The sequence below is a fragment of the Miniopterus schreibersii genome (genome assembly GCF_964146895.1).
Source record: "Miniopterus schreibersii genome assembly, chromosome: 1".
Lineage (NCBI taxonomy): Eukaryota > Metazoa > Chordata > Mammalia > Chiroptera > Miniopteridae > Miniopterus > Miniopterus schreibersii.
In genome coordinates this window covers 165233677-165377855 of record NC_138101.1, presented here as the reverse complement: position 1 = coordinate 165377855, position 144179 = coordinate 165233677, and the positions used below count along the sequence as shown (strand labels likewise).

The 144179-nt window shown below is 42.0% G+C and overlaps 2 protein-coding genes and 1 pseudogene across 9 annotated transcripts in view; all 3 read left to right on the top strand.

The window, feature by feature from the left end:
- Window positions 1-24700: 24700 nt before the first annotated feature.
- On the top strand, window positions 24701-119570 carry NIN (ninein). 7 transcript variants are annotated; one of them, XM_081147424.1, is made up of 32 exons: window positions 24701-24846; window positions 25363-25416; window positions 34077-34280; window positions 45136-45217; window positions 55269-55358; window positions 57234-57403; window positions 69729-69768; window positions 70923-71113; window positions 75362-75508; window positions 75979-76143; window positions 77067-77203; window positions 77526-77666; window positions 77911-78085; window positions 80631-80741; window positions 81124-81213; window positions 83133-83271; window positions 87184-87305; window positions 88410-88915; window positions 90087-92231; window positions 93495-93620; window positions 93729-93798; window positions 95316-95528; window positions 96751-96864; window positions 99628-99750; window positions 100448-100561; window positions 101350-101496; window positions 102761-102940; window positions 104529-104678; window positions 107020-107121; window positions 110342-110542; window positions 114034-114147; window positions 116536-119570. In XM_081147424.1, exons 3-32 carry the CDS (start codon window positions 34098-34100, stop codon window positions 116743-116745), a joined length of 6498 nt encoding a protein of 2165 aa, XP_081003550.1. In that variant the 5' UTR covers window positions 24701-24846; window positions 25363-25416; window positions 34077-34097; the 3' UTR covers window positions 116746-119570. The 7 variants fall into 7 exon arrangements, with proteins under 7 accessions (XP_081003550.1, XP_081003547.1, XP_081003551.1 ...); XM_081147421.1 differs by lacking the exon at window positions 55269-55358 and having other exon boundaries at window positions 24769-24846; XM_081147425.1 differs by lacking the exon at window positions 90087-92231 and having other exon boundaries at window positions 24769-24846.
- A 16302-nt stretch (window positions 119571-135872) lies between these two features.
- LOC308555692 (small ribosomal subunit protein eS24 pseudogene) lies at window positions 135873-136269 on the top strand (annotated as a pseudogene). Its single transcript has one exon. The product of its transcript is annotated as a small ribosomal subunit protein eS24 pseudogene (transcript).
- A 5710-nt stretch (window positions 136270-141979) lies between these two features.
- SAV1 (salvador family WW domain containing protein 1) overlaps window positions 141980-144179 on the top strand; it is a 21118-nt gene continuing 18918 nt past the window's right edge. Inside the window, exon 1 of the mRNA XM_081116318.1 lies at window positions 141980-142457. Coding sequence (XP_080972444.1) covers window positions 142364-142457 — 94 coding nt within the window. The 5' untranslated portion in view covers window positions 141980-142363. The remainder of the gene's footprint in view (window positions 142458-144179) is intronic.

The window sequence follows — 144179 nt, the reverse complement described above, 5'->3', positions numbered from 1 at the left end:
TCCATTGATCTATATGCCTGTTGTTGTACCAATACCAGGCCATTTTGATTACAGTGGCTTTGTAGTACAGTTTGAAGACTGGTAACGTGCTCCCTCCCACTCCGTTCTTTTTTCTCAAGATGGCTGCAGCTATTTGGGGTCTTTTTTGGTTCCATATAAATTTTTGAAATGTTTGTTCTAGGTCTGTGAGATATGCTGTTGGTATTTTAATAAGAATTGCTTTGAATTTATAAATTGCTTTGGGTAGTATGAACATTTTAATGATATTAATTCTTCCAATCCATGAGCACAGTATATTCTTCCACTTGTTTAAATCTTCCTCTATTTCTTTTTTCAGTGTCTATTTCCCTTTTATAGCCATAGGACTATCAGATTTCAGGTGGCATACATCTGCCTCCAATAAAGATCACTTCTCCAAGTCTCCACTGCACATAGTTGTGGCTACATGACATAAAGGAAGCAATAAAGGGACATCCTTTCTTCCTTCCCACTGTCTGGGATACAAGTTTAAAGGCTTCTTCTCCAGCAGTTACCTGTACCATGAGATCCTTTGAGAATGGAAGCTACTCAAGACCAAACAATAAACAGAAGAGCCTGTGTCTTTGACCCTGTGGAAGGCCTGACCAGCCCTAGGTTGACTACCTCTCAAACTCATGAATATAAGAAAAAAGAAATGTCCAGTTTCATTAAGCCACTGACATTCTGGGGTTTTCTGTCACTTACAGCTGAACTTAATCCCAACTGATTCACACCCTGGGCTATGTCATTATTTCTCTTATAGAACTGTACATTTCCCCAACCTTTCAATAAAGCCAACAATCCAAGAAGATATGCTATATTTATCTTGTAGCTTCAGATAATTCCCACTGAGCACTGACTCCCCCACCACACACACACACACACACACACACACACCCCTCTGTGGACACACACACACACAGCAATCGAAGCAGCATGGCCCCAGTTGGATGGTGGCAAGGAGTGTGGACACAACAGAGGTCAGTGGCAGAGGCAAAGGCACAAGGCTAAAGGTGGGCTTGGGCTCCAGGCCTCCTGCTGCCTCCCTCCTGAGGGAACCTAGAGAAATGGACCCCTCCAGGCTGGCTGCCAAGCCTGAAGTCTTGGTGGCATTGCCCCCACTACTCAGAGACTTCTCAAATTGTTAAACAATCACAGATTGCTTTATCTGCTGAAGAAACTTCACCTGAAGTGATTAAACTCTTCACACCAGGTTTCTATACTTAGAAAGAGCCCAGTATTTGAAACACCAAAGGACTGACCAACTGACTCTCAATCAGATAGTTACCCCAAAGCCCCTTCTGCTCAGGTTCTCAGCTGCCTTAGCAGGAGATGACAGGCACCTTAACTCTGAGAGTGAAATGTTTACAGATGTGTCAAACACAGGATATCACAGGAAATGTAGGGAAGACTTTATTCAGAGTGATTTATATGGCCCAGAAATACTGGACTTGTATCTCACCTTGTATCTTACAATCTCTGCCTTACCCTGCAGTGTGATAAAGCTGGTGTTGACCTAGTTCACAGGTGCCTCAGACAAGTGACTGAAGAAATTACAAAACATAGAGATCATTCCACCAAGTGCTCTACTTTCGGTAATACTGGCTGCCCATTCAGACCATGCCCTTCATGACTCCTTTGGGAACAGACATGGGGTTGGGTCTAAGAGAATCTCCCCACGTGGGTCCTATGTAGGCACTGAATCTGACCAGAGTTGTTTGATTGCTTTGGGGGAGGTAAAGCCTGAGCCCTCTCCTCAGAGCTTAAACAGAGAAAGATCAAAAAGATCAATAGGTAACCACAGGTTACTTTGGGAAGCATCACCAAGGCTCCACTGCAGTGTAGAAAGATCCTGCTTTGAGGGTTAGGAGCCAGTGGCCATCTGCAGGAGAGGAGCCTGCTGTAGCCTTTCTGCCTAAGGGAGCAGCTCCTCGGTCTATTCAGGATGGAAGCCACTTTCCAAATTCTATCTAGGACAACATGATATTCTTGTGGTCTCAGTTTCTATGAAGCAAAAAGTGAATCAAAGAAAATGCATGAATGAGCAAGAAACAGAAAGAATTGGCAATTAATACAAATCCAGAGGCAACCTAGTTGCACATCAAATTGGAGATCCAACCTGCTCATTGAAACCAAAGGTGCCAGATGAGCTCAAGGAGATTTGCACTTTGATGTGTATTTGTTCAAGCCATGTATCAGAAATCATTTCACATCAGACACTCTTTGTGCAAACTCTCAATCATCCTGAATATAAGATTTTTATCGAATGTTAGAAAATAAAATGCAGTGCACATCCATGAATAAGTCATATGGTTTCTCTGGAAGGGAGTCTCATTAGGGGTGACATCACTAATGCAATCATAACCACTCCCTCTAGGGACTGAATTTATCCCTTCAGTAAAGGCACAATGAATTGCAAAAAAAAAAAAAAATGATTTAATGATGTCTTCTAAAACGAAAACTCACCTGGCTTATACAGCTCTCACTAACAAGCTAAAACACTGCTTTACTTCTGTACTGTTTATTGTCATGGGAGCAAATAGACTGAGGTGTGGGGGGTGGTTTTCTAACATTTATTTGCAAAGCAAAGAAAAAGATGAGTTCTATGTTGTGGTTTTTAGATCAGACACTTGGGGGCAGCAGTGAACCAATGAGGAGCATAAACAATGGTCACACCTTTGAGCCAGAAAGTTTGACTCTAGTCATTGACAGGTCAGCTAGCTCTGTTTAAAATTATTTAAACCAAACAGGAACATTTTTTAAAACCTTTTTAAATTCAATATTAGAAGCATTCACTCTGCTAGCATACATGCTTCCTTACTTCCCAAATGGTTTTGCTTTTCCTATTGACAATTTTCTTTTTTAATCTATTTAGGAGTTGATTCTTTCCAAGCTGAGCAATCTCTTTCTGACCAATCCAAGTTGAAGTCCGGGGAGAGGAGCGACATATTCCAACCCCAGGGCACAAACAGGAGCTCTGCGTGGCTTTGTGGAGAGCCTGGGGGGGCCAGGGGACAGCCTTGGTGGAGCAGATTGGTCTCCTCAGCTGGGGAAGGAGGCACTTCCTCTACCTCCGCAAACACCCACCGGTTCTCCATTCTCACCGCCCACTGAAAGCCTAAGAACAAACAGAAAGCCTAAGAACATGACGGCTTTGCTTTCACTGCGGGCAGGAGGTTTTGTAAACAGGGGTACCACCGTCAGTCTATCTTTAAACCCTCCAAGCGAGGTGGCAGTGAGAGAGGCCTGGAAGCACAGGGCTGGGGGCCGCGATGGAAGAGGTGTTTACTGAGGGCAGTGACACCCAGAGGGAAGGAGGGCCTGGGCTCACTCCCACGTGGCGGCCCCAGAGCAGCCTGGCAAGGAGCCGCCAGGACAGCCCCTCTTGCTGCGCAGACAAGAGGCCTTTGTTAGGCTGTCAGGCTGGGTTTTATTTTTAGACTCAGTCAGGGCTGCCCTCCTGCTCTGGGCTTCCCCTGCACAGCTGTTGCTTCTGCTTTCCCAAGCCCTGGCCTACAGGTGCTGTGCTTTCCTTTGCTTTGTTTGACAAGAATAAGTTGGAAGAGTGCCGATTGCTTGATAGAGAGGAGGTGGGGAAGGCTGGGCAGGGGTGGGGAGGGGGGGCTTAGACTCCTACTCTGCTCTCCCCAGCCCAGCCCTGCCCCCATCGCGTCAGGGACTTCCACTCGAGGCATTTTTATACCAAACACTTCTGACCTGAGGATGGGCGGCCTCATTTTATTGAGCACCCTGAAGTGCTAGGCCCACCTTACTGTTCTCTCCGAGAGTGTGGGACATGTCGCAGGCACAGACCTGTGGAGTAGTCAAAGGGAAGAGCTAGTCAAAGGCGAAAGCCTGCTCTCCGTGGGCTCCTACCCCTTTCACTATACAAATCTGGTGTTGATTGTAGTATTTGCATCCCGTGTGTCTCTCTGGAGACACGTGTCCGATGTTTGTAGCGTGATTGCAGCCCTACTGGGCATGCGATCGCCACTGTCCCCGCGTGGATTTTAAAATCTGCCTGGAAGCAAAGACTGGGTATGGGGAGTAAGACTGGGGGATGAGTCAGTTTTGCTTTTTACTTTCTACCCTCCTGTATTGTTTAATATTTTCCCTAGAAATGCATTATTTTGCTTTAAAAAAAAAAAAAAAGGAATGAGCACAGCTCTAACTAAGGTCAGGGCCTTTGCCATGTTGGACATGCCCTCAGCCAGGACTCCACACAGCAGGGTTTTCTCTTCCATCCGTAAAAATATACTTAAATTCTACTACTGTAGTCCCCTTTGCTGAAATAATACTAAATGGCCATTGTGTCCTTGGATACCTATTTCCTGAGGAACAGGCTGAGGGCTCCCTTCCTCCGCCCTGCATCCTGCCTCCCCCCCCCCCCCCTTTTTCCTCTCTTTTTCAGAAGCATGTTGCTATAAGGCCCAAGTATTGGCCAGAAAAGGATTCAACACAGATAGGACCACTCAGAAAAACAGCGAGATAAGTCCACATGTTGTTCTGAAAAGCAAATTGTCAGGAGAGTAGAAGAGGACTGGCTCCTCTTTAACGCTTTGTCCTGATTTGCCTTCTCTAATCTATTCAGCCTCTAATCACCTGCTGAACGGCCGCCCTGGGCAAGGCTCTAGGTGGGTGCTGGGTTGTAAAGGGAGGTACCCCCAGTCCCCACCCGGGGGACCGTACGTTCTCGTGCAGGACACAGCCTTTCTGTGAGATGGGCAGGCGGGGCCACGGCCCAGAGCCCCACGCAGCCACACGGCCCGGAGCCCCACGCAGCCACACGGCCCGGAGCCCCACGCAGCCACACGGCCCGGAGCCCCACGCAGCCACAGCAGCCTAGGGGGGGGAAGGTTCTCCGGAGCTAGGCCGGAAAGGTGGGCAGAAGCCACACGTCGCTAAGGAGCCCGTTTTATCCTGAAGACCAGTGAGAGGATTGAACACAAAGGAGCACCAGGATCAGGCCTGGGTCTTCGATAAATCTGTGCCTCTCGGGTGGTCAAGGTGGGTGGAGGGCAGATGACTCAGCTCGGCTGAGGGGACAAGCCCGGTCGGTGACCGTGTGGAGAGGAGGCCGGTGCTTGGCACCCAGCTTAGGTGGCTGGGCCAAGGATGGGCCTGCCCGGTACGCTGGGGAGGCCGCGGTAAGAGCAGGCTTAGAAGGAAGGGCAGGAGTCAGCGCAGATGCCTGTGGGGACTCCACGTGGACATAAAGACCCCACACAGGTCAGTGGCGGGAGGAACGGAGCCTGTGTTCCCTTCCGTGCAGCTGAGTACGATGAGATGGCAAACTAAAGGTGTTCCCTCATTCCGTCTCCTCCACAGACGGGATCCGGGGCTTGGGGGCCCGAAACGTATGCAGTTTGGGTGGAGCGCCTTCTTAGAGAAAAGAGCACAAAATTTACCAATCAAAATTAGGGTCAAAGTGAATATTATTTAGAATTAGAAAAGAAATTGTACAAATTATAAATTTTTAAAAAGCAGACAAATCCTACAAACCCTTCAAAATTCAGAAATTATTGAGATTTACATTCATCAACTGGCAAGCCTCCTCTACAATACTGTTTTTCCCCTACATGTTTGGCTTTAAACTCTGATCATCTCTAAAAGGACAACAACTCTTGTAATATTTTCTGAAGAGAGAGTAGAAGGATAACTTTATTCATTCTTTTTTTGTTTTTTTAATATATCTTTATTGATTTCAGAGAGAGGAAAGGAGCTGGAGAGATATAGAAACATCAATGATGAGAGAGTCATTGTTCGGCTGCAGCCCACAACCCGGGCATGTGCCCTGACCGGGAACCGAACCCCGATCGCCTGGATCCTAGGTCGATGCTCAACCACTGAGCCACGCCCGGCTGGGCACTTTATTCATTCTAATGAGGTTGGTTGAAATTTGTTTTCTAATCCTGATGGAGGGATGAGTAAAGTTTGTAACTTCACACACAGACCCACCTGCTATTTTAGTATTGCTATAGGGTCCTGCTCTGCAGACAGGAATTATAATTCTATCTAATGTGATTTCCATTAAAAAAGAAAAAAAAATGTATAATGTATGTCAGCTTGGGCTGCTATAGCAACATAGGTGGACTGGGTGCCTTGAACAACAAACTGTGATTTCTCACAGTTCTGGAAGCTGGAAGTCCAAGATCAGGGTGCCAGCAGGGCTGAGTTCTGGGGAAGACTCTCTTCTTGGTTGGCAGACAGCCACCTTCTCACTCTGCACTCACGTGGCCAAGAGAAAAAGAGCGAGCTCACTGGTCTCTTCTCATAAGGCCACTAATTTCATCATGAGCACCCCACCCGCATGACCTCCCAGGGACCCCCATCTAGAATATCATCACATGGGGTTAGGGCTTCAACATGTGAATTATGGGGGATACAAACATTCACTCCAAAATAACGTGTTAATAATTATTTAATAATTAATAAATACGACTTCTGTCTTGACTATGTTGAGAACCAAATCCTCTACTTACAATTTTATACATCAGAGGATTACAAGGACTTTCCACAGACGTCTGACTCTGTACGTTTCAAACCCCGTTTTCCCCTCTACCTCCGTGCCTCCTGCGGCCAGACTCTGTGGGACACGTTCCCTTCACCTTGCTCCGCCCTGCACCTGGGCACAGTGGGCAGCAGGAGTCCTGGGGATACCAGTAATAACAGAAATCAAATGGAAGTGACCAAACCACACAGATGTTCCCCCCTCAACCCCAACTAAATGTGCTTCCAACTTAACTTCCTCTTAGCTGGTCCCCAAATGCCAACAACCGCTTCATTGCTAACTATCGCAAGGGGAACATATGGAAACAGATGGCATTTTAACCAATTGCGATTAAAATATCTCAGTTTGGCAAATTTGACAAAAGCACCGCATGAGCACATTGCTAAGGCCTTTCCCTTCATGGTCAACCTACCTCCACCTCTAGGGCATGGGCTGTGACTGTGAGGGTGGGGCCATCTGAGACAACTATTGGAAATAAAATTGTTGAACATTATGTTGACCAGGAGAAACGCTATGTGTGTATTAAGTTGCTTAATCCTCATAACAATCCTAGGATGTTGGTAGTATGAAATTTTTTATTTTACAGATAGGGAAACTAAGTCTCAGAGAGGTTAGATAATTTGCCTGGGTCACATGTGTAGCAAGTGCCAGAGCACTGACTACACGGAGCAGCGTTTCCACAGCACACCTCAGCCTCCACCACGACTCCAGGCCTTTGCAGTCCCACCTATTAGAATGAGCATATGTCTTACTGATTTGCCTACTTTCTGTCCCTTGCTTCAAAAATATAGGTTCTATGTTTATTTTGTTCACTGCTGTATCCTCAGCACCTAAAACAGTGCTTGGCACATAGTAGGTGTGTAGTCAGTATTTTGTGATTATCTTCAACTCTTAACGTTTTAATTATTCCAAAAAGTAATCTATTTGGAAAACTGCAAAAGAAAATGAAAATAAGTGGAAACACATACCAAAAAAAAGGGTGGGGGGGAGTTTGGCCCACATGAAATCCAAGGGAAACAAGGAACTTCATATATTTTAAGTAAGACAGTTTAGCTCTGTCCTAAGTGTCTATGATTCATGTGATCCAGTCCCACGTGTCTCAGATCAGGTGGCTTATATAAGGAAATAACTAGGAATGATCAAAGAACTTCAGATGGTCTTAAGCGTCCGGTTGAAGTTTGAAATTCAAATTTTGTGTCAGCGCCAGACTCCATGATTATGTGCCATGCAATTTTCTCCTGTAATGCTCACCGGCCAAAGAAAGCAGGTGGGTGGCTGGATCCAAGATTGAGGATTTGTTGGTTGACTGAACCAGCAAGTCAAAGGAGGAAGGGAGTTGCGTCCAATGAAGAGAGTGTCCTTAAACCCACGTGGGCTGGGGGCTGTTAGATGGGGAGATGGAAGGCCGGTGCCTTATTAAGACTGAAGATAGGGTGGGGTGAAGATATAAGGGACAGAAGGGTATAAGGTTGAGGTCAGAGTGGAATTTCAAAGTTCAGGATTTCAGAGGTGAAGCAGTTCCAGGTGATGGCAAGGTCTTGTAACAGGATAGGTGATATTGATGGCAAGTGAATAGCGCTCTCAGATGAGTCATAGGACTTGAGAAAATTTGATATTATGGGGTTAGGCACTAATGTACACATTTATCAACTTGAGCCATGATTTGTAAACTGTAACACCAGCTTTAAATATCACACGATATTTAAACAGTGCATTTTGCTTTAAAATACTTTATAACAACTCTAAAACAATGACCCTCCACAAAGTAACAAACCGGGATACTAGCATCGTCTCAATTCAGTAGAGGTTCATAAAGTCGGGGGCTGTGAGTTTTGCTTATTGAAGGTTTGGTTCTGTTCACACATAGGAAAGAAGTGTCACTTTATAGCTCCAGATTAAAGTCCCTTTTGAGAAGATGTTGAAGAATCCCTATTTCATTTGGCGCTACCCACATCATAAGAGATCTTCAGTCTCCAGAAGTTCCCATTCTAAGGCCACAAAACACTCCACAGATACATAAATATAATGTTAAACAACAATAGGACAGATAAAAGCACTCAGGTCTCCCAGATGCCCAGTTCATGAAGTGCTCCAGTTACAAATATAACCAGCTGGTTTTCAGAGAAACAAAAAACTTTACTAGGTATTCTCCAGTGACTTAAGAAAAGAAAAAAAAGATAAATAGACGCTTGAAATTGGATGTAATGTCCAGCGAGGCGTAAGATTTCAACTTCTTTCACCATCAGGTGCAGCTGAGGATAGGCAAAGAAATGTTTTGTTTTTCAGGTTTTTTTCATCTAGTACTTAGCCTGAAACAGGAAAGAAAGGTATCAGAAATCCCCCATCAACTGTAGCCAGCAAGTAAATTGATTACATTCTTTTAAAGTATATTCAAAATAAAAGAACCAATCTGCGTTTCACTAAATTCACCTGAAATGATAAGAAACCTTACAGAAGTCTCTCAAAGTAGAGGTTGTGCGAACGGCTTTCACCCTTGCAAACCTTCTAACTCGGGCGTAACTAAGCAACGTCTCCTCTCCCTGCTTTGGACGGCAAGTTGACAGCACCCGGGGAGTGAGTGTCGCAGGAGCCACCGTGAAGGAAGCCCTGCTCTGGCCCTCAGTGGGAGGGAGACTTGAGGCATGCTGGAGAGCTGGGCAAACGAACTCGCCCTTCCCTTTTCCCCAGGAGCCTCCCATGTCTCCAAGACAGATGGAGCACATGGAACAGACCGACCGAATGCAGCGGCTGCAATCTGGGATATTAAAAATGAAGCCGTTTCCAAGTCTTCCCAAGCTCTTTTATAAACACTTCCACCCAAGTGTTAAGGCCGCTAGCAGAGGTTCTAAAAATGGAAAGATGAGAAGAGGTGCCCCAAGGATTCGTTTTTCAAAACCAGTCAGCATTAATATTTACTTCTCAGGGAGGGCTCTTTACACAATCAGCAAAGATGACCAAATTTAGCCATATGTGGGCTGAAGACGGCTATGTCCCAGAGGGCTCTCCATTAAGGATCTTTAAATAAGAAAATGTTGAATCAAATCCAGAAACAGGACAAATAGGGACATGAAGTTGATAACCAGGTAGAATGTTACTATTTCAAAGGATCCCAAGGAAATATTCAGCACCAATAAGTTATTCAAAGAAATCAGACAAGAAAATATGGTTAGCTAGATTTTGATACCCTTACAACTGTAAGCTCTTTATTATAGAAACATTGTAGCTCATATTTTATGTTTCCATAATACTTAAAATAGGAACCTATCAATCGTGGCTCCTGGGTTTAAATATTTCTATGTAAAGATCATTTATTCTGAGTCCAATGTAATTTCAGATTTTCTAGAGGTAGATAACCTCACAAAACTGCATTCGGATATCACTATTCCATTGCCATTATCCAAAGAACACATCAATATTCAATTAAATGAGAATAAAATTAATTTTTTTTCTCCTTTTTTCCACTGGGACACACATAAGTAAACTGTTTGAAATGTATTACTGACAGAAATTAAATGTAAATTACTTACTTCTTAATTTATGGAGCCTCCGTGCGCTGGAAACTGATCTGGGTGCTGGAGACACGGCCATGAGTAAGGTGAACAAAGCCCAGTCAGGCTAATAGGGGGGACTGGTGACAGCCCTTTAAATGGGCAAATTAACAACCAGGACCCTTTCAGAGTGTGGTGAGAGCTGTGAAGGAAAGGAAACCTGCTAATGGTGTAGAAGGTGGCCAAGAGAGGGTGAGGGGCAGGGGACAAGGGACTGGGAAAGAGAGAAAGTGGTATGTGGACCGAGACCGGAGGAAGACAAGAAGCCGGCTCTGCGAAGGGCCTGGAGAAAGTGTCGCAGGCGAAGGGAGCAGCTGATGCAGGAAGGAGCCCTGTGTGTGCATATGACAGAGAGGAGGCCTGAGGGACTGGACTGGAGAAGCGTGGGGAAGGGGGCCTGAGTGAGAGGCGAAATCCAGGTGTCAGGCAGGGCCGGGCTGTGTAGTAAAGATCTGGGGTTTATTCTAAGAGTGAGAAGAAGCCACAGGAACTGACTGTATTCTTTAAAAAGATCACCTTGTCTCCTGTGAGGCAAATGGATGGATGGATGGATGGGGCAGGGACAGGTGTGGAAGCAGGGCGTCCCGTTAGACTGACTCGGGAGTCTAGGAGAAGCTCAGTGGTGGGCGGAAGTAGGGTGTTGGCAGTGGCCACAGTGGGGATGGTGAGAGGTGTTCAACTTCAAAATACATTTTAGAAGCACAACCTAAAGGACCTGCTGGTAGTTAATTGCATTTCCCCGAAGTATTAAGTTCTCTCTCTTGAGCTACATTTCTAAAGCTTTTCTGAAACAATTTCAGATCCAAGTTCCTTGCCCTCACCTCCCTACTCATATGCACATCTATGCACCCCTTTAAGACCTCAGAAAAACGCCCAACCCTCTTTTTAAAAAAATTTTTAATTACAGTTTCTATTTAATAGGATTCTACCCCCAACCCTCTAAATCACAGTCGGTCCAAATGGCTCACTCACCTTCCATTCCAAGATGTCAAGTGTGTCTCGTCTCTATTGTGTCTACAGGTCCCCAAGGTGACTCTGCAGACAGCCTTTCCCAGGTCCTGTTGTCACCTTACAACCTGCACCCTCCTGCAAACCCCTAGAGGAATCCTCCAAAGCTCTTTTCATCTTTGTGCATGACTCTTCACATGCTGAGACTTCTGCACCCTCTGGGGTAGGGGGTGAGGGTGGGGGGTCGGGGGTCTGGCCTAGAATGCTCCAGCAGTCCCAACAACATTACCAAACCCAGCTCAAAACCGGGGTCTTCATGTACCTCAGTTACTCCACGGAGGACAGACAATCAGCTGCGCCATCGGACCACTGAGGAAACCAGGGTGTAGACACGTTTTGCAAATTGTGAAACAACACCCAGCTAGGATTTAAGTCAGGGGAAGCTGGACTGGGCTTGGAACCTGTTGCTTCTTTAAAAACTGCTGCCCAAGAACTCCCCCTACCCCTCTTGGCTAAGCATCATGGTTAGAACAGGACTCTGGAGCCAGATTGCTTGGAATTAAGTCCAAGTGTCACCACACTCCAGTTGCACAACCTTGAACAAGAACTTAACGTCTCCGTGCCTGTTTCCTTCTCTGTGAGGAGAGAGACTAATAATACCTGCCTCATAAGATGACAGTTCCGTGAGTGACTACATATTAAGTGCTTAGAAAGACACCTGGTATAGAATAAGTGCTGTGTAAGTCTTACCACGACCATCATCATCCACCGGACCCCCCACCACGCATCACCCTCGTTTCACATTTGCACAACAGAAATTCAGCTATGGGACCACTGAGCCATTACCAAAAGCCCCCGAGGGGGTGTCCAGGTGGGTGGGTGGTTAGGGGAGTGCATATGAGGTCATTCCAAAAGAGCTCGGTGGGGCAACGTGGTGAGGCGGGTGTCGGAATACTAAAGAGACACTTAATAAGTTGTGATTCATTTACTCTGAATAATGCATTGACGTGAGGACATTTTAAAAGCATTATTTGGATTGAATTACTTGCCATTTGGAGGCACATCTCGCTAACCAGGAAGCCTGTGGAGTGGACAGCGGTGAGCCTGCTCGTCCCAGTAGCTGCTCAGGGACTCAGGGTTAAGCTTCTGCATGTCAAACTCTTGCCTTCACTTCATTGCTTTCAGTCACTACAGCTTTTAAGATGTTCAACGGTCCAAATAGACTAGATTTATCCGCGGTAACAACAATAACAATACATTTCAGCAGCTTGGAGTGATCAAGTTCATTTCTTGTTCATGCCACAAGTGCATCATGGGAGAGACAAGAAGGCCCTACTTACTGTGGTCATTGAGGACCAGGTTGGCAGAGGCTCCATCTCAACATGCTTCCCTGATGGGGGCAGGGGAGAGGGAGCGGGCCAACCACATACTGGCCCCTGAAGCTTCTGCCCAGAAAGGCCCCATCATGCTGCTCACATTTCTTTAGTCAAAGTGAGTTATACATCCACAATTGGGCTTAAAAGGAAGAGTATGTACAATTTTCCTGCAGCGAAGAACCCCAAATCCTTGGGGACAAGCTACCACAAGGAGTTAACTGAAAGAACAGCCATCTAAAAGCAGCATGAACAATTAAGGGGTTATTTTCTCACACAACAAGTAGTCTGAAAGTGGATCAAGGCCCAGAGAAGTAAACCCGGCAGCTCAAGGACATCTTCAGGGGCCCACTCTGTTTCCATCTTTCTCCTTTGCCATCCTTAGGACGTCGGTAGTATCTAGGGCCACAAGACGGCTGCAGTAGTGCCAGCCATCACATGCAGACCACCAAAATCCAGAGAACAGTGGCATCTCCTCCCATTAGTCTCACAGCATTGAGAAAATCTTTCCAGAACCGCCAGCTTACTGTGGTTGCCATTGAGCAGACTAAAATCCTACGGTCATAACACCGGCAGTCACTGACAAAAGGGATAAGATCACTTTCTAGGAGGAGAAAAGGCCTGTTTTCCCTTTGCACAAACAACTCAGATTTCTATAAGAAATATGCCATGGAACATAAGAAATCAGAAAAATGTAACCTAGTTTCACCTATTATGGTAAGCTCCTTTATTCAGAGCGTAAATAAAGAGGGACCACAATGTCCCTTCATAAAAAGCCTTCATTTGTGCTTACGTAATTATCCACCGTGGAATAACTATGGGCAAATAAAGCAAGCAAAACAGGCATTTAATAGGGAAGGATCATTTACCTAAGGGTCAGGGAAATAAGAAACTGCTTTGGGTTGATATTACATCCGTCTCAAAAGAGTTGACCCAAAGAATTCACCACTCCCTTCCTCGTGAAACCCCCACGACGGCCTAAGCATTCTTCCTTCGTCACTCACCCACCACACTTTATCGCCTTTATCTGTGCACCTGTCTGTCTCCACCTGCAAGACTGTAAGCTCCTCAAAAGATAGGGTCTGTTTCATCTGTTTATTCCTGTGCATGATAAAAATAATAGCGGGTAACATCAACTGAGCACCCATTGTGTACCAGAGCCCCTTCTAAGTTCTAAATGAATTAATTCTTGTAATACCCAAAACTGTCCTATGAGGCATGTGCTGTTATCATCTATGTTTTATAGATGAAGAGACAGAGGGTCAAAAGGTTAATTCACTTGACCAAATATACACAACTATTAAGTGAGAGGGTTGGATTTCAAATGCAGGCAGCCTAGCTGGGTTATGCCTAGCACATTTGCCAGGCGAATGGGTGAACCTAACATGCTTTATTATACAACATGAAGGCGAGAAAGAACAGGAGTAAAAAAACAAGCGAAATTATCTTTTATTTATATGTAGAATCTGAAATCAAGTGTGATAGACAAATTCCCTGAGGGTAGAGATCATGTATGTTTCTCTCGCTCAGTGAGTTCTCTCTTCCTCCTAGTACAGTTCCTGGCACACAGTAGGTTCTCAAGTATTCCTGGAAGTGGCGGAGGGAGGAAGGGAAGGACTGAGTGAGGGATCAAGGAAAGGAGTGAAGGAGGGAGGGAAGGAGGAAGGTGGAATGAATACATACAACAACTGCAATGTCCTCCTCTTGCCCCTTACGTTTTCTAGTTTCTCTTCCTCTGTTATTTCTATGGGTAGCTTGGCTTTTGCGATCTACATCTTACCTGAGGATAGGAGAGAGTGTTAGTTTCTAAGTATTAAGTGTTCTCAAAGAGAAGAATTTACATGTAACATTGATAGAGCGGTGAGGCCTCTCTTCAGCCCTATAGTTCCTTTGGCCTTTGAAACAACGTGTCTCGTGTAAAGTAGAATTTTCCCCAAACTGAAACATTTTTTAAGAATTTGGACTTGTGCTTTTTTTTCTAGTTATGAACTGCTTGAAATGTCAATGCAACGCAGGGATGCCAGTTCTCACATGGACATATTGATTTATTTTTAAAAAATCAATGCAAGGCCATAAGCAAGTGAACAGCAATAATTAAGGGCCAGGAAATAACCACTGTCAGTTGATGGATTTATTTCTCCGCCAGCAATGTGTTACATTAGACGGATAATAGGCTACAAACACTAAAAGCATTATTTTTCTTCCTTTCACACCATTGTCATAGGACTCTGCTTTCACAGACTGCTCCAAATAGCCAGACAAATTTAAGATATCAGATATAATCTTTAAATCATATAGATGCCCCACTCTAGTTTTAATCAGTAAAGTAAAACCATAGCAAAACTGAAGCATTGCACTTTGTTATAAGTAAATTTTAAGTGTTCTTAGTCCAAAAGGGTGTCCAAGTTTCTGTGGTTGATTTTGCTATTTTGATTCCATTCCAGAAAGCTGCTTTTAAAAAGTAACTCTTGCCCGGCCAGCGTAGCTCAGCGGTTGAGCATTGACCTAGGATCCAGGAGAGCGCGGTTCAATTCCTGGTCAGGGCACATGCCCAGGCTGTGGGCTCGATCCCCAGTGGGGGGTGTGGGGGGGTGCAGGACACAGCCAATCAATGACTCTCTCATCATTGATGTTTCTATCTCTCTCCTTCTCCCTCTCTCTGAAATCAATAAATATATATGTATTTTTTTAAAGTGTCTCCCTTTGGTCTAACCTGGACCTAGAACTTTGGTGTCTGAATATCCCGATTTTTTTCTTTGTTCTTTATTCTCAGACTTTGTTCAAATTCCTTTGAGTTATTGGAGATTTTTTTAAGCGTCTCTCTTTTAATTTTAACATATCCAGAAATGAACTCATTCAGTTCTCTGGTTTTCGCCCCCTGGGTTCTCTGTCTTGGTATACAGCACCATTGTCTACTCTGTTCCAAGCCAACACTAGAGCCGCTTGGAGTACTCTCTTTCCCACCTGCACCCGGTTAGCTGACAAGCCCATCATTCATCCTCTGGGCCCCTCCTCTCCTTCTCACTCCACGCCCAGCACCCCATCAGTCCCTCACCACCCTCACCCAGATTGTTGCAACCCCCAGGCTGGCTTCCATTGTTTACCTCTTATCTCTCCAACCCATTCTTTATATTTCCATTTAATTCTTTTTTTTCTTTTTTTAATATGTCTTTATTGATTTCAGAGAGAGGAAGGGAGAGGGAGAGAGAGAGAGAAACATCAATGATGAGAGTCATTGATCGGCTGCCTCCTGCATGGCCCCTGCTGGGGGTTGAACCGGCAACCTGGGAATCGAACCGAAATCTTCCGGATCCTAGGTCGATGCTCAACCGCTGAGCCACGCTCGGCCAGGCACCATTTAATTATTTTCAAAAAGAAAGATGTATCATATTTCTCCCCTCCTCAGAAACCCGCAATGGCTTACTACTGCGAATTTTAAAAAAGCCCTGATTCTTTAACAACATTAAAGACTCTTCTTTGGTTAACCGCAGCCCCCCTTTGCAGCTCCATTGCCCATTGCTTCCCACCCCTGCCTTCATGGTCCCTACACACATTTGTATTTATTTCCCCCAGACTTCTTCTGCCATTCCTCAATTCTTTCTTCCTGGAAATCCAAATTACCCTTCAAGGCCTAATTCAAATAACCTTCCTTTTATGGAAACTTCCTTATCTCCAGGCAGAATTAGTCATTCCTGTGCTCTCATAGCACATACCACTTCATTTATATTCGTGTTCTGCCCCTAGTCTTAGGTCAGGTTCCCAGGAGCTGATTCTGAGAGGAAGATTTTTAGGGAAGTATTTTATTAGGGAAATGCTCCCAGAAGAGACTAGCAAGTGAATGTAGGAAGTAGGAGAGAGGAGGAAAGAGTTTAGGCAAAGTCCCAGGGGGAGTAGCTCAGCCTGCCTCTGTAGGGAGTCAACATATGCCCTGCAGCAAGGTGGGGACCTGCTCCCTTCCTCCCACCCTGGGCAGCCACTGGCCAGGACCTATGCTCCCAAGCACCTCTGCTCTCTGCATATATGCACAGTACCCCAGGGCAGCCACCAAAGTAGTCATAGGTACAGGCCAGTGGAAGGGGAAGCATATCAGAGCTGATGGGGGGGGGGGGGCATAGAAATGGTAAAAGGCATTTGTGAGCATCTGGGGGGAGGCAAGCAGTGTCAGCTACACTCCTGAGTACAGTCGGCCCTGCTTCCACCCAGGCATCTCCCAGCCACTGGATGGTGAAACACTAGGGTGTGAAGTCCCCTTCTTAGTCATTGTTACGTCCCCAAGGCAGCAATTTCAACCCTTTTCATCTCAGGGCCCACATAAACTAATTACTAAAATTCTTTGGCACACCAAAAAATATATATTTTTGCCAATCTGACAAAAAAATAGGTACAATTTTTATTCATTCACACCGGGCAGTTATGGTTGTGTTGGCTGTTGTCATATTTTTATTTGACATTCTAAAGGAAAGAGGTCAGTGCCCTGACTAAATACTCAGGTCTTGCATGTTGTAAAAATTCTTGTGGCTCACCGGTTGAAAATCGCTGCCCTGAGGCATGGAGGATATCACTTTGCACCTAAAAAAATGCTTACATAGCATTTGTTGGTATGAATTGAATACTCCTTTTCTAGGCCTAGTGTGACATTTTGTTATTTCCAGTCATATTGCTGGGATTTTACCCCCTAACTGGTTATAGTTCAATAACAACAGATATGGCTCCTGGGGTTTAAGAACCTAAGGTTCAACTTTTCAGCTCGCACTCTCTTCCTGGGGCAAGGACTTGCTCAGCACGTCCCCTCCTGAATTCCAGGACAGGCTGCTCGCTCCCCTCGCTCGCGGAGACTGCCAACCCAAGATGCGTTTCTGAAAGATCACAGTCAACATCATTGCCAAGAGAAAAAGTCCTTGGCACGCAGAGAACCTGGTTCAATATGAGATGCCAGATGGTGATTTCAACTTCAGCTAAATTCCTGCTGAAAAAAAGTGTTTGAACTGCAGATGAGAAAAGCTTCTATGACAAATTTCCAAGTGTTAGAAGCTTCAGAGGGAAATGGCGAGTGTTGCTGCAGCCCCACCCCCAGCCACAGGCACACACGCCGTGGAGCTACTAGCTGCACCTGGTGGCTAAGATTCCCACAGAGACCCTTTGCTCTTTAAGAAGACTCCTGGCCCTGATTTCATTTTTACTAGTACTAAAGTATATTGACTGAGTCCAGTAAAAGCAAGTACTACTTAATTATGTGCAGGGTTTTTTCGAGGGCGTGTCCCTTAGCATCTGCTGTGAGCTTTTTTGGTACCTGGAGGTAGCTCTCTTTCCTCTGCACCAATAACTCCGTTGTTGGGCCAATTAGTAATCAGTATGTCTCCTGTTCTAAATACTTTCAGATTACAGGGAATACATGTAAAGTATCAATTGATGGTGCTTGGCTTGGATGCCCTTGGGTCCCAGACTTCCTGGTGCAAATTCTGAGATGTAGCCTACGCCCCAGAGCTCCACTCGAAGATGCAGCTGAGCCTGGGGCTTCGTCTGAAATTGTGCCCCTGGCTGACTTCTCCTCTGCTTTCTCTGTCTTGCTTCCCCCGCTCCCCTTCCTCCACCACACCCCCTTGCAGGTTTCTCCTGGGAGCATCTCTTTAATAAAACTCTTGCACACAAATCCTCATCTCAGGGTGCGCTTGACCTAAAATTCTGGACAGTGGGACAATCAGGCTATTTTATGCCAATAGAGAGAAGGGTCATTGTTTCTGGAGCATGGAATGTATGTATGACCACTTTATCAATCAAGATCTCAGAAGGAAATAGTGGCTAAACTCAAATGAGGTATTTGGAAAATAGTACCTGCCTGAAAGCTAATGTCAGGCACTTCATTACCAATCCTAGACCCATTGGCAAGAGGAGAGCTGATGACAGAGTTGTGTGGAGAGGGCTGTGTGACAGAGCTGCGATCTCAAGGGGTACAACCAGCCTACGGAGACCCTGCAGAGAGCAAGCTGGATGAATAAGTGCCCCAATCTTATGCTCCTTCCTTCTTCCAATCTTTTGCCAGTGACCCCATCAGCTGGGCCTAATGAGACACCTAGAGCCCTTAATGCAGTGCATCTAGGTTGACCTCTTCGCGCACAGAGCAGGTGAAGGGCACAGAGGACAAATAAGCTACCAAGGACATCTGCCTATTCTCTCTCTCTCCTCCCTCTCTCTCTCTCTCTCTCTCTCTCTCTCTCTCTCTCACACACACACACACACACACACACACACACACAGTTTGACCTGTTCTTGACTTTGACCTAAGACTATCGACAAGTAGACACTGATTTTTCTCTCTGCTGATCTTATTTCCTTTTATATTGTTTGCACTTTAGGGGACCCAGAAATAGGCTGCATGATGTGGGGGAAGGGACCTCAATCATCAAGATTGGACAAAATACTTTTTATTAAAGCTTGAGTATGGATCTGGCGTCTCAGCATTAGCCCCAACCCTCAGCCTCTAAGATGGCATTTTACATAGACTGAAATAGGACTCACAGAGCTCACTGCCATGAGACTGGCCATCACTTCGACCTCAGGGTTTGGTGCAAAGAGGCCCAAATTATATCCTTACAGAACCATGTCCATTCTCTCCGAACTGAAAACAAAATGCCCTTGGGCTGTTTCCAGATCTTAGTTAGAGAGTATTATGCTAAGCAAAATAAGCCAGTCAGAGAAAGACAAATATCACATGATCTCACTTATATGTGGAATCTAATGAGCAAAATTAAACTTAAACGAACAAAATAGATTCAGAGACATGGAAGCATGCAACAGACCGGCGTATTTCAGAGAGTGTGTGTGTGGGGAGAGATTAACCAAAGAAGTTATATGCATATATGCATAGCCTATGGGCACTGACAATCGTGCAGGGAAGGCCTGGTGAGGGGATGGGAGCAGGGTGAAGGGGGTAAATGGGGGGGGGGCATCTGTAATACTTTCAACAATAAAGATAAATTAAAAATAAAAACACAAAATACAAATCAAAGGTTAATGCTTTTTGTAATGATGTACGTTTTGGTTTCCCATCAATCCAGGTGCAAAGTGGCCTTCATTCCTTCAGTTTGCTCCCAAATGTCCTAACTATTGGAAGTGATGCTCTTCCTATTATCTGTCACTTCTCTGAATTCAGCTTTGGCTTGGTTCAGAAGGCACTACAAAGTGTGCGAGTGGAAGACAAAAAGTCACTCGGCTACTTCAAGGTCTTTGAGATTAATCGTGGGAACAGCACGGATCCTGGGGATGCCGCAGGAGCTGACACTGGTGGGGTGAAGGAGGGAGGCCGAGAAGCACCGCTCCCACGGGGCCCGGGGCCGGCCTTGCGCTGCCTTCTTGCCCTCCAGCCTCCTCTCTGCTGGGCACCCTGCAGACTCAGATGCACCCGAGTAGAAAGCAGGTAGGCCGCGGGCAGGCATGAACGAATGGCTCACAGGGTTGTAATTTCTAAGTATTAAAATAGTGTACATTGGGCTATTTTCTTCTGAAATTTTATTTATTAAAAGACTTTTGGGGTCCACAGGTTTTAGAGGGAGGTGGTTTTTTAAATATTTTTTAACGCTGTATTTCATTCAGAGGCAGCTGTTTGCATCTCCCATGAACCCTCACAGGAGGCGAGGGCTGGGGTGGACGGGCCTAGCCTAGAGGTCTGATGCCTTCACTCACTGTATCTCATCTTGAGCAAGGCGCCAAACCCTCCTGACCCAGGTTCCTGTACCAAGGGAGGGCCTTGGCTGAAGTTGGCACCCTCCTGTTCCCTGTCTGACCAGTAGCCACTGGCCACGTGTGGCTGGTCTGAATGGAGACCTGCTGTAAGTGCACAATACACACCAGATTTCAAAGACTTCAGACAAATACTAATGTAAATTATCTCATTAATGCTTTTTATATTGATTACATGTTGACATGATACTATTTGGGGATATAATGGGTTAAATAAAATTTTAAAATTTTACTTTTTGTTTTTACCTTTTGAAATGTAGCTACTAGAAATTTTTTAATCACACATGTGGCTCACATATTTCTATTGGGCAGGATTGTTTTTCTTACCTAATTTAAGAACTATTTTAACATATATGCTTCTGGGTTCCCATTTCTTTTGTGTGTGCATCAAATTCTAGAAAACTTAAAGTAGTCTTGTTTGGGGGGAAAATGTTACATCATTTTCTAAACGATGGTCTTTTTTTTTTTTTACAAAAAGGCAAAGATATCATGTCATGTTGGCTAAGCGTCTAAGAGAGTGTGAGGAGAAGAAATGCCAATGTTTCTTCAACTAGCTTGTCATTCCTTCTACTTTGAATGCAGTGATGTTGTCCATCTTCAGGCACTACAGTCTTTAGGCCAGTAGAACATTTCCAGATTCCAGCACATGAAAGAGGATAGTCCCAAAAATGATGCCCAGCCCCCACCCAGCCCCAAGCACACATATGCAACATCTCTTCTCCCTGTGAGAGCCAAGTATTTGGAAAGCACCCAGACGCTCCACCCACGAGCTCCCCAAAACACATGTTTAATAACCACTTCCTGACGTGCATGAACTGCTGGGTCAAATAAAGAACAGTGGGCAGAGACAGGGCAGCAAGTATACCTTTGGACTGATGGTCTGGGTAGGAAGAGCAGCAGAGGGAAGACTCAGCAGCACACAGGAGCAGAGTGGAAGGAGGGTAGGTTGACTGGGGACACTGAGGATACATATGTTTGCATGGATCAGTAGGGCCTTGAAAGTTAGGAAGGAGACTTAGGGCCTGATAGGAAGAGCAGTGATCTGAATGACCTGATGGAAGCCGTCTTTAGGGAAACCATTCCTCTCTTCTCTGCCATGCTGTATATGTGTGTGTCCCCCAACTGGGGGACTTGATTAGAATCTGCCACCTCACATTCTTCCCTTTCTCTCTCTTGTGTGCATATTTTTGCTTCCCCGAGGGAGAATGGTATGTTCCTCAAGGGAGGAACCAAGGTTGATGTTCCCTTTGAATGTCTCATGACTTCCAGGATGGTAGTAGGCATGGAGTAGGTGCTCAATGCTTATTTAAAAAAATTTTTTTTTCTAATCATGCCAAATCCGTTTTCTCTTCCTGCATGTATTTTATGAGGGAAAATGAAGACAGAATCCTAATGAAAGCCCTTCAGGGGCAAAAGTGTAAATCAGATTGCCTTCTGTCTCTTTCTTGCCTCTTTTCTGTGTTTTTCTTTCTTCCTGCCAACTTCCTGGGTTCTTACCACCAACATTTTGTCACTGAAACTCCTAGTCTTTGACTTGCATGTCTGGAATCCAGTTTTCCCTTCCTCCTTTCACCACCCACTTCCTTAAAGCCTTGGGTGTCCCTCTCACCCCAACAGTCCCTGGGCTGGACCATAAGTGATAATCTGCTTGAATCAGCTGGCCCTCCCTGATGCAGTGCTACAACTTGCCTGAAGACTGTTCTGGCCAGTTCAGATGGTCAGCGAAATAAGAACGATTTATTAAAGAAGCAGAGAAGGACCTGGGTGTTATTACAGAGAAATAACTCATACACAAGTGCAACTTTGGGGGCAGGTAGACTCAGTTTGGTTAGAGCTATAGGCTTTCCCTGACCAGAAACAAACAAACAAACAAAACCAACTTTAACTCTGCAGATCCCAGGAAATTTACAAAGCCTAAATTTGCTTTTTCTCTCTCCTTTATAAATTCATTTTTTGCTGTCCTGACTCTAAACTAATCATTACAAAGTTACTTTCAGGAAGAAACAAAGAATAACTTTGTCTTCCCTGAATTACTTTTTAGTTAACTTCTTAGAGCTTTAAATGTCTGAGAAAGACAGTTCAATACTGAAAAATGTAACAGAAAGCCACTCAGTAATGTCATCTACAAATACTTGAAGGATCCTAGGTCCCAGAACAAGGCCCTTTGTAAAGAGAGAGTTTGTACCAGAGGCAGGTAAACTGCAACAGCTAAGAGTGAAATGTGATTTGTAAAGGGTATTAATGCAAAGTAAACGTTTACATTTCATTTTCATTTTTCCTAATATTGTATTTAATGTAGAGTTGGAGCTTGGCTACTATTTCTGCTGTTATTTTCATTTTTGTTTTAACAGAGAGAAAATCTCAAGTGATAGGTTCTAAGGTAAGTCCCTGCTTTCTTCCAGTGACTCGGGTGGACTAAGATTAACCTTTCACCCTGTGCAACCAGAATTGCAGGCACAGTTGTGTCAAATTGTCTACCTTAGTAGAATTGCTCTTGCAAAGCTACACCATGAACTGCTACGCTTCCTCCACTTTTGTAGGGAGGCTGGAGGTTGTTGAATGTAACTTCCTGTTCCTAGCCTCAGCACGAACGCCACACCATTCACTCCTTTCAAGAAAGACTATCTTCTGTTTTTCAGTTATATAACCCTCACCAATTCTGATCTTCCTCCATGGGGAGTGAATGCCAGTTCCAACATCTCTGGCCTCCAAGAGTCACTATGCTTTAAATTAATGAGCAGTCTCATTTTTAAGAATTCTTGCAGGTTAAAAAGGGGTGTTTGGAGAGAAAACCATGGCAGAGATTAGGTAAAACAAGATCCTCTCTTTATTCTTACCTTATAAGACTTTGGGGTGTTTTAGTCCCCAGCAAACATTATCTTATACATAAAATGACGCCTATGTAAGTATTCTGGTAACAGGTTAACTATTTGCCTAGCAGTGTGATGGTGTGTTGTACATTATTACTAGTCTGAACAACCACACATAAAGTGCATGAGTGTGGGTGTGCATGCAGAACATGAACCTCCCCTCATTCTCCAGGCACACCGTGTTGAAGGAAGAGAGCTTGGGTTCTGAAATAAGACAGATCTGCTTTATTTTTTTTAACTTTCTCCTTCGGAAAAACTGTAGATTCACATTAAGTTGTAAGAAATAACATAGAGATTCCTTATATAACCCTTTCCCCAATGATAACATCTTGCATAACTAGTATCACAACCAGGCAATTGACATTAATACAGTCCTAGGGCCTTATTCAAATGTGGCCGGTTTTACATGCACTCATTTGTGTGTGTTCTTCGTTCTCTGAAGTTTTATCATATATGTGATCTGCTTTTGAATCCCAGCTCTGCCAAGTACTAGCTGCGTGATCCTGAGCAAGGTCCTTAACATCTCTACGGCCCAGTTTCCTCAGCTGCAAAATGGGTATAGTAAAGTCTGCCTCCTAAAGGTGGAGCCAGGGTTAGGGAAGATCCTTTCTGTGGCGTTTCCAGCACACTGTATCCCCACATGCTCGTTTCCTTCCTGTCTGTCCCTTGTTCTCTCAGCAGCAGGGGGCTTTCTCCAGTTTCTGGTCGAAATAACCAGACTTGAGGGTTATAATAAATCAGGTGGCTTCTTCAAGGGCAACGCATTTAACCCTGCAGCGCTAGGAGAACCCTGGGTGTTGCCCCAGCCCACAGCTGCCGCCGCTCTAGGCCTGGTCTTGGGGTCCTGTTTGCATCTGGAGCAGAAGTGTAGGGATGGGGGAGTGAGAAAGGAGAGACTTGGGGGGTGGGGAGATGGGGGGGTGGAGTAGGAGGGAAGAGAGAGGAGGTGGTAAACACCGAGCAATCGTTGGCGGGAGAACTACCAACTCCAAGGATTTTCTGTCCTGTGTGGCTAGTGCCCGAGGGTTGGATGCTCCCGCGGAAGGCTGGATAGGGGGGGCGAGCCTGTGAGAACAGGGGGGCCAGGGCGGAAGCCAGCCTAGATCTGCTCGGAGCGTTGCACTCGCTGGGAAGGGCTCAGAGTCGGCTCTACAGCCCTTTCGCCTCGGGGACCTTTCTTCCCGGGACGGCCAAGGGTCGCTCGGGGGCTGAAATCCCAGGGCCGTCGGAGGGGCAGAGGCACCGAGTCCTGCCTCCAAGTACCACGGGCTGCAGGCGGGGCCTCCCCTCCCCTCCCCGCCGGGGGCGGCCCCCGCGGCCCGGGCGCAGCGGGGGTGCGAGGGCGCGGCTCGGGCAAGGGCGGCGGGCGGCCGGGGGTCGGAGGGGGTGCGCGGGGCGCCGGCCTCCTCCACCTGCTGCCCTCGGGCCCCGGCGTTTCCAAGTTCAAATTTCCGAAGCGAGCGCCCCAGCGTCACGCGGCGGCGAAGACCGCACCGGGCTCCCACCACTGGAGCAGCCGGGACCGGACGCTTGGTCCCGAGCAAGGTGGGGGGCGGGGGACCCCCCCCCGGGTCCCGCCGGCGCGGGGCGCCCCTCCCTCCGCTGCCCGCACCGCGCGGGCCGAGGAGGCGGAGCCGCGCCGGGCCCGCGCCGGCCTGGCCCCTCCCCCGCGCCGGCCTGGCCCTGCCCCGCGTCCCGAGCTCCGGGTGGCCGCGGCCGAGCCGGGAGCCGAGCGCGCTGGGCGCGGCCGTCCCGCTGCCGCCGCCGCCGAGTGCGAGCCCCGAGTGCGCCCGCGGCCATGGTCCCCGCGGCGGCCAACGGCGCGTGAGCCCCGGGACGCGGTGAGCGCGGAGCCCGCTTCCGGGACCCCAGCTGCGCGGCCTGGGGGTGCGCGGAGGCCTCGCGCTGTCCCCGCGCCGTCGGTGGGGCCCTGCGCGCCCCCGCGTACCCGGCACCCGGACAGGCGGGGCTCCCCCTTCGGGCCCGGGGCCAGGGTGGAAGGTGTCCGGGCTGCCGGGGCGCAGGAGGCGGCCGCGAGGAGGCGGGTGGCCTGGCTGCCCGCGGGCCCGGACGCTCCCCGGGGAGCAGCGGGGAGGGGGCGGCTTTGGGGGCGGGAGGAGGGGCGGGTCGCGGAGGCGCGGGCTCCGCGGCGGGGCGGGCGGGGGCGGGCGGGACGCGCGCCGCAGCCCCCCGGAGCCGCGCTTTTGTAGAAGCTGGTTCCTTACATATGGAAATGACGGTCGCGGGGGTCCCCATTCTCGTCCGTTTGAAGGACGCCCGCCCAGAACCTCTGCGCCGCCTGCGAAGTATTGTCCCGCTTCTCGCGCCCTAACAAAGCGCCCGCCTTCGCTTTGCAGAGCCCTGGAGGCGGGCGGCCGGCTGCGCGGGCGCCGCGGAGAGGCCGACGGAAGGTAGGCGGGGGCGGGGGCGCGGGCGGCCGGGCGGTGCGGCGGGGTGTCGGAGGGCCCTCGGCGCGGCGGTGGGCGGGCGGGTTGGCGGCGCGTCTGCCTCGCAGGCTGTCAGGGGCCTGGGCGAGGGGCCCGCCTTCCTGCGGCACCGGGTCGCCGCGCGGCCGCGCAGTCGGGGCGGACACCTCCGCCCCCCGCGCGGCCCCGTCCCGCCGCCCCCCGACAGCGGCCACTGTGTGCGGGTCCCGGCGTGGACTTGAGCCCCGGAGGGAGCAGAAGGGGGGGTGGCTCTGTTGCCTTGTGCCACCCAGGCAGGCTTGTGATTGAGAAGCTCGGGAAAAAGAAGCCCGTCTGGGGAAACCCGAGGTGTCCGCCTGCGCTGCCCTGGAAGTGGGGCTTTTCCAAGGCGTGTGGGGTCGGCGCGCACGGAAAGACCTTCCCAGGGCAGTTGCTGCTGAGAGAGGGGGTAGGGCAAAATGACAGGCGTCTGTTGCCTGAAAGCCTTGCTCGCCACACCGGCAGGATCGAGTGTGGCTGTTGCGGGAGAAGCCAACGGGGCTCCCTCCAGGAGCGGGGCTCCTGCAGCCCGCAGACCGGCCCTGACGGAAGCACGGAGCTGCGGAGACGCCGACTGCGGGGGCTCCCTGGCAAGTTGAAACAGAGAGAGACGGGGAGAGGCAGTTCCCTAGCCTGGGCCCTGCGAATCAAAGGGGGCTGGAGAGACTGTTCTGCCAGGTGCCCTGTGTCCAGACCACTTAGCTCTCCTGAGATCTGCCGTCTTCCCTCGCCTGGAACAGATCCCCTCCTGGTGTTGAGAATTCCCCAGAGGGGCTCGCCCTGCAACGTAGCTCCTGAATTAATGCAATGAAAACAGATTGCGTGGTTGTCTTTTGTGACGGAGGTGGTAGGGTTAGAGTCCTGATAATAAAGTCCACTGTGGCCCGTGGGCTAGGCTCCTGGGACCTTTTGAAGACTCTCAGTCGGCTCCCTTACGAATGTTAAAATAAATCTATGTTTACTTGTTTCCTGAGGCTCGACAGTCTGCAAGGAAATGCTTTGTTTTGGAGTTTGTTTCTGTGTCAGCTTCGTTTTATCTTGATCTTCCCTAGTGGCTAGCACCTTGGTGGCTGACCTGGAATATTGGCAGATCTTGCTTGGAGTTGGAGGGGGCTGTGCAAACTCCCAGACTGTGTGTGAAAGTGAGGCTAGCGGCCTGGCTGCGGGACCAGTTTCTTGTGGCCTCTTCAGCTGTTGCCAGTGTCTTCGGGAGGTCAAGTGAAGTGCTGAGGAGTTTCCTGCAGATTTGTTTACGTTCCCTTATTATCTGGTGATTCCTTAGAGGAAAGCATTCTGAGGTGCAGTGTAGATAAAGGATAGGACTTACGGATATTCCAGATGGGGCGAAAGCAGGAAGAGGCTTTATAGGGGGCAGTGGAAAGGGAGCCATCACAGGCACAGGCTTTGCATTAAAATGTGACGGATTAGTCATTTTAATAGGCACCTGCTCAGAATGGCATGGATGTCTTTCTCTTGTGTTTTGGGGTTTTTTTTCCATTGTAGGTATGTGATGACCCCCCTAATACCAAAAGATATTAACTGTCCGGAGGGGGATGCCTAGCGCTCCAATAAATTCTGAACAATCAATCTTAATTTTGATAGGCAATATTCTCATCATAAGTTAAATGTTGTGCAGATGGCTTTCTAAACTAATGTTTCGCCAATCTCGATGCTTCCATTTTATGTTGATAATAAAAATACATTTTTATCAGGCTAACATTGATAAAGGGGTGGCAAGTGTAATCAGAGCATTTTTGAGGGATTCAAACAGCCTCAAGTCTTTTTAGGAGGTTTATTTTTATAGATCCTAATTATTCATTAATAGGCCAATAAATTATGGGATTTGAATTCTGGCTACTGAACTTACATCTGTTGGGCAGGGGTTTGTGGAGAGACTTGCTGAAGCTTGCAAAAAGATATTTTTATCCTATTTACAAATAAAATACTTTTAAAAGATTATGGGTATATGCAAGTGAGCAACTTTGTTTAAAATTAGGATGCTTCTGTATTGCAACTTATACTAGCAACTAACCATTTTTTTCCAGCTTTTGGATGGAAAAATTACAAAGTATTTATGTGCTAATGCTAACTTAAAACACAAAGTTGAGATAACCTATTATTTATAGATGTAAAAAGGGAAGCTCTTCACTTTGACCCCAGGGAACTGTCCTCATAGCTGCAGGCATTATACATTAATTTGAGTTAATATGGCTCAAAAAGTGAAAGTTGTTGTAAGCAGTCTCTTTTAAGAAAGTGATGAACAGTCAGCAGTTTTTTGCTTTTGTGGTTTTACTTCGTAGCTGATTATAGGTTATTGAATCCACAGTGTGCTAGGCTAATGATTTTATTCCTCCAGCTATCCCGAGTTAACAACTTGAATGGGTAAGCCACCTAGCTATTAGGTTTAATAAAAGCTTGGCTTTGCTGCATCATTCAGGATAGGAAAATACAAAGTTTATTTATGTTTTAGAATAAATACTAGTAGGATACTCTTAGTTAAATTAAACTTTGTAGTGTAGTTAGCAAAGATTCTTATTCTTTCAAATTTAATGTGACTTTTTTTCCTGTGTGGTAGCATTTAAGTTTTTGTTTTATATTTTTATACCATGATTTTATTCTTGATGATCCTCTTGTGCTTTTGGTACCCAGCTAGAAATGAGGTGCTATCTGAGCAGAGAGGAGACTATCACAGTAATCAGTTTGAGCCACAGTAGTTTGGGGCAGAAATATTCTATATAGATATGTAAATGGGGACAATTGCTTTTTGTATTAAGCTTTTGCTAAACTTAAATTTATTCTTGTCCTTATTTAATTTTATACTGAAATTTGCCCAAAATGGCAAGACCGGAAATCTTTGCAGCAAATTAAAGTGCAGAAAAGAGAGAAGAAAAAGAAACATTTTAATATGATCATTGGCATTATGAGGCTCTGACTTGCCAAATGGTGAAAGCTTGTTTATCACTTTAGTTGTAAAGTAACTAAATTAGTCACTTGGTGGTCACTGCCTGGTCTGCAGACCCCCAACAGCTATGTCTGAACACAGACCCCAAAGCATCTATTATAATACCCAGCGAAAGCAGCTGAGCCAAGAGGGACATACAGGCATTCCTCATAGCTGTTCAGCTGCTGGACCATCTGGAGGGGAAATAAAAGGCCTGGGCTAGGGGCTCTGGCATTGTGCTCATTTATTATTTGGTCTTCCCTTGCCAGGCTTTGTCCCCCTTTCACTCCCTCTGGCCCAGAACAGACGTCTCCTTTGGCCAGGGTGCCATTCTTACAAGCTCCTTTCTATGTCTTGGATGCTGGAAAGTTCATAAGTTCACATATCCACTTCATGCTGGCCTTGTGTTGGGGACTTCATCATTCCAGCTGCACCTCCACCTAGATCCCTTCCAGCCCCAGTTGGCACTGTGATTTCACCAGCCAGGGTTGCCGAGCGGAGCACAATGACACCGCTCTGTAATGGACATCCCTGTCAGGGTCTGTGCATTTGGCAGACTTGTTTTGAATTATTTGGAAGGAAAATGCTCCAAATAGTTCTCATTATGGGTGGCTACTGGGTGATAAATGCTTTGATGAATGGCTCTGTGCATCTGCCTCTTATTTAACTGTCTCCAGTTAGAATTCCCAAATATTGCCCACACTGGCCCTTTTATTCCAGAGGAGTCATAAAGGCTTCTGACAATTTGATTGGGAAGGTGGATGGTTGAAGAGAGGCCCAGGTTTGTGGCAGGCTTTATGAAACTGGAATTGTTCTTGGCTATTTGAAGAAAGATTTATGACTCCAAACCCAACTTTCTTTATCTCTGAGTAAGATTCCTGTCATTGGTGGGCATCCATTAGGCTTTGACTCTGAAAAGCACTGAATTGCACAGATTAGACATATTTAAGTGTTTGGGGGAATTAATTTAACAACGATCAGTTCCTGCACTTTGCCCATTATTGAAGATACGGGATTCTTCATGATCACTTTTACATATAAATGTATTTCTTTTATGCCCTGAATCCCAAAGATGCTTTAGGGGAAAGAGATTGCTTATTCTGTGTATCCCTAATGCCTTGGAGGCTATAATTATTCAATAAGTGGACCGAGGTTGGGAGGGAGGAAGGAGCCCCACCCTCCCCACTCCAACCTGGGGGAGTCCGCGGCCGTCAGGTGTTCCATGGTGGTTCCTAGTACCTGGTACTGTTCTGCTGCTTAACACGTGAAGGTGGAGATAAGTGATTTGCCAATGGTATCATTTCAGTGGTCCCCCTCGTGTGTATGTGTAGGACTGAGAGCCAGTGGAGTTAGAGTCAGACCAGGTCCCCAGCCTCGGCTCCACCCCCACGTTAGTGCTGTATGCTTGGACAAGTTGTGTGCTGTTGCGAACCCCCAGTGTCTACATCTTAAATGGGAGTATGATACCTAAAGTATTAGGATGATTAAATGAGATCACATAGGTAGAATACTCTGCGTAGGCCAGACTTACAGTAGTAAATGCTTGGAAACTTAAAAAATTGTTTCTTCTGAACTCCCAACTATATTTCAGCCATTCTGTTTTTGTTTCACATTAAATTGGTCCAACAGTCTGCCTTTAAAGAGTGAGGAAACGTTGAACTTTATCTACTGCCATCACTATTTAGTAATGTAACATGTCAATATACATCAGACGTACCCTGCCCATTCTTGCTCTCTGGATTCTGGCATCCCACAGCTCCTGTCCTGTGTCATTAAAGGCAGATCTGTGGCTGATTGACTTGTGTAAGTTACCTCTCTTCAGTTTATTCTTTGTAAGTCACAGGTATTTTCTTGGTGGTTTTCTCAATTCCTCTCTTCACAGCTTTCTCTGGGATTCGCTACTCTCAATTGCTTACCATATTTAACCCTCAGGACAACCCTTCCAGATGGGTATTATTCTTCCTGTTCTATAAATGAGGGGACCAGGGAAGGTGTGTTTTTTTTAAGTTGATTTTGAGAGAGAGAGAGGAAGGAAGAGGGATAGAGAAAAACAGTGCTGAGAGGCATCATCAATTGGCTGCCTCGGGCACGCCCCCTACTGGGGATCAAGCCCGAAACTTGCGCATGTGCCTGGACCGGTAATTGAACCTGTGACCTCTTGGTTCATGAGTCGATGCTCAACCACTGAGCAGTACCGACCAGGTCAGGGAAGGTGTTCTAGTACAGACCGTCCTCCAGAGCCACATCCCATAACAAACGCAGCTGAAGTGTGAGAATCCCATTGGCTCACTTACTAACTCCTTGAACCAGACTTCACACAGCTCTGCATGGTCCAGTTTGGCAGTGGACGCTGGCTTTCTGCTTCTGTTTGGTTATGTCTAGGACTGAAAATGCCTTTGAAAAAGAGTTGGAGTGGGAGGGGAGTACAGGTGTGTTTGTGGACGAAATAGGCATTTCAGACTCTTCATATGCTCATTTCTGTAGCTCTCATTCAGATTAAGTTTTCATTCAAGAAGTCTCCATGTACCCAATCAGCCCACGTTTACTGTGCCCTGATGTGGAGAACACACTGTACTGTGCATTTGGAGGAAGCTGTAAAAGAAAAAGAAGTTGTGGACCCTGCCCTTAAAGAAATTTCTGGCAAATGGGGAGAAAAAAATTCTTGCCCATGAAATTACTGATGAACATTTGGGGAATAATATCAACCAGTAAAAACGCATTCTGTGCCAGACAAGTACTGACAATTTGTCACCATATGTAACATCTTTTGGATGTTTCCTTACATATGATCATTTGTTCTGCAGGGGTAGGGCTGTTTCCCCGCTTTAGTCAAAAGAATGTTTTCCTAAGCATAGTGTCTTGGGAAGGAGAGAGAAAAAATATAGAGATTAAAAAAAAGGAAAGCTACTGAAAAATGAAAGAAGGTTTAAAATCCAGTGACTTCCCAAAGAGCAGGGCAAGATAGTTTATCAAATTCAAAGCCATGGGTAAGATCAAGGTTTTTCAGTACATTGTGAGTTTTATGGCCCTCTTTCATTGGTTTAGATCGACAAATCCTCAACCCCTCCCCCCTTTTTAATGTTTTTATTGATTTCAGAGATAGGAAGGGAGACAGAGATAGAAACATCGATTAGAGAGAAACATCGATTGGCTGCCTCCTGCATGCCCCCTACTGGGGGTCCAGCCCAAAACCTGGGCATGTGTCCTGACTGGGAATTGAACCAGTGACCTTCTGGTTCATAGGACGATGCTCAGCCAACTGGGCCACGCTGGCTGGGCAAAATCCTCAACCCTTAAATATAGTTCTTAAAAGGGGAAGTGTTAGAATTCTCTCACTTTGGGTTTTTTTTAATATGCAAAATCAAACAAAAGCAGAATAGTCTGGCTTTTATGAAGCTGGTCAGATTACAGCCCATGGGACAGGTAAACTGAGAGTGAGTCTGAGCTCTATGGCAACCCTAAAAATCCCAGAGCACCTTGGGGATCCTCAGCAGATTTTAGCTGACAATTAACTGGCAGACTCTAAGTGAATCTCATTAGCCAAGCCTTGGCCTCTTCAAAATTCCTAACTTTGGTGGCTTTGCTTAGCACCTTGGTGTTTCTTTTCTGTTGCTCTGATGTTTATATAGCACCCTCAACTTATTTTGAAAATATTTACATAGTGATTACTTAGTCCAACAGACCAGCTCTGGGAAGATAGCCAGAGCCAGCAGTACCTTAGTAATAGAAAAACTGATAATTAGGAGGAGAGACCTTCTGATACCAGGAGTCTGGACCAAAATGGTGCCACTGCTTGTTAATGAGTGGCCCCTGTAAAAATTGAGTTACATGGCAGAGCTGAATGGAATCCATCTTCTGAGTCCACCTGGTTCAGCTGAAACCCTTGGGAAGATCGTGGCTCTCTTTTACCTCGTCATGTTCTGAACAGTTGTCTGTGGAAAGAAAGCCACACAGCCTAGAGCATCCCTGATTTGTATGGAAGGCTCTCTTATTTTCAGTGCTGGCCATGTTCAACACGTGTCCCATGTTGTAATGACCTGCTCCATGGAACATCACCTCTAGTCAGAGTTTTCTGACCCAGGGCTCGGTTTACTTAAAGGTGCAGTTTTTCAAAGTAGAATGGTGTTTGCAGGAGCTGGGGGAGGGGAATGGAGGAGTTGCTGTGTTGCGGGTGTTGAGCTTGTCCTGCAAGATGAAAAAGATCTGGAGACCTGCTATATAACAATGTGCATATAGTGACTAATACTGCACATTTAATTTTTTATTAGGGTGGATTTCACGTTATATGGTTTTTATCACAGTAAAAAATTATATTGGCAAGATAAATAAAATTTTTATAAAAGGTGCTGCTTTTTACAGTCAAGGGCTGGTTCTGAGAGCCTTGTTTCAGAAAGCTGAGGTCACTGTCTCAAGGGTATATGTCGTGCTTGGCTTCCATTGCATCATGGTTGAAGGTACCTCCAGATACGCAGGTGGCAGACTTTGATTGGAAGTCCTAACACATTAGAAGTGAATTGTTGTGCAAGCCAGTCTGTCAAACTCAAGGCTGAGAGCATTCTCTGTCAGCTCTCATAAAAAAATGGATTTCATTCTTCACATATGATATACCTAGTACTTTACGGTGTATATTTTTAGTAAAAATGATTGTGAGAGTTATTGATACTCCATGTTATTATCCAAAATGGAAAAACAGAAGGTCTGGGATTTGGGTGGATCAGAGAGGTGGAAGGCAGAGTAACCAGGTGAACAGAGGTGCGATGGCCTAGATGCTAGAGGTCCCCTGAGACTCTGTATGATTTGTATGATCTGTGGCTCCTTGGAACCTCACTGTCTGAAAGGTTGGAGTATTGTTTTCTCCTTTCTCTAGGCAACTAAGCATTATCTAACTCTCCCTGGGACTAAAGCCAGCTTCAGGGAATACTCTTCCTGTCACACCTCATGTAATTGCACCATTGGTTAATTGAGTTGCTTTTTGAGGAACTTGTGGAAAAGGCATTTGGTGCCTTGTAAACAGAGAGGTGGTTTTGTATCAGACGTATTCATCCAGTGCCTCCTGCTGCGACGCTCCGGTCTAACTACAAAGGACGTATCCAGGCTGCGGAAGAAGCAGCTCACCCGAGCCAGCAGCTTGCAACATCTGGGCAGGTTGGCTGGAGCTCATGGACTTGCACGGAAGCTCTGGCCCTGTGGTCTGTTGGCACTAACAGCTACTTTATTTGAAAGTAACAATTACTTTATTTGGCTGCCAGAAGGGGTCTTTCACTGTAAATCCTGGGCCAGATGAGCTGATAAGAGAATCGCTCTTAGTCTTGAGTTTGACAGACTGGCTGGCCGCCTGAGGGGGTGCCTTTCTGCCTACAAGACTTCCTCATTCTGGTCATGTTAGCCTTTGGTGACCCACCCGACCTTGTGGGTGACCTGACCTTGTGGGTGTGCCCCGTGCAAGTGCATGGGGCAGGTCACTGGCTAGGGCTGGGTCCTGGAGAGACCCGTGGTCTTGCTGGTGAGTGTGCAGCGTTACCTCTCCTGCTGGCCCTGCCCAAGGTCCTGATCCACCGGCACAAGGGGGCCAGGGCATGCAGATGGTAGGACTAGTATGCTGAGGGGTGGCAGTGGCAGGATTCCAGGGGCTGCCACAACCTGTCCTTGTCTCTGTCCTGCACAGGTGAGCGCTGTGGGCTATGGGATGGATGAGGTGGAGCAGAACCAGCATGAGGCCCGACTCAAGGAGCTGTTTGACAGTTTTGACACGACGGGCACTGGGTCCCTGGGACAGGAGGAACTCACCGACCTTTGCCACATGCTGAGCTTGGAGGAGGTGGCCCCGGTGCTGCAGGAGACGCTGCTTCAGGACAACCTCTTGGGCAGGGTAAGGCCTGGGGAAGAGCATGACAGTGGGAAGTGGGTGCAGTTTCTGTCGGGGCCTTGGGGGTGGGGCAAACCACGCCTGTTGCAACTTATTTCTAACATCCTGGCCGTGTGTGGCCTCAGCTCTTAACCTGAGAAACAGATGAAATGTAGTGGGTGTGATGCACAGTGCAGCTTGCTCAGGAGACGAGGGCCTGCTGTAATCTGCGCCCTGGGAAGATGTGCTTTGAGATCTTAGCTAAAGAGAGGAAAGGAGGCAACGAGAGGATGGTCTCCAACTTTTTTCTTAAAATGATCCTTTGTGGATCATTTGATGGACTCCATTTTCGTCACTGAGGCGGCAGGTAACAGATTTCCAGGGACAAGAAGGGAAGTGCAGCAAGGAAACTGCCATTCACAGGAAAAGCAGATTGCGGTTATGACTTCACTCCCCATAAAGTGATTTCTTCTGTGGATTGCTTCTGGGGTGAAGTATTAATTAAACTTTTACCCAGGAAATAAGGCAGGAGAGTAAGTAAATACAGTGCAGGCTCATTTAAAACCCAGCACGACTCACTTCCAGCAGGGATGTGTGCGCGCTGATGTTAACTTCTGTGTTCGATGACAAATAGTCACGTTCTCCCCATAGATCCGGTCCCGGAGATGAGTGCGAGGTTTCCTCTTTTCCCTCTTGCTCTTAGTGGGAAGGACGTTTGATCCGTCACGACCGGATATTGCCTTCCATGCTCATAAATATAATTAAGGGCATCATTGTATGGCTTTGGGGTGAGCCTTGCTGTTAATTTTTTGAATGGATGAGAGGAGCAAATGGGCAGTACTTTCTGAGCTCTGTGGCTGGCACTGCCTCACTTTTAGACAGTGTTTCTATCGTGGGGTGCAAACTGAGGAAGCAGTCAGGAAGCTCAGCCTCATTCCAGTCACGGAGCTTCCTTTGCTTCGTTTAGCTTTCGTTGCCTCTGAGCGGACAGGTTGGGTAAGTGACCTCAGATACCGAGTGATGTATGGGCTCTCTGATGTGAGACAGGCGGGAGTAGCGACCACCCTGACGTTAATGCACAAAGGATGATATTCTCAGGGGGTTGGCACCACGAATGTGGGGTTTAACAGGGCCCACCCTTGAAGAAAAAAATAAGTTTTTGCAAAACTAGGATCATTCTTCGCCACTTTGGAGGAGTTAGCTACTTGTGAATACATGTGGTCCCCCCAGAATGCTAAAAATTTTGCTTTGCAAACAGAAACGGGGGTTTGAGGATTAAACCATGCAATCCTCATCATGTAACGCACTCAGGTGTTTTTTAGTTCTGCCTCGATCCCAGACACCCTGGGGAGCCTGAAGAGTAGCTTTTCCCACTGCGGTCCTTGGAGATCTCAGGCTCTTTGGTGTCTAAGGAATGGTATGAAAAGAGTGGGTCTCACTTACCACTTGTGAAAGCCCGAGAAGACATAATAGAACGTAAGGTTTCCTTGAGAGCTCGTGCTGGAGTCGGTGTAAATGTGGGAGCCCCTGCCGCGAACAGATCACACCTCAGCAGCAGGTTGGCGGTTTGCTCTCCAGATGTCGCACATCTTCGCCCTCAGTTGGCAAAACTGAAACAGGGGAGCAGCTATCGATTGATTTGTTAACGACCTGACATCACCCCCCTGCTTTCTGTGTCTGCTGTTTGCCTGTGAATAAGGAATACCTAAGTGGCCTGTAGCGTGATATTTACTTAGTGAGCCCGTGATAAAAGTTAAATAGATGTCTGCATATTGATTCCATGTGGGAGTCCCTGCTGATTATCTTGAGAGCAGGGTTGGCATGAATTAATGCACTACTGTTAAATTTGCATTTTTTATGAAATTGAATTATTTTCCTCAGATGATCACATAAACTTCGCCATATGTTGTTAGGACACTCTATATGGTCTGTCATTTTACATTATAGGGAAAAAAATTCCATAGAAGTCACAGAAGCAATCCATGTGCTAGCACCTTCTTGGTATATTGAGTAGTCCTAAGTTGTAAAATTATATGTTTTTAATGCCAGTCATCTTCTTCTCTTCAGATATTATTTATAGAGACCTTATCAGGGTTAGGAGTTTGGCTTAATAAAACAGGAGAAAGAGATTGTAGCATGACAATCTAAATCTGTTCGTCTATTAATTAATTCAACTGATGTGTGTTGTGTTGTATGCTTCCTGCATGTCAGGCATTCTGATAGTCTTATGGGTGCAACTTACAGTTATGGTAAACTACAGTTTTCCATTAAATTGGCATTTGGATACATTAGTACCTATCAGCTTCCTGGTTTTAATTTTATCTTTTAAACCTTAGCAAATACAGTTTTTAAATAAAATAAAACTTGTAAGTTTACCTTTATTGGAATGGGCCTCAATCATTTTTCCTTGAAAATAAATAAGATGAAAGGTACTGCCCTTTCCCAACTAAGAGCATGAATATTGTCTATTTTTTTATTTTAAAATCTATCTTGAATAACTTTGTCCTTTTTTCCTTAAAGCCTCATGTTTCTTTTGACAGTTGTTAAGGAAAGTAACTTAAATCGACCTGCCATTTTCATGCATTTACTAATGGACCATTTACCCCCAAATTAGGCTTCAGTTCACCTGTCCAATCTTGATTTATGGCTTGAAGCCCTGTCCCCCCACCCCCTGCACAGTGGTTATACAGGGTGGGGCAAGAGTAGGTTTACAGTTGTGAGTGCACAAAACACAGTTTATTCTTTATTATTATTTATTAATTATTTTCTGTAAGAACAACTGTAAACCTACTTTTGCTTCACCCGGTACGTAAGTGTTTGAAATGCCTAAAGATTGTGAATCACCAGTTTGAAGCGAAAGAGGGCATTGCTGGTAGGCATTTGCTACTAGTTTATCAGAAGAGTCCCATTCATATCTTTGTCAAGGGACTCAAGACACCAGAGAATTTATAGTCCGGTCACATAATGTATCTGGCGATACTGGGAGCAAATACTACAAACATTTGAAAAAGGGAACCACATTAGCTCTTTTATTGAACTAAGTTTTCATCTAAGCATTTGATACCCATTGTAGGTGCTTCCTGGTTTTGTGTCTTTTGAATGAAGTGTTCCTATATGCCTCTCTCTCTCTTTTATTAGAAACCTGGACATAAATATGATAATTTACCTTGGTTTTATTGAAGCCTTTAATTGTATCCTGTTTTTAAAAATGCACGTTCCTTTTATTATGGAATATACCAACTTTGAGACTAAACAGCCCCCTTTGGTTTTGATGAGTTTCCTTGCTGTATTATTTAATATGAATCTGGCTGCTGAAGGGCCCCATGCCCTTTGCACCTTCTAGAATCTGGACAAGCTGCCTGGAAGCAGAACTCATCATTGTTTCCAAAGAGCTCCATAGGTATGTAGACTTCGGTCATCAAAGGCACTTTGAAATATTTTAGTATTAAAACTTGATAGTTGTACAAATATATAATTTTTCTCAGCTTTCCCACCATTTATTTTAAAGTGCTTAGAGTTCTTTTAAAAATGTCAAGATTAATTTCACATGGAGGATTGCTTTTTTGTTGTTTCCATTTCATTAAAAGCTTTTAAAGGTTTTTTTCCTCTTATACACATTTTAATCATTTGAAAAGTAAGTCAGACATACAGAAGTACTTCCTAATTTTTAGAGAGAGAGAAACAAACATGGATTTGTTATTCTACTTATTTATGCATTTATTGGTTGCTTCTTGTGTGTGCCTGACCAGAGATTGAACCTGCAACCTCAACGTATCTGGATGACACTCTAACCAACTGAGCTACCAGGCCAGGGCCCGGAAGTACTTTCTGGTGGTGATCGTTTGGACTTGTTCTCTGTGTGCAAAATTACGCTTGATCATCAAATAGTGTCTATTTATCACTACCTCGTGTTCATGCTCCTGTTTCATATTATTGATCTGAGGCTTTTTTGAATGCATTGGAAGGAATGGCAGAAACATTTCTCATTGCACCTCTTAAATGTCTGTACCTTTGCCGAATCTCACTGTTTAACCGACATAGAGTAACCTGAAATGGTGAAGGACATTTTCTGATTCCTAAGTTGACCTTGTGACTCTGGGTATCTCTCCGTCACTCCCTTCCTTTACAACAGTCTCATCTGGGGTTGAATTAAACTCCTAAGGGCCTGTGGTTCCCATTTATAGACAAAAAGCCATTCTGAGTCAGAGGCTACAAGACTAGTTTCCATTCTGTATGAGCACTTTCTTGTCAAATTCATTGCAAAACTAACATTGGTTTTGCAATACAGTGAGCCTTGAGCCTCTCAGAGGTATTTAGTTTGACAGAAGCAAGGGCGTAGGGGAGAGCTGTTGGGAGGCCTTGTGCTCTCAGCAAGAATTGGGAACAAGCACCAAATAGCTTTTCTCTTCTACCTACTTTATTCAGTCATGATCATCTCTTTCGCCAGAGAAAGTATGGTCAGGAATGCTCACTAAATTCCCACAATATCTCACTGATACTTTTATGAGTAACATCTTGTCTGGATGAGGGGACTTAAAGTTCTTCAGTGTCCATCACAGATTTTTAGACTTAAATGTTCATCTATATGACAGAGAAACCTGGAATCCAGAACTTGGAAAAGTACAGTGACGTATGCAAGGTCAACCAGCTTACTTGAAGCAGCATCAGAATGGAAACCCAGATTTCCTAGTCCCTGAGTGTGACTGCCTCTCCATAGCCTCCTCAGACTCCAAATACACAAAAATGAGTCTCATTCTCTGTCCCCCTTCAACCCACCCCCACCCCCACATCAAGACAGTATACTATGGGGGCACAGTCTTTAAAAGTCAGATCTGGATTCATATACTGACTCTTGCCAAATTGCAGCCATATGGGCATATTATCTTAAATACTCTGAGGCTCAGTTTATTTTTCTGTATAATGGGAAAAATAATACCCTCCTCATAAGATTATAATGAGGGTTGACTTAGATTGTGCATTTCAAAGAGCCAGGCACACAGTTAACTATTATGCTCTGTATCTTCTTTCTTCTCTCCTAGAATGGGTCTTTGGGAAATAATGAGTTTCCAGCAATGACTTTCAGAGAAATTTTAGAGTGGATTTCCCAGAAACTCTCGTGGTGGTGGTTTCATCTATTTCCACCAGAGGCAGGGCTCCTTGGCTCAGTCTTGGAGCACAACTTCACACAGTTGCTTTAGGTTTTTAAAACTTGCCTCTTCAAAGGCCTTTGCCTCTCTCCACATTGTCTGTAGTAAATGACACTAAGCTACAATAACTCAAATGCTTTGCTTAGACTCTAACGTTTTGTAACTATGTCTTTCATTATGAAACTACATCTCTTTGTTCCTCTGTGTTAGCTCTCTTTGCATAACGCCGGAAACATCATTTTCCCCTAGGAGTCTGTATTTCTATACCCATTTCAACTAACACTGTTTTGAATGTTGTCTCATCGACTTCCCTTTGTGTACTGGATACAAGCCTCCTTAGTGTGAAGATAGTCACGTGGGCCTTTGTCTTGTTTCATGAGCTCGCTTTGTTGAACGCTGGCTCAAGCTCTCTCCTCTTGGGTCTGTTTGAAGTGCTGCCTGCACACATATGGAAACTGTATGCACTTGATCTACCAAGATTGCACGAGATGATTTTATGCAATGTTAGGTTCCTTATTTTACTTCCTGTTGCAGTTTTTCTTTTGTGGTTTAAAAATAGCATTTGTCTCTTACGTGGTGCTTAAATTATTTTTTTCAGAGAGGCAAATTGTGTTTCTAAAAAAGCATTCATAGGAAATTCGGAGAGCAAAAGTGATGAGGTAAATTTCTATTAAGCGGTGGTGACACATGACAGAAAATATCAGACTTGACTGGTCTTCCTGTTAATTTAGTTTAAATGTCATGTGTGTTTTCAGTCAGTCACGTAATTTTTGCATTGCTGCAAACTGCCCTTTGAGGCACACAAGATAGAGGAATGCTTGTAAAATGAATGGCAGCAATTATTATTCAAATGTGGAGGTGCCAGTGGGTGAGCTGGGTGTGCACAGCTCCGAAGCTTGTTACCGCATGAGATTTAATTGCATTGTATATTTGTGGTAATTTCTGAATTTTAACGTAATACAATAGTAAAACTCCCTTGGAGGAGAAAAAAAAATGGTACTTAAAAATTCCAGGTACTGAACTTAGCGAGCCTGCTGATGCAGGATTCTTTGCAATCGAGGGCATTTATTAACATTTTGGTTCTGGGTTGTGCCCTAAGGGGCTTTTCTGCCACATCAGTATTCATGAGCATTGATGGAAAATAGCACTCACCTGCCTCCATTAGAGAACTATCTTCTTGAAAGATACGGAATTTACTTCTGTCTGAAGTAGAGGGTCCAGTGTCTATATATCCTTGCAAGAAGGCAAATAAAGATCAATTTAAGAATTAAAGCTGTTCCAATATTTTTTAATTGAGGTAATATTGGTTAATAATATTATATAAGTTTCAGGTGTACAGCATTATAATTCACTGTTTGTATACACTGTAACATGCTCACCACCAAAAGTCCAGTTTCTATCTGTTAGTATATAATTGACCCCCTTTACCAATCCTCCCGCCCTCCCCCACTCCAGTGGTTTTGATCAGTTTGCCAGGTCTTTTGTTTTTGCATTTTTAGATATATATATTTTTTTTGGTAGGGGAAGAAGGGGTCACCTGGATAGACATGGTTGGGTTATGAAGCACTCCTGAGTTAATAATCATGTATAGTGTTTTATAGACCCTTTTCTAAAATGTTTCGGGTTTAATATATTATAAGTTCATTTTAGAAAACTTTAAGCTGTGCCTGTGAATATCTTAGAGAAGTCAGATGTCACCAAATGTCTCGTTTTCCTCCCTGCTGGCCAAGTAGGATGTGCCCATCTGTCAGAGGCCCCTACCAGCTTGTTTTTGTCTCAGAACACTTACCAGATTCTACCTTGTAGTTACTAATAAACTTTCTTTTGTTCTTCCCCTGCCCATCCTCCCACACTGAAGAATCTAGAGTGTAGCTGAGAAACTCCTTGAGGGCAGAGGTTATGTATCTCTTGATCTTGCTTCCTCTGAAGCCCCAGTGGACTGCTTCATACTTACAGGCTTTGTGAAAAGTTGAGGGTTTGAGTTGGAGCAGCAGAGGGATTTCCTGAGAGGTTAGACCAGGGGTGGATCAGCCTGGGGCAGGTGAGTTGCTGCACTTTAATGTGCCCAGTTAGAAGGCCTGGGTTCTCCAAATAGCTCCTTCACCTGAAGACGTGTGGCCTTGGGCAAGGCACGGGCCTTCTCTGAGCCTCTCTCTCAATTCTAAGGAGGGATGCCTGCCTTGACCATCTCACATGGATATTATGAGAGCCGAATGACCAGATGCCCAGGAAAGAATGAACTACACTAATATCCCACTCATCTAGTATTATCCAGGACCCCACATTAATAAAATGATCTAATAACTGGATCTCTTACCCCAATTAGTGATAGCCTCTTTTTTAAAGGTTAGCCATTGGGGATTAAAAATTTTTTTATTAACACCTTGCCATAACAAAGAGTATATTAAGCATTATAAGGTTTTTCTCTTATCATTTAAACCTTCTTGGTCTATCACCTATTCTTCTATGAGAGTGATACATACCCTCAGGATTTATTTAGCAGCACAGAGATCCTTGCCCCCACCCTAAATAATCCCAGCCTATTAGGTTTTTGAGGCCATGTACCTCTTTTATATAGTTTATATAGTTTTTAAAAATAGTATGTTAAAGTACAAAAAGTTTATACTCTTTTGTTGTTAGAGGGAAGAAGTCTTTCCTCCTTCCCAATATGTCCATACTTATTTCTTGTGCTTGCCTTGGAGCACCCCTTCTTTTATTTGCTGTTTCTAATCTGTAGCAGGTTGAGAAGCAGGATAATGAAGCTTAAAATTAATCAGGTGAAGTGAGAATATAGAGCTTTTGAGCCCTGGTCAGTGTGGCTCAGTTGGTTGAGTGTTGTCCCCTGCACCAAAACATTACCAGTTTGATTCCTGGTCAGGGTACATGTCTGGGTTTTGGGCTTGATCCCCCCCAGTAGGGGGTGAGCAGGAGACAGCTGATCCTTGTTCCACTTTCACATCCATGTTTCTCTCTCTCCGTCTCTCCCTCTCCCTTCCTCTCTCTCTCAAAACCAATAAAAAGTCTTTAAAAAAAATAAAAAGAGCTTGTGAGTTGGTTCAGTGGCAGCTTCTTTGAGAGGACTGTGGGCTTCAAGGCACTGTCGTCAGCTTTGAACACCACTGCGTGTGTCCTGATTGTCTGCCGTGCTCTGGATCACTGACTGAGAGATAAACACCCTGCACATAAATGAGGTTGATACTGTCTCAGAAGTTGGTGAGTTCGTATGAGACCTAAGCCTCCCTTAAATGTGGTATAATAAAGCCTTGGGAGTGTATTAGAATTAACTTCCAGATTATAGCGGTTTTGGTCATTTTTCAGAGGGAGTAAATCTGAGGTACAGAGACCCCTGGGTGATTTTCATGGCTGACACTCACTGAATTGAACTGTTGGGACAACATTCAGAAGGGCTTTTTCCACTTACCTCTCTCAAAACTTGTATCTTCAGAAGACCCAGCAGAGACCCCAGAGACAAGTGTGAAGGATTTAAGTCTCAAGACGAGCACTTCCCTTCTGAAACAGGAGGCTCTTTCTGTTCAGTTCATAACTGTGGCAACGAGAGACTTAGGTTTCATTCAGGTCATCTCCATTAGTATCTTAAGACAGAGGAGAAACCAGATTTGGGGTCCCCAAACACAGCAGACTGGGTCACTTGTTCCGATGCTGGACACCTGCACAGAGCGTGAGGGCAGGCTCCTGACTTCCCTGCGGTCCCCACCCCCACCCCAAGTTTGCCTACTCAGCTACCTTGGTCACACTCATATGGCCCTGTTTTCTGTGAAAGTAGTGGAAACAGTCACCCAATCACTATACCTATTAGCATTAACTTCAACTTGCTGAGTACCTAGTTAAGTCCCAGGAAGTTCTAGACACTTTACAAAACTTTCATTTTATCTCCCTAACACTGCTAGGATGGAGGTGATAGTATAAATAACAAAATGCATGCAGTGTTCTCAGCACAGCGCCTGCTTGACTCCCACGACATTTCCTGAGAATTTGTGCTCCATGGCAGCAGGGATCTTGGGTCACTCATTCACGGCTGTATCACGGGGCCAGGACAGTGCCTGGTGCATAGCAGCTGCTCAGTAAATGTTTGTTGAATGAATCGTAAATATTAGTTGTTAGATAGCCCCATTTTTACAGGTGACCAAACCAAAGTTCAGAGAGGTTTAGTAATTAGCCAGCTCACAGAAGGAAAAGAGTGGCTGAGCCAGGGTGGGAACCCAGAGCCTGTAGTAAATGCCTGGAAGTGCTCCTGAGCAGGAGAGCCCTTGGGTGTGATGTCTGTGGACTAGCTGATTGGGAAGGTGGCCTTGCCCTGGGAACTGGGGCTGGGATGCCTGAAGCCCACCTCTGACTCAGGGACACACACGGCAGGGCCTGTGCCTCCTCCCTCCCCCAGGCTTCTCAGCAGCCAGGCTTCTCAGCAATTTGTCATCCGTGAAACCTAATTAGCACAGCTTCCATTTCTACAATCTTTTAACCCTTTCATGATTGTATGGCCCAGGCTCCCTTGACAGGTTTCTGCTCTGGCTCTATAGATTATGCTGATTTTTAGTTTACATGGTCTGAAGGAGTATGATTTTGGAATGTAAGCCCAATTATTCAAAACTAATGTGGTAGGGAAATCATATATACTTTGGGAGAGTCTGGAAAATTGCAAATGTATACAATTTTATGACTGGAATCTCAATGGATTCCTCTCCTTCGCTTTGATTTGCCTGGATAAGACATTATGTGATTTTTCTCCTATTGTTTAGGTGACTTATGAGGTTTGTTGCTTTTCCAGTTTTAATTTGAAAGTGTTTTTTGTCTGTCAGTTATATTTAAACTTCTAGACACTATTTTGTAATGATGTCCAAAGAGACCCATAATAGCACAGACTACAAACTTACTAACTTTGTGTTTAATATGGGCTTCTGTATAAGTAGATGCCACATTATCAAGCTAGAATGATGGGAAGAAGAAATAGCATCCCTCCCCCGGCCCCACTGTGAGATCACATACATGTACGTTATAGAAAAGTATACCTGGTCATAAAGAAAATCATTTTACACCTTTAACCAATGTGATATCTGTATTCTGGGTATTTACTTAAATAAAGCTCAGGTTCTTTCCTACTTCAGTCAAGGTAACTGTGTTTTTAAGAATTCAGGAAAATGCTTTCCAAGGTTCTTTTATCCTTTGGGTTTGCTATTGATTCCTCCTTGTTTATAGAATCACAGGGGCCTTGGGAGATAAATATTACATGCCTGCCCCAGGCAAGACGATATTCAAGTCATCCTCAAAAGATAACTTACTTCTTTCTAGAAATTTGAAGAGATAAAAGAATCTTTGGGGCACCATTACAGTGGATCATTTACTTGGGAAGGTTTTCCTAATATCTAACTTAATGACTTTCTCTTCTGGTCTTGTTCAGAAAAGTAAAAGTTAAGAGTTCAAAACACATCTTTTTCTGCATTTATAAAAAAGGTTTTGCTATATAGCTTTTCCCCTCAGGATTGAATAAATATTGATATTAAAATTTATGACACTTTGGTGTCAGAAATAATCAGCCCATTTTCCCTTTAGTGTTTTAGAGAAATGAAGGAAAAAAAGGAATAAAAGCAGGTTGTGACTGACTTCAAGGCTCTCAGGATGCTAACAGATGGCTCTAGTACCTTGTATGTAGATGGACTTGTTACTTTAGGACTGTGGAAACTATTCTGAATTTATTTTTAATTGCTTGTTTTTAGGTGCATTTTGACCAATTTAAAGAAGCATTAATACTTATCCTGTCTAGAACTCTATCAAATGAAGAGCACTTTCAGGAACCAGGTAAGGACACTACTTTGTCTTCTCTACATTCCCCTTTAAAAGTTGTGCAGGGAAGAATTTGGGTACCTCGAAGCATGTCTGAACGATTTGGGGCATCTGCCTTTCACAGATTAAGCAGTTATTTTCAGTGACTTGCCTTTTGATATTATCATAAAAGCCTGCAGCTGTTGAACACTAAAACGAGACTTCCCTACGACAACAGCGAATTGTAGGAGAAATAACTGTATTGTTTCTAGGCACTGTGTCAGATGGTGTGGCAATAACTCACTCCTGGAATGGACAGTGAAGCCAAAAGGATATGAATTGGGAGGGGTGGATTTTGCCTAAAAGAAGAAAGGTAGCCAGTCTAGAGATAATTTTATTTAGTCCTAGTGAATGGATAACCCTCTACTCCAGACGTTATTGCATTTTATTGTAATTGTTTCTCTCCCCCTCTCAAGTGATAGTTCCTTGAGAGCATTTGATTCATTTTTGGACTTTTAGGACCTAGTAGGATGCTTAATCCATAGTAAGCATTCAAATGTTATGACTTTAATATATTTCACTGAGTTTTTAAAAGGTACCCTAGATTACAAAACACATTATTATTTTATGTATCTCTAAAAAGAAAAATTATTGCCAATTATGGTAAAATGCCATTGATTGCAAGACACATCCTAATTTCAGTGTTCAAATCTAGGGCTGTGTGTGTGTGTGTGTGTGTGTGTGTGTATCTTAGAATTCATGAAATACGGTAAATTCTAAGGGGAAGTTTATAGTGTTGAAATTTGTATTACATGCAGTCCAGTTTTATCAAATCAGTGGTTATTGGGCTAGGGGTTGATTATAAAGGGGTATGAGGGAATTTGGGGGGGTGATGAAACTGTTTAATATATTGACTGTGGTGGTAGTTACAGATTTCATGAGTTTTTCCAACCTATACAATTATGCACTAAAAGGATGAAATTTACTCTGTGCAAATTATATCTTAATAAACCCTACTTCTAGAAGAAGAACATCAAAAATGTAGTCCAGGTGTATGTATGTTTTTTGGTGTTTGTTTTTTTAAATATATTTTTATTGATTTTAGAGAGAGAAAGGGAGAGGGAAAGAGAGAGAAACATCAATAATGAGAGAGAATCATTGATCAGCTGCCTCCTTCATGCCCCCTGCAGGCCCCCTGCTGGGGATCGAGCCTGCAACCCAGGCATGTGCCCTGACTGGGAATCGAACCGTGATCTCCTGGATCATAGGTCGATGCTCAACTGCTGAGCCACACCGGCCGGGCTTTAGTCCAGTTTTTGATACTGAGGAGAAATCATTAACATTTTGCACTACAAGGAGTCATTCAGTGTGACCTATTTAGACGAAGCACAGGTGGAAACTCATTTCTTATCCTCGCTGGTGATCCAGTTCTGAAATGCTCCAGATTTGTGTCACGTGTATGAACACTGTGTTTAGCACTGTTGGATTCTGGACTGAGTCTCCCCCATTTTGCATATGGTGACCACCCTTAGGAAGGTTATCACTAACCTGAGGCTTGCCAGAGCTCTCTGGAAGTCCACGGTGAGCCTGGGAGGGAGGTTATTACCTTCTTGAGGTTTTCAAGACTAACATTAGAATTTCTGTAGGTGACCACTGCTGGAACACAGACTCTTGTTCTTGTGGGGTCTCTCATTTTATTTATATTTTTCCTTATTTAAGGTTTCTGTCATCTTGATAACAATAGTGCAATATCTAGGGGCCCTGAGACAGCTATGGTGATGTCACCTCTTTGCAGTTAATAGAAGCACAGTAACGTAAACATACGTTCCATGTTCTTCTGGAGGCTTAATGTGCTTTTATACAGGTTTGGGAGGGGGGTGGGCAGCCCTGCCACTAGGCCACACAATCCTTTTGCTACTTTTTCTTCAAAACCTGTACTGTCCCATGCCAGAAAATTGTCATAATAAATATACAGATTTATGGTGACCACAAATGTGAAGAGTACACCCTAGAGGTGTGCAGTGTTGGGACCTCAATAATGGGATGAGGGCAGAGAGAGTGGCTTGCTGAGCTCGCCAGCAGCTAGGAGGTAACGTGTATGAATCTGGCCCCGGACGGTGATTTCAGAGTTCTGTGTGTACTGTTCTGGACCATAATTTGGACAAGTCTTCCAGGATCACACATGGAAGGGATTTTTGCAGTTTCGCTGTGTGCTCCGTCCTTTGAGTAGGCTGGAGCACACCTTGGTCACAGAGCCGCCCCAGTCCTGTGGACTGAGGCAGCAGAGTGCTTGCGGGCAGCATTTATGTCACCGCTCTGACATTTGGTCCAGCAGGATAAAATCCAGGCTTGAGCCTGTGCCTTAAGAGTAGTCTATCTCATGGGAGGCATTGACTCGACCCTTCCTCCCACGTTCCCTGTGGTGTTCCTGAGCATCTCTGCTTTTTCTGTCTTTGCCCATCTCTGTCTGTCTCTTCCAGTTGTGTCTGGGGATCGTGCTGTTCTTTCTACTCAGATGTTTTCCCGCCCACTCTAAAATGTGACTCCACACCCACAGGCTGACTGGCTGGTGAGGGACAGAGAAAGAAGTGTCAGGACTTACATGCAGTATACAAGTGGCCACCCGAATTCACCCTCCTCCCTCTCTAGGAAGATAACTACCCCTTAAATCGTAGACCGTATCTGGAAAGCTCTCTGCCATTTTTTCCATGAGCAAATTGAGGCCTGGAGAGGGACATAGTTTATATTCTCGCAGATGGTAGCCGAGGAGGAGGCTGACACTCTATCACTGTGTCGCCAAGGGATGTGACTTCAGGAGTCTTTAGGTTAAGGGCGTTAGCCCTCAGGTGGATGAGCCGGGGATAGCCCAGTCCTCAGTGGGTGCAGCCTGGCCTGGAAGATTCTGAGAAGCTGCCAGAGGCAGCAGGAAGGAGTTAATAAGAGCAAGTTTCACCTGATCATTAGTGACAGGGAGGCCTGTGCCCTCAGCATTATTTAGCTGTTCAGTACTTCATCTTCTCCCATGAGGGCTATAGTATTTTTGTCTTGCCTTTTAAAAGCAATAGACCTGCCCTAGCCTGCTTTGCTCAGTGGTTAGAGTGTCAGCCTGCATACTGAAGGGTCCTGGGTTCGATTCCAGCCAAGGGCACATACCTCGGTTGCAGGCTCAATCCCCAGCCCTGATCGGGGCGCATACGGGAGGCAACCAATCAATGTTTCTCTCTCTCTCCCTTCCACTCTCTCTGAAAAGCAATGGAAAAATATCCTTGGGTGAGAATTAAATAAACGTATTTATGCATGTATATGTGTGTGTGTGTATCTATTAATAGACCTGCTAGACTTTGGGAGGTGACTGAAAACACAGGAGGGCCATAGTCCATACATAGTCTTAGAAACTGAATGGGTCATGAATTGATATTTTATAACATCTAAGATTTGTATACATTAAAAATCCCAGATGCTGTACCAGACCATAATGTAGAAAAGCCAGCTTGATATGGTGGAAAGAGCCTTGAACCGGGAGTTACGAAATAGTGTCTTGGCCCTTCTAAGTGGGTGGGTGGTCACTTTGTATGTAAAAGTGGTTGTGCTGGAAATGCTTAGAATACTTTCAGCTCCCAGATTTCATTGTATTGTCTCCTAATATCTAAATGACATTGTCTTAGTTTGTGAAAAAACTTAGCTTTCTGTTTCTGTAAGATTTTTACCTAACATAAATTGACACTGTAAAGTTTTGCTTCCTAGGGACAAATGTCCAGTATATAACATGCTGTCATATTCCTCTAATAAAAGGCAGTTACATATAAGTAATACAAAAATGAGGCTATAATAGTATTTGAGAGGAGATGGAATTAAGCCATTATTTCCATAGTCTTGGGTTCTGCCATTTATAACTTCTCTAAGACACATTTTCTTTATATTTAAAATTAGAAGGTATCTCCCTAGCCAGAGTGTGTCTTCTTTAAAAAGCAAAAATAACCACAATACAATGAAAAATACTGAAATTCAGATAAGGGCAGAAAAATGGATTGGGGTTGTAGGGACTCCTTTGTAAATTCCAAACTGATTAACATGGCCAGTGGCATTACTCACTCATATCTACATGTACAATTTATTTTTATTAATCCTCACCAGAAGATATTTTTTCCATTGCATTTCAGAGAGAGCAGAAGGGGGAGAGAGAGAGAGAGGAACATCAGTGTGAGAGAGAAACATCATTGTGAGAGAGACACATCAATTGGTTGCCTCCTGCACTTGCCCCGACCAGGGCCAGGGATCGAGTCTGCAACTGGGGTACGTGCCCTTGGCTGGAATCGAACCCGGGACCCTTCAGTCCACGGGTCGACGCTCTAACCACTGAGGCAAATAAGCTAGGGCTACAATTTAGTTTTTAAATTATTTGCCTGGAATAAGTGAGGGACATCAACTTAATTATTAGTCGTTTATTCATTTGTTACGGCTGCGGCTGGGACTACAGGACTTTTGTAACGGAACTGCTGGCGCAGGCCGTAGCTGCGTAGCATCAGCGTGCCGTCTGGATCTGCTCTCCAGGGATTTTGTCCTCACTTGATGCATCTTGCATTAGATTTCTTTTCTGTAGTCAGTGTTCGCACTATGCAGGTAGCCCTTTCTTTTCCTAATATGGTTAATGTAAAATATCTTTCCTTTGTTTATCTGGTGAGGGAAAACTCAGGTTCAGAAAAGCCAAGTCATTAGAAAAATAAGACTAGGCATGGGTTTGGTGCAGGTGATTGGATTTTTTGTAATAAACATTCCTAATTCTAGGAACCATCCTGATTTTAATTTTTTCCCTTATATTTTGAAGAAGCTATGACTATAATAACTAGGTGCCTTTCATTCAGTTGGCTGATGTGCACTGAAACGGGTCTGATGACCAGACATTGGGCTAGATCCTGAATGGCAGTGATTGAAGATTTGTGTTTGCGGCTGTATGCAGAGGCCTTGGCCAGGCCCTCCTGTCCTCAGGAGCTATCATACAGAGATGGCCCAGCAGGCGTGTTCTGTTGTCCTCTCTTTGGTTGAGTAAGATAAGGAAGAATTTAGTCTCCTGTTCTCTTGGTGTCTGTGAGATGCTACCAGTGAGGACCAGAACATTTCTCCATAAATTAAAAGCAAAATAAAACCACTTACCGTTATCACCACCAGCAACAGAGGAGGGTGTGGGGAGTCAGTTCATGGGATAAGGGGGAACAGGAAACACTCCCACCCAATGGTGGTCAGGTAAAATGGTAGGACCTTCTGGAATTATGTAAAACATTAGGCACCAGAAACTATAGAAATGCCTTTGGCGAATCAATGCTACTCTCAGATTTTATACTATAGAAATAATTATGGATGTGCACAAAGTCTTGTGTATAAGGATAGTCATTTAAAATAGAAAAAAAAATATATATATATATCAAGCATAATAAATATTTGACAAAGTGTTGGTTAGGCAAATTATGATGTATCTGTTAATCAAAAACTAAGCAGCTCTTAAACTGTGCTGTAGAAAATACTTATTGTTGTGATGATTTTACTAAGGGTAAAAAGGCAATCCTTAAAAAGATATATGGGTGTGTGCAAAAAACACTCATATTATTTAAAATTAAATCAGTAGGGCTGGTGAAAATTTTGACAATGAAGCAGTTCACTCCAGAGTTCTGCTGATGTTGTAAGTTTATTTCAACTTCAGTGTATGAGGTTTCCAAACGGGGGATGAACGATGGGATCATTTCCTAGGAGCCTGAGAGCTCTGGTGTCTCCTTTTCACATCAGCCCGCTGCTGAAGGGAAGGGAGATAAAGGAAGAGAAAGTGAGGGAATCATGAGATCAAGGCAGCTCTGGTTTCTGAGGGGACGGACTGGGTAACGTCACTATGCACTTGCCACTAATCTTAGCCACTGCAAAAAATGAGGTTGAGGAAATTTGCTGGGGAATGAGGGCTGTGAGACTCTCCCTGACTTTGCTGTGCTGGGAAACCCTGTGGGTGCCCCTCCCTGATTCCTGGCTCTGCCCAGGAGGCTAGGGAAACAACTAGATCATCATTATCTTCTCAGAAGAGTTTTCTCTTGACTGATCTTCAACTGCAGTCATCTCTGCATCAGGAAAGAGGAGTAGCTGGGGAGCACTGTGACCTGGGCCTGAAAGTTGCCTTCTTGGGCACCCTTATGGGGTGCTAACCATCCCCTCTAAAATTCCCTCCCAGGCAAGGCTATTCCTAGCCACCCCCATTAGCTTTATGTCTGGAAGCAGCTGTGTTCCAGCAAGATGCACCATTGAGACTGATAGGAGCTGACGTCCTCGCATCCAGGAAGGATCTGGAAGCTCCAATGGAACATGTGCATCAGGAGAGAGGAGTCGCTGGGGAGCATTGCGACCTGGGCCTGGAAGCTGCTGCCTTGGACAGGCTGTGTGCACACAGTGCGGGGTGATGACCCTGCTTTCTGACAACCTCCCGCAGAGGCAGGGGCATATTGGGAGGCAGAAGGGATGGCAGGTGACGTGGGAAGGCTTTCCTGATTTTTTTTTATGTTGTTCATTCTCTCTTGGCCTTTCTTCTCCCCTCCCCTCCTTGGGACAGCTCCCACCTCACTTTTTCTTTCCACCACTCCAACTCACCTCTACCCTCCTCTCCTTGATGACCCCCCACTTTTCCTTACCTCTTGATCCCCTCCACCATCTGTTCCTCCTGACCTTCCTCACCCCTGCCCTCCGTAGGCCTCTGGGTCTCTGCCCATCTCCTGTCCTCACCCCCTTCTCTCTCAGTCTCAATCTGTCTTTGTGTCTCTGTCTCTCTCCATCTCTGTTTGTCTCTCAGTCTCTGTTGATATCTCTCTGTCTTGGTCTCGCTTTGATGCTGTCTCTTTCCCTTCTCTGTTGTAAATCAGGTGTGGCTGCACTCTCACTGTGCAATGCCTGTGTAACGGCGGGGTTAGAGTAGGTGAGGAGGTGGGGATGTGCGGTGGGCGGGGCGGTGCTCATTTGCTGCACGACTGCCTTTTCCCACGGAAGCTTCTGGGTGCTCGTCCTGAGGTTTGCATGTGCTTCATTTTTGCCATGTTTTCCCTGAAAGATTTTTTATTGATTTTTAGAGAGAGAGAGGAAGGAAGAGAGAAAAACATCCATGCGAGAGCAACACACCAATTGGCTGCCTCCTGCATGCTTCCCAACCTGGGACAGAGCCTGTAACGTAGGCATGGACCCTGACCAGGAATTGAACCGGCAACCCCTCGATGCATGGGACGACGCCCAGCCAACTGAGCCACACCGGCCAGGGCTTGCCCTCTTATTTTTAAATAGACTTCAGTACTTCTGTGAGCTCGGCAGAATTGTAGTTTGGAGAGCCTCAAGCTGGCGGTACGCCTGCGCTGAGGTCCTTTGGAAGGCGGTGCAGTCCTGGGAGTGATTTCCCAGGCTGACTAAATGGGGCAGGAAGGGAGGCAGACAGCAGGGCTCTGCATGAGCAATTCCAAAATAAGAATATCAGCACCATAAAGGCAGGGCTGTCTTCCTCATCCTGGAAATAGCCTCAGGTCATTTTTAGGAACAGGGAAATTTTATTAAAAAAAAAAAAAGATAAAATAGTCATCTTATCCCTCAGTAGGTACAAACATAGTGCTTTGCCCATGACAGGTGTTCAGTAAATAGGACTTACATGATCCAGCGTAGTATTGAGTGCATCTTTGAAACTCAGCTTTAACTTCCCGTCTACGCGCTGTGGATGCTGCTTCATTTCAGGTCTTAAGCTTGTATCTTTGCAGAGAGCATTGATTGAATAAACAGTGTTTAGGCTTTCGGGTAACTATTTCAGCTTCCTCTTGGGTCCCCATTGCTTCCCCTTTGGCCATCAGGAGAGCTCAGCATTCCAAGTGGCACTCTGCACCACACTGGTGGCCATGGTCAATTCTGGGAGAGGGTGCTGCTCCATTAGAGTGGGGGAAGGGAGGGAGTTGGGAAAGGGATGGGGTGGGTGCGTGTCTGTTGTTTTCCCTGCCAGCAGCTGGCTTATCCCCTGAGGGTCATTCTCACTGATGATGTGTTTCAATTTTTCTTTTATTATAAGTACGGGACCTTCTGTTCACAAGTATAGGTGTGCATGGTGGTCTGTCCTGATTCTGGAAGGTGAACATTATCACAGGTGCCTCTGCTCGGGACAGATGAGATATGGAGTAAAGAATGTGGTGTCTGAGCACCCAGATCTTGTTTAATTTCTCAGGCTAGAAGGAATGTTTGTTTTGTTTTGTTGTGTCTTTTGAACTTCAATTAGATTTTTTTTTTTTTTTTTGCTCACCTGCTCTGTTAGCGCTCCAGCAGTCTTTAGGACATTGGATCAAACCAGGTGTTTGGTTTGTGGAATAAAACCTAGATCTTCCAACTAGGTCAGGTAGGATCACCTCGAGTCACCTTACTCGGTTGATGCACCTAATTATAAGCTCTCCAGAGTGGAGTCCAAGACTCCTCCAGGCAGGCTGGGCTTTTCCGCTTGTCTTCAAAGCCCATTTTTATTTGTATGTAGTGATGACAAATAGGAGAAATGAAAAATGGGGAAGTAGGGAAAATGACCTAGGAGCTTGACAGTCCTGTAGAATTATAAATATATGTTCAAGGAAATCAAACACTGAGAGCAGGGCACTCCTTTATAATTGTGTTTGTTTCACTGGCGTTTCCCATCTGTCCTTGGAGCTCATGATTGGAGCAGTTACTTACACTTATGTTAAAGGAAGCTATGGGATGTACATTATTTTATTTCTTAATAAATCAAGTGATCCATACATAAAAGTGTTCCAATATCAAACCCTGAACGATGTAAGTTACATCTGGATGCAGTTTTGCAAGTCTTCATTGGGCATAGTAAGGAAAAGGGTAAGGCATTCTTTCATTTAGAAGTGTAAGAGTGATTTCAAATCCCCCTGAGGCTTCCTGCCTGGTGGACTGCTACTGTGGACTTCTAAAAGCCTGGTTGAGATTGATAAGGAAAATAATAGAGTTTTCAGATATTTAACACTATAGTGGCCTTTGACCATGTATATTCTCTGGGGACCTCCTTTACCGTCTTTCCCCCCTTTTTATCATGTGAGTACAATGATGCGGATGCTCAAAATAGGAGAGGGATGTGTGAGTGTATAAGGCCAAGAAGTAACTTTCTCATTGGTGTGGTTAGTCCGATTCTTTATTGGTCACATGGATAATTTGGGAAATTCAGTATGAAGAAACCTTAATACCCCATTTATCTTTTGTGTGTGCTAATATCTCTACTCCAAATGATTATACAGTTTAATAAGTTTCTCTGAAAATTGATTTTGTGATGTATGTACATTCTGTGAAAAACATTAACTGAAAATTTGCTCAAAATTAGTTATAATAATAAAATAAATGGAAAAAAAAATATTTTAATATATCTTTATTGATTTCAGAAAGAGGAAGGGAGAGGGAGAGAGATACAGATTAATGAGTCATTAATTGGCTGCCTCCTGCATGCCTCTGACGGGATCGAGCCCACAACCCAGGCATGTGCCCTGACTGGGAATTGAACTGGGATGTCTTGGATCATAGGTCGATGCTCAACTGGTGAGCCACGCCCGGCTGGGCTAAGTGAAAATTTTTTTAAAGTTTCTGGCAATGCAAAAATAAGTTAAAATACATCGACTCAAACCCCACAGGGCTCCTAATGGTTCACAATCTATTATCTTCCAATGCTTAAAAAAAGAGCTGTTTCAATTCTGCCCCGACTCCCCACGCAGCATGGGGTGTTGAGAGATAGACAGCTAAGGAACCATTCCATCCACAAGTGGGTTTAGGATTAAATTACAGTGGGTTTTTAACATGATTGCTTTGCCCCACTACTGGTTTTCCTTGGAAGTAAGTGCCACGTGCATTTGGAGCTCCTCGGCCACTTCTGTCCCCAGACGACGACTGTTCTCACCCTGAGAAAATCCCACATTCCATTTTCTGACATTACATTTTTTCCTTTTCATCTTTTCCAAGCCCCCTGTCACCCCTAATGGTGTATCTTGTTGTCTGCCAGTAAAATTTAAGAATATGTCATAAATTAAGGATGGTTCTGCATTGCCTCTTATCTGACTAGCATCTGTGGGTGTCAGCTGCCAACAAGTAGCTCGGGTGTCTGGGCCGATCCTGAATACTCACAAGCTGACACACTCTCTTCTGATAAAAGGTACCTTCAAATATGCATGTGGTTTTCAGTATAAATTTTGTATGTCTAAATACTTCCTGTAAGAGTATCGCTCGACCTAATACAATGAGTTGGCTGGGACTTTTAAAAAGCTAGATATAAATATCGCTGGGAATTATAGAGCAAGCATAAGTACTTCACTCTGAGCTTTGCTGAGCATTTTCAGGATGCTTCTGACCACACTGTGAAATCTGAGCTTCTGCCAGAGGACGGGCAAAAGCGGGGGACAGAGTTAGTCAAACAGGGTCACCCATCCTTCCAGGAAAACTGCCAAGTAGTGGCGAACCCCTAACATGGCTTCAGTGATGATGAAGGAAAAGTTTTGTTCTTCCCGTTCTCATCTACTCAGCCATCCTCATTTGGTCCGTATGTGTACACACCTCATCTGCAAGTCCACATGCTTGAGTTCACACATACCTTGTGAGGGCTGTCATGTTCCAGCAGAACTGTGTTCTCCAGAGAGACACCACGTCTGCGTGGATGGTGAGAGTCAAAGCACTGCCCGTCTTCTATATGTTAATGGAGCAGTTTATTCTCTTAGTTCTGTGCAAGTTGTCAAAACAAAACAAAACAAAACCAAAGAACACCTATATCTTAGATGACATTGGCATAGAGTGAAGTATTTACTGTATTGCTTTAAAGCTGTCTGCTGTAGAGAAAGGCTAGTTTGTAGCGGTGATGGTGGTGGTGACGGTGGTGGTGATGATGGTTGTGATGATGGTGGTGGTGATGATGGTGGTGATGGTGGTGGTGGTGGTGGTGATGATGGTGGTGATGGTGGTGGTGGTGGTGGTGATGATGGTGGTGATGGTGGTGGTGGTGGTGGTGATGATGGTGAATGTTGAACCTGTGACAGGTTCTGTTAGAATGCTGAAGTCCTTCTTTAAGGTCAAGAGATGACTCTCCCCTTATGCACACTTCTCTTTATTTTGTACAACGCTGAAGCTCTTGAAGGAAAAAACATAATACACCATTTTTATTAATGCAGTTTCACATTTGCTACTTAATCCCACAGCTTAATTTTATAATGAGCTCTTGATGCCAGGTTTCGTGTAAGCAATGAGCTGTCATTAATTGATTCGGATCTGCTGTGTCAGGTTCTTTGGTCTGTCATCCTGCTTGTCTGATAGATCAGAAAGTGGCATGGCTGACAAAGGAGCCACGGAGGTACGAGAGGAGTGTGTTTCAAACTAATGGGTGTGAACACCAACTTTACAGCGCTGATACAGTGTTTATTTTATCATGACTTCCCAAGACGTCCTCCAGTGTGTCTCTTTGTTAGTATGATCGCCCCCTCTCCCTTTTCTGCAAAACACCAGCTTCATGAACAGAACAAATATGACCCTTTGCTTTGTCCTGACCTTCATTCTGTACTTTTTCTTTTAAATCCCCATGCAAGGATATTTTTTCCATTGCTTCTCAGAGAGAGGGGAAGGGAGAGAGAAACATCGATGGGAGAGAGACATCTATTTGGTTGCCTCCCGCATGTTTCCCCACCAGGGCCGGGGATTGACTGGAATTGAACCCGGGACCCTTCAGTCCACAGGCCAATGCTCCAACCACTGAGCCAAACCGGCCAAGGCCATTCTGTACTTTTAAGTCCAATCCCTCCCTGCCAGCATTGCATCTCTCCCAACACATGCAGAGATATGCTCGGGTGCGGTAAATCCTTCCGAATTAGAAGCTGTGCTCTGCATCTGACCTGGCGGCTCACACCCACCCACATCCACCACAACTGGCAAATGGTGGTGGTTTATTTTGGGGCTGGTATAAGAGGCTGCGTCTGACGGCTGTGAGTGTCAGCTAAGGGCTGAGATTGTCATGTAATGTGGCCTCAACTCTTGTCTCCTTGCCCAGACTGCTCCCTAGAAGCTCAGCCCAAATATGTTAGAGGTGGGAAGCGTTACGGACGGAGGTCCTTACCGGAGTTTCAAGAGTCTGTGGAGGAGTTTGCAGAGGTGACCGTGATTGAGCCCCTCGAAGAGGAAGCTAGGCCTTCGCACATCCCGGCCGGTGACCGCCACGAGGTAAGGAATCGGACAGGCACGTCCATCTGGAGCACAGGTGTGGATGTCCACGGACACCTGCCTGGCTGTGGTGCAAACAGGAGACCTGAGGGAGTTTATGGCTTTCCTCAATTACCAGCTACTTGCTCATCTTATTATTTGCCTTTTGGGTACATGTGGCTGACTTTTCTATTGTTTGAATGTTTTCATCTGTTTCAACTTTGGGTGAGCTCACGTTTCTGTACATGCTTATGTTTATACATTTTGGGATTCAGTTATTTTCAGATTATCTGATGTCTACTACTTCTTGCTCTTCTTGGAAATAGATCTCCTTCATGACCCTGTCATTTTTAGTTATGTGAAAAGCTAACCAGCCCCACTCTCAAACTGTAAAACAGCGTCCATGACAGGTAGGAAATGAGAGCACTGTGTTTAAGTACTTTGAGAACCAGCATCTTATCTTTTGTGGTGGGGGAAAGCAGTTTTAAAATGTGGTCCTTGTCACAGCACTGAGCAGTTGCCAAGGTTCTTCCCAGTTCCGCGGCACCCAGGCCTGTCTGGCTCTCCAGCAATCAGATTCGCCTGCCTCCCTCATCTCCCATCTTTTCATTTTACACGTTGCCATAATGTACCAATAAAGGAGAAGCAGTAACATTTTCTTGATTCTCTCATTCTGGCCCATTTACCGCTATGCCATTTATAGAACATGATTGAACGTGACATGTTCAGCAAGCTCTAAACATTTCTTGCACATCCCAGCTCAGCTTGGGGATGCAAATATTTCAGATACTAATGTAAACTGGAAACGAGACCAAGTGCCTCAACTTTCTGAAAGCAGTCTGTAGATTGTGGGTTAAGGGGAGATGTGCGTGCACACACGTGTGTGTGTGTGTGTGTGTGTGTGCATTTCTGTCTAACATCCATGTTCAGCTTACTGCAATTGACAGGAACCTTGTTCCAGTAATGTCCCCAGAAGTCAGACATGTAGCATCTTCAACTTTGCAGAACACCCACAAACCCAAAGGTAATGAAAGAGCCCAAGTACTGAGCAGAAGTGAAACCGGCCACACATATTGCAACTCAGATGACATGTAACTGGTTTGCCAATCAGAAGTTTGCACCATTTTTAAAAAACAAGCAATACCTGTTTTCACCCCCAGAAGCGAAGGGGCAGTGTCAAAAATGTGGGCCAGAAGAAAGGAAGAAAAGTAGTTAGAGAACAGAGAGAGAAACCACAAAGTGGTGTAAGAGTCCTGTGGGTGGGAAGTGACAGCTGAGAACAGAGAAGGCCGTGAGAAGCAATAAGGAAAACGCCGCCTGGAGCGTCGCAGCGGGGCCAGCCGGCTGAGGCGGCGGCTGCTTCCTGTCTTGGTTCAGTCGGTTTCAGACCTTTCCTGGGTCCCTTTGAGAATTTAGATGGGGCCTTTCCCCCCAATAAAACACACGTATTCACATGCACCAAACTTTTGTGTATACAGTTTCAGGGAGGCGGGTAATTTGAGTGCTTCAGTTATTGCAGTATTTGTAATATTTCTCCTGCTGTCAGGAAAGGCATCGTTTTAGTCCACAGCCTGTTTAATAACCTGAGTAGTACAGAATGTATCTGAGACACTTCTCTATAAAAACATGATTAAAACATGTCTCAACACTTTAGGAGGTAAGCTTTTGTTAGTTGGAGAACACTTTTAAGTCTGGCATCTCCCCTCTCCAACTATTTTGAGTACCTGAGGCATTAGTATTTGGTGCTAAGAAGTTAAATGATTATGTATTTTTTAATAAGATGGTTTCTAGTTACCACCTGGGGATACCCAGAAAGTTCTCGGGCAGAGCTGACTTTTGTTGCTGGCAGTAGATTTCTCATAGCCTTGTTTTATCTACTGATTTCCAGTGAGATTTACTGTTTAAAAAGTGAGACTCTGGTTTCATGTCTAAATAAAGATAAGAGTTGAGGCCTGAGCCTAGACAAAAAGGCATGTTGGGAGAATCATTTCACCAGACTTCGATAGTCTGTTATATCCCTCCCCAGAAAGCCTTGGGGGGGGGTTCCAGTTACCACCTCTCACCCCATCTTTTTAAATTGCTGAGTGTGGCCTCAAACTGAAGCTCATCTCGCTGCTTCTCGCTTAAAAATGGAGCTGAATTGAGCCTGTCAGCTTTCAAATCGATTCATCACTTTAAAAAATTAATAGCTCCACATGTGACATTAACAGCTTTGTCTGTTGGCAGTAAGACAGGCCGACCCCAGCTCTGTGCACTAACTGTGGGCGACATGGGTCCCACTCACGAATACCTGCAGTCCGGTGGCATGGTTCCTCACTGTGTCAGTCTTACTGCATACTGTTGGGCCAAGATAGCAGCCCTGCTTCCTGGCCAGTTTTCATAGTAGCCTCAGTTTAGGGCCACTCAGTTGGCCAACAGAATTTCATGCTCTGGGCAGCACAGACTTGTGCAAGAAATAACCTCGTCTCTTCTACAGAAGCTGTTCAGGTCTCCTCGGAGGGCTGGGTAATCTTTCCTACTCTAAGGTAGCCCCTAAATGAGGACTCTGGAGAGGAAAAAAATTCTCAGTGACCTGTGGGATTTATTCTTAATTTATAAAGAGTTCAGAATCTGTCAGGAGTTATTTATTGTACTGTTGACTTCTTTTTTCTCCCTTCTGGTTGCCTGAGGCCCTTTGGTCTCCTGCCCTTGGGTGTTAAGAATTTATTCCTATGTTGTGTGTTTTATCAGTGGCTCACACTTCATCTCAGTGCCACTGGGCAATACCAAAGAAGGGAGCAGGCTGGGTCTCCCCTGGCGTGAATATTTCATAAGGAGCAGTCAGACTGAGAGCTGGAGACAGGCCTTCTTGTTTTTGATCGTGGGTTTCCTTTGACTCCTGGATCCTGGCTCAGAGGAGAGTGGGTTTTGAGCTTGCTTTTGGGCTACAGTTTTTCCAGCTCTCAGACATGCCTGATTTTTTCCTAGAGTGACTTTAGAGTTTTTTGATGAAGACAAAAGGACCTGTACCTGTTGTCAGAAGTTAAATGGAGGGGAAATCTGGCTGTTGCTACCCAAGAGGAGACTAATTTTAGCTCTGGTGTGAATCATATAATTATTTCATTTATCTGAGGATTTGGGTAGGGGTGGACAATGGAATGGGATGGTGTCACAAGCCCCTGTAAAAGCTGTTCTCATCGTGGCTCACTTCCTTCTAGGAGCTCATCCTGTAGGGATATGTGAGTAGTCACAATACTCCCTCTCTACCCCTCTTCTCTCTAGAGTTATTCCACAATAGGGGAATTGCTAAAGATTGACAGTTCATTCCAAGGCTCCTGGGTTAGTGGTTCAAATTGTTTTCATGTAGCTTTCCTTGGAAGGCCTTCTCCCATACGTGTAACAAATATTCCAGGTAATTCTCAGTAGTCACAAGAAAACATAGACACGTAGGCAAGTGAGGGGATGCTAGTATAGATTGCTTTCAAGCAATTAAATTTATTTTTAATGGAAGTCCCACGTGAAGTTCCAGGCCTCGTTAGTTACAGCAACGTGGAATTCCTCTCGTGGCTGTTCGTGGTGCCTCATTGTGACCTGGAGCCTTGGGTGAGAACCCTCGTGGTTACTCTGGGGTAACAGATGCTCCACCACCGTGGCCTTGCCCCCTGAATAGAATATATAAGAATAAATCTGGTCCGAGGTGCTGTTGATTATGTTCGGCTTTTGTTTCAGTTCACATATGTTAAAGCCCTAACATAAATTTTAAACATTTTAATCATCTTTACTGCCCCCCCTCCCAGCAATTTGATTCTTTCCTGCTGAAACAGAAAATATCTCACCTAGCTTCTAAGCATGCCTCCCCTACCAAGTTTAGTTTATAAGCCCATAAAGCCCTAGGGGAAAGACCATTGTTACCTCCTATGTTTTCAGCACTGAAAACCTGTTATTACAGAACTTCATTTGGAAACCCTGGAGCAGAATATGCTAATTCACAGGGGACAGGTAGGTTCCAACATCAGGCCGAATGGGGCATCCACCTTCCAGTTTAGTGTGTGTATCTGGCAGCTGGGTCCCTTGAGAGTCTTACCTCTCATTCTGGGTGGTATTGAAAGGAAAGGGATGATTTTTCTCTTTTCATGGGGTCATTTTCACTCAAGGCAATTCAATTGGACATTCTATTCTGAATTAATGCAGACTAACAAAGGGCACATTCTTGATGCCAACATAAGGTGTGATTAGTGAGGTTTTGGTTGTCTCTTTTGCTTCACTTCATTAAGAAACAGAAGTAAGTTTTTAGGTTCTAAAGAGTACCTTTCCCCCCTTTTATATGCATATATGCAGTGGCTACTAACTGACCTTGAATTTCATGCTCACGTTTCCTCTAAGGGTAGGTGGAAGGGGACAGAGAAAACAAAACTAATTCTCCATTCCATTCTGTATCACACAGCCCTGGCAGGAAAGGTGGTTCAATTAATACAATTGGGGCAGGGCCACTTTGCTTTCTGCCCTCGTTGAAAACAGGGGACACCTTGTTAACTGTTTTCCTCCGCAGGAATAAATCAGGTCTAGTAAGATTCTTATCAAGAGCAAGAAGCTTTAAACAATTATTTTTTCAACTATAGACAATAATGGTGTAAGCCAAAACCATGCAGTTTCAGTGAGGACCTGGGAGAAAAGTTAAAGCCAATCGCTTCCTTTGCCCAAGAATCGACAAGTTAATCAAGTCTTTGTGTTGAGACTGTGCGGGGAGGAGAATGGGAGACAGCGGTGGTTTAAAATCTTAAAAAGAAAAAAGCTGATTTCACTACTCTACATAAATTCAAACTTCTTCGAGACGGGTGAAACTGATGTATATTCTCCTTACGTTCATTTTCATATATGCATAACTTTGCAGTTAACCTTTATGAATTATTCATTTACATTGTATGGAGTAAATATTTGATTCTGGAGCAAACATATTAATAACTGAGAGGAGTCCTGCTAAGAGCTCTTGTAGTTGAAATGCCCCTGTTTCCCCAATACTCCCATTACATTTTTGTTCTAGTCTTTGACAGTCTGTAGGCAGTTTCATTACTGTTGTCATTTATTTCCATCCAACAGAATGATGTCACCAGGATACGTTTTTTGTTAATGGGATTCCAGTGTCCCCCTTTGCATTTCTTAGTGTCTGATTAGATCACTCGGCTATTCCCAGAGATGAGACACTCATCCCAGATGCAACTGTAGATCACTTGAAAGGGATGTAAAGAAGCCCCTTCAAAGCTGATAAGATGTCTCTCGTGGTGACACAGTCTGCAGCTTTCAGACTTGAAGGCTTTCACGCGTTGCTGTTCCTGACTTGATCCCAAAGGGAATCCCCTTGGAGTCAGCCCCAACCCCTACCTCCTTCCAGGTCAACAATTCCTAATATTTATTTTCTAACTAACACAGGCAACAACTCAAAAATCGGTAAGTAAATTTTAATGATAATAGTAACATTTTCCAGTTATACACCATTGTTTTCCAAATAGAAAAGCAGTATTCACTGTTCACTGAGAGCAACTGTGATGAGCAAGATTCCATGAGCAGATATATTTAAAAACAATCACTTTCCTTTAAGGACTTTAAAATCCAGTGAACCAAAACCAGTTTCCAACTTTGGTAGGAGAGGCTTAAGGCTAAAACTCTTATAAATTGAACATTTCTTCACACTGGCAGTACAGAAGGCTTTTTGGCAGCGTAGCAGGGCTCATCTAAATGTGTGTGCATTTAAAAATCATACATTGACTTCTGTTCTCCCCAGCACTGACTTGTAACTTTTAATTGCTTTTAAAGACAGAGGAACTGATTTGCATTCTAGTAGTGACAGCCCTGCAACTGAGCATCTTGTCCCGGGTTCCTTGGGAACAGAGATTAAGAACTGGGCTGTTGGGTTCTCCAATTGTCCACTTTGCCTTCAAAGTTAGGATAGCGGGAAGTGAACCGAAGTCCCAGGAAGTGTGTACCTGCAGAAATGGTAGCCAGCCCTGCTGGGCACACCTAGTTTTCAGTACCTGGCCCGGAGTGTGGCTTTATAAATATTTAGGACTATTAGTTAAATATGCCATAGATGCTGTGTTTTTAAAAGTCCTGCAGTTTCAATCATAAGCATTCTCCTAAACCATTTTTTTTTCCTCCGAGACTTCCTTTGCTTTAGCTACGCTTGTAAAATGGACCCTACAGCTCAGTTTTTTTGGGAAGCTTTGTTATTATTCTAGTAAATTTCCTTCCTCTTCTCTCTGGGCTTGCTAGGTTCTCCCCTTTCCAAAACAAAACAAAAAAAACAAAACAAACCCTGCTTAAAGCTGTTGAGATCAGCTCAGCAACCTCTGCTGGGAAAGAATAGCGCCGTGTGTGCCCCATAATCGTTTTAATTAGCCATACATTCTGCAGGGCACAAGGTCTGCCCTGGAGCAGATGGTGGGTGGGGGCTGTGACTGGGCTATTGTGGGCAGGGGCCGCGCCAGGCCCGCAGGCTGCAGATGCTGGCCTGGCCTCGGAGCTGGAAGCTCGGGATCCAAGAGGCTTGGGCCATCTGCTCCAAAGTCCAGCCAAGCAGGTGTCCCTCCAAAGAAAGCATTCCTGAAAGCAGGGTCACCTGTGAGCGTACGTGTGCGGGACACCCTCATCCAGCTGTAGAAAGCTGGCCACAATGGCCAGCATGACCCTGAGAGGCACTGCCCACGAGGGGGGTACGGGGCTCCCTTTGTCTGCCTGAGGGGTGTGGGGGCTGCCTTTTGGAGCCAGGTAACCTCTGACCCTCTCCCCTCTGTCTGCTTTCAATGGGGCTGTTGGCCAGCACACTTGGCATGGTAATGTGGAAGCGCAGGCAGCCACTGCCCGCTGTGGTCACCCAGGGGACACTGTCCACGTGGGAGGTCCCGTGGGGAGGTCCCCTGGGGAGGCCCTTCTCCTAAGCTGAATCAAGTTGATTGCTTCATCACCACTTCCATGCTCAAAGCTGTCATTTCTGCAGGTCTCTTCAGGATTTGTTCTTAAAGCTGACACTGGTCCGCTGTTTCTTTCCTCTGCCTTTGTCCTAGTTTTAAACACCCAGGTAGTAGGACTAGTCATTGTAATATTTATTTACTTAACAGACACTTAGCACTTAATTTGTAGCAGGCACTGTTTTAAGTGCTCTCCAAATATTAGCACACCCTCATGGGTAGGCATTGCTATTCACTTACCCATGAGGAAACTGAGGCACACTGGGAGCTAAGTAACTTGCCCAAGGTTGCTCAGCTAGTCAGTGGTGAAATTGACCTCAGGGAGTCTGGCCTCTGGAGTCTAAACCCCTAACCACATCATTGTTCTGGCCGAAATAATAGCAATAGCTGCCATTTCCTAAGTGCCAAGCATATGCTTTCATGTCCCCAGTAGCTGTGTGTCCCCACTTTGCAGATGAAGTAAGGTGCTGAGGGTTCACATGAAATGTAAGAGCCAGACACATCCCAGACAGTCTCTCTGCCAACCCCTGTACTCACGCATGCTATCATTTTGCCTCCAGAGTTGGGAGTAGCTGAAGTCCCACAGAATGATTTTTAAAAATGCATCAATATCTATTTCTCCAGTGAGAGACTACATAAGATTTTAAGGGAAGAAATCTAAAATCCTTTTTTTGTGAATTAGTATTGAGAGCACATCCCAGCAATTGTCCCTTCCTTCCTCCCCCATTTTCCCCGAGATTTTTGGGATTATCTCCCTTGCAGTGATCTGTGTCTGGAGGCCACCTGCCAGGCTTTCACTGGGCAGCATAAACCATCAGCAATTAAACGACCTTGTTCCAGAATGATGCCTCCTTTTATTGGTGGTGTTCCAGTAGCCGGATGATCTAATCCCCCAACCTTTTAACCTGCCTTCCCCTCCCTCTCCCCCTGCTTTTTAATTGGAACTACTGGCTCCAGGCAGTGAGAATGAAAATAAATGAGCTGTGAATGAATTGAATCCCCCCCCCCCAATTGCAATTTAATAACAAATGTTCAGCGCCATGTGCTTACCTCCCTCTTTATTGGGGTGGGCAAACTCCCTCTCCAGTTGAGGTGGTCTTGGAATGAAAATGTAGCCATTAGCATAATCCTGCTTCCCCCTAGCAGGGCTGGCCCTAGCTGGATCTGTGTTTCTTACACAGGGCCATGGGAAGGATGCTTGAAAAATTGTTACCCCCTAGAGATTTTAAAACAAGTTATCCCTTACCCCACCACCCCTTGCCCTAAGAGTTTGTGGGAAGTCATTGAAGCTGCTGGTGCTGCCTGGGGCGTAGGAGGTTGGTGGGTTAGGCTATCTTAAGAATACCTCTTTTGGATCGTCATGGTCACAGTCCCCAATGTAGGTCTCAGATGAGTGTCCCTGATCTTTCTACACTCTGCTAAGCTTAGGCAGCATTGGTACCAACAGCATTTACCCTCCTGAAGGGCACCTGGCTTCCCACCAACCTTCTCTATACGTCACAGGCCACCGTGCTAGAGGGCATTGCAGACATTGCATTGTGGTAAATACCAGAGGGAGAGAACGTTCCTTTTCTCCACACCCCAAGTCAGGAAATTCATTTAGTGAGATTTTGACAGCAGGTGGGCAAAGAAATAGTGAAGTTGAACCTGTTTATATTGCATGAACAACATTTATAACAGGAAAGGAAATAAAATTGTTTTCCATAGTCTGTTAAACAAGTGTATCTACTTTATTGTCTCTATTTCCTTCCAGTCTTTGTCTAATTGTATAAATATTTTTGACAGCGATAATCATAGTGTAGATAGCACTTTTGTTATGGTCTTTCATTTAACATTTCATAAGACGTTTTTCCATGCTCCTACATGGTTTTATAATTATTCTTTTAATGACTACATTGTGATGTATCGTTATATTTTTATGCCCCATTGTTGAATATTTAAATTGTTTTCAGTACTCTACTCTTACCAAAAAAAAGCTAAATGCACGTATTTATGTCTCTGTTTTTATTCTTCCTTTGATTTTACTGCCATATGAAATTATCGGGTCAAAGAGTATGAATATTTTTATGGCTTTTGATACATTAAGCCATTTGCTTTACTAAAAGGGTAATATCCATTTACACTGCTGCCAGTAACATATAAACGGCCTATTTTAAATTATGGCCTTGATGGTAATAGGAGTCATATCTTACTATTCTAATTTAATGGGAACAGAATGATTCCTTGGTTTTCATTTATACTTCTTTGATTGCTGTGGAAATGAACCTTTCCCCACATTGTTTAATTGTGTTTCCTCTTATGCAAATTGTCTGTTTGTATTCTGTGCATATTTGCTGGAGACTTGGCACTTTTCTTACAAATTGATATGAATAACAGATACCTCCCCAGGGCCACCTGAATGAATGCTTGAAGTTGAAACGTAATGAAAAAAATTTGCAAGCATAAATTTAATATGTACTACATAAACACATGTCCAATAAAAATAAGACATTATATAGTGCTTATTATGTGCCAGGCACAATTCTAAGCATTTTACCCATTTTATAGATGGAGAAACTGAGGCAAAAGAGGTTAAGAGACTTGTCCAAACCCAACCCGGTAGGTAAGCCAGGATTCAGAGCCCGGCAGTACTCCTCCACATCTGTGCTGTAACCCCCACAGCTCCATCTCTTATTAGGGGTGAGAATCAGAAAAAGGGGGTACCAGGAAGTACTGCCCTTGGGATTGAATCAGATACACGCACCCAGTCTCATAGGGAGATGCTGAAGACAGTATATTGTAGCTTCTTGCTCTTCTGAACTAATTGCTCACTATTTTAAAATGAATTGAGAGGTGAGCAAATGTAAGCAATAAACTTTTATGTAGCAAGATGCACACCTTGTTGCTTTAGGAATTATTACCAAGGATTTTTCAAAGGTGTGTTTGCATTTTCCAGCTGTATCCCAGAGGGGGTCCCTTTATTAATTATTCATGCCCAGTGATACTCTTTCTCCTCCCATTTCTCCTGTCAGTTTGTGCTGTTAGAAACCATCCCCTGCTTGTGATTTGGTAGGTTTTATTTTGACCAAGTGGTGGTCTTAGACCATAGAAACCTGTTTTATTTGTTTTAGGTGGATTTAATGGATTTTATTTTAAGGTGTGTCCAACTTATAATGGGAAATGAGGGTTTTTTTTGTTTGTTTTTGAAAAGGGTTGGAGGAAGGTTCTCCTTTTTTAAAAAAAAAATTTCTTTATTGATTTCAGAGAGCAGAAGGGAGAGGGAGAGAGAGATAGAAACATCAATGATGAAAGAGTCGTCATTGCATGTCCCTGCTGGGGTAGAGCCCGCAGCCCAGGCATGTGCCCTGACCAGGAATTGAACCGTGATCTCCTGGATCCTAGGTCGATGCTCAACTGCCGAGCCACGCCCGGCTGGGCCTGAGTGAGTTTTCACATTTGGGGTGCCACAGCAGTATAAACATTTAAGTCATTTGCTCTGTTAGATGAGGAAATAAATAGGGAAGAACCGACGGGGCAGGGTGCCTCCATTCATGGGCTTTATTGACTTAAAACTGTTAATATAAAAACAGTTGAATTCTGCCCAGAAACAATAATGTTGGAAAATCTATAGAAGCCTATTTACTGCGCTGCTCCCTCCCCACCTTCACCAGGCTTAGAGGCTTAGACATCCTCCCGGTAAGAGAGAGGTTTTTTTACATGGAAATGTGGGCTGATGAAATTGTAATCACAGACAAACAAGCCAAAATCACATTGTGCCCTGATTCGGTTTCCACAGATACCATGTGTATTAGTGACTTTCAGTTGTAACCTGAATGAATTGCAGTGAACTTACGTATGCTGAGTTGTAGCTTTTTGATGCCTTTCCTGTGTGGCAAGAATAATCCATCCCGGCATTGCCAGTTTGTGGTTTCAGTTTAGTGTGGCAAAATTTGGGGAACTGTCTGAACGGGTGCTGTCTTCAGTATGTCTCCAAGTAAAATATGGAACTGTGATGCCCTGGTGGCCAGCTGTCCTTCAGGTAAGAGGAGAGACTGAGCGAGTGTGGAGAGGAGCAGAGTAAGTGTGCTTAGGTGGCCTGAAAGAAGTACCTCAAGCTACTGAAGATCAATGCGTAATCTAAGAATTGTAGGCGGCGCCCTGCCTGCCGTGAGCAATGCAGGCTCTGGAGACAGGAGGTAACCAGGCCCATTTTTCTGTTGAGCTTATCCTAGGATTCTGAGAAATCGGTTCGTCCTTACTACTGTTCCGCCATCACAGAGAGCAGGCCGCTCGTTCCTCAGGTTGGCTCTTTGCTGAGACAGCAGCTGGGCTTTGAAAGGGGGGGACACACCTGTTCTCGGGGGGTTGCCTGCGACGGTTGTAGAACGTCCCAAAGGCGGCGAGCAGGCAGCTCGCTGGGGAGGCCAAGGCCACTGCGGACCTGCTCGCTGCCACTGGCTGGAGCAGACCTGTGCCTTTTGGGCCAGTGGAGCAAGCCCTGGGTTTGGGTTCTGACTTGTGTCCTTGACTGAGGGCTTTTGTGCACTAACTCAAACCACACCTGTATGCTGTGACTTGGAAAAGACCCAGTTGTAACATAGCATGACAAGGGGATAAAATGGTCCAGACCAGATAAATTTCACTGCTTTTAATGTAATTTATTGGCAATGTATATTTTCTTTAACTTGAGCTTTCTAGCCTACCTGTTTTGGGGTTGCATCTCTGCCCTCTTACTGTGTCACAGACACACTAGAATCATTCTCGCCTCCCTGCTTCTGCAAATAGTAACTGCTCCTTACTTTCCACTTGGCCGTCTCATCCTTCAGGCCTCAGTTTAGACAGTGGTTCTTTCAGGAAGTCTATCTGGATCTCCTAAGTCTGAAGGATCCCCGTTAGGAAGCCTCGTAGCATCTTGAACTTCCCCGTTGTAGCCTTCAATACACCACAGTATTGTGCTTCCTGGTTTGACTTTTTGGTTTTTGTTTTGTTTTGTCTGCATGTCTTCATAGCATGTAAACTTCTCGAGGCAAGAACTATGTTCTTCCTGTTCGTAGTTGTATTTTAGAGATGTAGCATAATACCTGGCGCCCAGTAAACATTTATTGAAGAACAGATTCATCAGCGCGTGCATAGAAACCCTCGTTGGTTGGTGGACTCTGGCGTGGTTTTATTGGTTGTGACGGATTGTGCTGTTGAATAAGTGACCCCACAGTTATGACAGGCAGCTCCTTGGTGAAATACTGCAGAAGGCTGTGTGGTGTTTCTCAGGAGTCTCCTCTCATTTGGCTGGTCGAGGAGAAAGCACCAGAAGGTCCTGAATCACGTAACTCACGCAGAGGGTGTTTCAGAGCTGGAGAGCTATCTGGTCTTAGGAAAACGGAGTGAGTTCTGGAAGCACACTGATTTTCTTCTCTTGCCTTCTCTAGCACTGGAAGACGCAACGCAGTGAGGAATACGAAGCAGAAGGTAGGAACTGAGCGTGTGTCAGGGAGGGAAGGGCTGCCTTCAAGGGGCATCTCTACACTCCCCTTCCTGCCTCTTCTAGCCATCTTCCTAACAGCCTTGCATGCTGGAGGCCAGCTAAGAAGCAACCTTAAGAACAATAGCAACAAAAATTCATTCCCAATCGATAGCTCAATAGTTTTAAAATATTAACCCTTAACATCATGCAAGATATGGTAACTAAGATGTAGCAGTTTACCATGGGTTACTCTCATATATAGATTTTGAAATTTATCTGTGAACCGTCCTGAATTAAATAGGGACCTTATCTTTCAACAAGATTTAGATATACTTAAGAAACATCACTTGAAACCTGTATGGTTTTATTAACCAGTGTCACCCCAGTAAATTCAATAAAAAAATACATCAAAACACGTTGATCTTCTGGCCAGCAGATGGCACTGTGGTTCAGCTGACAGAACCTCAGCACGTTGATCAGCCTACCCTGGCAGGTTAACTGTACTTGAGTGCAATTACCTCATGTTCTCTAGGTCTCCAAGCTGGAAAGATACAGCAGTAATGGGCTTAATCTCTTGGATAAATAACACTAAATGCTCTTCTCAACCCTCCAAGTTCTTCCAGGCACACAAAATTGTGCCAGTAATTATCTCATGTTTAAGTAATGACTTTAAAGACTCTAATAGGTAAGTGGAAAGTTTAACTAGAAGTGAGAACTTTTAATAGAAGATACATTTTGATTTTTAAGTAAGTAGTTTGATCCTTAAGTCTTGGTAGCTGTAGTTGTAGCAGGGTGTATAAAGCTCTTTAGAATGCCTCTCAACCAGCCTTCCCTTCCACTCACACCAAAGTCTAGGCCTGTGCATGTTTTCCATTGTAATGAAACAGGACTAGCACCTTGGCGTGACTGCATAGGAAATACTTCTTACATGGGGATGACTGCCAGTGAGCAGAAAAAGTGCCTCTTTGCTCTTGCTTCAGCCTGAGAACCAATGGTTCTGATGCACTTGCTTCAGAAGCAAATCAAAATGGAATCAACATTCATAGTCTTTTTTTTTTCCATCGTTATACTTTCAAAAAGCACTTTTTTTTTTCTTTGAGAATAAGTGTCTCTCTTTGCAATCCCTTCGGAGACAACACCAGATATGCTTTCATTCCAGGCCAGCTAAGGTTTTGGAACCCAGATGATTTGAGTGCCTCCCAAAGTGGGTCTTCCCCTCCCCAAGACTGGATAGAACAGAAGCTACAGGAGGTTTGTGAAGATCTGGGGATTACCCGTGATGGTCACCTGAACCGAAAGAAGCTGGTCTCCATCTGTGAGCAGTATGGTTTGCAGAATGTCGATGGAGAGGTAAGCCATGCGTCACATTTTTATTCGTGAATAATAATCATGATAAAAGCTCAGCGGGCCACAGGCCAGGAACAGCCATATTTTGGCTTCCTCCAGTATGTTATAGAGACTCTGTTCTCTTTTTTTCCTAGGAAGTCAGCCACGAAGATTCTGTCTTTGAGGAGCTTGTGTTATGATGTAGAAAAGAAAAACTGACAAGAGCTGACCCCTACAGAGCCCGTACGGGGTGCCCCTCACTGTGCGAAGCACTTTACCCCATAGTCAGATACTAGCTCAGTGCAGCCATGATATCAGATGTACAGGGTGTCCCCCCAAAATGTATGCACCCTTTAACAGCTGATAGCTCAAGGTTGAAAATGAAATGTATTTTAATCAACAGTGCCTTTGTAATTATTCAAAGTGTGTGTATACATTTTTGGGGGACACCCTATGTTTGTAGACATGGCAGTCATGGGCTTGAATGTGGGGAAGGCGTAGAGGAAGGATTAAGCAGGAGGATTTGAGTTGAGGAAATATTTTGAAGGCCAAGTTGATGAGATTGGGTTCTTGGAGCGATCTCAATATCATCCCCGGGTTCTGCAAGGACTGAGTAATATACAGGAAAAACTGACTTGCTGAAGGTGGTCGGGGCAGCTTTGGGCAGGCATATTGGTGTAAAGAGAGCCTCTGGTTGAAGACCAGCCAGGAGCCATCACAATATTCTGGTCATGAAGAAATGGAAAAGGCTAGTTTGGTGGTTTTGAAGATAGAAGAATTTGAAGGATTCCCCAAAACTCTTGGTAAAATTGTGAGCTTTGCATTTTCTGAAAATTTAAGAATGGAATAGGCAGGAAGGACTGGGCACAGGAATAGTTATGAAACATAAGAATATAAAAAATTCCAAGATTTGCCTTTCAAAGAGCTGAAAATAAGGATTAGAGGGACTTAGAAGTTAGGGCTCAGTTGTAGCTTTGGGAATCTTTGATTATAATAATATTTGAAACCATGCTGTCTGTTTGCTCAGGGGATAAGTGTTATTTCCTAAACGAGAAAGAGATTTATCATCAAAAGCTTCTGGGCAGCCTGGCTTGCAAAGTCCTTTTTCCCTTCTTCCATGTGTATGTGACTGTTTTATGCCATTTGACTACCTTTTTAATGGCTTGGTGGTCATTTATTTTTCAGTGGTGGCTGTTGAGTCATAAAATTAAATTTAGGAGGCTAAATTATAAACCAGTGTAGTATGTACAATCTTAGGTGGTTTTTGCCAAGAAATTCTGCACAAACTTGGATTATTTATCTAAGAACAACTCTTGGAATAAACTCTAGCCACTTGCGGGGAGTTGCCTCTTCTGTGGCGGAGTTTCCAGAATGTAGGAGAAGTAGCACATTTAGTTATTTTCCCCTGATCTGGTGATGAGGAAAGGATTGCGTTTTGACTACAGCTTTTACGCAGTGCTTTTCCTCCTCTAAAAAACCATGTCATACTATAGTACTTGGTGTCATTAACTCTGGACCACAGAGGAACTGAAAGTTCAAGATGATTTCATCAACGTACAATTTGGAATCCTAGAATTTTAAAACCGAAAGCAATTTTAGATTTAGTCAGCCCCTCATTTTCATAGATAAAGGGAGTGAGATCACTACCGCTTGCCGTTACCATGAGGCGGGGACTAGTCACTGGCTTACGGCTATAACTTGTCCTCTGCTTTCCAGAAGCAAGGACATCTGTAGGGCAGGGATGGCAAGCTGTCATCCTAGATGCCAAACAAGGCCCAAAGGCTGTTTTATTTGGCCTGCCCAATGTTTAAAAATTGAGCTTTTTTACTGCACTTTTTTAAATCAGGAAGTCTTTCTAAAAGTTAGATTTGGCTCCATTTTGCTGACAGTGAGAAGGGCCTGGTGCCTTTGGACAGGGTATGCCCTCGTGTTCAGTTCACTGCTTTAAATGGCTTACTTTCTGTTGTCTCAGGACCATCCTGCCTCAGTGTATCACCTGCCTGGTCTCTGTGGGTATTTGTGGTTCGTGGTCTCTGTTCTAGCGCATTAGTTCACAACTTACGCATTGGGAAATCAACCATCCAGAGACCTGGCTGGTGTATCACGGGGAGTAAGAATGTCCTCGGGGTTCTGGATTCGGCTCCTGCACAGGCTGTGGGGGGTTCCCCAGTTGCCCAGTTGACCTGTATTTTTTTGAGCCCAACCCTGCTCATCCACCCGCTTCTGAATCCACACACTTTTCATTCACCATTTGCCCCCCTGTGTACAATAACTGGCAGGACTCACTTTGAATGGATCAGGTGATGGGTAGAATGGATTTAGGCAATCGAGAAGCTATGCATGGATTTGGCCAAGTTCACCAAGTCAAGCAGTGTGGGTCTAAGGTTAAGGCCAAAACATGCTTGTTAACTGCAGTCAGCACAGCTAGATTTTACTGCGACTTCTAGTTTAATGGTCCTGAAGCCCTAGTCCTCTAAGAAAGTGTTCTTTTGGTTGATAAGAACAAGACCGAGAAGCTAAGGGATCTTGGAAACCTCAGAATCTTGACCCAAATACCTTTCAGTTTCATCACACAATTCTCTATTAGGAACTGTTGCTCCTGCCAGAGATTTCCACTCTTTAGAATGGTTTTCTTGTTTTAGAGTCCTCTCCACAGGAAGTATATAAATAGAAATGGAAACAGATGTTTCCTATTGGATAGGAATTGGAAAAAAGCGTTTGAGATTAAAAAAATGCCTCAGGCAATTACATGAAGAATAAATTCAACAATTCTGAGATGACAGGAATCCTAGTTATAGTCCAGACTTAGGAAATGAATATTGAGAATTTGAGGATGTGTTACAGAGAAGCCTTTGTTAGAATGGACCCACTTAACTGTAGGCTTAATGCAGCAAGAGTAAATTTGTTGTTTATCCTGTTTATTACTTAGCAACATGGGCATCACCTGAGAGCTTGCTGGAAATGAAGAATCTCAGGCCCCAACCCCAGATTTAACTATATTAGAGCCCACATTTTAACAAGATTCTCAGGTGATTTCTGTTTTGTTCCTTGGAGGCATGTTCCTATAGAAAAATTTTAGCCCCCACCAAATAAAGAGGAATCCGACTGCTAGCAGGAGAGAGAGGTCTTTCGCTCCCCTCCCTGTTTTGTGTTTCAGTGATTCATCTACATTATTCCCCTTTCTATTCCTCTGTTGAGCTAGGGAATAAAGTATCTCCTAGGCAAGCCTGTAGAAGGGACTGCAGTCTGGTGTCATCTTCCCCGACTATACGATGAGGACCACTTGACCACTGTCAGAGGTTGCAAAATGACCAGGCAAAATTCCCTGCTCTTTACATCTCTTGGAACCCTTCTCATCCCCCACACACAAAATCCTTCTTAGCCAATTTCATTTCTCTGGTGCTGACGCATTAAAACAAATAAAAACCCAAAACACACAGTATTGTTCCAAGTAAGATTCTAAATCCCAAGTCATGGGCTTCAGACCCAAACTCTTAGATCATTGCAATCTGTCCCAGACCAGATTCTCTGTGTTAACATCCTAATGTCAAAAATTTAATATAACTACAATATTATGTAGAGTCACCACAGTACAATGGCTCCATGTCCAGCTAACTTCTACTGTTACAATACTAGGAAGCTGTATCTTTATATTTTTTAAGTAACTTTTTAACTTGTGAGAATAATGTGTAGTAACATTAAAAATTAACCTGCTCTAGCCCTGGCTGGGTAGCTCAGTTGGTTGGAGTGCCATCCCATGCTCCAAAAGGTTTTGGGTTCAATTTCCAGTTAGGACACATACCTAGGCTGCAGGTTTGGTGCCTGGTCGGGAAGTATATAGGAGGCAGCCAATTGATGTTTCTCTCTCACATTGATGTTTCCTTCTCTCTGTGTCTCTCGTTTCTGTCTCCCTCCCTCCCTCCCTCCTTCCTCCTCTCCTTTCTCTCTAAAATCAATAAAAGCATATCCTCAGTGAGGATTTTAAAAAAAAAATTACTTGTTCTAAGAGTGTGAGTAAAAGAAAATACAGTTAATCGATAATTTGTAAAGATTATGAAGGTGCTGAACTGGACTTTTGTTTAGTTTGTGTGAGGTGGAAGGACCTATTACTGAAAAGGAAAATAAATTCGGTGACATTAGAATAAAGGGACATGTTATATTTCTAGATTCCTGCAATCAACATTGGTGCCAATTTCTATTGGCCAGAAGTGTACTTTGGGCCTTGTGCTATTTTGAGTGAAACATTTAAAATACATGGTTACCCTTTTCTAGGTGCTTGAGGAAGTCTTCCATAATCTTGATCCTGACGGGACCATGAGCGTAGAAGATTTTTTCTACGGCTTGTTCAAACATGGGAAATCCCTCACGCCATCCGCATCGACTCCATATAGACAGTTGAAAAGGCATCTCTCCATGCAGGTAGGAGACAAACGGGAAGGGGTGTCTTTGTAAGTAGAAGGCAAGCCCATGTGACTGCTTTTTCATGACGTCATCGGTTGTCTGAGGGAAAATACGGGGGAGGAAGAAGCAAAGGAAGATTAAGAAAGACTTTACCATTAAGAAGGAAAAGTTGGGTTTGAGAAACGACCGTCAATTACAGGGCGGGAAGACCCCTAATTGTGCCCCTTAATGTTAGCCGAAAAGGAAAGCCGGTGTTAAGCAGAGACCCGTCTCATCTCTGGCAAGAGCGGTGGTTGTTGACAGGCTTTGCGTTCTTGGCTCCCCTGGGAGAAGGAGACCGAAGGGGCTACGTACGTGACTTTGCCCCCCCGCAGTGTGAATTGGAGAAACACATCTTCTGCTCCCTGCCGTCAGGACTGACCAGTTTGCGCCTTCACCAGCATCTTGTGGAAATGCCTGAGCGCGCTCAAGTCTCTTTCTCCTTCCAGTCTTTCGATGAGAGTGGGCGACGTACGATTCCGTCGGCGATGACCAGTACCATCGGCTTTCGGGTCTTCTCCTGCCTGGATGACGGGATGGGCTGTGCGTCAGTGGAGAGGATCCTCGACACCTGGCAGGAGGAGGGCATTGAGAACAGCCAGGAGGTCCTGAAGGTGTGGCAGCAAAAATGGCAGAAAAATGACAAATCGGGAAAGGGTTGAAAAATTCCAGGTTTTTTTTGAAACTGTGGTTTGATTTGATTTCTCCTTAATGATACTTCTGTTCACAAAACCTCAGAAATAAGAGGTAACTTTGCCTACCCACTTTAACCAGGAATCTGTTGCTAACTACTTTCCATGTTTTTAACCCCTAAATTGATAAGAGAAATACTCTTTTTTTAAATTTTATTTTTATTTTATTTTTCCATTACCATTTAGCCCCTCTATACCCTCTTTCCTCTCCAGCCCTCCCCCTCCACTTCTGCAATCACCACACTGTTGTCCCCGTCCAGCGTTCTCTCTCTTTTTTTTTCTTTTTTGCTCAATCCCTCCCCTCCCCGCCAGCACTCCCCTAAAGAGCTGCCTGCCTGCTCTCTATGAGTCTGTCTCTATTTTGCTTGGTAGTTCAGCTGGTTCATTAAATTCCACATGTGAGTGAAATCATATGGTACTTGTCTTTCTCTGACTGGCTTATTTCACTTAGCATAATGTTCCCAGGTCCATTCATGCTGTCACAAAGGGTTAAATTTTCTTCCTTCTTATGGCAGAGTAGTATTCCATTGTGTAAATGTACCACTGCTTTAAAAAAGAGAGAGAAATGTTCTTAACTGATCTCTGGTTGGTAAGGATTAGAAATATACCACTGTGTTTATTTAAAGTGCCAGATAGCATTTTCTTTAAAAACATAAATAACCATGTTATGGTTTCCTTAAAGAGAACTTAGTCATGTTCTGGACTAAAGACTATTCCTTGGCAATCACTAAAGAAATGTAATCATCCGTCTTCTAGACTATGAATTTGGCTCTCTGGGTTAACCCTCATTTTCTGCTTTCAGAGGATAGAACTTGTGATTCTCCTGAACTTGTTTTGGTTTCTAGGCCTTGGATTTCAGCCTTGATGGAAATGTCAACTTGACAGAATTGACCCTGGCCCTTGAAAATGAACTTTTGGTCACCAAGAACAGCATTCACCAGGCAGCTCTGGCCAGCTTTAAAGCTGAGATCCGGCATTTGCTGTGAGTTGGGCAGAAGGTTCACCTGCTCCATTCATTCTCTTTTCTACTTGTCCAGCAAGTCATTCAGATGCCTGTGACATACCCTCTTTCATTCCATATGCAAATGTGGCCAATCTGCCATCATCCCTCTGCTGTGAAAATGAGGGAGAGCTTAAATGTACACATAGGTTTTTGAAGGGAGCTGTGGAATGTCTTTGTTTTGGAAGGTTTTTAGTTGTCTTGGTTTTGAGTTTGTATTGAAGCAAGCCAGATGAGAGTCTTTTTGGGTCTACTTGTTGCTTAGAAACAGTTTCCCTTTAACTCGGTCTATTTCTGATTCTAGGGAGCGTGTTGATCAAGTGGTCAGAGAAAAAGAGAAGCTACGGTCAGATCTGGACAAAGCTGAGAAGCTCAAGTCTCTAATGGCCTCAGAAGTGGACGATCACCATGCGGCCATAGAGCGGCGGAATGAATACAACCTCAGGTGCGACTGGTAGGGGCGGGTCCCTCCTTGCCCAGCACCCTGGCGCAGAGCCGCGGGCTCAGCCTGCCTGCTGGCCACACCTGGCTGGAGTGAGTGGGGTCTTGCTAAACCTAAAGGAAAGCAGGATGCACTAGATACTTTCTCAAATGGCTTCTCCTCTCTGACTCTGTTTCCATTTTTGGTGGATCCACATGGGGATCTCCCAGGGCTCTGATGGCAGCTTGTCGGTCTTTCCCTCTCGCAGGAAACTGGATGAAGAGTACAAGGAGCGCATAGCAGCCTTGAAGAATGAACTCCGGAAGGAGAGAGAGCAGATCATGCAGCAGGTGGGCAAGCAGCGTTCGGAACTTGAGCAGGAAATTGAAAAGGCAAAAACGGAAGAGAACTACGTCCGGGACCGCCTTGCCCTCTCTTTAAAGGTAATCCTCCGGTTGGTTCTGTGGTCTATGTCCTGCTGGGGAAGCCGCAGCTGTGTGAGAGGCCTGCACAGGGCTCAGTCACAGGTTCCCAAAAGTGTACCCCACTGGGTCATGACCCAGACGTAGCAGAGCCCCACCCCGGGATCTTGATTTCAGGGGTATCCAGGCTTCTGGTTCATCAACGGTGGTGTTTAGTGTCTTGTTTTTTCCCCCCAAAGCTGCACTGGTCCTCAGGCTGATGCTCTCCCCTGCCTTCCCCACCCCCCTCGCTCTGAGCAGATGGCCTTGTCTCCTGCCACACAGAGCCCGTCAGCTTTGCTTCCCTGCTTCCAAATGTGCCATTTCCCTTACACATCCTCTCCTTCCCCACACCTCATAGAGGAAGTGATCCTTGTCTTTCCTGGGCTCTGACACCAGATGCTGTGGTACAGTGTAGTCCAGGGATGAGCGGGGACGAGGGTTCTGGTCTCAGGCTGCCTGGTTCCAACCTGGATACCACTACTGACTGGAAAACCTTGATCAGGGCACCCAGACCTGTTTCCTAATATGTAAGATGGGCACCATTGTTAGCCTTACCCCGCTGCCTAGATACGGGCATTAAATGAGACGATTCACAGACAGTGTCCGGAAGGTAGTTGGTACATGTGGAATATTCACTACTGTTGAGGTTATGAAAGGTTCCCAAACTCCACACATCAAAAATTGAGCTAATTCTTGCTTCCTAACCATCAAACTATTTCCTCTCTCAAATTTGCTCCCTACTCTCTGTCACCACCACGTGCTGTACGTCACAGGGGACTAAAATCCCCAGTCATCCTCGCTCGTCGGGCTTTAGGTCTTGCTGATGCTGTGCAGTGCCTCTCAGCTGTGTCCACTTCCTCTCCGTTTCCACAGGCTGTGTCTGAATAGGTGCAGAGTTCATCACGATTTCTCAGTGGACTTGATGTGCAGCCTTTCTTCTACCTGTCCGACCTCCGTATGGCCACCAGAGTGACCTTACTAAAGAACACTTACAATCATGCTGTTACCCTTTGTAAGGGTGCAGTGGGGTAGCACTGAGGGCCCCTGAAATGGGGCTGTCAGGCCTTTGTAGCCAGGAACCGCCAGCAACCCCCCCGTGTCCTGCTCCCAACCCCACTGCAACTGCCATCAGCCCGGCTCCTCAGTGGGCTTTTGTGCTCCTTCACCGCTTTCCCCAACACTGCGGGCCAAATTCCTTTTTTGTTTCCATTTCACTTACTTTGTTCTTGCCAGAGATAGCTTAATTTTCTATTGCATCATAGGTCATTGTATGCGTATCTAACTCCCTCCCCACGGTCCAGACTGTGCATTCCCTGTTGTCAGTAACAGAACCTGATTCCGCAGTGTCTAGAGCACCAGCACAGGCCTCACACACCAAGATTGCTTCTCACTATTTAACATCTAAATTTAGACGTACTTGGAAAGGTTAGAGTTGTAGAATTGGCATTTGGGGGGAAGGTAGTATTTTTTAAATGCTTCACGCACATTCTTTTTTACTTCATATTGCTGTGAGAGGGTGTGAACAAGAATGTATTAACATATTGGCTCTATATTCTTTTGGCAGAATGTACTTTGAAAATACTGTTCTTCCAATCAGCCTTTAACATTGGAATAGAAAATAGGTCGAATGGCACGTCTGTGTGATTCTATAGATATATATATTTTAACAAATGTGGGTGGAAGTCTTTCTAACAAGTATTATATATGCAGGGGTAAAAATCCACCCTTTGTAGACTTCATTTTATGTGTTATTTTATTATAATAACTTAAACATATACCAAGTATGAAAAACCTATATGTGTGTAACTTTTACATCTTTAAACCAAAATAAAATTGTAAATTAAATATAAACCAAGCTCTAAAATCACTAAATAAAAATTGATTTTAGGGTTATTCTACTTTTTGTAGTTTTTCTGACTTCTCTTTTGCTGTTAGCTGAACGAACCAGTTTTCTCTCATTTAATATATGTTGAAAATGTTTTGGATGTCATTCAATTTTCTGCTGCAATGTTGTCCACTAGAAAGATAATGCAAGCCATACATGTAATTTCAAATTTTCAAATAGCCCCATTAAAAGGTTAAAAAGGAACAAGTGAAATTAATTTTAAGTCATTTTTATTTAAGCTAATATCTCCAAACATTATCATTTTGATGTAATCAGTGTACAAAAATTATTATTGAGCTATTTTATGTTTTTGCACTAACTCTTAGGAATCTGGTGTGTATTTTACACTTACAGGCCTGTGTGCTATTCTGTACATACTTCAGGTGTTCAGTATCCATGTGTGACTGCAAGTGGCTACATATTGGATGGCACAATTCTGTAAGATTGGAAAGAAAGAGGAGGCAGATTTTAGATTATAAGATAAATGTCCATTTTTTAAATATTTACTTTTGTCTAATCTGAAACTCAAAAATGAACAAATTCTCAATCTACAGCACTGATTTTTGCCTCATATAAAATGGCACAACACTTTTCTTATTTTTTAATCTGTGCCTATTTAATTTCCCTAAATTTCTTCAGGAAAACAGTCGTCTAGAAAATGAGCTGCTGGAAAATGCTGAGAAGTTGGCAGAGTATGAGAATCTGACAAACAAACTTCAACGAAATTTGGAAAATGTGTTAGCAGAAAAGGTAAATCTGTTTAAATGTGACTTCCTGAGATGCAGCCCAAAGTGTAGTTTACCCAAAAGAGCAGAAGCAATGCCACCGAGAAAATTCCTGTTAGGGAATGATTTAGGTGGCTAACGGAAGCAGTCATTTCTGCAGAGAGTTCATTAAGAGGGTGTATGTGAGGAAAACATTGCAGGGCACTGAGAAGTGGTCTCTGTGTTAGTTGAACACATCCCTCTAGAATGTTCTTCCCATCATCCAGTTGGTGGTGTTCCTGCTTAAATGTCACATTCCTTTCGTACTCAAGAGACTGGGTGAACACCAGAAACTGGAACCTTTGGTATGTTATAGGTCAGAGAAGGGCAGTTGGGAAAAATGACAGTTTCTGTTTTTCCTTTTCTAGTTTGGTGACCTCGATCCCAGCAGTGCTGAATTCTTTCTGCAAGAAGAGAGGCTGACGCAGATGAGAAATGAGTATGAGCAGCAGTGCAGGGTGAGTGAGTGAAGAGAACTTAGTAGGCGGAGGGTAGGTTTGTTGTAAAGATTCAGTGAGTGTCTACGTGGAAAGTGCTTAGAGCAGAGCCTGGGATATTGTAAGCACTTAACCCAAGTGTTAGGTATTAATGTTATTATTAAGTATCTTGAAATATTAGGGAATCATACATACTGCATTTAAGTCTGCTTTATCTAGGTTGGAAACAACTGGTGCTCACAGAAAAATATAGTTTTATTCCGAGTAGAGGAATATGTGGTCATGTTGATGTGCATATTCCAAAATTAACTCTTCCTGATTGATCATTACAGACCTAACCTGATGTAGTTTGCTTTTGTCCTGTGGGAGTTTCTTTCTGATTACATTCCTTTATTTACTAAATGCAAATAAAGCAGAAACCACTCAGATCTTTAGCTAGTAAGTCATTACAAATTTCTACCTGAAGAGACAAAAAAAATCCTTATATATATAATAGAAATCTTGGATTTTTTAGCTTGGGTATTTGAATTGGTTTTCTTAAACCACAAACACTTGTTTATTCTAACAAGGTAAGTAAGCATAACTGAGTTCTGACTGCTTTAGATGAACATTGTAATTGTGCAGAAATGAGGAAAACAGCACCTCCTCTTGAGGATGTTTATAGTTTGCCTTCTCAGGAAGTTTATATGTATATCTTGACTAAAGAAATGAAACATTCATGCCACTTTTATAATTAAATTTTGGCTCTTGGCTCTAATCAAATAGAGGTGTTTTCTTTATATGTCTTTAAAGTTAAGTATGTCATCAGTAAAATCTGTCAGCTCTATCTCCAAAAATTCCCCAAATCCACCCACTTCTTTATTTATTTTTTTTGAAAGCTTTTCATAACTATACAGTTCTTCCATTTGAGGCGTACCATTCACTGTTTTTTAGCATATTCACAGAATTGTGCAACCATTATCATAATCAAATTTAGAACATTTCATCACCCAAAAAAGAAACTCCCATTTCACTTTGCTTTTCTCTCTCCCATGACCCCAGCTCTGAGCAACTAATAACCTACTTTCTGTCTCTATAGATTTGCCTTTTCTTTACATTTCATATAAATGGAATCATACAATATGTGGTTCTTTGTATCTGGCTTGCTTCATTTAGCATAGTGTTTTCAAGGTCCATCCACGTTGTAGCTTGTATCAGTACTTCATTTCTCTCAGGTGCTAAATAATATTCCATTATATGGCTATACCACATTTTATTTATCCATTCATTAGTTGATGGACATTTGGGTTGTTTTCAAGATTATGAATAATGCCGCTGTGAGTATTTGTGTGCAAGTTCTTGTGTGGACATATACTTTCATTTCTCTTGGGTACATACCGAGGAGCGGAATTGCTGGGTCATATGATCACTCTGTTTAACTTTTTGAGGGACTGCCAAACCTTTCCAATGGGTTTGCACCAATTTACATTTCCACCAGTATGAGTTTCAGGTTCTCCACATCCTTGTCAGTAGTTATTATGGTTTGTCTTTTTTATTATAGCCATTCTAGTGGCTGTGAAGTGGTATGTCATTGTGGTTTTGATTTGCATTTCACTGATGGCTAATGATGGTACCTTTTCACTTGCTCATTGGTATATCTTCTTTGGAGAAATGACTGTTTAGACCCTTTGCCGAATAATTAAATGAGTTATTTGTCTTGTTATTATTGAATTTTAATAGTTCTTTATATATTATATATTATTATATGTTATATAGTTACAAGTCCCTTATCAAATATATAATTTGCAAAAAACTTTTCTCCCATTTTGTAGGTTGTTTTTTTTTTACTTTCTTTGATGATATCCTTTGAAGCACAAAAGCTTTTAATTTTGATGATGTCCAATTTATTCTTTTGCTGCTTGGTGTCACATCTAAGACTCATGTTGGTTTTTAAACTCCAGGTATTACAAGACCAAGTGGATGAACTCCAGTCCGAGCTGGAAGAATATCGTACACAAGGCAAAGCTTTCCGACTTTCCTTGAAGAACCCACTGTCGGAAGAACTTGATGTTAACAGTGGTTGCCTTGAACCTGACCAGGGTAAGCCATTCAGACGCTAGCTTTTCAGAGTCTGTCTTTGACTTTTCTTTTTGATCCATGATTGAATGTAAAATGGACAAACTTTGGCAACAATAACAACAGAAAAAGACTTTGGCAATACTATTTTCTTGAGCTATTTCGTTGCGGTCAGTGTTTTCATTTGTTCTTGAAGCCTCTGTGAGAATATTTTTATCTGATTTTGATATGCAACAACAAAGGAATGGAAAAATCAAACCACAAAGATATTTGCTTTGTTTAAAAAAAACACAAAAAACAAAATAATCCTGGCCACAAGTCTGAGAATCCAGGCCTTGGAAGTGTGAATTCAGACACTGAGCTATTGCTGACTCCTCCCTTTCTAAAAGAGTGCCTGACTGGTATGACGATGGTTTTGGAGAGTGGACCAGCCAGAAACCACAAAATTTGGTTTTCTTATGCTGGCTGTGCTAACTGTCTGCATTTCCTCTGCAAAACAACAAATAAAATAAATGTGTTGGTTACCTGTGTCTTTGAGGAAGATTTTGAATGGCAAGGTTGGAAGGCAGAGTTGTTAGGGAACCGTCCTCTACTCATTGTCAGCTCTTTTCCTCCCTCCTGGTCTCCTGCCTCTTTCTTCCAGTGTGTTGAGTTTGAATTTCAGAAAGGACTCATAATAAATTCTCCTGTTATAAATAGTTTTGTCCACTGCTACTTATTACTGGAGTACAGGTCCTTATAAGTACCTATTTATCCTAGAATAAATAAATTCTAGAATTTATATGGAGAAGGGACAAAAGAGCTTAATGAGACCTTTCCTCTGATTCTACGTCTGTAGCCTTACTGTAGTGTAAGGATGGAGCCCAGGTGACAGTATGATACATTTCAGAAGCTTTTCTGGACTTTTCCATAGATGACCAAGTGTTGGGGTTTCTCCTCATGGGTGCATGAAGCTGTACCATCTTGGAGTGGTTGACACCCCAAGTATCACTTACCAGTTGGGGATATGCCATGATGTACGAAGCAAAAACTCAAAGCAAGATCATCAATTCCAGATACTGGATTTATGCCCTTTCTCTCATCTGCCTGTGTACCCTCACACGAGAAACATTTTTGAGTCCCCTGCCTTAAGAGATTTCTACATAGTATTAGATATAATCATTTTGTCTATGTACTAGCTGAGCCCCCAACTTAATACTTTACATTTCAATGTCCCTCTCAGTCACCATCATGGGCAGTTGCAAAGGTGAACTCATATGGTTGAGTTGAGAAAATTTCCCCCAGACTTCCTATATCTGTGTTCCTAAACTATGCCCTATTTGTTTTGCCGACTGAAAAATAATATTGACTGGGTGTTTCATCACCAAAAAAGATTTATTCAGGAAAAAGAAAAAGTTGCGACCCAGTGCATGACAAGCCACGTGCACACACGAGTCTGTGTACCGACCGGGAGGGGTATTTATATAAGGGGAAAAGGAAGTTAAAGGAAGGGGAAATTAGAACCATAGAGCTTCATTATATAAACACAGAGTTCTTCCTGTAGGGTTATCACAATTTTGTATAGTGTGAGAACTGTCCCCATAGCCCTAGCTCCTCCCATAAGCCCTCCCTATTGATTATTTTAAAGTCTGAGTCAGTAATTTGAGGTGGGGACTCCACCTATTCTACAGGAATTAATATTACAATAATCTTCTGTAATGTTGAATAGTGAGTTGGATATCTTGACCCATGAAATTAATACCTCAAGGCATAGCGGCAAGTATGCTGGTCTTTTATTCTCCTGCCCCATTGCCCCTAGCTAATTTGTGTGTTTGTTTTTTTAAATTTTGTATTGAATTTATTGAAGTGACATTGGTTAATAAAATTATGTAGGTTTCAGGTGTACAATTCTATAATACATCATCTGTATATTGTATTGGTGTCCACCACCCCAAGTAAGTCTCCTTTCATCACCATTTATCCCCTTTACCCACTTTCACCACCCCCACCCCCCACACCTTTTCCCTCTGGTAATCACCACACTGTTGTCTGTGTCTATGAGGTTATTTATTTTTTTGCTTAATCCCTTTATCTTTGTCACCCAGCCCTCTAACCCCCTACTCCCCTCTGAGAGGCTGTCAGTCTGTTCTCTGTATCTATGAGTCTGTTTCTGTTTGTTTCTCTTGCCTGAGGAGATATATCAGAAAAAATACTGCTATGAGAAATGTCTGAGATTTTACTGCCTACGTTTTCTTCTAGGATTTTTATGGTTTTGAGTCTTGCATGTAAGTCTTTAATCCATTTTGAGTTTATTCTTGTGTGCAGTGTAAGAAGGTGATCTGGTTTCATTTTTTTGCACGTATCTGTCCAATTTCCCAACACCATTTATTGAATAGACTGTCTTTACCCCACTGTATGTTTTTGCCTCCTTTGTCAACTATTAATTTACCATAGAGGCTTGGGTTTATTTCTGGGCGCTCTATTCTAATTCCATTGATCTATATATCTGTTTTTATGCCAGTACGAGGCTGTTTTAATTACTATGGCCTTGTAGTATAGTTCAGTATTAGATAGCATGACTCCTCCAACTTTGTTCTTCATTCTCAAGATTGCTGTTTCTATTCGAAGTCTGTTGTGGTTCCATTTAAGTTTTTGGAATATTTGTTCTAGTTCTGTGAAATATGCCATTGGTATCTTGATAGGAATTGCGCTGAATCTGTAGATTGCTTTGGGTGGTATGGACATTTTAATGATGTTAATTCTTCCTATCCATAGACACAGTATATGCTTCCAGTTATTTGTATCTTCTTCATTGTCTTTCTTCAGTGTCTTATAATTTTATGAGCATAAATCTTTTATATCCTTCATTAAATTTGTTCCTAGTGTGTATTTTTTTTTGATGCAATTGTAAATGGGCTTGTTTTCTTAGTTTTCCTTATTAATAGTTTAATATTGGTGTATAAAAATGCAACTGATTCCTGGATATTTATTTTGTATCCTGCTACTTTACTGAATTCATTTATCAGTTTCAGTAGTTTTTTGGTGGAACCTTTAGTGTTCTGTGTCTATAATATCATGTCATCTGCAAATAATGACAGTTTTACTTCTTCCTTTCCTATTTTTAATGCCTTGTATTTCTTCTTCTTGTCTGATTGCTGTGGCTTGGACTTCTAGTTCTATGTTGAATAAGAGTGGGGGAAGTAGGCATCCCTGTCTTTTTCCTGATCTTAAGGGAACAAAACTTTTAGTTTTGCCCATTGAGTATGATGTTGGCTGTGGATTTGTCATATAGGGCCGAATTATGTTAAGGTATGTTCCCTCCATTCCCACTTTGTTGAGAGTTTTTATCATAATTGGGTGTTGAGTTTTATTGAATGCTTTTTCTGCAACTGTTGATATGATCATATGATTTTTGTCCTTCATTTTGTTTATGTGATGCATCACATTTATTAATTTACGGATATTGTACCAACTGTGCATCCCCAGAATAAATCTCACTTGATCATGGTGTATGATCTTTTTAATGTATTGCTGGGCCCAGTTTGCTAATATTTTGTTGAGGATTTTAGCATCTATGTTCATCAGGGATATTGGCCTATAATTTTCTTTCTTCGTAGTGTCTTTACCTGGTTTGGGGATTAGGATAATGCTGGCCTTGTAAAATGAGCTTGGGAATCTTCCCTCCTTCTGAATTTTATGGAATAGTTTGAGAAGAATAGGTGTGTGTTCTTCTTTGAATGTTTGGTAAAACTCACCTGTGAAGCCATCCCATCCAGGACTTTTGTTTATTGGAAGTTTTTTTTGATTACTGTTTCAGTTTCACTAGTTGTAATCTGTCCATTCAGATTTTCTGATTCTTCCTTATTCAGTTTTGGAAGATTGTGTATTTCTAGGAATTTATCCATTTTGTTCAGATTGTCCAATGTGGCAGGGTCAACAGATCTCATGTATTTTCAGGGCTTGATTCTGAAGAATGCAATCCAATGAATATGAGCATCGAGGCAGAGCTGGTCATTGAACAGATGAAAGAACATCATCACAGGGACTTATGTCATCTAAGACTGGAACTTGAAGATAAAGTAAGTCTTTCTTATCAGTCCTGTTCTCTAATTTCTTTGAGTTCTGATAAGCTTTTGTATGTAGTACATTCTCAATTCTTTGTTCCGATAGAGCAGCACTTTCTATATATTTTCTCTCATGTCTTGGTGACTACCAGAAACACAGTTCCTCAGGAAGGTAAGGCCTTTTCCTCATAGAGTTTCTCCAAAATGTAAGATCTTCATTTTCCAGCAAGCATAAACTTGAAGGCCATTATTTTATTTTCAACTTGTTAAAAAATGTCTTGATAAAACTAAAAAAGCCCTTTGCTATAACATTACCTCTTAGATACAAGTTCTGAATGTTGGCCTTCAAAACCCTTCCTTAACCTTGTTGCTTCAATTTCTTTTTCCGTTTTTCTCTTTTACCATTCCTTTGAGTTCCCTTATCCTCCAGTCAAACCAGGCAGTTTGCTGTTTTTCATCAGACTGTGCTCTTTGGCTCATGCTATTACGTGCTATGTTATTTCTATCTCTCAAAAGTCTAGTTACCCTTCAGAGTTTAATATCAAATATTACCTCTTGCATGAACCCATTCCTGAATTCCCCCCACCAAATGTGATTTTTTTTCCCCTCCTTTGACTTCCCTGGTTACATTGTAGCTCTTTTTTTCATGCCTTTTATATTTTTTATTCTGCCTTGTAGTATACTTCTTTGTATTTGTCATAACCACATCTAGACAGGTTTCTCCTTGATGGCAGGGACTATGTCTTACCCAACTTTACGTCCCCACGAGGCTTGCTGAATGCCTGATAGGTGTTCAATAAATATATGAATTTAATTAAGTATGGTAAGCCCCTAAGTTTGCAGGTGGAAAGGATGCCTGGGAAGACAAATGGTATCTATGTGAAGGTCTAGTTAGTTTTAATAGAGTTGTTCAGAAACTAATAAAATTCAACCAAGTTAAAATAAAAGAAAGCAAACCATGCCTGATTTAATCTTATTTAATGTGTTTTTGAATTGTTACTTTAAAAGAAAATGGGAAAACTGAGTAACGTATTGTAGGAAAGAAAGTACTTCTGCCCCATCACATTTCCATGGCCTCGAGCTGAATAACTTGGCGGCGGTCTCGCTTTCTGGCTTCAGGTGCACCACTATGAAAAGCAGCTGGATGAAGTCAAGGCTGCCTGTGACAGGGAGCAGGAGAGCATGAAGCAGAAGCATGAGAATGAAGTGCACGTCTTGGAAAAACAAATAAGTGACCTTAAAAATGAAATTGCGGAACTTCAGGGCCAGGCAGCAGTGCTCCAGGAGGCACAACATACGACTAACTGCAGACACGAGGAGGAGAAGAAACAACTGCAGGTGAAGTGGGAGGAGGAGAAGACTCTCCTGCAGGAGAGGCTGAGGCTGGAACATGAGACGGAGCTCAAGGACCGGCTGGAGCAGGCGGAGGAGAGCTGGAACCGAGACAGGGAAGGACTCCTTCGAAATGGCGCCTGGACAGAAGAGAAGGTGAGGGGCTTGACTCAGGAACTAGAGCAGTTCCACCAGGAGCAGCTGAAAAGCCTGGTGGAGAAGCACACTCTTGAGAAAGAGGAGTTGCGAAAAGAGCTCTTGGAAAAACACCAAAGGGAACTTCAAGAGGGAAGGTAAGAAAAGGGGGGAAATGGGACAACCTGGGGTGCTGCCTGTCACAGGCACCGGACGTTCCGGTCAGTTAAGGAGACTCTGATAAATCAGAAGGCACAGTAGCCCCTTGATTCACTAGATTCTTAGTCTTTCGACCTGTTTTGCCGTTGTTCAGACATAAGCCTTCCTTGGGGTCATTGAAACTGTTTTTCTTTTACAAGAGGAAAGTATGCCTCGTATCAGACTTGTATCTTTTTTTTTAATCTTCACCAGAAGATCTGTTTTTATTGATTTTTAGAGAGAGAGGGAGAGGGAGGGGGAGAGAGAAACGTCAGTGTGAGAGAGAAACATCCATCGGTTGCCTCCCGTACATGCCTCGACCAGGGATCGAACCCACAAGGTATGTGCCCTGGCTGGGGATCAGACCTGCAGCCTTTTGGTGCACAAGATGATGCCCTAAACGGAGCCACCCGGCCAGGGCTCAGACTTGTATCTTTAAGAACAACAAATGAGGAGAAGATTGTCGCAAATGTGAGTGCTTCCTAGTTCAGGCCTGTTGTTTTCTAAGAAAGGCTATTTATAACCTAGATTCTGGGCAAAGTTACATTTCATCCCAGAGTTATGAAACACGGCTTTGTGCTTACCTCACTTGCATAAAATCTCAGGTACATATGAAGGCTTTGCCGCTTCTTACTCTGATGACCTCAGTTCTACTTCGTTAAATAGGAGGCGAAAGCATAATGAATTTAAAATGTGTTGTTTATGTGATTACTATCCTTCAATGTATACAATTAAAAGGATTTTTTTTTATATTCCCCAAGTTAGGGGAATATAAATTCATTCGATCAATTTACCCTGAAATATCAGTTTAAGTTTTTGGTTAAAAATCTAAAAACAAATACATCCAGGAGTATGCCAAAGAACTTTTTTTTTTCTAAAGTTTTCTTCTAAATGCAGAGAGATTTAAGTACTGAGTCTTTTAAATGAATTATGGCTGCTGGTCTTGTCTGTCAGAAATTAGATCCCTTCTCAGTATAAATGAATCACAGAGGCATAAGTGAAAACTATTTTTAGGAAGTACTTAAATTGTTTGGTTGGCAGCTCCTTTCATGCATGGGAAATGTTTTGCTTGTTTGTTTGCTTCTGGAGTTGATGTCCGTTTCAGTAATGCTGTATGTTGACCACATTTAGGGAAAAAATGGAAACTGAGTGTAATAGAAGAACCTGTCAGATAGAAGCCCAGTTTCAGGCTGATTGTCAGAAAGTCACTGAGAGATGCGAAAATGCTCTGCAGAGCCTGGAGAGGCACTACCGCCAAGAGCTGAGGGAGCTCCTGGAACAGCAATGCGAGGAGAGGTCTCAGTGGCAGTTTGAGAAGGACGAGCTCACCCAGGAGTGTGCCGAAGCCCAGGAGCAGCTTAAAGAGACTCTCCAGAGGGAGAAAGCAACTTCCCTGGTCTTGACCCAGGAGAGAGAGATGCTGGAGAAAACATACAAAGAACACTTGAATAGCATGGTTGTTGAGAGAGAGCAGCTACTCAACGACCTGAAAGATCTAAGAAATGTGTCGGAAAGTCAGCAAAGCCTACTGTCCAACCAGATACTTGAGCTGAAAAGCAGCCACGAAAGGGAGCTGAAGGACCGTGAGCAGGTCCTGTGCCAGGCAGGCGTCTCGGAGCAGCTGGCCAACCAGCGGCTCGAAAGGCTGGAAAGGGAGCGTGACCAGGAGAGGCAGGAACTGATGGCCAAGCTTCTGGCCATGGAGAGCGTCCACCAAGTGACCTGCGAGAAAGCAGATCGAGACAGGGCCGAGATGAGCACAGAGATCTCCCGGCTTCAGAATCAAATCAAGGAAATGCAGCAGGTGGCGCCTCCTCCCTCCAGGCTGCAGAACGGCTGCCAGGAAGCGGGAGGCGAGGAGGCAGAAGGAAGTGGAGCCATGTCCCTGCTCCAGCAAGGACAGCAGCTGCTGGAAGAGAATGGAGACGTCCTCTTGAGCCTGCAGCGAGCCCACGAACAGGCAGTGAAGGAAAATGTGAAAATGGCCACTGAAATTTCTAGATTGCAGCAGAGGCTGCAAAAATTAGAGCCAGGGTCAGTAATGTCATCTTGTTTAGAGGAGCCAGCTACTGGATTTTTTGGAAATTCTGTGGAACGAACAGAGCCGTTTTTACTGCAAAACCGAATGAAGCAAGTAGAAGGTATAACCAGGCGGCGCATCCTCAGCGACCCGCAAGACGATGAGGTCCGGGACCTGGGAAGCACAGGGACGAGCTCTGTTCAGAGACAGGAGGTCAAGAGAGAGGAGTCTGAAGCGTCAATGGAGAGTTTTTCTGAGCTTGAAAACAGTGAGGAGACCAGGACCGAGACCCGGGACCTGAAGAATCAGATTTGTCAGCTTCAGGAACAGTTAATGACCTTACGTGCAGACTGCGATCGAGCTTCTGAAAAGAAACAGGATCTCCTTTTCGATGTTTCTGTGCTGAAAAAGAAACTAAACGTGCTTGAAAGAATCCCCGAGGCTTCTCCCAAGTATAAATTGCTGTACGAAGATGCCAGCAGAGAAAATGACTGTCTGCAGGAAGAGCTCAGAGTGCTGGAGACACACTACGATGAAGCCCTGGAACACAACAAGGAACTCGCTTCAGAAGTTTTCAGGTTGCAGGACGAGCTGAAGAAAGTGGAAGAAGCGACCGAAACATACCTTAGCCTGGAGAAGAGTTACGACACGGTCAAAAGAGAAAACGAGGAGCTGCGTGTTGTGGTTTTGAGACTTCAAGGCAAGGTCGAGAGGCTGCGGGAAAGGGCGGCGCTGCAGTGTGCCTGCTTCTCCCTGTGGGAGGCGCACTTGGAGAGCCTGGGCGCGCAGCCTGACCAAAGGGCGCTCGGCCCGCATCGGGCCCTGGGAGAGCGCGCGCCCGAGGTCCTGGGTGGGCACCAGGTTATAGAAGAGCGTTACCAGGAAAACCAGTACCTTGAGCAGGAGAGCCCGCAGACCCCGGGCAAAGTAAAGGCCCGTGAAATTGCCTGGCTGCACACAACCATCCGGACTCACGGCGAAAAGCCCGGAGAGCAGGACCGAGTCATCGTGGAGGAAAACGCCACTCTCCTAGGCCTTCACGACAAACATCTTCAGCGTCAGGCCGTGATAGCAGAGTTAGAACTGGAGAAAACAAAGCTGCAGGAGCTCACCAGAAAGCTGAGGGAGAGAGTCACTAATTTAGTTAAGCAGAAAGATGTGCCTTCCCAAGGAGGAAAGGAGGAAGAGCTGAAGGCAACGATGCACGACCTGCAGATCACGTGCAGTGAGATGCAGCAGAAAGTTGAGCTTCTGAGGTAATGTATGTCCTTCTAAACGCACGGAGCCCCACAGAGCGCCTCGCCCGATCTAACTGCTGCTTGCTGCACCTAGAGAAACTAACCTGTAGCCTCCAGAAGAGAGCAGGGCCGTAGCCGCCCCTCTGCTTCTGACACATTAACAAGTAGAGTAACCTTGCCTGGGAGGCATCCCCTTCCTCCGTAGGAAGTCAGTGTCGTTCATTTCGGTGTGAAAGCTCATGAGGGAGAGTGTTTGCTGTCCCACCGCGTGCGTCAGTGTATGTCAAGTCTTTAACTCTTTTCTAGCACTTCATTTGGACGGGTAGATTTTTTTGTCGCTGTTAAATGTTATTTTCCTCATTGTGATGAAACTTGCTATATGAGAATGAGTGCCTTTTGTGTATTATTAACTTGCTTGGTAGATAACTCTCTTTTTATACTAATATAGGATAGATGTGTTTTGTACTTTACAGTTTTTTCCTTATACTACTTGAAGGAACGTGCCGATTTTCTGTAAACAATAGACATCTATCTTAGAATGTGTAATTTTATTGAGGAGCTTTCAGATTCTAAGAAATGTGATTGAAAATAAAGACAAGAATGAAACGACTTGAACCGCCACTCACTTGACTTTAAAAGTTATGATTGCAATAGGTCTTCTAGCAAATTTGGTTTTTAAAAAAACTCATAAAATATTGCATCATGCCTGAAATATCTTAATGATATGAAACAAAATAATTTAATTCTGCATGGTGTTTCCTCTGCTTCAGGTGATTTTCAGTTCTGAAAATCAGAATATAATGAAGTAGGAAACAATCACAAAGTAAACATTTCATGTTTCAGTACAGCCCTTTTATTCACGTAGTGAATTTTCTTTCTCTAGGGACCTTGGGGCCTAAACTAAAGCTAATACAGCTTAGTCATATGGGTTATGTCTGTTGGAAGCAGGTAGGACTTGAGACTGAGATAAATGAAGTTATGTGCGCAAAGCAGTAGGCGCGCACAGGCAGTCAGCCACCCGAGTGGACGTTGGCCTCCATTCTGTCTTCAGTGGCTTAGCGACACTTCCCTAAGGTCCTCCAGTGGAATTCTTACTTCCTGTGAGAAATGAGTCAATATGATACAGTTCGATTTCTAAGAGCAGAGGCTACTAATTCAGACTTCTCGTTTTAACTGGCATGAAGTACTTATTTCATTGGAAATTACTAGAAAGTAGTTTCCAAAGATGCCAGATGACTGCCTTGTGGTAACTACTTTTTGGAAAAAATCTCTGTACTTCAGATATGAATCTGAGAAGCTTCAAGAGGAAAATTCTATTTTGAGAAATGAAATTACTAGTCTAAACGAAGAAGACAGCATTTCTGACCTGCAATTGGAGGCATTAAATGGATCTCAGGAAGAAATGCGGTAAGACATATACTTAAATTTTCTTAAGGCATTTTTGCAAGGACTAAAACTATTTTACCTCAACTTTTAAAGCTTAACGCTTAAGTTATGTTTTCATTGTCCCTTTAGGCAAAATATAGAAACTGTAAAACAGGAAAAAGCCGAAGTTCAGAAGATAGTTGAAAATTTAAAGAAACAGGTAAGGAGATCCTTAATATTTCCCAGTGTTTCTGGAGTCTGAAATTTTCTTTTTTATTTGAAATTTACAGGTTTATAGGACATGCTTTTGGAATAACATTAGTTAGTGGTGGTAAGGTTGTAAATTTAGAGATTCAAAATGGAAACTCACCTCATGCTGACTCTAAACTAAGGTTTCTATTTTTTGTCAATAGGTGAATTTTTTGTAACTAGAAACTAAGTTTCTATTTTTTGTGGGTATAATAATGTATTATTATTTCTTGACTCTGTGTGAGTGCTTGATAAAAACTTTATAATAAGTGGGAATGGGGAGGTGATACCTTTAAACAAACCTAAGTAATACTAGCTCCATTCTTCATACAGTTTCAGCTGTTAGCGCCTTCCTCTTTTCTCACTGTGATTAAAAGCAGAAAATTTCACAGATATAGAATGCCAGTTTATCAGTATATCTTTTTCACAGAATTATGACTTATTCAGATAACTTGTGCCATTCAATGCCAATTTGTACAATCTCACAATATGCCATTGGGTAGAGGAAGGCCATTTAAAAATCTGTCTGAAACAGTAAAAAGGCAGGAACATCCTGGGAAAAGAGTGGACAAGGCATTGACATCCACAGTGTATTTTGTACACATACAAACAAATGGCAGAATCCAGTTGAAAAATGAATAGTTGATGTGAGTGGTCAAGTCACAGAAACAAAAGAATATATTAAGTAAAAAGACGGTTAGCCTCACTAGTGATGAGGGAAGTGCAGATTAAATAACTTTTTCACTTGTCAGATTTGCAAAAATTGAAGAGTGGTATCACCAGTATAAAAGAGGTGGTGGGGAGATGAAGGTGCTCATACCTTGTTGATAGGACTGTAAGTTGGTGGGCCTGTGAGGAAGGCATTTGGGGGATATCCGTAAAAATAGTAATGCATATGCTTGCCTTCTAAGCCAGCAGCCCAACTTCTAAAAAAAAATGACCCTAAATACAAAATGCTACCATGTGTAAATGAATTTTCCAAAGGATTGTTTTGTTCCTTCATAATTAAAACTTAATGCATTATGTAATGTCTTGATCCTTGGAAAATGTGACAGCCACTAAAAAATATAGCATATGGTGGTTTCTAAATGCATTGACTTGGAAGATAGGCGCCTGTAAGATATGTTAAGTGGGGAAAAACAGGCTGTCCAAACATCTGAAAGGATTCCAATTTTTGTTACAAAGAAGAAAAAAAATCTCTGTGTGTATATGGGTTTTGTATATGCATAGAAAACAACCTGGAGGGTTATATACGTATCCAGCTGTGAACAGTGGCTACCCATGTGGCCTGGGTTGGACTGAGTGCCTGTCACTTCTTCATACACGTCTGAACTGACCAGATTTGTAACAATTACTCTATATTATTTCTGTTATTAAGTGTGTATGTGTAACTTTACGTAGTCAGGAAAAAACCAATTAGTCTCTAAATCTGTTTTTTTAGCAGAAGTAGGGTAACTAGTTTTTAAAACCTATTTCAATTTTAATTAGATTTCAGAATTAAAAACCAAAAACCAACAGTTGGATTTGGAAAATACGGAACTTAGCCAAAAGAACTCTGAAAATCAGAAAGAACTGCAAGAACTTAATCAACGGCTGGCAGAAGTGCTATGCCAGAAGGAGGAGCCAGGACCCAGCACGGCCGAGGAACGGGAAGGAGAAAAGTCGAATCTGAAAGAGGAGCTGGAACACTGTAAAGCGCAGGTATGGTCTGCAGCCACCGGGCAGCCTTTTGGAGGAAATCCCAACATAAAAGAAATGCTTGTATTAAATTTCTTGTACATAAAGTCTTAATAAAACAGGGTGAGCTGACTAATGATTCTCTCTTAGCATTGATGTTTCCAGCTCTCCCTCTTCCTTCCTCTCTCTCTAAAATGAATAAAAGCATATATAAAAATAATAATAATAAATACATTATTCTGCATAGGGGGGAAAAAACAACAACAGTGTGGTACTAGCTTATGAATAGACAGAGATATGGATGTGTGTTCATGGATGGAGTGCTCAGATCTTGGTTTCTAAACACCTTTCTCCTATGAGAGGAACCAGGGCTCCTTGGAAAAATGATTGATTCCAAGGCTGAGACAAGGAAAATTCAAGATAAGCCTGGAATATTTCATGGTGCCAGAAAGGAAAACAAAGCCCAATAAAAGATGGGGCATGTTAGAAGGACACACACGGCCCAACCTGAAGGAGGTTGGGCCCCGTGTTCTTGGCCAAAGGTGGAATGATTTCATCAACAAAATAAATAACCATCGTATAACATCAAATAAGTATAAACATAGGATAAAATAAATATCTATAGGTCCACACCAATATAAAAAACTGAGTAAGTAAATGAAGGGGGAGAAACACTGTCTTCCTTACAGTAGAATTCCAATTAATAAATGCAGAAAGAAAGAAATAGAAAATCATTATAAGGCAAACACCAGGGTAGTAATTATTGTAGACAAAATCCAGTGATAGACACTAAACTTAATAAGCAAAAAGTTTAAGAAGAAACACGATTTGCATAGCCTAAAAGTATGTCCCCCCAAGAGAAAGAGAGTAACTGTACAGTGGAGAAACCTGCAAAAACTACCTTAGAAGTCATGTTCATGTCATTTAAGAGGAGGGTCTTTTAAAAGAGTTTTAGTTAGCTCGGTTGCGGACAGGCTGAATGGTCATAAAGCTGCGTCACCGGCGCTCGCTCTCTTCCGAGGCACACCCCTGCCTCTCCTCCCTCTCCCGGCCTGCAAGCACCAAGGGCCCTTCTGCTACCTCTGTGGCTTTCTAAATAAACTTTCCCATATTTAAAAACAAACAAAAACCACTGTGTCATTGAATTTGTGCTGGTGTGTCCTTAATGCTGCCTTCTGTGACCCTAGTATGTGTCCCTAGGCTAAATGCACATGTATATTGTTTGACTTTTTGGTTTTTTTCCTAGTCTTCCACTTTAGTGTCTTCTCTGGAAGCAGAACTTTCTGAAGTTAAAATACAGACTCATATTGTGGAACAGGAAAACTTCCTTCTCAAAGACGAACTGGAGAAAATGAAACAAGTAAGAGTGTATGCTGCTTAGGAGAGGTCCGGGGAAAGGGGCTTGTAGAACATTAGGTACTGATGGTCTGGCTTTTCTGGCCACCAAGTGTCCCTTCTACTGAATCCTGTCAACTAGATTATCGCTTAGTGAAGTTGAGGACTTGCAATATAAGTCTACGTAGAAGGGCTTTTATTGCTAATTCTCTAAATGTTGTTCTAGGTTGTAACTTATATATGTTATAGACGGAAGTCCTTTTGCTATAAATGATCACAACCACTTCAGTTTAAGAAATTTGGTATTGTACTTTCTCCAAACCAGGTGAAAAACTAATATGTTTGTCTAAAAAGAAGGTAACCTTTTCCTTATAACTTTAATAACTGTTCACCCAGATTCGTGAGACACAGCTGGTCCTTCTTGTTTGTTTTCCTTACGGCCGGTATGAGGCATCTATCTTAGGCGCAAGGGTAAATTCTAGAGTATTATCAGGGATGCTATCTCACGAATTTCGCTTTCAGAGCCTCTTTCAAAGTTTCAAAGACTTAATTTTAAGTATAAAAAAGGGTTCACCTTAAAGTTCTATCCTGGACATTGTCCTATTTTATTCTTTATTCTGAGTTTTTCCGTGAGTACAGGAATCTTTCTGTTTGAGCAGTCCTGATTTATAATAGGAGAACTTGATTGGTCCATTTTACTTCATTTGCTTCACTAAAGGATAACTTTAATATTATGACCTCCTTAGATTATAAAATTCTCTCTGTGTCTGTCCAGTCTATGCGCATAAAGGCGTCCCTCCCTGACTGCTGAAATATTGAGTCTCTACCGCCAAATGCTGTGTTTGTGTTGACTCTGATTGACTCCTGTCAGTCCTATTTCCTAACAGCATCATGAGGTTGTCAGGGACTCTGTCTCTCACAATGCCTAGTGCAGTGCCGGTGCCTAGTGGGCGCTTCGGTAGAACCTGTCCAAGTCAGATGCCCCTGTGCGTAGCGTCTCTCTTCTGCCCTAACAGAAGCTGCCTGTCCCTATGAACACTGCAGAAGTTAAAACTCACAGGCCCCTCTCTGGTGGCTGAGCATGCCAGCGCGGCCGTCGCCACCTTCGTCCCAGGTAGCTTGGGCACACTTCTTTCTCTCCTTCACCTTTTGAAAGTCTGCCTGCCGTTCGACCTCCGAGGTGGCAGTGACGGCTTCCAGGTCCAGAGCATGGGCGACGTGTGCTTTGGGACTTTGTTAAGCTAGAGAGCAGAAGGAAAGGAGCAGACGTGGGAGCATAATAGCACGATGAGGACATCATTCAGCACGTTTTTATTGCAGATTTTTTACAGAGGCATTGATATAAACGGGGAGATGGGAAAACTGTGAGCCCTGTCTGCCTTTGGCAGGAAGTTCTGTGGCACTCTTTCGGGTGACAAGAGTGGAATGTGTCAGCCCATTGTTGGCTGCCACACAGCTGGGACCTAGAAAGCATAGGTGCCTTATATGATATAATGACTCCTCATTCACAAAACACTTTTATTATCTGTTGCACTGAGAAGAAACATGAACGGCACCGGAAGCCACATGCCCATTTGTCGACACCTAAAATGACAACAGGCTCTGTGCGGGTCTGGGGTTGGGGAGGCAAGGTGGTGGGTAAAGGAGAGAGGTCCTTCATTAAACCAGTGCCCAGGTACTTTAAAATACATGTTCCTCCAGCCTTCTGACTTGTTTAGATTTGTAAGGTATGCCCGATTTGTTGCCAGTTGAAGGCAAGATCCTACCCTTAAAGGCTATTTTGTCATACTATTATTAAGCTAAATGTAAAAGAACTTAAGGTAGGAAGTAGAAAGATGGCCATAAAATCATGATGATAACAAAGAACTGAACATTGGAAAGTCAAGTGAAGTGGAGGAAAATGAAAAATGTATGAACTGTGGAAAGAGTTAAGAAGTGTAAGAAACAACCAGTCTCTTTAAAGCAGTGTGTGTGGGGGGGGTGCTCCCCACCCTGGGGCATTTAGCAATGTCTGGGGACGTTTTTTGGTTTGTGTAACTTGTGTGTGGGGAAGGGGGAGGGACACTACTGGAATCTAATTGGTAAAGCCAGACATGCGGTTCACCACCCTACAGTGCACAGGACAGACCCCACAACAAAGAATTATCTGGCCCGAAATGTCAGTAGTGCTAAGGTTGATGCTGAAAAGAAACAAAAAAAGTCTGGTTTGTCCTGGTTCCATGAAGTGGAGAGGAGGAAGCCAGTGTTCACACCAGCAACATTTTACTAAGCAAGTCAATTTGGATATCTTCCAAAGGAAAGGGTACATGGAACAAGCTCAGAAATAATGTTTTTTCTTTAAACTTGCCCTTGTGTTAATACATTGTACTTGGTTCATACCAGTTCTATAGTCTTGACAGATTTTTTTTAAAAGATTTTTTTTTTTTTTAGTTAAAGCACAAGGAAAATGTATTGGGCTATATGTACACAAGTTAAATTGATGGCGGGATGTCAGTTTGTTATTTATTTTACCCTGAAAGTAAAACAGAAAGCTAGGACCATTATTTATCAATGTCTGTCTGGTTGAGTCTATCTGAGCAGACATTTCAACAGTCGATTGGAGAATGGAGAGAAACTAGCGGGAACATTTTGTTAAAGTTAATTATAGTCCCCGAGAGTTTATACGTCTTCTGAAATATCTACAGTTAGGGAAATAACAGCAGTCATGAAAATGCCCTGTTTATAAATACCTTTTTATAAATATAGGCATGAGATGTGATGGGAGGGCTCGTTTGTTTATCTCTTACAGCTGCACAGATGTCCCGATCTCTCAGACTTCCAGCAAAAAATTTCTAGTGTTCTAAGCTACAGTGAAAAACTGCTGAAAGAAAAGGAAGCTCTAAGTGAAGAATTAAATAGCTGCGTTGATAAGGTAGTGAAAGTATGACTTTTTACCACTGCTGTACACTGTGTGCCTTAATGAGCATTTCTCTCTGCATTTGGCACATGGGCCTGATTATTCCAGAGGCTCCTGGAACAGCATTTCAGCTGGCATTTTGCGACCTTAGAGCTCCCAAAGCCATGATTTCACCAGGAGTCTAAAGTAGCTGTCTAATCACATTGTTAAATATGGTAATACAAAGTTTGTCTCATTTTAATATGTAGCCATGCTACTTCATATATAATATTATTTAAGTATATCACTCCCTACTTATATATAAAGTAAATAATATTTGTTGTTTTTAATAATCTGAGGTCTATTACATAGACTTTTTTTTTTCTATTGTGTTTTCCCTAGCAAATCCAAAACACTGCTTTTGTCCCACCTGCCTTACTAGGTGATCTGTATTTTCCTATTATGGTATACTCTTGAGATTTCTCATTGCCTCCCAGTCCACCATCTCTAACCCACAAAATATGAGGCAATGAGAAAGAAAAATGGAAATCCCCAGAGAGAAGAGACTCCTCAAAATCAAAGGGAGAAAAGGGAGTCAGGAGAACTTCTGCCTTGCTCTGCTCCCCCCATAAATACATGGTACTTGATCTTTTTAACATAAGTGGAGGCCTGTAAATTGAGACTAGATCTATTTGAAAAATGCCCTGCACCCTCTTTTCTTTCCCTGAATCAGTTGGCGAAGTCAAGTCTTCTAGAGCACAGAATAGCTGCTATGAAGCAAGAACAGAAGTCTTGGGAACACCAGAGTGAAAGCTTGAAGTTGCAGCTGGCGGCTTCACAGGAAAAGGTACGTGGACGATTCTTGTTTCATCGGCACAGTTAATATTTCCCTGTGTCTTCCAGCAGAACCCCCAGTGGAAAGAATGTTCCGGACGGAAGTGGCCAAGGGGGCTCAGAATGATTTAGTTTGACTAATATTTGATATAATGCTTATAGTGTAGTGAAATAATTTGAGTATTTCCTCTCCAAGTTCATTTCTATGAGGTTATCTCATCATTATGAGATTACTTCTTTATGAAAGCTAAGGATAGTGTGTAAAAATGACTGCTTGTTCGTAATTTAGAAATGACATTTCTAAGGCAGGTTCATGCCCTATTATAAAGATCTGCATCAACATTCCTTTTACCAGTTTAGTATTTTTTAATTGAAATAATTGAGATGTTAGCATAGACTAGGGTTCTACCAGGATAAATTTTTGTTTTCAACTAAGAGATCCTTTATAAACCAACACCACAGGCTAAAACATAATTTCTATAAAATTAGGCGAAACCATCTTTTGTGATGGCAGTTGGTACTTATTGGTTCTGTAAGATATCACTTGGTAATAGGCCAGATGACTGTGTCAGCAATACCTTGCTCCAGGCATAGTTCATCACTGTCGTAAATATAATTTAACATCCTTTAAATATACATAATAGAACGGGCTTCCACAGAGCTACTGTGAAGAGCTGGATATAACAAGTAGAAACATAAGGGACCTTGGCATTATCTTGTCCTAGCTCATTCATACCTGGACATGCTATAGGTGAGGCACAAGGATTTGGGTCAGAGTGTAAGACTGTTCTCCTGATGCAGGTTCAGAGTTTAGAGGACACACTGCAGAATGTAAACCTGCAAATGTCCCGGATTAAATCCGACCTACGAGCGACTCAGCAGGAAAAGGAGGGTTTGAAACAAGAAGTGATGTCTTTACAGAAGCAGCTTCAGAATGCTGGTGACAAGGTAATTTCCTTTTTAATTGAGGTGTAACTTTATACAGTAAAGTGTACACATTTTAAGTATATAACTTGATTATAGACATGTATATGTAAAATGTGATATTTTGCATACCTCCGTGTGTGTGTGTGTGTGTGTAACCACCACCTAGTTGAAAATACAGAACATTTCCAGCACCCAGCAGGCTCTCTTCTGTCCTCTCCAGCTGATAACCCCAAGGGAACCACTGTTCCGTCTGCACCATAGATTACGGACTCTTGTTTCTGAACTTTATATAAATAGAACCATAGTGACAAGTTAACTTTTTGTAGTATGCAAGTCAAAAGACCATGACTACATTGTTTTGTTGTAAAACTAAAATATTTTGATGTTCTAGAGAGTGTGTCTCATTTTAATATCACAATGCTGCTTCATCTGTGCACAAATAACTTAAGAACAAACAGTGTTAGGGGCATCAGCCTCAGGCAGATGTTGAGATTTTGTCCTAGCATAAAAGTGGGCATTAATTCAGTTACTTTTTCTCATGATGATAATTTTCGATTGTGATTTTTTTTTAAAAAAAATAGTTGTTTCCATTTAAAAAAATTACTTCTGAACTGACATTTTTCTCAGAATGAGATGGTACTTTTTTTTCTTTTTCATGTTTTGACTTAAAAGGCTTATCTAGTTGTGTTACCTTTTTTGTTTTTTAAAGCATTTTTCAGGATCCAAAAAATCACTTCGGTAGCTTAATGTGTATTTCTCTGTTCAGGCCTCAATTACATGAACATTATGTGCTTTGGAAGCTAAAGAAGGATATGATTGCATATGTGAAAATGAAAGTAGAGTTGAGCTTGTGAAAGCTTTCAAGTTAGCACTGCATTTCCATGGTGCCTCTGTGCCCTCTGTTAACCAGAAGAGCAGTTACCTGGGTTCAAAGCATAACTTCATAAGAATGGGGAAGTTTTTAAGGCCACCAGTTTCTATGTACTTGTGTCCTATATGGAACTGGAACTTGCTGTACGGTCACCTTTGCTAGTAGACTTGATGGGGTTATTTTGCCAAAGACCATTTTAAACAGAGTGTTTATACTCCTTTTTTTTTTTTTTTTAAATCAAGCCCCAATAACATTGTTTTTTTATATCTGTATATACATTTACTCACTCCCATTAGAACGCAAAGGTAAAGGTTGAAAGGTTCTTAACTAAGAATTGCTGTCATTAGGTAAACACAACACTCAAAACAGAAATCAGCTTGTTTTTAAGGCTTAACTGTGCCATTGTCTCTTAAGAACTGGGCCCCAGAAGTAGCCACCCCGCCGTCAGGATTCCAGAACCAGCAGCCACGGCTGTCTTGGGACAAGTTGGATCATCTGAGGAATGAGGAACAGCAGCTGCTTTGGCAAGAGAACGAGAGACTCCAGACTGTGGTGCAGAGCACCAAGGCGGAGCTCGCACACTCCCGGGAGAAGGTACCTCGAAAAGCTGCCCACGGTGGCGATGTTTGGAAATGCTTACTGTGATGTGAAAATGAGTGTTTGATATCATTGAAATAGTTCTCAGGTATGGAATTGAGTATTCTGTTAAAGCAGACTTATTTTCAGGATGTATAATCTATCATTTACTTTCATTTAATTTTGTCCTGGTATATTTTTCATTTTGTAAAAGCAGTTCAGTATAAGAATCTGTGATTTAAATCCTCGGATCTAAAATAGAGACTCATAGAAGTTGTTAACCATATTTTCCTCTTCAAATAGGCTAGCCACCAAGACTAGTAGCACAAAAATGGCACAGCGAGACTCAGATCTTGTTGGTCTAACTCCTTGTAAGAGAAAAGGTGCCCCTTTAAAAAAATTTTATTTATTTATTTAAATCCTTACCAGAGGATATGTTTGGGTGGGGAGAGACAGGGATCAGTTGCCTCCCATATGCTCCCCAACTGGGGATCAAACCTGCAACCTAGGTGTGTGCACTGACCAGGAATCGAACCCAAAACCTTTTGGTGTACTGGGCAATGCTCCAACCAACTGAGCCACCCGGCCAGGGCAAAGGTGCCCCTTTTTAAAGGTTATTTCAAGGTTTAGAGGTTAGAATGGTCTTTAAAAAATAGAATTAAACTTTCAAGTTTAGAATGGTCTTCAAAGGTTAGAATGGCCTTTTTTTCTTTTTTAATGTTTAAATCAGCTTTATTAATTGTCATGCCAAATTGGAAAGAATCCAAATATCCTTCACCTGGTACATGGATAAACAAGCTGTAGCACATCCACACAATGAAATACTATTCAGCAATGAAAAGGAATAAACACCTGTATACACAACAGCATAACTGAACCTCACATGCATTTTTAATTGAATTTATTGGGATGACATTGGTTAATAAAATTATGTAGTTTTCAGGAGTATAATTCTATAATATATCATCTGTCTATTGTGTTGTGTGTTCATCACCCCAAGGCAAGTCTCCTTCCATCATTCTTTACCTCTAGTAAGTAGTGAACCAATCATGTTTAACCTTTACTTAACACCTCTTTCAAGGAAGAACTCTCTGAAGAGCCACAGATTTTTATTTTACAACATCTACTGTGTGCCAGAAACTGCTATCACTGAAGCTGCGGTGTTGAACAAGATAGACAGGGTCACTGTCCACATGGAACTTAGTTGATAGAAATATATTGTTTCAGGTGTGAACAGTCCAGTACAAAGTGGGCGACCATCTAATTTACTCCCAAAAAGTCACACCCGTGTCAGAGCAAAAGTGCCTCGGACAGTGTCTGTTTTCTTGACTCTCCATGGTTTAGTAGAGCCAGAAGTCCCCTCTTTCCCTACCTGTTCCTTATAGTGTTGGGTTTTTAGAGCCAGTCAGACTAAAAAGAGATTTATGTAGAAAGGATCTTTTGAAATACAAAAAAGTAGGCTTCAAAAATTAGCCGCCTTGACTGAAAAAGTGTGTTTAATACAGTAATACCCAAGTGCTAAATAAAAACTTTCCTTATGTTTGTCGTCTGTTTTTCCTGGCTGGGCGATTGTATTAGCATTTCTTCCTCTTACATTTGTTCTTAGGTCCGTCATCTGGAATCCAGCCTTCTCCCCCTCAAACACCAAAAACATGTAAACACATCAGGTACTGTGAAGCCCACAGAGCAGGAGAAGCTGAGCTTAAAAAGAGAGTGTGAACAGTTGCAAAAGGAAAGATCTCCTGCAAATAGGAAGGTGAGTTTTTAAGAGCTTATACCACGTGTCTATGTTCTGACTAGGATGCGTCCGTCCCTAAGTGTGTTTCTTCTCCTGTGTGCTTCCAAGGAAATGACTAAGGTGGCATATTTTTGTTCTTCCTTTTGTCTGTGCTCTTGTAATCTTGTCAAAACAGTATACTTTTTTGATTGAGTGATGGTTGAAAAGGAGCTGTTAACTTGATGCTTTCATAAAGAAGACAGCTAATCATTACTAGTATTACAAAGCCTTTATAAGTCAGTAAAGTCTGCATAGCCCGAATATTAGGAACATCTTAAGGCCTCTGTGCTCTATTGCTGGGTAACAAATTAAAACACTACACTTGTTTTACAGTTTCTGTGGGTCAGGATTTCAGAAGCAGCTTAGCTGAGTGCTTCTGGCTGAGTCTCTGGGGTCGCGTCCGCGTATCAGCCGGGGCTGTCCTCACCTGAGGGCGTCGCTGGGAGGGAGGATCCGCTTCCAGGCTCATTCACATCAGTTAGGAGGAGGCTTCTTTCCCGGCTCACTGACTGCCCGAGGCCTCGGCTCCTACCGCCGGGGCCTTTTCTCAGGACTTGGCAGCGAGTGATGAGAGATCCCAGAACGCCAGCCCGGACGCTGCAGTACCTTTTATAAGCTAATCCCAGAAATGACAGGCCATTAGTTCTGCTGTATTCCGTTGGTCACACAGACTAACCCTGGTAGCGTATGGGAGGGCTCCGCGCAAGGGTGTGAAGACCAGGAGGTGGCGATCACTGGGGACCGTGTTGGAGGCTGGCTGCCACACGGTTAAACCTCTGGAACACAGTGCAGTTCTTCGTTCCATGAGGTTGAGAGTTCTAGACCAGTGTTACGCTAGGAGTTCTTGTTGCTGCTTGTTTTTCTTTCTTTTTCTAAACTAAAACTCACAGTTTTCACTGTTACCTTCTTCTTCTGAAACTTACGGTTTAAAAATCTGGCGAGAATGATGATCATTTACTTTGTTACAAAAATTGGTAATTGGGGTAGTGAACACACAATACAGTGTGCAGATGATGGGCTGTAGAACTGTGCACCTGAAGCCTGTATAATTTTGTTAACCAGTGTCACCCCAATAAATTCAATTAAAAGGGGGGGGGACAAGGTAGGTTAATCCTGTTAAAGAATTTAATTTTAGAAAAATTTGTTTTAAATTTGTGAAAGTTATGATGACAGTTGGCAGTAAGAACACTGGATGTGCTCTAAAGCTGAAATGTCATTTAATTTTAGGCACATTCAAATCAACTTTTCAAGAAAGACAGTGGGTTTCATTCAGCTGCTCACTAAGGGAAAACTCTAATGATAGGTTTTAACATAACAATGAATTTAAATGTACCTTGAGAGATTACACTTTTTTTTAAAAAATATATCTTTATTGATTTCAAAGAGAAGAAGGGAGAGGGAGAGAGAGTTGAAACATCAGTGATGAGAGAGTCATTGATTGGCTGCCTCCTACGAGCCCACAACCCAGGCATGTGCCCTGACTGATAATCGAACCTCCATCTCCTGGATCCTAGGTCGATGCTCAACCGCTGAACCACACCAGCCGGGCAAGATTACACTCGTTTTAACAACTCTTGTTACTATCTTCATCTGTTTTGGTAGAAGCAAAAATCAACATTTTTGTCATATGTTTATGACATATGTTTTCTATTTAGCAGTATTCTGAATCCCAGTGTTCTCTAGCTCATTAAATTCTTCTTATAATAAAGAGAATTCCAAAAATGGATACTCATATAGTCTTCAAATTTCATCTTTAAAATTGAGAAAGGAGTTAGAGAAATCAGGTTTTATGTACTCCCAGTTTTAAATCTTTGAACTTTGCCTTAAGACAGTGCTTTTTTCCATTGTGGATCCATAGTAGAGAATCATAAAATTGATTTAGTGAAACATCAGCATTTTTTATTAATAAAATACACTACAAAATGTCAGAGTACATGGTAGGATAAGTATTATTTCTGAAAGTTTTCTTTCGGTGATGTGCACTTATAACTAATTATGCATGTATACACATACACATGGGTGTAGGTATATTTTCTGGGTTGCAAGGTAAAATGTATTTCATACAGTGAGTGGCATTGAAGTTTGAAAGCCAGCTCCCTTAAGCAACCTGCTCTACATAAGGAGTGGTGATTAAAACTAGACTACTTAAATGTAATACATGCATTGAATTACATTGTTTGCTTTCCTTCAAGGAATGAATTCAGCTTTCTTCCAAGAGCTGAGATTTCTCACTAGCGTAAACTTGTCAAAATGAAGTAGAGCAACTCAGATGTGTTTATTTTTGTTTTGTTTTTTAAGGGAATTTTTTGTTTTTTAACAGGTCAGTCAAATGAATTCCCTTGAACGAGAATTAGAAACAACTCATTTGGAAACAGAAGGCCTGAAAAAGAAACAAGTAAAACTGGATGAACAGCTAATGGAGGTAAAGTTTTAAGCAAATGGTCTTAGCTATGAAGAATATTTTAATCCATGAATGAGCCATTTGTTGGGAGAGACGAGCACAGCATTGAATTCATCTTATGAAAAAGGCGAAAATCTAAGTACGCTGCCATGCTGAATTCTTTGGTCTATCTTAACAAGTTTGATGGCCATTTCAGCTCAGTCATAGGAATTCGTACCGCTTCACAGAGGAGGGGCTAATGTTGATTATCCTAAAACGTAAGGACCTGTTCCTCAGCAGATTCAGGAGGCAGAGTCTCTGTCCAAATCTAGCCCAGAGACCCATGGCTCTCTCGCCATTGCTATGGTTGTAACAGTTTCCTGGTACCTTCCATGTTATAGTGTTTTATAGGTAAGATTGCTCTCTAACAACCTCTTCAGGTAGGAAATTCACGCAGGGTATGTGAGAACATTAGCATTTAGAAGTTTAACTTTCAAGTGTTGCCACCGTTCATTACATTAGCAACACAGCACTGCCTTGAGAGAGGTACAGCTGTTAAATATAAAAATGGATTTGTAAAACTTGTCAGCCTGGACAGGGGGTTCCAGTCTACTAGATTGCTTTTTGAATACTGAGGACAGTTATAGGCTATAAAGCAACTTATTTACAAGTCCTTAATCATAATTTCATTGGATATTCTGCTTTGGGTAGATGAAAATATTAATCCAGTGTTTAGTCAACTGTAAAATTTACATAAGGTAAAGAGGAATGAGTAGAAACTGTCTTTATTGTGCTCTTAAAAAGTACTATGTATACAAGTATTATAAGCCAGAACTATAGGAAGGAAGAGAGATGTTTAAATATTTTTATGAAGCTGGGCACAAACAAAGGTAACTTTAAATAGATGCTTGAGTTTTAAATGTGAAATATGGGCAAACATATCACATTGACATTTAAATGACCACTGAGGTTTCTGTCACCTTTATGTGTTCTGATTTAGCCACTATAAATAGTGAAATCCAAACCATTTTTTTTTCTCTGACAGCATATAATAAATGTGTTCAAAACCTTGAGCTGTGGGCTGTGTTTAGATGTAGATATGCTTTTCTGATGAAATAATTATATAGTGGAATGAATAAGATATCTGAATCTAAGGCTGACATATCTAATACCAAATTAAAGAGTAATAGGATATACTTAATCAGCACCAGAGCCTCTCCCAGCGCTGCCAACAAGCCAGTTCTCCTACCTGCTCTCGCAGGCCCGGAAGCTCCCTTATCTCCCAACCCTATTTCACATTATTTGCCTTGCTAAGCAATTTTCCCTCGTTATTTTTCTCCCTGATTAGTAAATATTTACTAATAGATGAGGGAGAGTACTTGGTACTAGAAGTGAATAAAGAAAAAGCATGAATTTTCAACTGGAACACTGAAAAGAACATCTTATACATGATTCTAACAAAACTTTCTTTAGGAAAATGAGAGCTATTAACTCTGTATAGACCTATACAAATTGTATTCTTTAGTAATCTTATTGAAATATAGTCCACATACTACAATTCACCTATTTAAAGTACACAATTCAATGGTTTTGGTGTATTATGTTAATTTTTTAAATTGTGATAAATATATATATATAATTTGCCATTTTAACCATTTTTAAGTGTACAATTCAGTGGCATTGATTACATTCACAGTGTTCTACAACCATCGCCACCTATTCCCAAAACTTTTTAATATCTGTACAATTTATATACAGAGAAAAGTAACTGTTGGTCCTTTATAAGTTCTTACTGACTAGAACACACATATTCAGGTATATAACACACCCACTGTGTACTCTTCTTTCTCTTTTTATAACTCATACTTTTCTTCCTTTTATAACTCCTGTAATTTTCTTTTGTTTTTGTTTTGTCTGTGGCTAACCTGTACCTAGAACTCTGTGGTTGGAACTAGCAGAGAAGGGTGCAGTTCTCTGCCTGAGATAGTGTGTGAAGGTAGAACATTCTCTTTCAATGAATTTCATAGCATGGAGACATCTCATTAAATTCCTTGTACATGTGATCATTTCTCCTGACTGTAACAGTTAATAAGTACTTAAGGTAAGAGCCAGTATTCATTTTCATTTGTCTTTTAACTGTGGGATATGTCTGTGTTCATATTTACATGAGGTTTTCCTCAGTATTTAAAACTCAGTATTTGAAGACGTGGTGAAAACCATCGTTGAAATCATAATTTCATTGAAATATAAAATCATTGAATCATAATTCTCCATATACACTTTATTCCTGAAAATAAAGTGGTGGCTTTTCTGAATCTATAATATATTGCAAAATGGGTAATGGCCCACCTCAGAAATTTAGATTTAAAGAAATGGATAGTGGCTCTGAAGTTTCATAACATGCCATTATAGTTGTGTCTTAGAGGACCTGTTTCCCTTCTCACAAGCCTGGAGGTGCTTCTTGAGTTTAGTACTTGGTCATGTTTGCTGCATGCCTCCCATTGAGCCCTGTGTCTGCTGAAATGTGTCGACAGATGTGAATTGGCATGCTTCACTGGCCAAACGCAATGCATTCTCCTGTCTCCAACTTTGATTGGCATGTCACTCACATACTATTTCTTCATTGTCTTGAACAAATACTTCTATTCCATGCACTTCAGTTCCCAGATGTTCTGTGATATCTCCTTATGCCCCAGAATTGCCTATCTTATTGTGCTATTTAAGAGTATAACATTGATAAGCCAAGATAGGTTAAAATAATTTTAGATGCAAGATTCTTTGAAAGAATACTGCTAACTTGAAAACTGCATAGTTGTTGAATGTTTGCTTTTAAGAGTCTTTATGAATGGTAAGTAAAGTGGCGAGCCCTAAAGCATAACCACTTTCTCCCCTTTGTCTACTCCAACCCTGGTAGTGGTGGTGGTTTTTTAAAGAGGGATAAGTAAATGTTCTAGTGTAAGTAAAAAATGAAGAATTCAGACATTATGTACATCATGTACCTCATACCCTTAAAGTCACTCAGGAGTGAGGGAGAACAGTTTTAAGTCTAAAACTTTTAAGGAGGCCTACTGATTTATTAATTATATTATCTCCTGAGCAAAATGATTCTTCCCCTTTACTTCTTACTCACACTCAGGTGCTATCCTGATTTACAGGCTATCAGTGGGTCAGGCTTCATTACTCTCTGCTTAATACTTCCGAGGACAGCTCTGTGATTGCAGGCCCTGCAGCTGACCAGGGCTTTGCTTTGCCCCGCCCCCAGATGCAGCACCTGAGGTCCACTGTGATGCTTAGCCCACCCCCTCACGCTTGGGATCTGCAGCTGCTCCAGCAGCAAGCCTGTCCGGTGGTGCCCAGGGAGCAGTTTCTGCAGCTTCAACACCAGCTGCTGCAGGGAGAAAGGATAAACCAGCACCTGCAGGAGGAGCCGGAAAACAGAACCTCTGAACCCAACACACCACAGGTATGAGGCTCTTTGTAGAAACTCAGATCACCTAGTTTAATTTTACCTGTTTATTTGAAGTTAAACCAACTGAAAGGTGGAGATAAAAAGTGTAAATCTTCTGTCAGAGATTACACCTTACCTGTATTACAGATCCACAGAAGTGCAGTGCCTCTTTCATTTTGTTTTTTTGCAGTGCTTGCTGCTTTTGAGCTCCCAGCTTCTCAGCTGGGTAATTAAGTGTTTCGGGTCTCCTTTGCACATTCATAATTGATGATAAAGTATCAAGATCACTTGCACATAGTGCACAATCGACCTAACATTTTTGTCTGATGCCAAAAATATTACAGAATTCAAGTGCAACTCTAGGATATGCGTTACTAACAAAGCCTCCTGGGCTTTCTTGTACCAGAGGGTGCAGACTGCTGAGTTCATGGAATTCACAGCTGGGGACTTTTCACAACTAACAAAGTCAAATGTGCAGTCAGTGGCTCTTTTTAGTTGACATAGTTCACTTAGAGATTTTCAAACTACATTATATAAAAAATTATTTTTAAGATAATAAAGATCTTCTTCCCCTTCCCTTTCAATTAACATTATCCCAGCTCCCTACCAGACACAATCTTATATTACCAAGGTTTTCAAATAGTTATTTCTCTTTAGTGCTTCATTCATAATCATCCTTTTTCAGAAGCCTCTTACCTCTTTGGTCTTCCACGTTTATTCAGAATTATAAATAAAATTAAAAATACGCCTTCATTTTAGAATTCTAAATAACTTCTTTCTGGTTTAGATGCTCTTCTGTTTTCAAATACTTAGCTTCTTGGTTGATATTTGATAAGGAATTTCCCAACTCTTTTTCTGTAATCCCTCCAAAGTGGCTTTGCAAAGTCACATTAACACTATAATTATACATTAGAGCAGTTATCTTTTCCTCTCCTAATATATCTATGCTTTGTCATGATGTACTTCTGTTCTCTGTTCTAACCTTAAATTTTTTTTCTTTTGTGCTTTAAAATCCATGTTCTTAGAAGCTTCCTACATTCCACTTCAATTTTCAAATATTAAAATTAAATTCTTGAGTAAAAATTGTGATGATGGGGTATTAAATGCTTCAACTCTTTATTACAGAGTTGAATTATGAAACCTTGACCTCAGTTTTTGCTGGACATTTTAAGCCAATGATTAAGCTAAGATTTTACTCATTGCTTTCTCATACACACTATTTCCAAAGCATGCTCTTCCCAACCCACCCACCAAGGCTTAAAAATAAATATCCCATTACTCCAGTTACTTCAGGATTAGGTAGACAAAAAAGGTTAAGATTTTTATACTAAAAAAAACAATTCCTCCAGTCAGGTGGCAGGGTGGACTGCTTAGTGCTCTCACTAGAATGCCACTACACGTTCTCCTGTTTCTGGTAACTGAGCAGACACTAATTTTAAGGATATTATCAGAACCTGCATGTTGTCTCTTGTGTGGAGTGATGTGATTTCTTCTGCCTTTGTGTTGCTTTGCTTGCATCTATGGTGTTAATGTGTGTGCTTTTAAAATTGTTTGCATTATAAATGTGTGAATTTAGACTCCCCCCCAAAAACATAACCTGAATATCAGGGTGAAGTGTACCACTTGCCTTCTTTCTCTAGGCCTTGCTACCGGAGCAGCGAGCAGTGCATGCAGATTCCTACAGAAGGATTGGGCACCTGTGAAAACTGGGCTGCTATTGATGGCATTTCTTACCATGGCAGATACTCAAATGCACACGCCCACACACCCACACATACCACACAAACACAGAGACAAGCTGAGAAATGTTTTGGAATCAAGTGCTCTTTTAAATTATTATTATTATTATTATTATTATTATTATTATTATTATTATTATGCCTTTGCAGTATTCTGTGTCTTATTTATTTATGTAGAAATGACAGATTTTGTGAATCAAGTTCACAAATACCAGCTTGTTACAAATCATTTTATTTATACCATTAAAGCGTGGATTTGAGATTCTTGAAAGGATGTATTCTATATATTTTCTCATTCCACATGTTGTAACTATTTTTAATAAAAGGTACTACTTTTATATATGGAATTTGAAGAAAATCAGGGTTTATTTATACTGTTTTGTATAAGATGTACAGTACTTTTTTGACAGGAAAAAGGAGAATTTTGACAAAACAATAAAATAAATTTTAAATATGGCTGCCTTTGTTTTTCCTCTTTCTCCACTCTTTTGCCGTGCTTCACGCTCTTTGAATTAATTAGTTGTTATCGTTTTGTTTTGCTTTCTTAGTTGTGCTTTGTTTTGTTGTTGTTTTTAAGGCAAATGGAAATCAGGCATTTTCCAATTTGTGTTTAAATTTTGGAAAGCCATTATATCTTTTAAAATACAGGGTTTTTTGAAAGTGAGATACTCTGAAAGCCTGATTTCTTGAAATTCACTTTCTGCATTATACTTTTGCCTACTACAATTTTTGTCTTCAAATTAATCCCATGAATTAGTTGTTTCTTTTATGTTTGAAGAAATGCTCTTATTTAATAACCAAACAAATGTTGGCTTTCAACTCATGTTTGGTCATTCTGTGTGCTTTTTAAAGGATGCCTTTTTGAGAATATTTTTAAAGGCTGGTTATGCCATCAGCCACTAACACCTGCTTAACATTTGAAGAACCTTTTAAAATCTGAAATTCCTTATGTGAACATTTTGGTGGACTATGGGTAGGGGCAGTCAGTTGTACTCTAAGTCTCCCTCCAGGTCCTCTTCTCTCCAAAACCCACATAGTCCTTAATCTGTCACTCTTGTGTGGGGCGAGGAGGAGAAGCCAGGGCTCTTTTTCTGCCCTATTTTATCTAGGAGTTGTTTGTGGGGAGAAGATTCTTCATTTTAAATCTGTTCAGATGATAAACCCATCCTCCAATCCAGATGTTTGCTTCACATTGACAAGTCAAATTGGAAACAGATGAGTAGAATAACTGGGAAGAGTTATTATCATGAAGAAATACTAACACCCTCACAGTAATCAGCCATTTCAAAGGAAAAACAGATGCGCATATTGCAAGCTGATTGGAAATGTTAGACAACCCTGAATACATTCAGTTTTGGTTTTGTTGTTAAGAGGCCTACAGTATTGCAACGACCCAAATCACAGATAGAAGGTTGATTAACATCTTTTAATTTACTTTGGATACCTATTTTACTAAAAGTGCACAGAGGTATTAAATTATGGGTTTTAAGAATTTTGCTTTATCTCAGGGGAAGATGGTAACACAGGTAAGATTCTTTTTTTTTTATCTTTGATTCTTTCTCTTAGAAAAGGGTTACTTTTCTAACATGTATAACCCATGCAGTGTTCAGAACTCCCATTTCGTAAAGAAATCCCCTCTTCCTGTTACAGAGGCAAACATTTGCTCTCCTTTCTCTAGGCATCTTATGGGGAAAATAAACTACTAGTGTTTTCATTTCAGTGTGGCATGATTTTCAAATGATAATACTTTTTTTCCCTTCCCTTCAGGGAAACCAGGAACTACTAGTAACTGTCATGGAGGAACGAATGATGGAAGTTGAACAGAAATTGAAACTGGTGAAAAGGCTTCTTCAGGAGAAAGTGAATCAGCTCAAAGAACAAGTGAGCCTCCCAGGTCATCTCTACCCACCCACCTTACATTCCACTTTTAACTCCAGTTTTACATTCCTTTATTGCCATTAACTTGTTAACTGTTGTTGTCTAATAAAGGCAAATCCTACTATGAATGTATAGAAGAATTTAGGATTCACGTTCCCCCATACCATTTCAAAAATATGAATCCTGTGTTCTACATTATTTTTTCTGAAGCTCTTTTAAGGCATATATTTGTCCACAGTTTTTAAAATGTGTATTTGTTAACAGTAACTCATAGATTTTTTTTTTTTTTTTGCCCAAGACAGTAAATATTCCTACTTAAATAAACAGAAAATTTATATTGGTAAAAAATTGGAGGATAATATTTAGAACTTTAGCTTTCCTGTTTGCAACAGCTATGACCACCTCAAAAAGTACCTTATGATTATAACCCGACTCAAAAGGCTATGCTTTGAATTAGAATCCAGACCCTGAACTCCAAGACCACCAAGCAGCCTGAACCTTTTCACCTTCTGGTGACAGGTATGGCCTCTGTGTTTAGAAATTGTATGTACATCCACTGAAGAGACATGCAAAAAGGACTAGTTTCTAGGAAAATTTGAGTTGAGCTGGTAGGGGTTGGGCAGGAGAAAGTTTCCCAGCATTGTTTTCTAGATACATACAATTTAGGAAGAGTAATCCCAACAGAAGATCTTAACGCAGAGGTAGACAGGAGCTTTCCTTTGTCCTATATCTTAATACACAGAATGGAAAGAAAAAGCCCTGTAAAATAAGCATTTATTGATTCAATCCTTTAATCACTAATTTATTCAATATATAATTACTATGTGCCAGGTAGTATTCTAAGCACTAGAGGTACAGCAATGAACAAAACAAAATCTCTACCCACATGTAGTATAGTTCACCTACAAAAGTACCGATCATTTGGCCAGTAGTAGTTTCAAAAATGAAGAAAATGGGGTCCACTCTATTTTCAGTAGAGGGGAGCACAGGAAAGGAATACTTGATGCAACCCAGGGAGTTGAAAGTAAGTTTTCTGATGACCTCTTAAACCTATTATGGGTTGAGTAAGATTTTAACAGGTGAAGAAATGTGGGAAGGGCATTCTAGGCTATGGAAACATCGTGGAATTATGACACCATATGGGTGTGGACATCTGCAAACACTTTGGCATTAGCAGTTTGGCATAACACTGTCCAGGGAAAAGCAGAAGAAACTAGAGTTAGGGAGGAGCTGGCAGTAGAGGGCCTTACAGGCTGAGCCATGGAGTTTGAATTTCATTCTTTAAGTGATAAAGAATCATCAAAGTGTCTTTTACTAGAAGGTAGGAGGGGGGAAAGTTGTATTAAAACAGTTCAACAGAGAGTAGGTTAGTTTTTTGTTTTTTTAATATGTCTTTATTGATTTCAGAGAGAGGAAGGGAGAGGGAGGGAGAGAAACATCAATGATGAGAGAGAGGCATTGATCATCTGCCTCCTGCACGCCCCCTACTAGGAATGGAGCCCGCAACCTGGGCATGTGCCCTCACTGGGAATCGAATCGATCCATGATCTCCTGGATCATAGGTCGATGCTCAACCACTGAGCCACTCCAGCCGGGCGAGAGTAGGTTAGTATTTAACACTCACCAGTCATCTAGGTTCTGGGCTTCATCGTTGCCCTCTGAAACGTTAGTAAATTAATTAGCCACTCTATCCCCTTAAGCCTTTATATTTTTAGATGTCCTAACTGAAATTACTTGTAACTGAGGAGTTAAAGGTATATTGAAGGACGAGGGATTAGAAAATATTAACAGAAGCAATAATAAAATTATCCCAAGGCTGCTGACAAGTTTTCCACCCTAACCTAGACTATATATTCTAACCATAAATATTAGAATATATCTTCTAGACAAGGCTCTATGCAAAAGAGGAAGAGTTAAGGAAAAGTAACTGCCCAAATCTTATCTCTGTTATAATACATGAGCCACATTTTTAAATAATTAGTAGGCTGTAGTTACAAATGGGAAGCTCAAGCATCTGAAATTAATAACAGAGTTAAACACAGTTCACACCCTACAACTCAGAAATTTAAGTTATAAAAGTATTTAGTATTTTTAGAGAATGAATAAAGGAAAAATATCTAATTTACTTAAGTGGAAAAAAACTTTCATTTTTGAACCCTCAAATATCAAATTGTTCTTTTTATCAGTGACTTCTACAAACATATTATGCAAACAGCTTGGATTTGCTCCACTGGTACCTCCAATGCCAGTCTGATGTTAAAGCTGTGTTGTAAAATAAAAGAATATAATTGATAGAAGCCATTTGCCTTTATAAACAACTGTCCTTATGTCAGACTTTAACTTAAAAGAATTACAGAAATGGAGTCAAGATGTTTCTGGTTCTGTTTCTAGCTCTGCAAGAATACTAAAGCAGATGCAGTGGTGAAGGATTTGTATGTTGAAAATGCCCAGTTGTTGAAAGCTCTGGAAATGACTGAGCAGCGACAAAAAACAGCTGAAAAGAAAAATTACCTCCTAGAAGAGAAGATTGCCAGCCTCAGTAATATAGTCAGGAATCTGACACCAGCACCATTGACTTCTACACCTCCCTTGAGGTCATAGCAAAGCCAAAGGATACACTCTTGTTTGTGCACTTTACTGAAATGGGTGGAACATTTCAGTAGATTCTCTCAACCTTTTTTTTTTTTTAATTTAAAAAACCTTTAATGGCTTCAACCTAAAACTTGCAGCAACAGAATTGGAGTCTCCATTCATTGTAATGAGTTTCCTAAGTAGACTGTAGTGGGAGTTGCCAACAAATATTTACATATTTCACTGTTTGAAGTATTCCCAGGTTTTGAATTTTTTAAAATATTCTAGTAGTCAACAAGAAGGTAGATACTGAAAACAATTCATGAACCTTAAACCCCAGTTTTGAATGAGGTTTTTTAAATAATTATTAAGTTCCAGATATTTTAAGTTTGAGATCTAATTCATTTTGTTGTTTTGATCTTTATGTTAAACCAAATGTATGCTTCCTTAGCATTTAAATATGGGAAAGTCATTCTCTTTCTAATAGTTTCATTCTTTGAATTAATTGGTAGACTTTCTGCTTGGTAACAGAAACTGGACTCAATAACCGCTGAAGTAAAGAAAAGCCTGAGTTCTTAGAACTCTACCTTCTAACACCTATGACAGTATTATCACTCTTGATGTATTATAGGTATAAAACTGATTTACTCAACTGCACTGTTAACTAATGTTAAAACTGTACTTTCTTTAAACAGCCTTTTTTTTCCTTATAAGTTTCATTTGGGAGCTTGTCTTATAAAAAATAGATAAAGCCACATTATTAAAGGATTTGAGCTATGGGGAAAGCATTGGACAAACCACTTTGGAAAAAAGCTACTAGAAGAGAGAGAAGTACACAGTGTGGGTTTTCTTTCTCTCTAAAGTCTTGGAATGCATGAAATTACATTTGGGGCTGCCTCAAGAACTCAGGGAACAATACTTTAAACTGTCGTCCTGAAATAACATACGGCCTCTTTAAGAACTTAAAATGTATAAACCATGTGACCTTATTTATTTGTCTTATATTTAGAGCCATAATGGGATTTTCATTTCTACACTTTTAGTGAATGTAATCTTCTGAAAAAAAGGCCTTGGTTTTACAGTTGAAAACCTCTTCTAACTTATGGAATAGTTATTATTATTTGCTTGTGTAAATGGTTCAGTATTTCCACACTTCCTATTCTCTACACCTCAAGTCTGATAATAAGAATTTCTTACATGATAAGCAATGGCATGCCATCTGAGATAAAGGAGTTCCAAATAGGATTTCCCATTCAGCCTTACAACCAGAACTCTATAGAACAGTAAACAGTTTAGGTTGGCTAACTTTTTGCTCCCGAAGTAAAATCTGTGTTGTAGCCTACATCAGCATGCGGTTGGTGGAGGACTTGTTAGGTGTAGGACACTAACAAAGCTCATCAGTCACCTATTTATTTTTGTGGGAGAGCAATTAGATAAGAAAAATTTGCTTTGATGTATCCCAAGAAGGCCAAACCCACTGATTTACAAGCGGTACAACAGCAAAATCAAACACTGCTTTATGGGCAGGAACAAAAGATGAAGCAAACTGCCTAAGAAGTCCTGTGTTAGAAACTCAATCTCAACACAACAATTTGCATCAAGGAACTTAAGTGTTTCTCCAGGCCTAACCATGTTAGTCCCACCTGCCAACACAGGAGTCCTCAGAAGAGTCCTAACAAGCCCCAGTGGTTTGTGGGATGGGGAGTTCACACTTATCTTTTCATTTTTTGACAACTCTTATCAGAAATCCTGATTTCTCCCTGGAAAAAGAATTTTAATCCTTCCCTATAATTACACCTCAAAGCATTTAATATCTGCTCTCATGCCTTTCCCCATCTTCCTTTTCCAATGCAAACATTCTAGTAAATACAACTACTTTTACTGCATTGAACTTAACAGAGAATCTTTTTCACTTTTAAAACTGTGGTTAGGTCTACACTAAGGTCATAAATAAATTAAGTATCTGTGGTATGCTTATGTGATAATCTTCAAGTTACTCAAGGTCATTGCCATCAGAAGTGAGCACCAAGCATATTTCTCAAATAGCTAGCATAGCATGTGATCACATGTTGAATTTTAATTTTCACATTATGAATAGTGTAGGTTAACATATTTATTTCTTATAAATCTGTATTGATGTGTATGTAAAATGCTGTACAATGAATGTGAATGTGACTTTCTAGAAAGTTTTAGACTACATTTAGAATTCTTTTATCCAAAATCAAAATGCTGCTCAAGTGCAAGTTTATTTAACCAACATCTAGGTGCTTAATTTCTTGCTTTACTGCACTTTTGAGATTGGAAAAAAAGATCAACATGAGAAATATATAGTTACCTTAATTGATACATTTGTGCAGCAGTTTATTTTTGTAAAGTAATTTAGAGTGGGAATTTAACTGGCAATTTATAATATAGCTTATAGCTTTTTAAAAGACCTTTTAAAGAGATTAAAATGTTAAAATGTTTAGATTTTGCTTTCAGACTTTATAATAGCACTCTTTAAAATCACATATTATGTATTATTTTATAGACATTTATAGCTGCTTGTTTGTTAAAAGCACTGGTTAAACTTTCTTTTGACTTCCTAAGAACAGTTATTTAAATTAAGTCCTAGAAGATGGAATCTTCATTTCAAGGAAAGAAAATCAAGTTTGCCTTTGTGATAGTAATACATTGCACTACGAAGAGGAAAATGTGGATAGTAAAACCTGCGTTCTATTTCACTTTCTTCTGCTTTTTAGAAGCCTGAACTCTTAAGCTCAAATTTGTGAAGGGAGAAAAATAGAAGGGAGGGAGGGGGAGGGCCACCACAGTATTTTATTTATTTTTCTAAAATTCTTATTAAACTCAGATTTTAAAAACTATTTTAAATGCGAATCCTCCCCAGAAGCTTCAACAGCATTGCTTATATATTTAATATTAAGCATCTTTTACGTAAATAGATCACCAAGCCATAGGCTTTCAAGGTATGAGAGGAGCTGTTACAGGTCTAGTATTTCAATAATGTACCAATACCCAGGGCAGGTATTATTATGAGGAATTTCTTTTTTAAAAAGAATGAATAAGATTTTATGGCAGATTTTAACATGTTGGAATGAATTTTTTATTTTTGAGATTTATTTCTACTTTCTGAGTGAAGAAAAAGAGAAATGTGTTGCTACTGTCAGCATCTTAAAGGTATTCCCAATCAAGGAAAGGCTCAGTGCTTTGTAATAAATAGTATTGAGCAAGTCTGGTTTTGAATGGATTACCTGGAATGACTCATTGGAATGATAAAATTACACAAGCAAGCCAAAATCCAAGTCAAAGCCTAATAACCAAAGCATTCCATATTTAAAATTTATTAATTATATCATGTTTGCACCTATTTAAACATCTCAGCATCATAAAATAGTTTTGGTTTTATAGCATATGTATAGTTGTTTAATAATAAATCCAAGTTAGTTTTTTGTTTCTCAGTTTTTCTGAAAGATATATTAAATTTATTCTTATGGCAATATATCATAGCATGATTTAAGGCAGGGGTGGGGAACCTTTTTTCCGCCAAGGGCAATTTGGATATTTATGACATCATTTGTGGGCCATACAAAATTATCAACTTAAAAATTAGCTATGCCCTGGCTGGTTTGGCTCAGTAGTTAGAGTGTCAGTCTGCAGGCTGAAGGGTCCTGGGTTTGATTCCAGCCAAGGACGCGTACCTTGGTTGCAGGCTTGATCCCCAGTCAGGGCATATGCAGGAGGCAGCCAATTGATGTCTCTCTCTCAGGTTGATCTCTCTCTCCACCCCACCACCCCGCCCCCTTCTACTCTCTCTGAAAAGCAATGGAAAAAATATCCTTAGGTGAGGATTTAAAAAAAAAAAGCTATGAAAATATTGAATTTTGAGTCGTGCCTGCGGTTGTCTTGGCAGGGCCAGACCAAATGAGGCCCGCAGGGCAGATGTTCCCCACCCAATTTAAGGGAACACGTTTCATGAAGGAAAGCCTGAGTTCATCTAAAGCCATCTCTAGGATTCTTCTCAGATAAAGATTAATGTGTATATCGACCTTGTATATTTCATCTTAGCCATTCTTAGAAAATTTTTAATGTGAGCTTAAACAGTAAATAAATAATTTGCAAATATGGCTCTTGTTTTTTGTACACCTTGAACTTTTACAGTTTCATTGTATTTATCTTGGTATTTAGAGTGAAAACATCAAAATATTGCAATAAAAATTCTGCTAATACAGAATCCAAGCCTCTACTCCTGACCTAATCAATCAGATTATGCATTTTATAAAGATCCCCAAATGATTCCTATGTGATTGAGCACACTGGTACTCCATTTCTATCACAGAATTGATAACTTTCACACTGGTTAGTTTGAGGTCTCAGTCCCTTTTGTGGTTCATAATTTACTTCTAAAATCCTGATTTAGCCCTAGCCAGTTTTGCTCAGTGGTTAGAGCATCGGCCTACGGACTGATGGGTCTCAGGTTCAATTTTGGTCATAGGGGTTGCAGGCTTAATCCCCGACCAAGTGTCTCTCTCACATCAATGTTTCTTTCCACTCTCTCTGAAAAGTAATGGAAAAAATAACCTCAGGTGAGGATTAAAAAACAAATTTTAATCCTGACTTAACCATAAGTGAGGTTGTGAGTGAAATTTTGGGTGGTTCTGAGGTGGCTTTGTTTTTCATATTTCGCTTTGCCACCTTCATGGGTGGCTCAGACTTTTTTGTTTAGCTATTCATGAATGATAAGTGCAGTTATAGGCACACAAAAAAAGTTAACCTGAAAGCACATTAAGTTTATATGAAATAGAAATATTGCAAACTAGACCCATCTAATGAGCCTCATTTATTTTCAAAGCTTTTAGACTAACTTCACACTGCCTTTATGAGGCAAACTATTATCCCCATTTTACAGATGAGAAAATGGCAACTTAGCAAAGTTGTGACTTACTCAAGACCACACAGACTGCTAAGTAGGGGACACAGGACTCAAGGCCCAGGTTTGTCTGTATTAATATGCTGCAACACTTGTAATAGGCAAACAATATTTAATCAGTATTGATTTGAATAACTACTATGGGCACTGCACTCTAAAGAAAAATACAAAGCATTCCTGGTTTTCTGTTTACAATCTGATTAGGATAGAGTAGTAAGATTTATGCAGACACTTTGAGGGGAAAAATGCATATGAAAGATTACCAAACTTTGTTGATAGACTCAGTGCTATGGGCACTAAGATAAGGAAGATTAGTGCCCTCAGGCATTTTAACATAGAAAATGAGGAAGTTTCTTAATCTAGTGTTAAACATAATTCTGTATTTTGTTTTGTAGTTCCTTTTAAAAATTTATTTTGCATTGAAAAAGTCATAATTTTTCTCGTATGTACCTGATATCCATTTTTCCATAATACTGGTTAAATTTTGTCCAAAAGACCAGAATTTTGACCTAAATTATGTAAAATGTCTATAATCTACTGATAGAAAACTTAAATTTAATCTAGACAAAATATGTATGTCACAAAAGTTTTTTATTCATTGTTTTATCTTATTTGCAAATCATGAAAAATGGCTAATTTTTACAAACAGAATTATCAAAAAAATTAAAATGCCACAAATGGGAACTATAAAACAATCAGTGAAATATTATAAACTAACAAGTAGACAACCATGTAAAATAGAGCTGGATACCCTATGTTAAAACAATATTTAATTCTGAGAAATCATACATAAGATATGCTTTACTAGTTAAGCCAAAGTAAATGATCCTCAACAGTCCTTACAGCGCAAATGAGTGTTTACCAATCATTTCTTTCTTGTTTGGAGATTTATCTATCTTCAAGATCTCAAGCAATCAGTATGCACCAACCCCATGCAAAGGCAACTCTCAACAAAGTAGGTATAGATGGAACATACTTCTACATGATAAAAGCTTATATGACAAACCTACAGCTAAAAAGCTTAAAGCTTTTTCTCTAAGACAAAGTAACAAAGTGAAAGCTTAAAAGACCAATGGAACACCATCAAGTGGGGTAATATTGCATTATTGGGGCCTCAGAATAAGAGAGAGAAAGGAGCAGAAAACTTATTCAAAGACATAATGGCTGAAAACTTCTTGAAAGTGGGAAGGGAAACATATTCAGACCTAGAAAGCCCAGAGAGTTCCAAATAAGATGAACCCAAAATAGCCACACCAAGTCACATAATTAAAATGTCAAAAGTTAAAGAAGAATCCAGGCCCTGGCCCAGCAGTTCAGTTGGTTAGACTGTCATCACAATACGCCAAGGTTGTAGGTTCAATCCCCAGTCAGTGCACATACAAGAATCAACCAACGAATGCATAAATAGAACAATAAATTGATGTTTCTTTCTCTCCTCCTCTGTCTCTTCCTCTCTCTCTCTAAAATCAATAAATTTAAAAAATAATAAAAATCTAAAAGCAAGAGAAAAACAACTAGTTGGTACAAGGGAACCCCAATAGGACAGATTTTTCAGAAGAAACTGCAGGCTAGAAGGGGTGGCACAATATATTCAAAGTGCTGAAAAGAAAAAACTTCCAACCAAGAATACCCAGCAATGCCATCATTCAGCATTAAAGGATAATTTTCCAAACAAGCAAAAGCTAAAGGAATTCATCACCACTAAACTGGCCTTACAAGTAATGTTAAAGTGACTTCTTTAAGCTGAGAATGAAGGGTATTAATTAGTAACAAGAAAACATATGAAAGTATAAATCTCGCTGGTAGAGGTAAATATATAGAAAAGGTGGTGGATTAATCATATATATATATGTATGGCAGCCATTTTCAACCAGTGTGCCATGACAGACACACTACTGTGCCACAAGAGGAACACTGGTGTGCCACAAGAATTTTCAAAACATGCAATACCTGACTGTTTAGTCAGAGCACTGACCTCTTTTTCCTTAGATTATCAAATTTTAAAAAAAGACAACAGCCAACACAATAGCCATTGGGTGTGGATGAATCAAAATTATACCTATTTTTTGTGTCAGATCAGCAAAAGATATATTTCTTTTGTGTGCTGCAGAATTTTAGTAATTAGTTTACATGTGCCATGGGGTGAAAATGGTTGAAAATCACCAATATATATAGGCTATTATATATTAGCCTCATGGTTACCACAAAGCAAAAACATAGTAGATACACAAAAGATAACAAGGAAGGAATCTAAGCATAACACTTAAAGTTATCAAGCCATAAAGGAAGAGTAACAGAAGAAAGCAACAGAGATGACAAGATGGCTTCACTGGTGAATTATACCAAACATTCAAGAAGATTTAATACCTACTCATCTCAAACTCTTACAAAAATTTGAAGGTGGGCAACACTTCCAAATTCATTTTACGAGTCCAGCATTATTCTGAATAAACCAGACATGGACACCACACACACACACAAATTGCAGCCTGATATTCCTGATGAACATCAATGCAAAAATCCTCAAAAAAAACCCAAATCAATTTCAACAATATATTAAAAGGATCGTACACCATAATCAAGTACGATTTATTCAAAAGATGCAAGAATGGTTCAACATCTGCAAATCAATCAATGTGATACACTACAAAAATGAAATTATATCATCTCAATAGATGCAGAAAAAAAGCATTTGACAAAATTCAACACATTTATGATAAAAACTCTCAACAAAGTAGGTATAGACGGAACATAACCTCTACATAATAAAAGCCTATATAACAAGCCTACAGCTGAGAAGCTGAAAGCTTTTTCTCTAAGACCAGAAACAGGACAAAGATACAGACTCTTGCCACTTTTATTCAACATAATATTGGAAGTTCTGGCCGGAGCAATTAGACAACTAAACAAGTAAATAAATGGCATCCAAATAGGAAAGGAAGAAGTAAAACTAACTACAGATGACATATTTTATATAAAAACCCTAAGAACTCCACCCAAAAACTGTTAGAACTAATAAATGGAGTACATTTGCAGGGTACAAAATCAACACACAAAAATCTGTTGTGTTTCTAACAACAAGCAATCAGAAAAAGAAATTGAGAAAATCCCATTTACAACTGTATCAAAAAGAATAAAACACCTAGGAATAAATTTACCAAGGAAGTGAAAGACCTGTACACTGAGAACTATAAGACACTGAGGAAAGAAATTGAAAAAGACACCAATAACTGAAAAAATATTTCATATGCAGGAACTGGAAGAATTTATATACTTGAAATGTGCATATTGCTCAAATCCACACATTCAATGCAGCCTCTATCAAAACCCCAATGGCATTTTTTTACAGAAATAAAACAAACGTATGGGACCACAGAAGGCTATGAATAGCCACATCAATATTGAGAAAGAAGAACAATACTCCCTGATTTCAAACTATATTACAAAGCAATAGTAATCAAAATAGTATAGTATTGGCATAAAAAGACACATAGATCAATGGGACAGAATAGACAGCCCAGAAATAAACCCACCCATACACATTCAATTAATTTGTGACAAAGAAGGCAGGACTATACAATGGGGAAAGGACAGTCTCTTTAATATATTTAGGAAAATTGGACAACCACATGCAAAAAAATGAAACTGGATTACTATTTTACATCATACACAAAAACTCATTATATGGATGGTAGAGTGTGTACATTTCTATTTTGAATGTCTCATCCTGTAATGGCACTGATACAGTATGTATGTTAATTGCTTATGCATATGATTTATGGTGTTCATCTTAGTCTTCGTTCTTCACTAAAAGATCGAAGTTTTAAAAATATATAGCAAGGAATTGAGGACAATTTTCCAGGTAATTTAAGGAAAAATCATCTTTCAAGATGATAAAAATAAAGTGCTAAATTCCAGCAGTTGAAAGAGTACATTTTCTTTTCAGTCCCATAAGTCACAATCTATTAACTCTGATAATAAGTAGTACAAGCTGATGATATTTACTCAGATTAACGGTTTGTAAAGACAGTGTAATAAGTATCACTTTTTCTGAAGAAAAGGACAAAATTCTAGTGGATTTGGGAAGAGGAGGGATAGAGATGCTTGGCTTAAGTTAGCTCGTTTAATGTCACAATTGTTTAATTTTTGCTATTCTCATTTTTCTGATGGAAGCAAAAACCTAAAATCTGGTTCATGTTCAAATTGCATGTAGTGGGATGAGCCTCTGCCTCTAGGTTTGTGCCTAGACATGATTTAAATGTCTTCCTACAATAAATTATCACCCGCCTGCTTGAACCTAACAATCCCATGACATAAGACGACCAAGGATCATCCCATCAGGTTTTCTTTATCTCTATTCTCCAGCTCATTAGACATGTGGTTTAAAATGGAAGCAGGCAAGAACCAGGGCCACTTAAAAACAATCCATTGAAATGTTTCCCCAAAATGAAAAATAACTTTGCATCTTTCTAAATTAAAAAATGATACATATTTTTTAAATATATTTAAGATTAAAAAAAAAGACTACTACAAAGTGGGGTGGAGGGAGGTAGAAGAGGGTAAAGAGGAGATAAATGGTGAAAAAGGAGACTTGACTTTGGGTAGTGAACACACAATACAATATACAAATGATGTATTATAGAATTGTACACCAGAACCCGGCCAGGCTTGGCTCAACGGTTGAGCGTCGACCTAGGATCCAGGCGATCAGGGTTTGATTCATGGTCAGGGCACATGCCTGGGTTGTGGGCTATCCGATCAATGACTCTCATCATTGATGTTTCTATCTCTGCCTCTCCCTCTCCTTTCCTCTCTCTGAAATCAATAAAGATATATTAAATAAATAAATTTTTAAAAAAAGAGAAAAAAGATTGTACACCAGAAACCTTATTGTTTATTTTAAAATACTTTTAAATTTTTGTCAGTTTTAAATTCTAACATGGTTAAAATTGATAGATATAATCCATATATGTGAAATCTCTTTGAGATCCTCAATTCTCAAGAATGCAAAGGGGTCCGGAGACCAGAAAGTTTGAGAATCATTACTCTATTATATATATATGGCCTACAGACAAATCTAATTTTGTCAACCTGGTGTTACTTGATCCATTTTTCACCAAAGAATATATTTTTGTGTCTCATAAACCATGGTTTATAAATCTATATCCATTCATTTTTATGCAGCCAGAGAAAAAGGTATTATATAGAAAGTCACAAAATAAGGTTGACAGATTTTTTCATCAGAAAAAATGCAATCAAGAAGATATTGGAGAAGAGAAACAAGATGGCGGCATAGGTAACAGCTGCACCCGCTGCCTCCCACAACCACACCAAAATTACAACTAAAATACAGAACAACCATCACTCAGATCCTCCTGAAATCTGGCTGAACAGAAGCCCTACAACCAGGGAACTGAAGAAGCACCGAGACCATAGGAGGGGCGGAGACGTGGGCGGATCGGGACTGAATTGGAGACACGCTGCAGGCCCACACCCGGTGCCTCGGTTTAAACCCGGGAGGGAATCTCGGTGGTGGAGGTTTCCTAGAGCAGCAAGGGGTCCCTACCCCCACAGCAGGCCCCCAGCCCAGGGCTCCAGGGCTAGGAAGAGACGTCCCCACGATTCTGGGCTGTGAAACCAGCGGGGACTATGGCTGAGGGTCTCGGAGGCTGCAGGAGCCCCAGCAGCTCCTCTTAAAGGGCCCGAGCACGGACTCACTCAGACGCGCTCCCTCTGAACCCCAGTGCCAGGCAGCAGTTTGAACGGAACCTGGGACATTTGGGGAGGAACTAACCTGCCTGAAACCTGGGCGAGAGGTGGAGGGGCAGCTTTCTCCCAGGCAGAAGAGCAGGCAGAGGCCATTGCTCCTTTGGCGAGCCCTCCCCATACACAGCCCGCAGGCAAGCGCCATATTTGAGCCGCCAGCACCTGACTCACACCTTTGACCCCGCCCTGTGATTCCCGGAGGCCTCGCCCCTCCCCACCTGCAGCTCATCCAGGCCATTTCCAGGGGCTTTTCTGTGCAAGTGGCCTCTCAAGCCTCATGCTTAGGACTTTCCTAAAATCTCTCAAACAAGCAGCAGCGTGCCCTATACGGCTTGATAAGTGGCTCCAGACCTAGCACTAGCGTAGCCTGCATTGGCTCATAGCTTGGCCTCTCCTGGACAATGACAAGCCCAGCACAAGTAGCAGCCAACTATGGTTTTCTGAGTAGCTCATGCTGGGAGGCTCTAGGCAAGGCACTGACACAGGCTGACTCTGCACCTCCCCAGCGGCCGCAGAGACAGTGCACCCAGTGGTCAGACTCAACCACACTGGATCACAACCCTACCACATCCACGAGTGACACAATCAAGGGGTGCACTTGGTGAACACCAAGGCACCACTGAAGTAAATCCTGCTCCATAGGGGTGTCTCCATCACAGCAGCTCTTTGGCTGTAGTTGCAGCTGGTCCTCACAGCCGATTGGCGTGGGGATGAATTCCTCCCAGTGATGCCAACAGCAACCAAGGCTCAACTACAATAGGACAGAGCCCACAGCCCACACAGGGAAGCACCTAGAAGGCCAAGCTCAGGTGACTGGGGAGGCTGAGCCACTGGACCCTACAGGACACCTACTACATAAAGCCATGCTATAAATTCCAGGAAACATAGCTGCTCTACCTAATACATAGAAACAAACACCAGGAATCAGCCAAAATGTGGAGGCAAAGAAACATGTCACAAAGGAAAGAAGAGAAGAAATCTCTAGAAGAGGGACTAAATGAAATAGATCCAAGCAAGCTAACAGATAGAGTTCAGAATTTTGTTTATAAGGATGTTTAAGCAGATTATTAGGAAAATAACTGAGAAAAATCAGTAACATAATAAAGTATCAATTTGAAATGAAGGCTACACGAACTGAAATGAAGAATAATTTACAGGGAATCAACAGCAGAGTAGAGGACGCTGAGAATCAAATCAGTAATTTGGAACATGAGGAAACAAAAAACACCCAACCAGAAGAACAAAAAGAAAAAAGAATCCAGAAATATGAAGATAGTATAAGGAGCCTCTGGGACAACTTCAAGAGGCCCAACATTCATATTATTGGGGTGCCAGAAGGGGAAGAAAGAGACCAAGAAATTGAAATCCTATTTGAAAAAATAATTACAGAAAACTTCCCCTGAGGAAAGAAATAAACTTACAAGTCCAGGAAGCACAGAGGGTCCCAAACAAGAGTAACCCAAAGAGGCTCACAGCAAGACACATCATCATTAAAATGCCAAAGGTTACAGACAGAGATAATCTTAAAAGCAGCAAGAGAAAAGCAGTTAGTTACCTACAAGGGAGCATCCATATGACTGTCAGCTGATTTCTCAACAGAAACTTTGCAGGCCAGAAGGGAGTGGCAAGAAATATTCAAAGTGATGAAAAACATGGAACTACAACCAAGATTGCTTTACCCAGCAAAGCTATCATTTAGAATGAAGGTCAAGTAAAGAGCTTCACAGATAAGAAAAAGCTAAAGGAGTTCATCACCACCAGACCAACACTACAGGAAAAGTTGAAGGGTCTTCTTTAAGAAGCAGCTAATGAACAAAAGAATCTGACGAACTAAATAGATCCAGAGACATTGACGCATGCAACAGACGATCATATTTCAGAGGAAAGAGGGAAGGGGGGTGGAGGTTGGGAAGAGATTAACCAAAGAAGTTATATGCATATATGCATAACCCATGGACACAGTTAATAACGGGGTGAAGGCCTGGGGAGGGGGTGGGAGCAAAGTGGAGGGGGTCAGTTGGGGGGGAAAATGGGACACCTGTAATACTCTCAACAATAAAGATTTTTAAAAATACCAAAAAAAAAAAAAACCCTGGTAGCCTAGAATTCTTTACCCAATAAAATAAAAACAAAAACAAAATAATGTGAGAGAAAAAAAGTGAAGTAACTTTTCCAGAACATAAGCAAACTTTAATATTATAAGACCAGTAAACCTGCACAAGAAGTGTTAAAGGAAATTTTTTACATAAATAGAAAATGACACCAAAAAATTAGCAAATCTGGATCTAAAGAAAAAAATGAAGGGCACTGGAAATGCTAGCTATATGGGCAAATGTATTCTTTCCCCTCTTGCTGCTATAACAAATTATCACAAATTTAATGGGTTTAACAATAGAAATTTATCTAACAGTCCTATAAGTCAGGAAGTCCAACACAGGTCTCATTGGGCTAAAATAAAGGTATAGGTAGGGGCTGCATTCTTCTCTGGAGTCTCTAGAAGAGCATCCATTTCTTTATGTTTTCCAGTTTCTAGAGGTTATGGTCCTCTTCTTTCCATTTCAAAGCAAGCAATATGAATTTCTCTGACCTTTTTCCCATAGTCACATCTTACTCCGATTATAGCTGGGAAAAGTTGTCTGCTGTTAGAGACTCGTGATTAAACTGGACCCACCTAAACAATCCAGGATACTGTCCCTATCTCAATATCCTTAACCCAATCATGTCTGCAGAGTTCTCTTTGTCATGGAAAGTAACATATTCACAAATTCTGAGGATTAAAACATGGCCATCTTTTAAGTTTCTGTTGTTAATCCTCACCCAAGGATATTCTTCCATTGACTTTTTTAGACAAAGTGGAAGGGAGGGGAAGAGAGAGAGGGAGAGAAACATCGATGGGTGAGAGACACATTGATTGGTTGCCTCCCACACCCACCCTACTGAGGGCCCAGGATTAAGCCTGCAACCCAGGTACATGCCCTTGACCAGGAATCGAACCTGCAACCCTTTGGTATGCGGGCTGATGCTCTAACCACCAAACCACACCAGCCAGGGCAAGACATGGACATGTTTGAGGGGCTATTAGTCTGTCTATCACAGATGTAGAAGACTTGAACACTATCAACAAACTTGAATTTACATTATAGAACCTTCCACTCAACAGCAGCAGAATATACATCTGGGCCATGAAACTAGTCTGAATACATTTAAGAGGATTCAAGTCATATAAAACACATTCTTTTTAAAATATATATATATGTTTTTATTGATTTAGAGAGGAAGGGAGAGGGAGAGATAGATAGATACATCAGTGATGAGAAAGGGTCACTGATAGGCTGCCTCCTACGCTCCACGCTCCCCTACTGGGAATTGTGCCTGCAACCCAAGCATGTGCCCTGAACTGGAATCGAACTGTGACCTGGTTCATGGATTGATGCTCAATCACAGAGCCACACTGGCCAGGCAAAACACATTCTCTTTTAAGGGACTTTTACCAAGTATCATGAATTCTCAAAATTCAACAATAAATAAATCAATAAAATTTGGCGAAGATTTGAACAAGTACCAAGTAAGATATTAAGAATGGCAAACAAGCACATGAAAAGAAATTTCAATCTCATTAGTTATTAGGGAAAAGCTAATTAAAACCACAATAAGATAGCACTACATATCTATTAGAATGGCTGAAACAACTGAACAAGACAAGTGTGGGTGAGAATATTGAAACTGTAAAATGGTACAACTACTTCAAAGAACAGTTTGACAGATTCTTTAAAAGTTAAAAATATACTTATCACATTACCCAGTCATTGCTTTCCTAAGTATTTAACCAAGAGAAATGAAAGCACATTTTCATACAAAGGCATGTACATGAATGTTTACAGCAGCTTTATTAATAATGACCCCAAACTGAAAACAGCCCAAAATGTCCATCAATAGATGAATGGATAAACAAACTGTGGCATGTCCATACAATGAATTACTATTCCAATTAAAAAGAATAAGTTACTATACATACATGGATGAATCTCAAAATAATTATTTTAAGTAAAAGAAACAAGAATAAAAGAGTACATACTGTATAATTTCATTTATAGAAACTTCAAGTACCTGAAAACTAATCTATAGTGACAGAAAACAGACAAAATGGGAGGCTGTGGGAAGGAGCAGAAAGGGGGATATAAAAGAGGACAGGAAACTTTTGGAGGTGATGGCTCTGTTAATTATTTTGGTCATGGTCATGGTTTCTCAGCTTTTATACATCAAAAACTTATCAAGTTGCATGCTTTAAACACGTGCATTTTATTGTATGTCAATTATACCTCAATAAAGCCATTATGGAAAAAAAATGAAAAGGTAACCTGATAGAAACTTGCATTAGAACACAGGTGGAAAAAGAATGAGTAAGAATGTGTTAATCATGATCTGTGTTCAGGTATCTGTATATTAATCTGTATAGTATGATATTTCTATTTCTTTCTTATAATTTTTTCCCAGTTGCTTCTCTCATTTTAGTCACAAAATAACATAGTGAGTTGCCGTTTTAGCATGAGATATAAGCAATTCCAGGAATCTTTACACCTACTACTTGATGCTTTTTTTTTTTTTTTAACTCCAAAACACATTGATATGATACTCTAACTAACTCAGAGGGTTCAAAGTGGAACTTATGCATTTCTGTTTTTTAAAATCAGGTAACATATTCCTTCAGTGCCTTCTTATGCTACTAAAATCCATCAACATTGCTAATATACATACTTTTCTGTCAGGTTCAGGATACTTAGGTGAGATGAAAAGAGAGGTAGAGGACATATTCTATACCCTAGAAAAGTTTACAGACTACTTATATAAAAAAGAACATAAAGTAGAGATTAAAAAGAGACTAATACACTGCTGATGGAAATTTAGTAATCAAAACCTTGAGAGTATTTGCAAAGTCACTGGTTAGTTTCCTGCTGTAACAAATTACCACACATTTAGTGGCATAAAATACCACAAATTTATTACTTATGTTTCCGGAGCTTAGAAGTTCAAAATCAGTCTCATTGGGCTAAAGTCCAAGTGTCTGCAGGACTGATTACTTCTGGAGGCTGTGAGGGGAGAATTTCCTTGACTTTTTCAGCTTCTGGAGGCTACCTGTGTTCCTTAACTCATGGCTTCTTCCTCACATCACTCCAACTTCTATCACATGCCTATTTCTACTCTTATAAAGACGCTTGTGATTACATTGGGCCCACCTAGAAAACACAAGATAATTGCCCCATCTTGACATTCTTAAGTTAATCACATCTTCAAAATCCCTTTTGCCATGTTAACATATTCATAGGTTCTGGGAACTAGGATGTGAACATATTTGGAGTGCCATTGTCTATCCTACCACATTCTTTGACCCAGAGATGATTCTTCTAAGCATTTATTTACTATTTATCTATTTATCTATTTATCTATCTATTTATTTATCTATTTATTATGGTTTTATTGATTTTAGAGAGAGGAAGGGAGAGGGAGAGAGAAAAACATCAATGATGAGAGAGAGTCATGGATGGGCTGCCTCCTACACACTCCCCACTGGCGACTGAGCCCACAACTCGGGCATGTGCTCTGACCAGGAATCGAACTATGATCTCCTGGTTCATAGGTCGATGCTCAACCACTGAGTCACCCCAGCTGGGCTTCTAAACTTTTAATCCAAAGCAAATGTGCATAAGGATTCAACTATAAAGATATTCACCCAGGGAACTAATCACTGACTTGATCCTGGAAGAAAGAATTTCTCTACATCCATTAACAAAAGCTACAGTGATTCTCCTTTATCTGTACCATTCTAGCCATGGATTGTAATATTACATTAAGTAGTCAGTAGTTCAAATATTAGTTATTAATATTACTATTAGAATTCAACAAAGTTTGGGATTCAGATTGGAGCAGTTTTTACATGAGAGAAGTGGAAACAGTAAAGAAAATAGGTTGAAATTTGTCTTTTTCTCCTACATTTTCCGTCATTGTAATTCCAAATCAAAAATATCATCAAAGTTGTCACTGGAAAGATCAATTATACTATAACAGAATGGATGCAAGATTTTTCAGGATGCAAGATTTTTCAGGATGATCACTTAGTAAGTTATGTAATGTCTAATCACTAGAGTGTACACCTGAAACCAATATAATGTCAACTGTAATTGAACAATAAAAAAAGTTATTTAAAATTTTTAAAAATAAATAAAATTTTTAAAAAGAAAATTATCTTGATTGAGAGGTATAATCAATTCAGTTATATTAACTAATCATATATGAGATAATCAGTCCCTAGCATGCAAGTCTACATATACATGCTTTAAATTTGGAAGAGACTATTATGGAAATTCTGAACATTAGTTTGCTGAGCAGCCTAATAGCACTGTGAGTTTAACAGTGAAGTACATCAGTAAAACACAATATTCGAACGCTACTACTGAGATTTGGAATAGAGGTTCCAAATAGAATCTCTCAATAGAAGTTCTAGGAATTCATAGGCCTCTCATGAATCTTAAGGGGAAAAATCTGTCATTTGTATGCCTTTTATTTATACTATCCTTTTCTTTTCCTTTTCTACTGATTTCTGGGACAGTCCCTTCATCTTTTTTCAATGGCTCATGGTTTGTTTTTACTGTATTCCATGTCTTCTGACATGCTGCTTCCACATTACTTAACTTTCTCAATTGCATCATTTCCACCTCTACTCCAACTACTGGCTAATGTGGTCACACCTGGTAATTTATCATTTAAAACTCTTGAAATTCCTCAGACCACAACCTCCTGTTCATGCCCTCCCATTTCCTCACTCCACTCAATCTGTTCTTTGTCTACATTGTTATTTCTAGTTTCTCAGTCCTGATCAGCATGAGATAAACGGCATCACCAGCCAAACACAAAGGATCTTGATATTTAATGTCCTGTTCAGTCAGACCTGCTTTGACTAAAAGCATGATTTGGGTTAAGTGTTAAAGATATTAAACTCTTTAAAGTAAAAAAATTTAAAGATGTATTTGACCTGGGAAAGCACAAGGCAAAGTCTGATTTCTTTAAAATCTTAATTCCCACAATTATTTAGGCTTTTCCATATTAAAGTGTATTTTAATGCTTACCACCAGTCCATTTTCAACTGCTCCGCCAATCCCGACTTTGAAATTTTGACTAATCTCAAAGAGTCAAAATCCAATGGTTTGTTGGATTTCATTCTCAAAAAGGTCTTTTTAGAAGGGCCCATATTGCTATATTCCCCCAAGTTTTTCATGTTTTACTGCCTTTCATTTTTCCTTGAATCTTCAACCTTTGTCATCTTCTTAATTTGTTCCAAACTGTACAGATTTCTTAAACTGCATCTTTTCCTAGGTACTTCCTACTAGAGTCTACTTAAATCCTATTCCATTATGGACTGATTGAGTTCCAGATGTACAGTCATGGTACTGAAACTTAAATTTATTATTTTCTTGAGTTAGACTATTTCTTTAATCCCTATTTCCTGCTTTTGTTTTGTTTGTTCTTTGTATGTAGGAGAGTTTATTCTCTCATTTTGTTAGAACTAATCTTCTGATCATTTACTAGGATAGGCTATATGGGAAGTATACTTTCTGAGTTCCTTCATGTCCAAAAATGTCTTTATTCTCCCCTTGCTTTTTATTGATATTTTGGATGAATATGGAATTGTAAAATAAAACTGATTTTCCCTCATTTGAAGGCATTGTTCCATTGTCTCTTAAGAGTCCTTGTTGATGATGAAAAACCTGATACTAGTCTGCTTCTTATTCCTTTATAATTGGCCTTTGCTTCCCTTTAAGTGAAGCTTTTAGGATCTCTTTATCCTTGATGTTCTAAGGTTGAGACATGAATCTTTTTTCATTATTTTCAAGGGGAACTTGAGATATCCTTTCAATTCAGAAATTCCTTTCCTTCATCTTTGAAAAAAATATCTTGTATTACTTTTTTATGATGTCCTCTTCGTTTTCTCTATTATCTCTTTCTGGAACTCACATTTTCAGGATATGGGGCTACTTATAGAGAGACTATTATTTCCCCTTATATTTCCTGTTTCTGTCTTCTGTTTTCTGGGAGATTTGTTCAACTTTACCTTCATTTCTTCTGAATATTTTATTTGGCAACCCCTATCTTTAAATTCCAGGAGCTCTTTATTGTGCTCTGATTGTTTCTTTTTCATAGCATCCTTTTGCTGATTTATGAATGCAATATCTTTTCACAAATATCTCTGTTGATGGTAATACGTATTGTTGCTTAAAGTATTCATCTATCTTCTGAATTCTTTCTTTTCTTTGGAGTCTATTTTTTCTGTTTATCTGCTCTCTCACATGTTGCATTTTTTCCTAAAATTCCTAGTGATCTTTGGTTGCACATTTATATTTAAGAATGACACATTTTTTTAAAACACGCACATCACTTGGCCTCCCTGTCTGCTTGAAGATCAATCTCCATCATGAATGACACAGTAACTATCTGGACCAGAAAGTCCATGATCAAGACTGCTTCAGCAGAAATATATGGGCACTGACATCCTTCACCCTGGGAAGGCACAGTACCCAAGACAGAAATTTGGGAAAAACTAGCCAAAACTTGTAAGACCACACCAGATGTCATCTTTGTGTTTGGATTCAGAACTTATTTTGGTGGTGGCAAGTCCACTGGCTTTGGCATGATTTATTTTTCCTTGGATTACGCAAAGAAAAATGAACCCATACATAGACTTGCAAGACATGGCCTGTATGAGAAGACCTCAAGAAAACAAAGAAAGGAACGCAAGAACAGAATGAAGAAAGTCAGGGGGACTGCAAAGGCCAATGCTGGTGCTGGCAAAAAGTGAGCTGGGAATTGGACAACAGAAAGAGTAGACTCTTCAGTGACTTTATCTGTGGTGATTGTTCAGATTTTTCATAAGAGGATTAATAAACTAAGAATTTAAAATAAAAAACACTTGGGAGCCCACATAAAGGATCAAGGCCTATGAGAGGAGTTGGCTGTTTTGTTGCAGGACTTACAAATGTTAGAATGTCAAGATCTTTGTTGCAGAGCCATTCAATTTCTCCAGTAAAGAACCCAAATATTCCCTTTCTGTGAGATAGGACCTAGCTGCCTGAAATTCTGAGGGCAGGGGGCAAAGGATGAAGTTTTGACTTTTAATTAATGTCTATTTTCAACTCCACATTTATTTCCTATTCTTTAATTAAACCAGATACTTGCGAGCCCCAAGCCTCTCCTAGGTCTTTGGCTGTATGTGCGTTCACATATATTTTAGGATGCAGCTACCTTTATACTGTTTCATCTGTTCTCTTCACCTCCTTTCCACCTCACCTTAATCCCATCACTCTCTAGTTGAAATTTATTAATGTCATGTCCACTGATGGCTCATATTTTGTTCCCATAATATTTATGGGCTTACTCCCCTTTTATTCTTTCTTCATCAATTAAGTAGTATTCCAGGAAGGGGAGGAGTTATAGTTATATGGCCATTCTCCATACGGAACAGGACATTTCCTTTTCCCCCCCTTAATCCTTTGTACTTTCGTCCAACCGCAAGAATTCTATTTAAACTGCTCTCTTGAAAATATTTCAAACAAATGTACTTTTCATTCCCTCCTTCCCCATAAATCATGTTTACCTTGCACCCTAAGGCTAAAAGCTTATTATCCCAGAGAAAAGGGTCAGTAGAGCCTTCAAGAAAGCAGTCCAGCCCTGGTAGATTTTGCTCAGTGGTTAGAGCATCAGCCAGCAGATGGAAGGGTCGTGGGTATATACATGATCAAGGGCATGTACCGTGGTTGCAGGCTTGATCACCAGCCTGGGTTGGGGCACATGCAGGAGGCAACCATATGTGTCTCTCTCTCTTACTCCCCTCCTCCTCCCTCTCCTCTCCTCTCCCTAAAAATTCAATGGAAAAAATATCCTTAGGTGAGGATTGAAAAAAAAGTAAGTCCACAAGATAGGGAAGAGATGATGCAGAGTAAGTTGCCATAAGTCATGACCTGGAATTAGAGTATTTTGGTAGGGAGAAGAAAGACAGAACAGAGAGAGTAGGCCCCAATTTCCATTCAGGACTCTTGTAGAGCATCTCTGCAGGTGCCCTCTGTATCAGCATGGAGTGGCCATAGCAAGAGAGAAATAGTGGCATGACCTATTTAGGCAGATGAAGTAGATACAGTGTTTCTAAGGATCCCTTGGTTCCCAGGTGATGTAGAAAGGAATGCAGGTGTTTCCACATTAGATAAAAATCAGTAGATACTCCATAATGAGGGCCCTCAGTAAATTTTTACTGAGTTCTCAAAAAAAGGAATCTTACTACTAGCCAAGTAAAAACTGATCATTGCAAAGAGTAGTTAAACATAAAGTTGAAAATGGCTAAAGGTAACACCCAATTTTGGAAGAAACATAAAAGTTTCTAGGGCTAGAGAGACAAAGATACAGAATGGCCTATAAGAACAGCCAACTGAATTCTAAGGATAGCATTGCCAAGAATAAAAGACTCATTTTGGCTAGCTGTGAAGGTTTCAGAGGACCTCTAAATCCAGGTAATAACAATATATAGGAAGAAGAGCTAAGCTTTGGGACACCAAATTTCCCAGCTTGACTTCTTTTGATCAGACTTGTGATACTAATTCTCTACATTACTTGGCCGGGGGGGAGGGGGGGGTACTTAGTTGCTAATATTAAGCATTTTATTTTCAGACCTGTGTACACATCACACATCCTTATCCTTCATAGAAAACAGCTAAAGCTTCTGCCTACAAGGGTACTCAGGAATGTATCCTCCCAGATTTAAAAAGCAAAACTTTGGGGGCTTGAAGAGTCCCAGATTCTAGCATAATTATTGTTTCTTTCTGAGACAGATTAAGTTTATCTTGTTACATGACCAAAAAGAGTGGGTTGGAGAGTAGAAGTTCCTCTCCAATTTATTTATTTTTTGAAGAAGCTCCATATGTAGGGCTTATTTCCATTTGGTTCTTTCTTGGACAACTCTTTATTAGATAATTCACCCTTTTAAATTTTACATGATTCTAGTAAGAGAAAGAAAAATAGCATAAGAACCTTGCCTCTCTTTGAAAGCAGCAATCAGGCATGAAATTTTATTTTATGGTAATGATGATTTTATATAATGCCAATATGCTAACACTTCCTTTAGCAGTTGGTGTTTTTTTTGTTTGTTTGTTTTTATCCTCACCTGAGGATATGTTTTAATTGATTTTTAGAGACAGGGAGAAAGAGAAACATGGGTCGGTTGCCTCTCACAACCTTTTTATTGTATGGACAATGATCCAACCAACTGAGCCACTTGGCCAGGGCAGCAGTTTTTAAATTAAAACATAACAATAAAGATAAATTTTTAAAGAAGAAAATCACCTATATGCCTATTGTCTTACTTGGGTAGCTTTTTTATTTCTGTATATTTTCTTCTGCCTATGTGGCACAAAAATGTAGAGATGAAAGACACTTTGGAATTCAACTTGTCCAATTTCTTCATTTTCAGATGAGGAAACTAAAACCCAGAGAGCTATGAGGTTAGCTCAGAATAATACCTTATTGCCTCCTTTAAAAGAAATTTTAATATTAAATTTTAAAAAATTATTGTTGATAAGACATGAGTAACTCCCTAATTGTCAATTTTCTCCACTGAGAACACAACTGCAAGGGGGGGGGGAATCTCTATTTTGTAATATAGTATTAGCCTTATCAAGAGCAATGTCTGAAGAATTATAGCTGCAAAATCTGGACTCCTAAAAACTCCCAGAAATCCAGGAATTTCTAGAAAACAGATGTGAATGCAAAGTATCTATATTTAAGCATTTGGAATCAAAGTTCACATACTGCTATGTGTTGCTACTGCTGATGCTGCCTGCAGATTGTTGATTCTGAAATGTACCCTCCTTGATAAAAAGGCAAATTATAGCTCTTAAAAAGGGCACCTAATTGCGGCTTTCTCTCTGCTGCAATTCAAATAATTGAAATAGCATTGAAAAGGGGAGTACTTTGTACAGAACATGGATGGTTTTCAAAACAACTGTGTCAGAAACACTCTGGACTCACATTAGTAGGATTCTTAATGTGCCATAGCAGGAAAAGGTCCAATATGCAAATAGAAAACTCCAGTTCTGAGACTAGCCACTAACCAGGAATATAATCTGAGGCAAACATTTAATGTTTCTAGTTTTGTTACCACATCAATAAAATGAGGCTAGCTTAGCTGATCTCAGAATTCTTTTCCCATTATAAAATTCTATGACTCTATGCGAAAGGTATCCTGTTATTTCAATCTGTGGGGAAACCCCAGGTGTGAAGAGCTGGCTTTATTAACACTGTCCTGATATCCTTTTGTTCTCTTATCCTTCTGAGGTAAGGCCTGGGCAGAAACCTGGCACTTCATTGGCACCCCCTTCCCTCCTTAATCTCCTGCCATCCTACCCTTATTTGTAACAAAACCCTATTGTCTCTTCAGTTATGTTTCATTACTTTTTCTTCTCCATCCACACTATCAACAGTTTAGTACTGGTCCTCGTACCAGGACCATAGGAACAAGTACCTGCTTTTCTCATGTTCTTTTCAGGGTCCAATCTGCTATTCTATTGAGCTCCATTCTGTTCTATTGTTAAAATTTACATCCTGATGGGAATGATCCTTGAGTTCTCTCTCTCTCTCTCACATTCTGTATTCAATCTGTCAGCAAATCTTGTTGGCTGTCTTTAAAATATGTCCAAAATCTGCCCACCTCTCATCATCTCCACTGCTGTTACCCTGGCCCTAGCCAGCAAGAGCTTCTGACTGATCTTCCTCACTTTTACTCTTGTTCCCTTCCAGCCTATTCTCAACACAGCATCCAAAGCAATCCTACCCGAGCATTAACTTAGATTGTAAAGTGAAATTCCTTACAGTGACCTACAAGGCGCTAGGTGCCCTGGTCATTGTTATCTGACTTTATTTCACACTGCTCTCCTCTACTCCAGCGACACAGATCTTCTTTATCTCCAAGTTGCTATGAACATGGCAATTTGCAGTGACTTTGCGCTTGCTTTCTGCCTGGAATACCAGATACCAGTTCCCTCTCTTCCTCACTACACTCCAAGGTCCCCTTCTCTGGTCCTTCCATCTCACTGTCTAAAATCCCAAGCCTTCTTTTTCTTGTTTTGTTTTCACGTCAGCACTTATCACTATGTAACCCTTTTCTTATTTTCCTTCTTTATTGTCTCTCTTCCCCACAAGAGTAAGGAATGTTGTCTGTTTTGTTTACTGCTCTATGTCCCAAGCACCTAGAACAGGGCCAAGCATACTGGGTGTTTAATAAATTTTTGTTGGTTCTGGAATGAATGGAGAGCTCTGTACCAAGCAAGGGACAATAACAGCAAGCATGTGTACTAAGAAATTCCTTGTCTGTTAGTTGTTTTAGGTTTCTTGTAAGATGTTTTTGACCTCAGGGAAAACGTTCTCCATGATTAAAGACTTAATTTGGTCACTAGGAGCTGGATCCCATCTTTTCTCCTGAATGTTACCCTGTAAGTTTGACAGCTCTGCTAAAGTTATATAGAAGAAAGTAAGGTAAGTACGAGGTAAGGTAAGGTAAAGTAAGGTAAGTACTAGGTAAGGTAAGGTAAAGTAAGGTAAGTACTAGGTAAGGTAAGGTTAAGTAAGGTAAGTACTAGGTAAGGTAAGGTAAAGTAAGGTAAGTACTAGGTAAGGTAAGGTAAAGTAAGGTAAGTACTAGGTAAGGTAAGGTAAAGTAAGGTAAGTACTAGGTAAGGTAAGGTAAAGTAAGGTAAGTACTAGGTAAGGTAAGGTAAATCTAAAGTAAGTACTTTAGATTTAAAATTTCAGATCTTGGCCTTTAATGCTCAAAACCCTCAAAATTCTAAGATTGTAATACTCCGCTCCAAGAGGAAGTATGGGGCCATTAAGTATAATAATGACAGTGATGATCAAATAAAATTTTCTAATGTCAAATTTATCTTAAATAAGAGGTAGCAGTAGACACTCCATTTTTCCCCCCTCTGTTTTTGCCTTTATCAGAGAGACGCACTCCCTGGCACACAGGAGATTATAGATTTATATTTCATTTGTTTTGGACAGAGCAATGTTTTCAACAAAAAGAGACATCTAGATTTTGGGGAGGGGAACCCTAGCCTGGGGGTTGGGGTCCTTCCACTCTGTTCGCATTCTGTGTTATGAGGGACCCGAATTTACCAGCCCAAGAAACTCCAAGGGGACGTCCGCGCTCCGGGATGACGACGGGAGCGCGTCTCGGGGTGCCGCCGGCTCCCTCAGAGTCCTGAGGAGAAAATCTGTGGCAAGAGGGGGCTCCGCGGCGTGAGCTCGCGACCTCCCGCGCGCAGTCTGGCCGGCTTTGTCCTTGTCCTTCCCCGTTCCCGGGACCTGCTTCTCGCTGAGGAGACGGGAAGGCGGCCGCTGCTCCTCGGGGCCGGCTGCGGGGCCAGCCCGTTAGCTCCGAGCGGACCGAAGTCGCGCAGCCCGAGCCGGGCCCCAGCCGGGGTGGGGGAGGGGCGGCAGCGGCGACAGCGCAGCGTCGAGTTTCCCAGAATTCCCAGCGGCCGCGGGGAAAGTTTACGGGACGTAGGCGGCGGCGGCCGTAGCGGTAGCGGTTGTTCGGCGGCCCGAGGCGGACCATGGCCCTGGCCCGGCGTCTCTGGCCTCTCCTCAAGGAGTCCTCGGGCGGCGTCGCGCAGCAGGCAGACTTCCGGGAAGGAACTGACAAGCGACTGAGCGGCGGCCGGCGCGCTTAGCGCCCCGAACATGCGGCAGTCCCTGCGGGCGACCCCGGGCTGCGGAGAGGCGGCGGCAGCGGCGGCGGCGGCGGCGGCTCGGGAGGGAAGGAGGCGGCGGCGCCGGCGGAGGTGGCGGCGCGAACGGCCCGCGCCCGGCGCGGAGCCTTAGGGAGGCTGCTTGGCGCGGTGTGGGGCCTCGTCGACCAGGATGCTGTCCCGAAAGAAAACCAAGAACGAAGTGTCCAAGCCTGCCGAGGTGCAGGGGAAGTACGTGAAGAAGGAGACGTCGCCTCTGCTGCGGAGTGAGTGTCGAGCGGGGCGCACCCTTACCTGTCCCGGGCGGCCGCGCCTCCCCACGCCTTTTCATTCCTGCTGATCTCTGTGAAATACTGTTTTTTTGCATTTCATTTTGCCTGAAGCCGTGTTTGTTATTTGAAACCGATAAAGACTAAGAAACTTTAGTTCCCCCTCCTCCCTTCGCCCCCCCCCCCCCTAAAAATAACAAACTTCCCGGCCCTCTGTGACAGAGTTGTTTTACAGGAGAAAGAGGCTCTTTAGGAAAAACTTAAATTACTGATCCCTCTGATGCTATAGGAGTAAAAGTGAGTAGACGGGGACACTTTTTTCTCTTGTAGAGACGTGGAGATACGCCTTGTGTTTGTAAACATTGCGGGTGTCACTCGCTCACGCTGGGCGTTGTGCGAACTCGGGCTGGAATTCCTTCGCTCTGCTGCTGGACGCAGACGCGGGAGGTGAAGGCTGAAGGTCGCTGTTGTAGCCGCTACCCAAAGCCTCATCAGTCTTAGGTCTCAGAGTAGAGGAACCAAAATCACGTGTATTTGGCTGTATTCATGAGAATTGCTTCAAATAAAAATCCCCAGGGACCCCCCCCCCCAAAAGACAAACATACTCAAAATGATTTCTGACATATTTTAGGAGAAATGACCAAAAAGTGGTTTTTTGAAGACTTTAATAGGATGTATTTCTACTGCCCCATCCCTTGCACTTTTTTTTCTCTTCAGTTTAAGTATTAGACTCTGGCTTTTCAGCTTAATCTTTTAAATTTTTAGTTATTGCTATCTTTTGAATTTTTAATACTGTGTGTTCAGAACATTTGTGATGTAAGGAGCTAATATTTTGGGTGCTTATACTGCATGCTGGCCCTTTGTGTAAGTTTCCTTCTTGGAAGCTGTAGTAACCTTGTGACTTAACCATTACCTCATATTATAATTGGGAAAGCTGTTCATAGAGATTCCTAATATTTGCCCAAAATCACACAGAAAGGGGTGGAGAGCATGTTTTTCCATTAAAATCACATCATCAACCTTCTAGATTTAACCTTGTATTTTCAGTACTTTCTTTTAGAACAACAAAGTAGATTAAATGGGTACACCAGTAACCAGAAACTTGGTTTTTAAACCTTATTTTAACAGTTCATTTTTCAGTTACACATTCTTTTACATTTTTGGCAAAGTTTATGATAGCTTGCAGTGTGCTGCCAATAGTTTATTAAACATTGCTTGAAATAATGAAATATGTTTGTCATACCTTTAAGTAAATAATATAGTATTTTGTTTTTGTTTTGTTTTATCAAATGTTGAACCTTGTTTATTTAGATATTAATTTCTGTCTAGAATTTGCTTCTGAAACTTATTAACAAGTACCCTCTAATATTGTTTACTTAATGAACGAACAAAACAATCTCCAAGTCCAATTTTCTTCATGTTTTAAGGGTATTTTTCTTTCTAACCAGGAATGTCTAAGCTATTTAAGTTCTGTATTCTGAAATACTATATCCTGAAAGCCATTGTTCTACTGTTATCTTCTGTTTTGAATTATAATTACTTGTTTTAAAGGAGCCATAGTTTCAGGCTTGGCGTTTTTTGAACTAATTCAGCATTGTGTACCTCTGTGAAATGAAATCTTATTATTTTTTAATTTTCATAGCTAAATTTTTGCCTTTCCCTTTTGCCATAATACCATATTAGTGTTATGTAATTCCAGGAGTAGGAAGACCAGGTTAA

Excerpts from the sequence above, each read along its gene's own strand:
- NIN (XM_081147424.1), top strand. The coding sequence starts at position 34,098 with ATGGATGAGGTGGAGCAGAACCAGCATGAGGCCCGACTCAAGGAGCTG. Across the intron at positions 80,742-81,123 it reads AAAATGTGTTAGCAGAAAAG|TTTGGTGACCTCGATCCCAG; the intron begins GTAAATCTGTTT and ends TTCCTTTTCTAG. Across the intron at positions 104,679-107,019 it reads GATCTCCTGCAAATAGGAAG|GTCAGTCAAATGAATTCCCT; the intron begins GTGAGTTTTTAA and ends GTTTTTTAACAG.